At 41.2% G+C, this 124,951-nt stretch overlaps 1 protein-coding gene across 3 annotated transcripts; it reads right to left on the bottom strand.

Annotated features, from left to right (window-relative positions):
- Nucleotides 1–4,957: 4,957 nt before the first annotated feature.
- Nucleotides 4,958–67,663, bottom strand: CPEB4 (cytoplasmic polyadenylation element binding protein 4). Of its 3 annotated transcripts, none has more exons than XM_058546214.1 (9): nt 65,845–67,663; nt 50,099–50,180; nt 32,037–32,087; nt 21,032–21,205; nt 15,762–15,851; nt 15,291–15,409; nt 13,216–13,330; nt 11,875–12,056; nt 4,958–9,369 (listed from the first exon to the last, which is right to left on the bottom strand). In XM_058546214.1, exons 1-9 carry the CDS (start codon nt 66,967–66,969, stop codon nt 9,142–9,144), a joined length of 2,166 nt encoding a protein of 721 aa, XP_058402197.1. In that variant the 5' UTR covers nt 66,970–67,663; the 3' UTR covers nt 4,958–9,141. The 3 variants fall into 3 exon arrangements, with proteins under 3 accessions (XP_058402197.1, XP_058402207.1, XP_058402203.1); XM_058546224.1 differs by lacking the exon at nt 65,845–67,663 and adding an exon at nt 56,316–56,386; XM_058546220.1 differs by lacking the exon at nt 32,037–32,087.
- Between the last annotated feature and the right edge of the window lie 57,288 nt (nt 67,664–124,951).

The following is a 124,951-nucleotide window of genomic DNA, read 5'->3' as shown; positions in this document are numbered from 1 at the left end:
ACAAAGCCAAAAACTTATGTATACATGTATATATGGATCTAAATCTGTGTGCCTGTCGTCTGCCTACCTACCTACCTATCCACCCGCTCATCCACCTATCCACCTAGCCGTCCATCCTCCATCTACCCATCCTCCACCCTCTATCCATCCATCTACCCATCTAGCAAGCTGGAATCCTTTCTGGGCACCCATGTGATTTTGGTTGTTGGGACACTTCTTAGTTCTCTGACAATTTAGGGGATGACGTAACTCACACAAGGAATAGCTATCATGTTATCGTTAAAGACATCCTTGTCAAACCAATTAAAGGGACGTGATCTTTTGATGGGTTTCTAAAATGGTATGCATCCTTTCAGTATAACTTCTTGATGATTTCTTAGTTGATGCAGGGGGAAAATGAAATTTTAATGAAATTTCTCTTTCTTTGGTTGGAAACTTGTAGGAAGTGAAGTGAAACAGGAGCTGGAATCTGTGTGCCTGGGTTTGAATCCTGGCTTTGCAGGAATCCTGTGTGCAGGATTGCATCTTGGGTAACCTTTCTGACCCTTGGCCACCTTAAAATGCCCATACGAACAGTGCCTAGCTCCTCGGGGTGTGGAGAGGTTGAAAGAGGAGAAGCCTATAAGCACAGTGGCTGGCACTTGGCAGCACTCCATCAATGCTAGTAGTTATTGTTATCATTCTCACTCCCAGAACTGTTTGTGTTTCTGGAATTTCGGGGTTCATAGTACTAGAGAAAAGGGCCCTCCTTTTTCCTTGTTTCCTGCCCCAAACTGATGTGTGTCTTTCCCTGGTGGGGAAGTCAAAGAGAAAGGATATGCACTAAGAAGTCTGTAGTTCCTCAAAATGAATAGAAATGACATTTCAACTCCCTTGCCCCTACTCCTGGAAATGTACACCCAAGTCTGGCCACTGAACCACAGACACACATTCACAGGATGCCAGTAAGGCAGAAAAGAATTGCAGAGATGGACCTGAGCCCCCCGGGCTTGACAGACTGAAGACCTTCCATCTGGCCTCCTTCCCTGGCCTCCAGTACCCAACTCTGTGACCTTGAGCGAATCCCTTAACCAAGAGTCCCTTCTTAGGGAGCAGGTGGCTTTATTATAGAACTTAACACTCACAACTCATGTTCTTTCTAGCAAATTCTTTTCATCATCCTATTCTATACTTTCAAATATGATACCTTGCACTCAGATTAGGTTTAAGAATGAAACTTTTGGGGGCCGGCCCAGTGGCACAAGCGGTTAAGTGTGCGCGCTCCGCTGCGGTGGCCCGGGGTTCACGGGTTCTGATCCCAGGCGCGCACCAACACACCGCTTGGCATGCTGTGGCGGCGTCCCATATAAAGTAGAGGAAGATGGGCATGGATATGAGCCCAGGGCCAGTCTTCCTCAGCAAAAAGAGGAGGACTGGCAGATGTTAGCTCAGGGCCGATCTTCCTCACACACACACAAAAAAAGAATGAAACTTTTGTTTTAAAAACAAAACCCAACTTTTTTTCTTTTTTTAAATCCTGTCCTTTCCTATTCCAGTGGCAGTGAGGTTTAAAGAGGAGGAATGTGGGATTTGGCGGATGGGGATTGGAATCCAGGCTCCACCACATACTAGCTGTGTAGACTTGCAAGTCACCCAACGGCTCTACGAGACAGGTGCATATTCCGGTCAGCACCTCCAGGGGTGTTACCCATGCTGATGTATGTAAGTGTCTGACACACCACAGGTGCTCAGCAATTACTAGTTTCCTCTTCCAGAACCGAGCCGTTCCGTCACGTCACTGCGGAGTTGGGAGAGCCGAGGGTCGCCTGACAGGAGGCCGTTCCCCTTCCTCCCGCAGCAGGTCTTTGGGGTCCACCCTTCGAGCAACAGTGAACCACACTCGGGGTGCTTCACTTCTCCCTCAAACATGAGAGGTGAACTATGCCTCCATGCGTCCAAACGAGGAGACTTTGGGGCTTTACTGGATCCTGCCTAAAGCCTTTCATGCAGCTTAACGGATTCATATCACCACCAGTTCTCTTCCTGGGTGAGTTATTTCAGCACAAGTTCTAAATGCCCTGTCGCCTTTAGTGAGTTTGGGGGGCCGCGGGGGGGGGGGAGGTTGTTCCTGGGTATGTTTGGTTCTTTTCTCTCTCCTTTGGTGTTGGGGGGTTGGGGTGGGAAAAGAGTTGAAAATAATCTCTTTAAAATGGTGACATTTGCTTGACCACGGTGACATTTTTATGGTATCGAAGCCCTGCTCACAGAAATGGAGCTCCACTGAGAAGGATCAGGAAAGCTCAGGCTCACCTCTTAGCATTTGTGTTCACTGATTCACCACCCTCCACCCCCATCCACCCACAGGCAGTTTTTCACTGACACTTAATCAGATTGTACGCAGTAGAGAACACTGGCGGTTTGCGCACACACTGGATTTGGACGCTGCTGTTCATTTTTAACTTCCTCGAGACAAATTGTACTTTTCCAACTCTGGCCACCACACTGAATCACAATAAGACACTTTTTCCAGCCAGCCAACAATGACACCCAATCTGACTAGAAAAAGATTCTAACTTAAAATATCCCGACAAGACTCAGGCCTGCCAAAACAAAATGTTCTCTAATAAGAGAGACTGAATTGGTACTGCTAGATAAAGAGTTCCTAGGAGGGCACAAATGTTCATTTTCTGAATTCTTAGAGTTTATTCAAAGCCTGTGGTCCCTATTCTCAGAGCATGGGGGGTGGTGCTGGAGGATTTTGCAAAGAAAAATTTTTGTTGGAGGGAAATGATATGAATTATTAGAAAGAATGCACAGCATGGAATGGCAGATTCAAAGCACAGGTTGCTTGTGTGAAGTGGTATTTGGGGCCCTCGTGAGAAATAAGGGCTGATCTGAGCCAGTGAGTGGCATCACCAAAATAGCTTTGCAAGGTGCTCCTCATTCTGCAGAGCAACTTTTCTTTTTTTTTTTTCTTCTGGGGTGGGAGTAGAGGAAGAAAGGAATTAAGGAGCTGAATTGGGAATGGGACAGGGGTCAGAAGCTAGGCAGCTATGTAGAACCCCAGCAAAGTTAAATGCAGACAATGGCAACAGCTTTGGATATGACTGAGGGACAGGACCAGGAACCTGGCAGGCCAAACAATAAAGTGGGGTTCTAAGGCTTCCTGACACCAGTAAACATGCTAAAATGTAGAGCAGTGTATGTCTCCCAGAGTATGTTCCATGGGATCCTGTGTTACCTGTAAACAGACTACAGTCAAAGAAATTTACGGGGGAAACACTTTCAACAAAGTTAATAGGTTTCTTCACTATAGAACTTCTCAAAGCCTTACCTATTTTGACTTCCCAAGGAACAGGGTGCCTTATTTTCTACACTTATTTAATGGCAGAACTTTTTATTTTTTGTCCTTTCTTGTGGTAAGGACTATCTTAGTGCTCTGAAGATCATAATTTGGAAACTAAATATTAGAGTTTCTTGCTTATTATTCTGTCATTACAGACAGGAAAAAAAATTACCTTTTAAATGTTTTTAACTCACTTCACTGACATCTTCATTGTTCCTTAATTTTTAAAATCAAGAATTTACTTTCCCTGATTTTTGATCGGATTTTAAGGGTGTAGTTCTAAAGGTAAAAAAAAAAAAAATCCCTAAAAAAATTCTTTATTTTCCTTCTGAACTGGGTGTGGATACAAACCTATTACCAAAAGAGGTTATGAAATAACTTGATTAAGGATGGTTAAGAATGGAGTAGAGAACTTTCCTTGTTGGGAGGGTTTAGGTGAACTGCCTGTGAATCAGGAAATGCAGCCCAGACAGCCTCTCACACCCTCTACAGATTCACCACTCTGTGATTTAAACACCAAAAGTATTATTTCAAGATACAGTTGTAAATAAATATTTCCTGAAATGAAGAAACTAAATCTACTCATGTCTTTTTTTTCCCTCTCTCCTACAGTGTTGAAACTATCCCAGAATGCCTAGGGATAAGGCAGAGGGGGAATCAAGCGCCACTCACACCTCCAGTACCCCGAGGCTTCCTCAGATGCCCTGCCCTGCACTGCGAACATAAGTTTTGCCTATTACCAGCCAAAGCTTCTGTAACCTTCCGGGGGGTCCTAAGCACTGCTGGTTCAGCCCGTGCCCTCAGGCACCACTACAGATGGAAGAGTTGCATGTTAGAAAAGACCATTCAGAAGCAAAAGACCTCTACAGTCCATTTGTCTCAGGACAAGAACTGCTGCTTCTAGTCTTAAGAACACCATACCCAAGGTAAGAAAGAGAAATTAAATTTAACAAAACGGGATATTCTCAGTGTTACATTTCACATCATAATAAATCTTAAGTTAAAAGTTTGAACATGCAATTTAAAATATAAATACTAACATCACAGTACTCGTAGTCCACATGATTAACAGACCAAATCAAAGATAATCCTTTCGTTTCGCATGCTACAGGTTAAAATCCCAGAGGCCACGTCCTGTGATGTCAGGATCTAGGGAGGAACTGGGGCTTAAAAGTTAAGAGAGACTTGTTAACCAAGATCCTCTTGTAGAGTGGCCAAAAATCAAGGCTCTTCATTGACAAAGACCCAAAACTAAATCTCCCAAATACTGACCTTGCCTATTAAATAAACATTTGTTCCCTTTTATTGGACATTTGACCGTAAGCAGGTGACTCAACGCTTGGATCCTGGGCTTAGGCCTTGCACACGTACTGAAGGCTGCAAATAAAAAGATCTCTGCAGGGCAGCATGTGAACTAACAGTGCAGGCCAAAGACACAACACACCAATATCTGTGGCCTTACGTGAGCAATGCTCACTTGCCACTAGGACTCACATGACTAGACATCTTCTCATATCGGTTTGTTCTGCCTTGGCCCAAGAGAATATTCCTAACATTTTTTAAATGTTATATTCCCAACCATGGAAGCATAATCTACTTATGTTGAAAATAAATAAGTATATTAAAAGAAAGCTGAGTTAAAAGTTTTATTCATTCAACATCTCACATTACAAATATTTAAAAATTATATGCATACTGGTATAAATAGTCATTTGCAAACTATTTAATAACATTAATTTTCCACTAGCACTTCAACAAATGAACTCTTTTAAAAAAGGAACTGTGTTATATAACTTAAGAGTAGAACATACAAAAATAGGAACTTAACGTGAAAATGACTTTAATAAAAAATGAATTACCCTTATTTAAAATGCTATAATAAATACTACAACCTCCCCATACACAGTAAAAACTATATGGAAATTCAGCCAAGTAGTACAATTAACTGACATACTTAAATAACTTTTCCTTCTGATAATATGAGCAATACACTGGAAAAAAAAAAACACATTAGGGATTAGTAAAAACTAGACACCCACTTGCTAAAAGTTTCACTTCCAAAAAATATAACAAAAATCTGATGAAAATTATAAAAACTAATTATACTTTAAATTTTAAAAATATAAAAAATAAAACAGTTGAATACAATATTGTCCCAATTCTTACAATGCTATCAATCACAGTAGCTTTAAAATAAGATAATAAAATAAAGCAAATGACCAAAACCTCTTTTATTCCATTTTTAAAAATAATCTCAAATTTACATTAGTAGAAAGATTGATTTCTGATTCTTTTCTTTAGAAACACCAGCAAGAAAGAGGATTACTCTTAACAGTAGAAAATGACATTTTTAAATGTCTGCAATTAAAAACAAAGAATTACACTGCAAAGATCTTTCAAAAGTTTGAAATAAGTATTGCACATAACTTGAAGTTAACTTGCCACAATTCATCACATTCAAGTTTTAAATCACCTTTTAACAGAAGATTCAACTCTTCAAAACAAAAGGGGTGCATTATCAAGTCTTTCCAACAGCACTCTCATAAAATGCTAAATTCATTCACTGCAAGTTTTATTTTGCATTCTGCAGAGGTCTGTGTATGGAGAAGTATATATATTATACCAAAGCGGGGGGACCCGAGGGGGAAGGAAAAGGGTTCCTTTACATAGAAAATAATCAGAAACACTTTATTTTACATTGCAAAAATAACCATGTAATTACTCTGTAACTACATTGTAAGTACATGGCTGATGCCATGCTAGTGCGCTAGAACTACATGCTTGGTAAATTGAAGTGATACCCTAAAATCTGTAAACTAGTTACATGTTAATTACGTTTTGAGTTACATGGTAACTCCCAACTACAATCCCATGTAATCTGAAGGACATGTAATCAATAAAGTTCAGAGTACTAGATAATAATTGTTTATGCCCTGTAAATTGAAGTGTAACCAAATAATCTGTAAACACGCTTGTCACACAATCACAAGTAAATATTAGTAGAATAACAATTTCTTACATTAGTCATGCATACTAACATTACACACCTGTCCCATGGCAGGCTATTTTTTTTTCTTTATATATAATTTAAAAGAGCAGACATCTCTGAATCAAACACTTAACATCAATTTATTAATATTAAAAATGGCTAAACATTCACCAAAAATGTCTGCGTTATGAATAATTTTAAAAACTGAGTAAGAAGCTGTAGACAATTTTGTTATTTTAAATTTCTACCCTATGCTTATGCAGTTAGTTTTTTTTTTTTTTTTTTAGGAACTACAGTGTTATCTGTCATTTTCATGCGAATTTTTTTCATTAATTGTGACTTTACATAGACTATTTCTTAAATTATAGGTACACCAATAGCTGGTGCTGGGGAAGGATGTTTAAGCAACATGCTTTCTCTTCTCTGCAGACTCTAAAATAGCATTGCCAGTGCACAACATTCATAATTTAAAATGTATGCAGAGCACTGAAATGTATAAAAAGCAGAATATAAGAAAATAAAATTTATTAAAATTATTTATATTAAAAAATGAAGTATATGAAGATCTCTCAGTAATAAAAGTACAAAAAGCTACTCTTTGCAATATGAAAAATTGAGGTATTGCATAAAGAGATATCCCGTCAGTGAAAAGTGTGCCTAAAAATGTTCACTGTTGGAAAAACAAGATATACAAAAGTAGTGCATAACAAATATACATTATGTGCATGACAAAATAAGTTAGCTACAAAAACACTGTACCGAAATTCAGCAGGTCATGTACAAAGGGAAAAATTATTCTTCAAAGCTAGTTCTCAAACAGTGTTATTTCTTGTTAACTCATCACACCTGTTTACTGAGTAGGAACAGCACAATAGCACACCCCAAGCCACCTACAAGCACTGAAAAGAATAAAAAGAGGCAAATGAATATTCCAATTAGAATTATGTAGTTCAGGAGAAAAGAAAAAAAAGTCCCTGACCAGCTACACAAGAGCACCCTCCAATCGCATGACTGCTTTCAATACTTGCAGGGAATTCCTCAAAAGCAGCTCCCTTTCTATGTTTGACTATTCAACAGCAAATGCCTCCATTTTGACCTTTGGAACTTAACAGGTATATAGTTCGTCAAAGCCTGTATTAAAAATAAAGGACTGCTTTTCCTAAAGATAGTCAGTAGGGGTCATGAGCCAGGTGGTTCCACCCTAGTGCTGGGGCAAGTCTTTGGTTTTGAAGGATCCAAGATGGTACTATTAGGTAGCACAACTAGCAAGATTGCCATTAGATTTTTTCTTTAGTTTTGCAGACTGATAATAATCCTTTTAATGGTGGATAGGGCATTTAATAAGAGAATGTCAATTAAAATAAAAGTTACTTCCATGACCAGGGCTTCAAGAGACTATTTTAAATTTACCCCTGAAGCATACTGTTCAACATATAATAACGCCTTTCAAAGCTAGAATTTTATTTATAATAAAGCATGCATTACTTGATGAAGTTGGCACTTCAAACACTGACTATGTCCCATGCTAAGTTCTGAAACTGTAATGTTATTTTATTTTATAGGAAGAGTAAGATAAACATACGCACCTTTGCACAGATTTACACAGTTACTTAGTTCAACAGTGCAAAACACTTTGCAACTACTTAACTTTTTTTTTCATTTTCTATGTTACAACTAAATTACAGGATACCCAAAGTAACTTTTAAATCTAAAAGCAAGCCAATTAGCAGCCAATTTGTATGTTGGTTTTGTCTTCCAGTTTTGGCTACAAGTGTGCTATAACACAAAATCAAAAATGATATCCTTGAGGTATCTCTAGACCTGGTTTGTTTTTTTTAACGTCAAAATGGAGAGCAAAGGCTGACACCTAATGAGTGTTAGTAAATTAGGATATAGAGTTTATATATAACATCAAAAATAAAATTTATACCTTTGTTCTTCAGGAGAGGAAATGCTAGTTTTCCCACCAGTTGTCATTAATTCTAGCTTTGGTAGGTTTCCTGGGGCTGTGACCAGACAAGTAAGTTTAAAAATAAATAAGTGCACTCCCCTCAGTACTAAATTTACCCAATTTTTACATTCTAAATTTTAAAAAGTGTTTAAAAGAAAATAAACCTAGCTCTGCCTATTTTACTATTCTTTTTCTGATGTGGTAGTAACTCGGAGGCATATGAAATGATATTCAGCCTCTAAACCCTTAAGATTAGTTATAATGCTGCTTCAATCTTGCTCATGCATTTGTGTTTGCTTTAACATGCTCTTTCTCGTTAATAATTGTTAACTTCCTCCACTGCTGTTGAAAGAATAAAAAGGGGATGAAAAAAAGAGAGAGGCAAAAAAGATGAAAGAAAAAAAAAGGAAAAGGCCAAAGCACTTCCCTGGGGGAGAAACTGTGTCAGGATAGACTGATAGTGTTATTGTTGCATGGTTATTTGAATAAAAGTAGTCTTATATCTTATATCATTAACAATAATTTAATTAAAAACCCAAAATACTCTATTGTTTCATTTCTCTTTTAATATTTCTCTCTCTCCTCTAAGAAAATGTTGCAGGAAGTTTGGATCCTCTTGGTCTCCAGCAAAACAAGAGAATAAAACTTCCATGCAACATGATGGCAATATGAAAAAGGAGTTCATACACATTGTTTTCAGTGACACAAGAATCTACAAAACACCTATATTATAGGTCATTCTTTTCATTATACTATTGTTAAGTTAACAGACTGCTACAAAAGGACATGCCAGCGTGAAGAGGTTGAGGAAGGGGTCAGAATTAACAGAAGAGTGCACTTATTCTGAGGCCTGAAAATGAGCACTGTAGTTATCCTTTAGTTCCAGCGGAATGAAATATGTCGAGGACGGTCACCGCCTTCCTTCACCAGGGGCTTGTGGAATTCCCTGCCAGCACGAGAATGAATAGCAGCCCAGCAATATTCACAGTAATACTGCAGACAGGTAACATTAGCACAGAAAAATGGAGCAAATTTTCCTCCACAACGGGCCCCCTGACATTCATCACACAGCTGATCATCCAGGACATATGGCTTAACTTCCACCTGCAATCAAAAATAAAAGTAGTTTACATTTTTCAGTGACTGGACCAAGCAACTCCTATGGTGTGTGTACATTTCCAGCCACCGTCGGAAGGAATCTATGCCAAGGTGCCCAAAAGGAAGTGTCGATAATTCTTTTACTGAAATTAAGATACTCCATCTTTTAAGAATCTGGTAAGGTTTTTATAACCATCATTTTACATTTTTGTCCTATTAAATAAATTTTTCAAAAGAAAAAAGGATTCCATCAGAAATAATAAAATGAAACCAACTGTTTAGACTAGAACAGTATGAGATTAAATAGACAGGAGAGTTTTCATAGACACAAACCATCATTTTAATTAGAGGATCTGGATTTCTGCATATGCAGAATTATAAATTAAGCAAAATCAACTACGAGCTTTCCAGTTCCACAAAGTAGCACTTCAATATTCAAATCGGAGAGAAGATGCCTGACACCTGCACCACAAGCTTCAAAGCTGTAGTAAAGCCTGGGTCACGGTTTCTATTCACAGTGAACACACCTTGGGTTATAATCACAAACCTAGAACACCGGGAAAACGAGACGCAGCCATGGTACTCACAAGCTAAAGCCCTGCTTTGTTCTTTGTCAGTCAGTAAGAATGGTTTACTTCAGCCTAAAATGTGAATTTATAAAACTGGGCCTGTTCCAGTGTTCAATAGGCCAACCTGTCATTTGAGCCTCTTGAGCATTAAAAATCACCTGGCTATTAATTCACCAGTGAGAAAGAGTTGGTTATTTTTAGTCGTGGAGAGACTCATGGTTGAAATCCCTTACACCAGCCTATCACTACACTGGTGCCATCCAGTTCTGACAAGGAATCCTGACAAAGGTTAGCTGTGAACAAAAGAAGAGTGACATGGAAGGCAGAAAGAGCAGATATAACGAGAGCACTAGGCCTCTGGCCCTGAGGCCATTCATAACATCTACAGAGTGGCAAGAACACTGGTCAAAGAATTTGATCATACAGGAATACAAATTAAGTCTGAATTTCTAATGACTAACCTTACAACTCTGAAACTTATGTTGGAATGAAGCAGTGAGGCAGGAGAGACTGTTTACTCAAATGTACATATTTTTTAGTGTGAAGAAAAAATAAGTAGGCATGTTAACGTACACTGCAACTTCCCCCTGTAATCTTGCCCCCTTCCTCCATGTTTATAATAAAATCTACACCTTTCTCATTAATATAGTCACAGTATAGTATGATGCCACTATGATCTTAAATGTTATACTGCTTCTGAAATAGAATATACGTGATATGAAACATTAGCACTCAGTGTAAACCACTAGGTATTGACTTGATAGTTTCTACATCTTGAATTGGGAACAGCTCAGTGCAATCCATCAATCACAACTTTTTTAAGCACAGTGCCTCAGAGTGTAGGGATATCTAAGTCAGTCCTAATACAAGTGCGAGTCTGCCATGACATAAGGAACTGACACCAGAATATAAATCAACGCATTGCTTCTTTCATCAAGAAGGTCTTTCTATGAAGAAAAAAATGTCAGCTGAGTCAAACACTGTGCTTACTAATGTATTTGATTCACATTCTGGTGTAAATTCCTATCTCACCACAAACCAGTAACAAACTCTTTGCCGACTGGCAGTCGGTTCACAGGCTACACTTTGAGCAGTATTGGTGTAAGACAGAGTTCTATCTACCAGAACTAAACTTTTGAGGACAGGACTTCTTGTCCTGGGCACTAAAACATTTGTTGAATGCATGAAACACAAAGATAAGAAATAAATCTATGAATACAAAGAAATAAGACATATAATGGAACATACAATTTCAAATACAATACGTTAGAAAACAAAGGAAAGAGCTATCTTTGGGGTTTTCTCCAGCCTTTGATTCAGAGGATAAACCCAAACAAAGAGATATTTAAAAAGTGCTGAAAATAATGCTAAATAATTACTACCAAATTTCAGGTGGTAGAATAGACTAGAAATGGAAAGACTGTGATTTCTTCTACTTAATCTGTTACAATGAAATATTTCTAAGACACGCAGTCCAAGAAGTGAATTTATTCAATCATTTGTAACACAGTACATTGGAAAATAGGGCTTGTGGAGGTATTCATGATGTCCCAGTATTGAAAAAAAAAAAAAAGTCAAGAGATCTCAAGGGCATTCATGTTTGTATACTCAGTATAATATAGTACAAAGGATTTGGTAAATATTTATTGAATGACTGACTAACTTAATAAATGGATGGATGGAGGTGATAGCGTAGGAAAGATGAAATTGACTCAAGTAAATTGATTACAGTGTTCTGGTTAGGCTATTCAAAAAACTAAGAGATCAAAGAAATTCAGAGGAAATTCTTAGATGTATTATGGAGCATACATCTAATTGGTCCTATAGGCCTAATTGTCTGCTGTCAACTTATTGTCATATAAAATTCCCCCAGTCCAATCTTGGTAATGGCACATTTAGAGGGCCATTTCTAGAACTTTCCAGAATGCAGTCTAGGACTTACCCGTTTATCTATCTCTCCATGCTGCAGCTGAACAAAGCGGGCACTGATAGCAGCTATGTAACTCTGTTGATTAGAGAATGCGACTCGCCCAGCTCCTTTTGGGTATTTCAGCTCAGGGTCGGTATCAATCCCAGCATAGCACACCCCTCCATACAGCCGATCCATTATCATCGCAAGCTCCACTGAATAAGAAAGGATCAAAGCGGGTAGTTGAAATTGGGAAAATCCATTTGCCTCACCAAAGGCTTCATCAAAAGCAGTTCACCTAAACTCTGAGCTCACAACATCATAATAATTATTAAAATCAAACTTGTTATTACAACCAGTTGTGCACCATGTTCATCTTTAATCTTTTAACTAAGAGCAGGGGCTCTGCTGGGTGTTTTACATATGTTCTCTTTTAATCTTCACAATAGCCCTATGAAGTAGTAGTCATTTCCTGAGGAAACTGAGGCACAGAGAGGACGCTCAATCTGTCCAAGGTCACAAATGGATAAGTGATAGCACTGGGCTTGGCACCTGGGTCTGTCTGCTCTGTACCACGTTACTGCCATATATTTACCAGTCAACAACGTATTGCTTCACACAGAGAATCATTTGAACACTAGAAAACTGATTGGTAGACTCTTGGTTTGGGGGGTCCTTCTAGCTTATCTCCATCAAAACCTTGTCACCTTTCCCCACAGTCTAGCTATTTGCCAATTTTTGATATAAAAACTTGAAATAATGAATGTATCTTCTTCTCTACGAAATGTTACAATTTTGAAACTGCATTCTTGTTCATTTTATGTTCTTTATCTCACTTATACTATTAAACCTCAAATTACTTGAAGTTGGGGATGTATTTTTTCTGTAAGTACTGCTCTAAAAGCAGATGCACTGCTGAGAACCCTATTATATTTCAGAGCTCAGTAAATAGCTGTTGAGCAAATGAGGACATGGAAACAAACACTGAATATCTCAATACATAATCTATTCTTGAAGAGATTGTTTTCAGATGATGAGGAGAGCGACGACCATTAGCATTGTAAGACACCACACTATGCACTTTGCATTGGTTATCTCATTTAATCCTCAAAGCAACTCGATATAAAGTAGATACTTATTGCTCCATTTGACAGATGAGGAAATTGAAAATTAGAGAGATTAAGTAAGTTGTCCAAGGTTACTCAGCTATTAACTGGGAGCAGAATACATGAATTCAAACCCACACACTTTGCTTCTAGAACTCTCACTCTTAGACATTAACTCAAATGCTTACGGAGAATTTATCCTGAAAAATCTTTATATTTCTTATGCTAAAGGATAAAGAGGGGTTTTTGTTTGTTTGTTTAATCGTACCAGCTCGTAATGGTCGAGGAACACCACCAACAAATATAGTTTTTCGTGGGTCAAGAGGCTGTGAACCATCCATCACAAAGTCACTGTCACTGAGATTCCAAGGCCGAATCTGTACCTAGAAAGTATGCAAACCGAAATGTCTCATTCTCAATGCAGACAATTTATGGGGAAAAGAAGTTTAAAATTATTAAAGAGTATTTTATTTTTAAAAGCAATAATCTACACTATTACAAATCAATAAAACTGTAAAACTAGAAAAAAATTAAAAATAGCATATCTCAACTCTTCATTTTATTTATTTATTTTTTTTTTGTGAGGAGATCAGCCCTGAGCTAACATCCGCCAATCCTCCTCTTTTTTTTTTTTTGCTGAGGAAGACGGCCCTGGGCTAACATCTGTGCCTATCTTCCTCCACTTTATATGGGACGCCGCCACAGCATGGCTTACCAAGCAGTGCGTCGGTGCGCGCCCGGGATCCGAACCAGCGAACCCCGGGCCGCCGCAGCGGAGTGCGCGCACTTAACCGCTTGCGCCACCGGGCCGGCCCCTTCATTTTATTTTTAAGAGTAAACTAAACCAAGACGAAAGTTCAACTTAATTGCCTATTATAAGCCAAATCACTAACATTGTCCTTAATTATTTATAAGTTAATTAGCTGTTTTTCAGCTTACTTGGGCCTGTATCCCACCCAATCCCCCAATATCCAAGTAATTTAAATTTAGCATGGTATCTGATGCTGATTAGTACATAGTGCTAAGTAAACTAGGATTGTGTGCCCAATCCTATGTCCAGGAAATGCAAACTACTCCTGATACTAATAAGTCTGCTGCATTATTTCAAAATAAAAATGTTAATGATATTTGCAGTCAACTTTTTTTTATGATAAAACACTTCAGTGTATCTATTAGGTCAGTCAACCAAGAATCATGCACCTCATTTTAATTGTCTGCATTTATTAATTGTTACAAATGCGCACACTGAAGGTTATGCGTTGAGAGTAGGGTATTCCCAATACGTACATCAACAAAGCCTTAAGGTCAGAGATCCCAAATTCAAATACCTACGAGGACTGGCAGGGAACACAAACAAGTCAAGTAGAAAGAGTCTAGGTCACAGGAACTCTGGGACAACCCCAAGACACCAAGAGGAGCTCCACAAATTACTGCTTGAGCTGAGCCCACTGACAACTCTATTCTGCACTGTACCCCATCACTAGGTGCTGGCTGAGTGACAATAAATTGTTGATCTGCCAGATTTGTCAAAACAGGCCAGTTGCTCCTATTCCTAAAGACTAAATTTTATGATAAAGAAAAACTTTTTCAAAAAGAAAAAACAATATGCAATGTACAGGATAGAAGGGCAAATTGGTTCTATTCTAACGGATAGAATTGGGTAAAATTTTGATCAAACAGAGGGAGGAGACAGAAGGACATTCATAGGGGCTGGTTCCGTGGCTTAGCGGTTAAGTGCGTGCGCTCCGCTACTGGCAGCCCAGGTTCGGATCCCACATGCGCACTGACGCACCGCTTGTCCGGCCATGCTGAGGCGGCGTCCCACATACAGCAACTAGAAGGATGTGCAACTATGACATAACAACTATCTACTGTGGCTTTGGGGAGAGAAAGGGGGGAAAAAAAAAGGAGGAGGATTGGCAATATATGTTAGCTCAGGGCCGGTCTTCCTCAGCAAAAAGAGGAGGATTGGCATGGATGTTAGCTCAGGGATGATCTTCCTCAAAAAAAAAAAAAAAAAGACATTCATATATTTGGGATTTGAGTTATATTATTCAGAGGAAATTCAGCTACTTCATCTTTATCAAATGCATTATCAAGTAAAGTCTTCTAAGAGTAAAGATTTACCAATATTTTAATTAACTAAAAATTCAATATCAAAATAATGTGCACAAGTATACAGAATATGTCAATGTTAGAAGCTTGACAACAACAAAACTTTACTTCAGTTCTACTTACAAATGTGTCAATTAACAGACACACCAAGATGCCTGTGGGTTTTTCAAATAGAGCAGAGAATGGAGGCAAAAATAAGAAGCTATTTTCATGCTCGACTACACTTACTGGCTTATCTTTGATAGTGGGACTTGATACACACAGGTAGAGTTTTCCATCTTCTTCAATACATGCATCAATGAGAGCCTGAACAGAGCTTTCATCTTGAAATAGCAGGAATGCATAGCCTGATAAAGAGCAAAAAAGACTTACATGTTTTCCTAAATTTTTTTTGTAATTCTTCAAGAAAAAGGAAGCATAAACTAAAACTAAGGAAGGGAAAAGGAATTAAAAAAAATGAAAACTTAATATTCCTACCCAAAGTCCGATAATATCAACATTAAGTTCAGTTTTATATCTTGAAACATTTTTTAGAGTATTTGAATTGAAAGTATACATTAGGTAGAAATTTTAAAGATGCTTTTTGGAAAAGATAAGTTTAACTATGGAAAATTTTACAATGAAGGTAATTTATGAAAAGGCTAAACACTAAACAATATAAGGACAAATTATACATGTATATTGAATCTTGAGAATTACCTTTAGGAGGAAAATAGGATTTGCTCTCCGCTTTATGAGGCCAATCCACAATCAGAGGGCCAAAGCGACGAAAACTAGCCGTGATCTCATCTAATGAATAACAGCAAAAGAGTAGATTAATATTTTTATGATTATTTTTTGGAAGTAGTTTAAAAAAAAACCAGTTTCAAATCTACTATTTACAACCACAGTACAAAGAACTTTCCCTGTATCCCCATCATCTAGATTTCCCAACTGATAATATTTTGCACATTTGCCTTCCCCCTCTTCCTTCTCTCTTCCCCTTCCTTCCTTCTAACTGTATGTATGCATAAATCAATCAATCAATCAGTCAGTCAATCTATCTATCTATCTATCTGTCTTTTTCTGACATGACACTCTGTAACCGCAAAACAAAACTGTTGATACCTGCTCAAGGCAAGGTCACTTCCTTATATGCCACTACAGAACCCTCCCAATCAGGTAATCAACACTGATACAATATTACCACTCAATTCACAGACTCCATCCAAATTTCAAACGATCCCAACAGTTTCTTTTTCCCTTTCTGATCCAGAATCCTATTTAGAACAAATGCTGCATTTAGTTGTCACGTCCCTAGGGCATCAGTCTTCTTCACTTTGGAACAGCTACTCATTCTTTCCCATCTTTTACATCCTTGACAGGCCATTCATTCTGCAGGATGACTCTCAGTCTCAGTCTGTACTCTGTTTCCTCATGATCAGACTCATTCTATGCATTCTAAACAGAAATACTGCCATCATATGCCATGTCATCCTGTCCTACCACTGGCATGTTAATTTAGACCACCTGGTCAAGCTGGCATCTGCCTGGTTTCTCTATCAAAAAGAAACCATTTTTCCCTTTGTATTTGATTAGTATTTTGTGGGGGGATATTGTGTTATCCATCAATATCCTGTTCCCTCATCAGCCTTGGCATCCGTTGAAGACTCCTGCCTATATCAACTACCACAATGATAGTTGCCAAATGGTGATTACCCATTTCCATCATTCCTTCTACATTTACTAGTTAGTATCACACAATAAGGAAGAGTTTTCCCTTTTCCCCTCTTTATTTAGTCATGTATTTATTCATTTATATCAGTATAGACCTATTTCACTCAATAAGTTGTAATCTGAATCTCTCCTTATTTATTTTGATAAATTTATCCCCAAAATTGTCGCTGATTTGGCCAATGGGATGTCCCATGCCCTTCGGACCTATCCCCATCATTCTTAAAGTGCTTCCATACTTTCTGACCCAAGAAGATACTCCAGGCTTTCATCTGGTTCTTTCTCTGCTAGCCCTAGAGTCAGTCATTTTTTTTTTCCAAGAAGTCCTATTTCCTTTCAGTGACAAAAGATACTTAGAACTAAGACTTGGGTAATCCACATGCTCATTGCCAGTGGACATTTATTATTTCTAAGTCTTCTCACTGAACAAAGCTAGGAAATACACGAATATACACACAACTATTTCTACATCTGTGTGTGTGTTTATCAAAGTAAGATCATATTGACACTTCCAAGTCCAGTCCAACATTTCATGGTTTTTTCTAGCCATCCCCCTTTCCATGTTCCTAAATTCTCCTCTCACTGTGAAACACGTAGCTCCCATTATCCTCAATATACAGATCTTCCTTGACTAACAATGGGGTTACGTCCCAATAAACCCATTGTAAGTTGAAACTACTGTAAGTCGAAAATGCATTTAGTACACCTCACCTACTGAACATCATAGCTTAGCCTAGCCCATCTTAAATGTGCTCAGAACTCTTACGTTAGCCTGCAGTTGGGCAAAATCATCTAACACAAAGCCTATTTTATAATACAGTGTTGACTATCTCACGTAATTTATTGAATATGGTACTGACAGTGACAAACAGAATGGGTGTGTGGGTACAGACGGGTGTAAGTGTATCGATTGTTTACTCTCGTGATTGTGCGGCTGACTGGGAGCTGTGCAAGCTGCCGCTGCCCAGCATCACAAGAGAGGATTGCACCGCATATTGCTAGCCCCGGAAAAGATCAAAATTCAAAATTTGAAGTACGGTTTCTACTGAATGCATATCACTTTCGCACCATTGTAAAGTCGAAAAAATTGTAAGTCGAACCATCATAAGTCAGGGACTGTCTGTATTTACTTACTTGTTCAATGTAACCAATCCTGCAGCTACCCTGGTAGCCTCCTCTACCTTCCACCTCTGCACCCCAGACCTTGTTGCCCTAATTTATTGGACATCACGCACACTGCTGCTGAGGCCTCTGAGCAGGCTCTCTCCACATACACACCTACACACACTCCCTCCACTTGGCACCCTCTCCCCACTCGACAATCCACTTCCTTGGACACCAGTATCTCTGAGCGTCGTGAGGAAGGAAAAGGAAGGGCACATGAGATGGGCAGGGAAGACCTGATCATATTTTACTAATAATTTAAATGATACTAGTTATGCTGTGTTATCTATTTGGACAACTAATGAGTAGACTATGGGAAAATAAATTTCCAAGGAACTTCTGCAAAGAGTAAGTAAGCATGTGTAGGTAAGATCTGGGAGTAGTGCAGAACAGAGCAACAGAAAAGTGAGATGGGGAATATGTTCAAATTCCAGTCTGGTAGAACTGTTTTTGTCTCCTCCAGACTGTGAAACAGGACAGTCTGTTCTGCTATGATACCTCTTCCTACAGTGCCATTTCGTTCATGTGAGATTTTTAAATAGGTGAATGATGTCAGTGTAACCTAGAAGTTGTACTGGTTTACCAACAATTTTTCCTAGGAATGGTGGGAATAGAATTATAACCTTCATCAGGAAAGGAAAAAACTCCCAGCTTGTCTGATGTGCAGGCAGGAGCCCTTCCAGCTCTACTATAAGAAAATTAAAAATGAGCACAGCAACCAGGGCTCTATTGCCAAAGACGTGTACTCCCACCCTTGCTGGGCTCTTATCTCCTGAGAGTTTGCTCAGGTGCTCAGAGGTCCACTTCCATCTGCGTTGCCTCCAAGCTTGCAGGCCACCATTTCTGCTCTGTTGGTTTTGTGCATTTTCAGTATTCCTTGAGGCAGCCTCTAACCGTGCTGAACTACTTGCCTGAACTGTCCAAGTTACCTCCAAGGTACTAATTCTCTTTTTGTTAGTGCTTCCAGTACAAAGTTCATTAGGTTCTAAATGATCTGCCTCTAATTCTATTTTCCCCATAAACTCTGTAATTTCTAGTGCACAATTCTGCAGAACACAATGTTCTTCAGGAATACATATTTCACATTATAGTAGAAAGGCCTGCCTACCTAAATTGCTACTGAATTACCACCATAGTTGGTCTTGAGGGTAAAGCAAGATGACTAACACAATTCCCATTAATTTTGCTCAGTTTAAACCACCTCCTTTGCCAAACTGGTCAAACTTACCTTTGCCTCTAAGAATTTTAGGAACTGTATATTAAAGATTGATCAGTAATTTTCCAAAAAGATACAGACAGGCCGGCCCCGTGGCTTAGCGGTTAAGTGCGCGCACTCCGCTACTGGCGGCCCGGGTTCGGATCCCAGGTATGCACTGACGCATCGCTTCTCTGGCCATGCTGAGGCCGCATCCCACAAACAGCAATTAGAAGGATGTGCAACTATGACATGCAACTATCTACTGGGGCTTTGGGGGAGAAAAAAAAAAAAACGGAGGAGCATTGGCAATACATGTTAGCTCAGAGCCGGTCTTCCTCAGCAAAAAGAGGAGGATTGGCACGGATGTTAGCTCAGGGCTGATCTTCCTCACACACACACAAAAAAAGATACAGAATATCTAGGCCAGAAAAGGAGTTTATCCCAGGCGAGGTCAGATAAAATCCAGTCTTCTCTTTTTGTATGTAAGCATATAATTTACTCATCAAAGACCATTGGAGGCTCAGGAATCCTAAAGATTTAACCTTAAAGGGTCAAAAAAACTAGAATCCACAATACTAAGGAAAATGAGGATTCTAGCTAAAGAAAAAAGTGGACAACACTGTAACCAGATGGGCAGCCCAGGATGAACACTGCAAACACAAGCTATGATGCCCTCTGAGAACAGGAGGAGACTTATTCAGTCTAGCCTGAAATTTCAGCATGGCTTTCTTCAAGACATTTTATCATAGACAAAAAAACCTCTGTGTTTATTTCAATCTTTGGCTTTTTGAAACCATTTTTGTCTCAACCTTCCAAAAGACTGATCATCTTAAGGGAATGTAGTGGCTCAACAAGTTTAATCTCAGTCTAAATGGGAAGTTATTAAACTTTATTATTAGACGTTATAGATTTTTAGAGAAAACTCTTCTATTCTCCATAGCATTAATTAATTTCCATTTCCACTCAGGAAACCAAGACAAAAGAGATTAGGGGAGAAAGCAACCCAGGATTATGTGGTTACTATATGGTCTGCTATGTTGATTTTTATTAGGGTCACTTAGACCCACAGATGAATAAAATATTACTGGACAACTAGTCCTCTAAATCTTTGTGTGGCTGGCTCCTTATTCAGGTCTCAGTTCAAACATCATTTTTTCAAAGAGGATTTCCTTAACTATCTAATCTAAGAAGACTCCCTGCATCGCCCTATCACATCACTCTGTTTTCTTTTCAACACTTATTCTCTAATATTTTCTTGCATGTTTACATGTTTTTGAATCTGCCTTCCCCCCCAGAAGGTAAACTCTATGAGAGTAGGGACTTCCTATCTTGTTTACTACTGTAAACAAACCTAAGAACAAGGCATGGCATTTAGAAAGCATGTAAATATTTGAGAAGTGAAAAAACACTCACAAAATTATATAACTCTTAAGATTCCCTACAACTCTAGGCTATACTTTGCAAAAATTCATGCTTAATCTAAGATTTCAAGTTTTTAAACTATTACATTTATGGAGCACTCATAAAAGGTAGAAAAGAAATAGGAAGATACATAATTGAATTTGGCCAAGGCAACACACACAGACAGAAATGTAGTTAGCATTAATCTTTGCCCATGACAGAATCCTTGAGATGTTTTCCCAGTGACGTTTACCCTTTTTCATTTTGTCCAATCACTTGCTTCAGCAAGTTCCCAAAGTCCTGCTCCTCTTCCTTCTGTGAACTAATCTTATATGCTAGGATAGGAAGATATGACAAGAGAACAACACAATCAAAACTAAACACCTGGAGCAGATAAGATTGTTATTACAATAACAGCAACCACTATCTCTGAGTTACCTACTATGTGCCACAGCCTGGGCACAGCGCTATAAACGGTTCTTTCTAAATATACCTTCATCGATGTCAGGAGGTAATCCGCCCACAAACACCTTGCGAGAATATCGTTCCACTCTTTCTCCATTCTGGTGAGTGAAGCAGTGAGGCGAACCCAGGCCACTATGAAGAGGTTGATCCCCACGGCCATCATCCAAGAATCCATCTTCCATTGGAAACAGTGAAGACTGACCTGGAATAGACAGCAGGAAAAAAAGCTAACAGAAAATGTTCTTTGCCACTGGTTATCTTGCACAAAAACAAGGAAAACAGCAGATTCAATAAAACTGCTGCTTTTCTTTTTCTCACTGAATAACAAATAGGATCACTTAGATACGCTCTTGAATTCCCATCAACTTAAAGGTCCAATTAAGTCAGGAGAAAGTACATGGTTAAAGAGAGGGCTGCTCAACTATCCCACTGGGATCCGGAAACATCAGTGAGCTGCAATGGAAGCACAGCAGGAGAGAGCATGCTCTTGAAGGCAGGTGGCAGCACACTGCCGTGGCAAGGCCCCACGGCCCCTGGCAACCTAGACATGCACACTAAGTATTAAATTGACTATCAGATGCTAGATCACTTAAATTTCTTTAAAACATCAAATGATATAGCCTGCACAATTACCTCTAAGAACATCCTTAAAATGAACAAGTCGATTTTTAAAGTGAGCACTCAGCTTAGTTTACCTTAACTAACGGGATATAATCAAAACCCACTTAATGCTGTTATCCAAATTCATTGTCTAGTCTTATAGAATTTAAGATTTTTAGGCATGTTAAAGATATATTTTCTTTTAGTTGAGTAATTATCAGCTGCTACACGTGCTATCTAATTCAAAAAACAAGTCATTAAGCTTGCTGTTTGAAATTCATATCATATCGATTAGCAGAAAAGACCAGAGATGCCAATGCAGTTAACATTCTTCCCATATTTAACTGACAGCAAAATACAAAGTTTTAAATCATAAGCAAAACACGGAGCCACAAGTAACTGCAGAATCTCTCAAGTACTGTTTTGTCACTTTTCAGGCTGCCAATTTACTTCTAGGTACTACATAAGGAATTTGTTAATGGATCCTGCAGAAACGTATCTTTAGTGTTCTTCCTTTATTGAAACATTCCAATGTCCTTTTGTTGCCACGCTTGTCTTCCTTTTAACTTTCATTACTAAACACAAATAATAACAGTATATTTGTTATAAATTTATCCTATAAAACCACAGCTCAAAAGAGTTATATAATGAAGATAAAAAATAACTATAAAATTGGAGGTTATTTCCTGAATGATCTTCAAAAATCACTTACATTTTAAAGCTGAGTTATTTAACTAACTTTCTTGTAAAAAGGCAAAACTATTACAGGTGGCAAAGATAAGGTTTATTCAGGCACCTCTAGGAAATGATTCTTAAAAATTCTCTAAAATTTCTAGAGCTTTTCCCCCCAATGTTTGAAATTTATAGAATTAGTCATTTATTTACTAATCTCACTTTAAACCAAATATATTATGCTGACTTAGTTAAAAAATGTAGACATAAGGTATTCAAGTATAATTGAACCTCCAATATACTATAATCAGGTATTTTGAGACTAGTCAGATTATATTTTCCTTTTTACAGATTCTTAATTTTTTTCTCCTAAGAAATACTTTTCGGAAGGGAAAAAAAAGGAAACAAATCTTCAGATATAAATGAGTTTAAAATATAATATAGGGAAATTATTTTAATTGAAATCTAAATCCTACCATTCTGACTCCTTCAAATTAGAGTGTCTATATTGTTAACTATCACACATAAAGTATGTAGGGATCATTCCCCCTGTCCCCTTCCCCACAAGGGTTAGAAACTGAGCAAGCTTGGGTCCTCTCCAAATAAAACTGATAACATTCAAAAGTTAGAAACAATAATGTTACCTCTCCTGCGCCCATAAGTCCTTGCTGCATGTCAAATGAGAAAAAAAACAACCTTTCAAACATTGTCAAAAGAATCAACTGTGATTTTATCTATCAGCTTTTGAAATTGAAAAAAATTGGCTATATATAATTTTGTCTCAAAAACAAATAATTTGGAGGGTGAGAGGTCAATTTAATGCATTCTTTCTTTTTTCTAAGTTCTTCAAGGATACTGTAAGCTGTATTAGTTGTTTTAAGGGAAGCTTTTTGCTGTAACTGTCACCCTGGGTCCAAACTAGTATGAAACTAAGGGAATATGTTATGTAACATGATCTAAACCAACTACCACCATATTAATCTTATTTTCTCTCAGAATTCCCTGCTAACTAGCAATTCAGTAAATACTACAATATTTAATTCATGGCTTTTTCACCACTACAGGATAAACAGCAATTTTATACTCTCAATTAATCCCTAATAAAGAATATTATAACAAATGAAATCTTTAGGCAATTTATAAAACTTCTTTTAGCCAAAGGTTTCTTGTCTCTAATCCAATCTTCTACTATGTCCCAAAGGTTGAAAAGTAAAAGGTTTGGCATTTTATCACCAAATAGGTTGCAGCCAAGAAGAGAAGAAAAGTATACAATACACTTATATAATTATATGTATTTTCCTGAATACTCAGGAAATAGCAGTATAAACTTTAAATCAGGAAACTTTTGAGAAAAATCTTCCCTGAAATAAATTGGCACTTAGAAGCCGAGATTGCCCAAATACCTGAATTCTATTCAACAAACATTTCCTGAATGCCTTATCTTGTTAGGCACTATGGATAAATAGCACATGGCCCTGACTACACGGCTATAGAAGCAAATAACGATAATGCAGCATGCCTAATGCTATAACAGTTATGTGTCAGGTGCAACAGGAACAGAGGAGGAGCAGCAACGGGTTCTGATTAAAGAGTCAGAGAGAGGGAGGGGTAGCATTTGAGATGGACCTTAAAGGAAGAACAGAGAAAAGGCATTGCAGCCTGGGAATGCTGCAAATACGGATGCTGTAGTGTTCAGGGAAAGGTGCCTAGAACAGAAGCATATGGAACAAGTGGGGTCTTGGCTGGAGATCAGGTTTAAATAGGAAACTGGGGTCAGTTTTCAAATTAGAAGGTGTAGCATCTTTAAGAAGTCATTACACTAACTGGTCAGGGTTTTAATTCTTAGCCCAATAGATAAATGCTAAATAAGCACAACTCGGTTATAACTGAGTTATAAATATAACTTAGAAGTACCATGTGCGTATTTCCCAAAATGAAATTATGTCTGATACCAAAATACATTTCTAGCATTACTAGATAACATTGGGTTCTACCAAAGTACTTGAGCAAAAATGGATTAAAACAACATAAAATCTCCTTCAGCCATTAAGTTTCCGCTTTAATAGGTCTTAAGTTTGGGAAAGGGAAGGGTATTTTCTGTCAACCTGACAAAGGTTAGAAAGACAAAGATATCACAAAAGCAGATGCTTGTTTAAAACATTCTATTCATACAACTGCTTCAAAGACAAGGGAGTCTGGGGAAACAAATGATTTGAAAATCTTGGTTCTGTCAATATTAAAAAGTTGTTTGATGCTGCTTGGACTTCTGAGAAAACAGATACTTGAAAAGAGTAGGCTTTTAAAAGCTATAAAATTAACATAACTCTCATAGCTTCCATTATTTCAAAAATAAATATAGTTTCAGGAACAGTAAAAGCTATAGATCAAAAGCAAAAATCAAATACTCTCAAAGTCTTCAAATGTGTACTTTCAAACTTTGATTTTTGTGCCAAAAAATTAAGCTGGTTAATAAAAAAGAATTCATGGTTAAAGTCTGAGATTAAATTCTGAAAAATTTTTAGAAACATTTTCTCACATTAAGGAAAAATACATTATAGGTGTACAATGCTTATAACTATAAAAACTGCCCAATCAAATAGGGAAATTAAAACAAATTAGTACCGAAAAAATAAAAACAATGACATTCTGGAGCACAGAAAATGGAAATGTTTAAATTTTTGATTTCCACTTACTATAATGCCGGTAATACTATACATTATTTTAAATGTGGATTTTGACATATGACATATATACAGCAAAGTACACAAATCCTAAGTGTACAGTTCAATGAATTTTCCATAATGTTAACACACCTATGTAACCAGAACCCAAATAATAACACAATGGTAAATGCTGCCACTTCATCCTATGTATGAAAGACATACTAAGTAATTTTTCTCACCTATTTCAAATTATACTTAGTGCAAATATATTATGATGAAATACTTGTAACACAGATCCTCACCACTTTCCTGAGGAAAATGTCAGACAGATTTCTGATCTCATGATTATTAAGTGTTGCATATTATATGATGTTTCTGAAACATCCCAGGAAGTGGCAAGTAAAAACAAAATCACTTTCAATATGTTTAAAGAAATTTATATTTTGGAAAACTTCTAGCTAAGTCAGCTGAAATAAACTCTGCTCAGAATATTTCTTTAATTACAGAAGAGTACACTTTTAAAAGATTTAAAAAATGCATGTTATTATTGAATAAAAATCTTTTAGTGACCAGAGTTAAAATGAATACTATTCTACTTTTATTTTTATTTCTTAGTTTTGATTTATAAAGTACTCAATAATTTAATGTTCAGTACTAATATGATTCAAGAATGTTCTAAATGGGCTGGAAACATTATGGCTATAAATTTTTGTAACTACTGGATGCATGTTGTTATTAGATCTATTGATAAATAATTTATTTCCAAAATATCTTTACAGTATTGCTTACAAACGCCCTATATTCATCATTAAATTCCCCCTAGTAAATATTCCCCTAGTCTGGGATGCTAGATGTGCAAAGAAAGTACAGAAAGACTTATCACATTTTTTTCAACATTACATATATATTTCATTATAAAAATGAAAATATTATTTATCTCAAACAGTATTTTTTTCTCATTTGTTGTAACATTTGTTATAGTCAAAAAAGAAACAAAGTAGCCACAATAGTGATACATTCATAAGAAGAAATACCTAGTATGCAGCCATTTACAAAATGGGGCACATGTTCACCAGCGGATACTAAAACTAAGATGTAGTTTGCACAAGGTGCCTGTCTATTGTATGTTTCTTATTGTGTAAATTTAAAAATAAAGAAAATATAAATAGATATGTGGGAATATGCATATATCTTTTTTCTAGAAACCACAAGAACCTCTGGGGAGAGGAACTGGGATGGGGAAAGAAAGAAGGATTTCACGTCTTATTTTACCCCTTTCTGTACTATTTAAATTAATTATTATTGTGTACACTATATTACTACATTCATTAATGGTCCCTTTTTGGTTTTATTCTTGGTACTTACACTAAAAATAAACAAATGATATATTTAAAAAAAAAAGTATCCTTCCTACATGAGGGCATCTAATTGATTCTGTAAAGAATAGGACTTTAGGCCATGAGGGATAAAATATTACCAGGTTTTAGTAGGCAATGAAAGATTGATCCTATTCAGGCTACTCTGGCCTACCTCCAGCTCTCCATCTACCTCTCATTGCCCCCATATTGAGAAAACAGATAGCAGTGCTATTTGGAAAAACAAGGGAAGAGGGCTCAGGTTAAAAGATGTTATCAAATAACTGATTTTTCCAGTAGGACTGAAAAAAAAAATGTATGTGGGGAATTAGTCAAATTAGTAAATTAGTTAAGATACAAATCAAAAGCTGGAAGCTAAAAGGAGTTAATCTGTTAACAAAAGAATAAACACGGTTGAACCAAAAAAGAGATAATCATCACAAAGACCAAGGCATACAATTCAACAAAGATGCAAAGACTCATTTTAAATGATTTGGTAAATCAACCCCTAATTTCATGGACTCATTGTCACAAAATTATTTTAGATATATGCTTAATAGTTAGAATTTTCTATGTCACATTGGCTCGTGTTGATATTAACTTGTTGGTACAGCAATTTTGTAAATCAACCCCTTATTTCATGGACTCATTGTCACAAAATTATTTTAGATATATGCTTAATAGTTAGAATTTTCTATGTCCATTGGCTTGTGTTGATATTAACTTGTTGGTACAGCAATATTAAAAGAATGTTGATAAGATATAATAAAGATATGAGACTGTTATTTGTAAAAAGCTATCTTAAAGGAGGGCAGAGAATGTATCTCTAGTTTCTGTATATCCTAAACCCTCAGATTCTTATTTATAAAAACGGAGAGCTGATGAGAGAATAGCAAAAGATATCATATGTATATATGATGGTCAGGCAGTCAGATGCTCAGTAAACAATAATTTTCTCCCTTCCTAAAAAGTAAACTCATATGGTTAGGTTGGTCTTCAACAATTACTGTCAGCTTTTCATTACTGTTCTAAGGTTAACAATTGTAGAGCATTTTAGAATTTACAATATGTTTTCACATTATCTTTTTCACAAAGGGATCTTTCCTCATGCTGCTTACTGTATCAACTAGAACCATATTATATACATTTTCAATAAGTGACTACAATCTACATTTCTTCTGAGTAAATTAAACCCTCCCTTTTTATAGGTTTCTGCCCTATTCCCCTTCAGCAAACAATCTTCCTCCTTTCATTTCAAAGAATTATAATTAAGAGATGCTGTCCTGTGCTAACCTTTAAAAGATATCTGACTAATCTCCTCTTCTGGGACAAGCAAATATTTCACTTGACGCTGCTAAGTGAAAGACAGCCGCAGAGGAAACGAAATATATACATGCATTTGTTGAAATCTAATATATTTTGTAGTTGATCTATAACTTTCCCTGCCACAAGGTTCATTTTTGAAGCAGCTAATCCTAAGGGCTAAAGCAGTGGAATGAAGCTGGGGAAAACAGTACCATGCAAAAGCACTTTTACATACAGGTGGTGGTGGTTGCATGTTAGTTTTCTTGGGCAAAATAAAGCTTTAAGCTGGGTAAAAGAAAAATTAATCTTTTAATCTGATGTCTATCTCAGAGCTAAATCAAGACACACCAGAGGAACTGGAGGTAAGTCTCGACTATGCTTAGCACGCTTCTCTGACTTTGCTGAGAAACTGAGTAAGTTTCAGGCTTGTTTTTCATAACGATAACATGGATATTCTAACTATATTCCTATTACATAAGATTCACCAGGAAAAAGTATCTGTTATGGGATGACTTGTGGCCCCTCCTCAAAATTTATGTGCTGAAGTCCTAACCTCCAGAACCTCAGAATGTGACTGTATTTGGAAATAGGGTCTTTAAAGAGGTGATTAAGGTTAAATGAGGTCACTGGGATGAGTCCTAATCCATATGACTGATGTCCTTATAAGAAGAGATTAGGATACAGGCATGCACAGAGGGAAACCCATGTGAAGACATAAAGAGAAGACAGCCCTCTACAAGCTGAAGAGAGAGGCCTCAGAAGAAGTCAATACTGCTGACATCTTCATCTCAGACTTCCAGCCTCCAGGACTGGAAATAAATTTCTGTTTAAGCTGCCCAGTCTGTGGTACTTGTTATGGCAGCCCCAGCAAACTAATACAGTATCCAAAAAGTAGCTAGAAGGTTTGGGGTTTTTATACATTTAAAATCCAAGGATTTCCCCCCAAGAATGCCCCTCAAAAAAATCTCCACAACTAACAACACAGCAATAAATTGAATAATTCCCTAAAATGTGCACTACATTCTTAGCACAGCTATCAAATTATTATTTGGCAATGTCTTTTAAAAGTCATGAGTGTTCCATGAAGGTCACTATATAGTGTGAAAACTACTGATTGAGCATGGCCAAGGGGAAAGAAAAGTAATTTGATCCACTGGATGAGTAAGTCCTTTTTATCTTTGTACATGCAAATTCCAATATTTTCCAATATAAACTGCTGAAGCTGGTAGACTACTCTGAATCTTTTTCATTCTTATTTATCTAGGATTTAAACCCCACTTCTTTCAAAAAAGCTTTGAGATTGCCTTAAAATTTCAAAACAAGTTATACAATAAAAATCAGTCGAAATTCAAGTATTCATACGAGAAAGAGAGTAAACAGCCCTTTCATATTTTTATCCAAACAAAACAAAACAAGAAATGGCTTTTTAGAGGCTTGGAAGAAAAAGCTCTGCAAGTTACAGCTGAAACCAAGTAGAGGAGCTATATAAAAGCCTCAATAGACTAGACATGATGGACAGGAAAGGAGCTCCTTATAGTCCCTAAAAGTCTTAAAATTGAATAATGAATATAAAGCAACACAATGTATTAGGCTTTTGTTTTCAGTTTTAAGAAAAGGCTGCATATAAGATGCGAAGGGACTGCATTTAAAAGTGAATATAGTACGGCTTAGGTTATCTATCTTAATAGACAAAGAAAGCATGTTCAACGCTATAGACAATTTTTACAAACTCATCTTAATCCCTTGTTTTGTGTTTTTTTCTGTCATAAATCTTTAGCACTATTATTCCTAACCAAAAAAAACGACATTCTAATTATTTTAATTTGACTAGGTGCCAGGTGCCATGCTAAATGATTTACACGCATTTAACCTTCACCACTACCCTATGAGATGGGTAGTATTTGTGATTTTTGTGTTTATCTTCATTAAGCACAATGAATGCATTATCCTAGATTTGTATTACGGGTACCCCCAAAACCTGAGCTAAAGTGAGAACAAAGCTACTAAGGACCAGTATATGAATGAGATCAATTTCTCTACAGAAGCAATCCACCACAGAAGATGTTTCATAAATTTGACTGAAGAGAATGCTAATGCCTACGCCTAAATCACGGTGACTAAGGAATTGTCTCAACATTCCTCCACCCCTACCTTGCTTTAATTTCATGATTTTTAAGCAATCTTCTATAATCTGGACTTTGCTATTGGAGAGAGAATGGTTCTATCAGTCAACTCCAGTATCTGGTCTACCTAGAAGTTTTACTCCTCGTTATAAATGTATAATTTGGCATCTGGTCCTAGTTGGTTGGTTATTAAGAACGAACAGTTGATCAAATTGGCCAAAATCTAGTTCTGCAATTCTGCAAAGCTGAATACTAGATCTGAGAGCATGGCAGCCATAACCCCACACTCTGGATCTTGCTTGAGAAGCCAGTAAGTTTCCCCCCTTTGACATCTCTTGTTCTTTCTTTATCTTCCTGTCTTTCAGTTTGAGACAATATTAACCTCAGCTAGTACTTTTATAAAATACAAAATTTCCATGTATGCAACAGTAAAAACCATCTAGTCCCCTTCTAGAATCTATGGATCAGTAAAATTTCAAAACATAAAAATTTGGTGGGGGAGGGCCAGCCCCAGGGCCCGGTAGTTAAGTTGGGTGCCCTCCACTTCAGCAGCCAGGGTTCCATTCCTGGGCACAAACTTGCACTCGTTGATGGCCATGCTGTGGCAGCAACGCACATATAAAAAATGGAGGAAGACTGGCACAGATGTTAGCTCAGGGCGAATCTTCCTCAAGCAAAAAGAGGAAGATTGGCAATGGATGTTAGCTTAGGGTGAATCTTTCCCAGCAAAAAAAAATAATGGGGGGGGAGGAGTTTATTTTTTCTTTGCCAAGCAAAGATCATTAAAAAATAATCTTTTCATTAAAAAAAGGATACTAACGGGGAAAAAAGAATAGACAATTTCATAATAATAGACTATACAAAAATTTAAGTTAATTTAAGGAAAACCTACTAAAGAGTATTTATTTTTCTCACCTCAAGAAAGATGGACCCCAGGGGCAACTGAACTAATTTAGCGACTTCATGAGGAAACTGAGACAAAGAAGAGTTGATCACTTTGCCTAAGACCCCACAGCAGTATCTCAAATCTTGGTTCACTGCAATTTCCAGCACACAGACCTGACTAGAACTCGTTCCACAGGAAAAGCTAAAACCATGCTACAATGGCAACCCTTATATTATTCCCCCTTATCCTGATGCCACTGTCACCACTGGGTTCGGTTTGCAGTCTATACACATTTACGCTGAAATATTATATTTTGGCATTATTTCTGGCAGCTGTAGCATGAAGAGAACAAAGTCTGACGAACAAGTGAGGTTTTTATAAACTGTATAGTCTCTAGAGGATCTAATGCACTCAGCAACTCTCATAAATCAAATTTCCTTCTAACTTTCCCTGGCTCAACAATCCTATATTCTAGAGAAACAAAGATTTCAAACACTAATCAAAAAGAAATCATCATAAAAATAATTTTTAATTCCCCATTCACAATATACCATAGACAAAGAATAGAAGGTTTTTTGGTTTTGCTTGGTTTTTGGAATGATGAGAATATAGCTATTTAGCCAAGAACACTTCTTAGAAGTGGTGGGACTTAAAATGAGTTTTGGCATCATGAACACAGAAATCTGAAATCCATATTCAATAGTAAATGAATAGAAAAAAAGTAAACAAGACCTCTGTATTCCACCCCGTTATTTTAAACTACAGTAGTATAAAACGGACACTTTTTGATTCTTTAATTCCTTCTGTGAGTAGATGTCCCCTCCTTCCCTGTGAACTTTAGTTTGCTTCAGCATATGCTCATAAAAAGAGAACTCAACGGCACAACGGTAATGTTTAGAACAGGCAAGGAAAATTTACCAAAGGCACTCTAAAGGCCAATAAAACTTCATTTTTCTTATTCTCATCAGACAGCAAACAGTGAACGACCTTGCCTTTTGCAATGTCAGGCCCTGTGGTCTTAGGCTGTCTTTCTGGTTTTAGATCTCTGATTATTCTCCCCTTTTCCTGGAACATTTTTCGAACTACATGGAAATGGTTTTTATGTTGACATTTCAAAGGTCACTCCACAGAAGCTAATGTTAGATTAAAGCCATCCTTATCATTATGGGATTCTCATTTTTCTCACTGTCACCAATTTCAAGACAGACTCAGTTGGCTCTCAAAGTTTAAAAAAGTTCCTGCCACAATTTGGAGGAAAAATAATTATTCATAAAATAGCTGACATATTAAAAGCAACTTGTAATTACCATTACAGAACAAACTAATGTCATTTCCCCACTTGTTGAAGCACAGCTCCTGTATTTTCTCACCTAGCACTAACGTGTCTCAGTTTTGTGAACTTCACTAGGGTAAATCAACGATCACTTACCATTAATAAGCAGAGAGCTATCGGATCCTGGATATGAATAGTTTAGACGACCTGAAGGTAAAAGAAGGCCGTTACTAAATTTATTTTTTTCATAGATGGTTTAAACGTATTCAATAACAAAGCTGAATCAATCGCTTTAATAGGTAAGGTATTTATAAAAAGATATATTATGGGATAAAACTTTGCTGTTTTAATGAACACAATGAGTCAGAGGACATATCAACTAGCATGTTCACAAACATTCAAAAAGGGAAAGTTTGAAAGTGGGAAAATAAAATATTCCTCATATTTAACTACTTGATCATTCTAATTTCCAAATCCCCATACAAAGTAATTTTCTTTATAACATTATGTTCTCATACTAACTCACAATAACAATCTTCACATTTTTTTGCCCCACAAATGTGAAAAATGTTTTTCAGGTGTGTAGTTTTTTTGTTGTTTTTTAAACATATGTAATTAGCAGCAGTATTTTTCTATATGATTTATAACTAAAGTGCCAGGCTTATGCCCACGTGCACAGACACACTAATGGGTTTAAATTCACATTCTGGGAGAAAAGGACAGAAGGTAAAGAAAAACATATCATTGTGTTTCACATGACAGAAAATATCAAAGCACACAGCACAATGCCCAGAGCACAGCAGGCACTCAATAAATGCTGGGTTAGTTTCCTCTTCAAATTTTGAAGTGGTTCAAAATCTAGTTTTGAACCTAAAATAGGCACTCAAGATACCCACCAAAAAAAAATTTGTGAAGGTACTAAAATTTTTGGAGGATGTGCCATCTTCCAAATTGGCAGCCACAAATAAAGGGGGGAATAGCACTGAGATTTCTCCATTTACAAGGAATTAGTTTCTGTTTTGGAAGAATGTCTCCAGGTAAGTTAAGGTATAGAGACCACATACCATGTATCTACTTCTGAGTGCATACAATGTACCTAGTTCTATGCTTTAAGTTATAAAAATCATCACGGCAACATTTTTAAGTCTCCATATTCCACATGCCCATCTACACCCACCTTCATAAGAACAATGAAGGACCCTCAACAATGGGATGGATAGGGGAACTTAATTGTTAATTATCTACCAGAGTCCAGCACTCTATAAATCAGGAGTAGTGTGAGAATTTAAAATTGACTCAGAATGATAAACATTCCATTAGGAAACAGCAGTCTAACCTACGATCCCACAGAATCATAGCAGACTCTCCAAGGCTATGAAAAAGTGGGTAAGCAGAGGTTCTCCAATGCCCTGAGGCTTGCACAAGCCTTCCAAGATGCCAAGAAGACTCCACCTAGCTCCACAGAACACTATGGGAACCAGAGCTAATACGGGGTCCTATCAATCCAGCAGCCATATATTTAGAACTCTTTAGAAAGGAACCTTAGGCCTCAACTATTCTTCAATTTCTCAAAATTCTGCTTTTTTGAAATAGTCTTCAAAGAAATGAACTCATGCTGTGTAAAGAGAAAATTGTTCTCTATAGCTTATAGCTTTAATTAATCCATATCCACAACTTGGAGTCTAACATGAAAAAAAATCTGAACTTAATAATTTTCCTACAATTTAAAACCAAATACAAGGATTGTTTTTATTATTGTTGCTAATTGTTCCAACTAAAATTTCAGCTTGTTCCTATTCAAGGAGTGGAGGTAGGGATGGAGATGGGGAAGGAGGAGGTGAAAATTAATTTTAGTATTCCAATTTCTTCCTAAAAATCGGCTTCATTATTTAATGCTAATGTACATAGCCAAGTATCCAAATTCAGTGAATTCCATCTGAACTGCTTTAACTATGAGCCTGGATCGTATGACCTCTCCCAAGTATATTTTTAAAAAAGCATAGACTTGAGATGCTAGAATAAGAACGTGACCTTAACTGTTAAAAACTTAGGAGGGGTAAGTACTGTTTTTGAATCAGTTAACTCAAAGCAGTAGCTGATTTTCTGTGATGGAGCATATGTATCAATTTGATAGCTGTAAAACCCTCTAGTCAATGAACTAACGGATCTATCACACATACCATTTTTATTTATCATAAAACATTTTTTTAAAAACATGATATAAATCCATAGAGAAACAAAAATATTTTACTATATTAATCGAAGTTAAGAGGAAATGTTTTGTTATTTCCAAGAAGATATTCAATTTTTTTTAATGCTAACATTCCACTCGAAACCAAGGCTCTTCCATATGAACTATAATGCCTCTTATTTTGATGCCAGGAAGGGATAATTAACAACGAGAATTCAAAAAATAAGTTACCAAACTGACTGGCCCAGTTTAACAAATCAAGTTTCACCTTAATCAGAAACTCATTTTGTGGGTACCTTTTAAGGAGAGAGATATAAGAAGAATGTTTCAACTTGACAGGCACAAAAATGTCCCTTAACTCAGTTCTCAGAGTTTGCCTCAAAACACAGATCCTAAAGTGATCTCACCCTCCAGCCCCAAGGTAGGTAACCTTGGATACTTTTTCTGCTCTTTAGACTTCTGAATACAGTAATTCTACCCTTCTGCTAAGACAATAGGGCACTGAAGAATCACTGGCAAAGTTCATAGCTTAACTCTAAAAGTGAGACTTGTTTTTAATTTTTTGGACCTGGTCTTGTGATATGAGACCTGTCAGGCTAGAACCAATTTTGGCCTCTGAGTAGCAAATACATCTGTGTATTCTGGTTTAACGTTTCGTTAACCAATCAGTAATGTTTTCTACTTCAATTTTAAAATATAAGCAGTAACATTAAAAAATCTTTTTTTTTTTTAACTTTCATAATGCTTCCTTAACCTGCCTGCCCTATCCTTCTGTAAATTCTTTCTACAATTAAAATATCTAGAGTCATCCATTCACGATATCTATTATGGGTAACATAGATCCTCTCCTCTCTGGAAATCTTCCCAGAGCTCCCATTCTAAATGCCATGGGACTTCAAAGTCTCCTACGGCCTTCCACATTCTCCTTGCACTCCTTTCACGTTTGCTCTAATATCCCCTCTGCTCTATGGATGCCAACTGACACCGGCATTTCTGCATTTTCTATTCCATGGCCAGACTGGTGACAATCCCCTCCTCCCTCATCTGAGGCAGTGGCCCTCTTTCTTTGTTCTCAATGGAGGGTATTTTTCAAATCTTTTTTTTTTTTTCTTTCAGATTCACCTTTTTCCAGGGCACCTTTCCCAAAAAGGAAATCCCCTTTTTAGATTACGTCACCAAATTTTATTTCTACCTATGTTGCAACAGCCAATCTTCCTAGATAATCATTTCAGCGACTGGCTAACTTATCTTCTGTACATAATAGCCCCCTTAGGAACTAGAGCTTTTTTTACCTACGTACCTTGAGTTTCCTGATTGGGCACCAGGTAAGCATTCAATGAGCTCATTCCACTGAACTTAAAAGATCAGCATTTCACAAATGAAGAAAGTGAAGTAAAATAAAAATAACTGAGCTATCTGAATCTGAATATAACCCAGTGTTTGTGGGTTCCGTTTCACTGGTTTTTTGATAACTCATCTATCTATAAACATAACCCATGTTTTGGTACATTTAGAATTGAACTCCTCAAGAGAGAAGGAGGGCATTAGGATTTCAGGCAAGTGCACCTATTTGGTGGATAAAATTCATTCTTTGAAGGTTTTGGTATTGGCTGTGTTATAAATACAAAGAAATACTGCCTGATCAGCAATACTAATCTTAAGGGATGTTATGACAGGAAAGTAGCAGTCTCTGGAGGCCAGCTGTGCATTTGGAGCCAGAAGCCTGGATACATCATGCAGAAGGCAGAGACTATATTTGGTGACATGACTCAACCTAGCCAAATATAGGCAACTGATACAGTGTGACTCTGGGGAACTACACTACCAAATTTTACAGCCTAGAAAAGATCCATACTCCAAGTAGGCACTTCTATGCTCGGCATTTGCAAGTTGGAGAGAACCAATATTTACTAACCAGACTAAGAATTGCTGCGGGGAGGAGGTGCTCAAAAGAAAAGTATGTACAATCATATTCTTTTAAGACACTAACTAAAGTAACCTAGTCAATGAGATGAAAGGAGAAAACACTAGAATGAAATACTTTCAAAATTAGATAAAATAAAATTTATTTTCTAAAAAGTAACCCAGATACTATTGCTACTGATGATTCAACAGGAAATGATACAATGAATGCTGCCATTTCAAACACACAAACAAATACCGAGAAATATCAAATGTTCTACAGTGCTATTAGATTTCATGCTATGACCTTCTCTCTTTCAGAGTCATGCCAGCATTGTTGGCAACATGGTGCAGGCTAAGGAACCATAATAGGGGATAATTCTGCAAGGCTGTCCAAAATACAGCCACGTAGTCCTAAAAAGTGACAAGCAGTGTGAAAGTCTAATTTTTTTTATTGACTCACGCTATAAAATCTTAGATACTCCAAAGAAAAGGGAGGAATTTTCAGTGGACACCACTAAAAATTTCTAACGGGGAAAAGATAAGTATGGGCTTAGGCCCATTTCTAAGGTAGATCAAAGATTTATACACACAATACACACACACATGTATACGCACACACACGTTTGTGGTCGTTGTTTAACTAGAGGCGCTCCTCCTGCTTCTGCTCCTGCTAATTTCCTTTAGTTCACATCTCGGTAAGTCAAAGCTACACTGCCATAAATAACTTTTTAGAGGTGCACCACTTGCCTTCCCACATCTGCTGTTTTTACCAAAACTGCCTGAGACTTGCAGCCAGATGGCACTGTGGGGATCTGGACAACGTGTAGCAAAGCTCAAGAAATGTGTAATAAATTCAGTTTGAATACCAACTGTACACTTAGTTCATATTGATATGTGTTCTGCATTTGTCTAACAAAAATGTGTTCGATATATTCTATCATTTAATAATATAAAGATAATTATTTTTAATAATTTATTCTATTGCCCTAAAAATAACTCCCCAAATCAAAATCAGTACCCTTATTCTACCTACTGACTTATCTGTGATACAACCAACTTCCAGTAAAGACATTTCTAGGCAAAAAAAAAAAAACACGAAGGAGGAACTGGCCAGAACTGACATCAACAGGAGAGTCTTGCCCCGTCTCCCAAAGACCCATTTAAACTACACACACACACACACACACACACACACACACAAACACACACATAGACACAAAGTTTAGGCTAAACAAAGCCCTTCTCTGGGACAGATTTGTCTTTCAGTTTAAAAGCCAGGGCTTATAAAAATACTCAAATTCTCTTGCCTATCTCTTCAGTTCATCTCTCCTCACTGCCATTTGCCTTCCCACATTAGGTACTCCAGGCATTCGAAACTACTGACCCACGAACTTTTACTTCTGGGTTCCTCCCTCTGTGTGGAACACCCTCCTCTCTCTCCGCCCCCAACATCTCACCATTCAAGCCTCCACCTTTGTGCCCACGGACCTTCTCTCTTAGGCCTCACATGCTATGGAAAGTCTTCCCTGCCCCAAGCCACCTGCTCTCTGGTTCAGATAACCCTATGTGCTCCATACAACACCCTTTACACTTATTACACTATATTTAAATTACCTATTTCTAAACCCTCTACCTCTAGGGCAACAAGATCTTTGAGGACAGATTTTGGGTCTTGCACCCCAGAGCTTGGGGCAAAGAAAGGTGCTCAATAAATAGCTGTTGAACAAACGAATGAAGCAAAGGCAGCAACTGGTGGTCTCTCTTCCACGGAGCATGCAGTGAAAAGGGCAGAGTCAGATCAATCCCATCTTGTGAGGTAGGTCAAATTACTCAGCTTATCTGAACCTCAGTAAAACAGGTATTTCCATTTACTTCACAAGGCTGTTGTGAGAAATTCATGAGACGATTTTTGCAGAAAGCCCAGAAAAGTCCCCAGTATACAGTAAGTGCTCAATTGATATTAATTTCTTTTCTCTCTCCAACTATAAGCCAGAGATAACCAAGAATTTTCCACTTGTGAGAGAAAGAAAGAGGAAGGATTCCTTTCAGCCAAAAAAGACCCACACTGGAACCCTGGAGCAGGGAGCGGCCATCTGGGGGATTTTTCAGCTTCAGAGAAAGGAGAGTTTGCTAGCGCTCTTGGGTACAAACAGGGAGATAATTCTTCTCTGGAGGAGAGAAGGGGAAAAAAACCTAACTCGTTTTTTAATAGCCAAACTGGCAAAGTAGCAGAAGTATTTTAGGAAATGAAAACTTGAAAATTCAACTTAAAAATCTTCCTTTTAATAAAGCCAGGGAGGATCTTCCTTTTGTCCCAAAGGCTCAGATTTAATTTTTCAGTTGTGATATGGTAGTTGAAAAAGACTGTAACAGTGGCAAAAGAAAATAACATTTATCTATAAGATAAGTGAAGTCAATGGGATATGTTTCTACAGACTGTGGAAGGTTTTATACAAAAGAAGGATGGCTTCGACTATAACCCAGGGCAGGTGCAAAGTTGCAAGATCTAAAAGCATCTAAGAATTTCAGGCAGAAGGGAATGTCTAGATAGAAACTAGCAAAGAGATGACCCAATTAAGGAATTCAAAAGATTTCCTACTGCCAGTAAACCTAACAACAAACCAGCAAGCAGGAAGGCTATTTTTATCCCTGCCAGAGGCCTTCTGACTCTGGATGCTACATTTAGAGGACAGAGCAACAAGATAACTTGCCTTAAGAGGATATTATGATACCAGAGATTAATGACAATTTTTTCAAGCTTTAAAAAACGAGGCATAGTTTTTGTCCAACTAAACCAGCCAAAGCCAGTTAAAAAAAAGAAATGGATAATATAATGGAAAGAAAAGTAGAAAAACAGAGCAACAGGAACAGAAAAGTTTTAAGTAACCTAGAAAAAAGCCAAGGCAATAAATTAAAATTCTCCTACCTTGCCAAAAGGTTGATTAAAAGAAACATGTCACAAGAAACACATTTTAAAAGGACCAGTGAATAAACATAAAGAATTGTAGGACTGGACCCAAGGTAAAAAGGATTTTGAGAAATGGCTCCTTGTACTGACATGAACATAAAAGAAGATCAAGACAAATTTATGAAATCCCTAGGGACTATCAGCTAAGTTGCCTGCAAATTACAGAGAACTTTAGAGATAAGAGAGAAAAGCTGCTCTTAAAATGGGTTACTGTAGTCCAAACCCCAAAGAGCAACCAGCAAAGTCACTAGTTGGCTTACACACCTATTATCAACTCTAATCACTTATTTAATATAAATTCTGCTGACTTTATTGAAGCTTAATGAAGAATGTGCTTGAATTTCATATCTAATCTAATTTCACCTTTTCTTACTTCTCAAAAGGCCCAGTTCCTATTTTCTCCTATTGGTACTTAAGGCACTGAGTCTTCCTCTTACTTATCAGCCTTCAAAACTCAACAATAAACAGGCTGTTCAAAGATATCTGCTAATTATTTGGAAGATAAACTCCATGAGGTCAGGAGTCTTTGTTTTCAGTCCCTGATATATCCTCAGAGCCTAAAACAGTGCCTGGCACACAGCAGATGATTGATATGTATTTGTTGTATGAATGGCCTGCCATTGCTTTAGACTTTGCATAAATATGCAAGGTGGTTCTCAAAGTGGAGTGAAGATGGGGTGGGGAGGGAGAGCGGTATATCTGAATCACTTTGGGAACACACATGCTCAAGTCTCATGACAGACCTGGTGAATCAGAATCAAGGAAAAGAATAAGTCAGTTTGGAAAAGCTCCCTCAGTGGTTCCATTTGACCTCCACCCCCAATAAGGCACCCTGCAATAAGAATCTAGCAGGTGTGAGATCTGAATCTTTTACAGAGGATTATGATAAAATACAGATCTTAAATTCTGTACCTTGTCTCCTAAATAGAAATTAAGAAACTTTAATGCCTACTCTCTGTCTAAAGCATACTAAGACAAAAATGTTTAACTTTTTTTTATGTTTGTTTTGCTCTTAAACGCTACACAGTAAATACCTAAGCTATTGAACCAGGAGCCAGAAGCTGTGTGTTCCTATCTTGATCCTCTGAGTACCAGTTAGCTGAGTGACGTTACAGAAGCTGTTGTATCTCTCTGAATTTCAATTTCTTCAACTGTAAAATGGAGACCATAAAACTCATATAAAAAGTTAATGTAAGGATTTAAGTTAGAGATAATTCTCAGAAGGGGCACAAAATAAAAATCAGAGAGACGGTATCAGAAGTAAGTGCCCTTTCACTTGGAACTGGTTGTTAACACTGCTTCCTATACAGAATGTCCAGGTCTACCGCAAAAGAGAAAAACGTAGACCAGCATCAAATGCGTTCTTTGATCTACTACTACCTGGTACATGGAATATGATAAATGTTTGTGGAACCAGAATATAAGCAGAAGCTAAAATGATATTTCTAAACCATGCTGCTTAAAGAAGGCTATCTCCCCTCTTAACAAGGGCTGCCACCTTGGTGCACCCTTCTTGTCATATGGCTCCCCCTGCCTCCTGGCGTTGTGCCGGATGTAGCCTAAACAGCCCGTACTCCTCAAAGGGCAAAAAGACAGCTTCAGATGTCAGAGACAAAGCTCCAAAATGCTATTTGGTGGAGATAAATAATATAGGATATGGTAAGTGACCTCCTCACTCCTCTCTGTCCTCCTCCTCACCATTTCCTCTATTAAATTCCTTTCTATGTTCTTTTTGGTAATGGGGAACATTCTAACGGCAGGAGATTAAAGCAGAACAATTAGAGAAGTTCTCTAGGGCAGTGTTTCATAATCTTTCATAATGATTAAGACCTACCTTGATCAAAATATTTCAGAGAGGCTCCCCACCATGGTAACAACTGAAGCTCCCAACCCCCACTCCAGTGAATACTACAAGTAAAACAACAACAACAGAAAACCTTAATAATAAAAGGCTACTCTGAATTAGCAACACCTTTTCATGTATTTTAATTGTATTACATCAGCATCTACATGCTTTTGGAAGACAGTCATTTACATAAATGACATGTCTATCATCTAACATATCTATCATGCATGGTCCTAATGGGTTCACAGGCCTATCAAATAATTCCCACGGCTGAAGAGGCCTGTGGTCCACAAATTGAGAACAGAAACACTTCATGAGGCCAAGTTTAAACAACTGCTTCCTAAACATAGTATTTTTAGGCCTATCTCAAAAAGAACAGATGCAGTCTAGACACAGAGTCTTCACTCAACTGACTCAAGTTGATTGATTTCTGGTATATCCCTTCTACATGCTACTCAATACTAAATACTGCCACACTCAAACACATGAAATTCATATGCTACTTTCAGTCATTAAACTATAAAAATCTTCAATTTTGTCACTTAGGAGTAACATGCCAAAGAGACTGTATGGAATTGCTGATAGTAACTTAAAGATCATTAAGTTCATCCCTCTGTTTATCGGTAAGGAAACCAAGATCTAGAGAGAAGTGACCAACCTAAGTTGTCATAACTGCTAATGGCAGAGCAGGGTTTGAACACAATCCTAACTAAATGCTTCTCTTTTTTATTTCTTACAATTTGGGAAAGTCTGTTATAATCTAACAACTTCTGATCATTTACAATAAAGAGATCAAGTGGCTGATTTACCTATTTCTATTTAATTAACCATGCCAGACATTTATTATTTGGACTATTATAGCCAGTAGAAATTAGGTGGTTTTTTTTTAGGTTCTTTATACTTCAATTAATCATGGCCGCTCTTCAGAATTAAGATTTGCACTTTATTGTTGGTTTCTCAAGAATTAAAAAAGGGCCTTCTAATTGGTTGATTCCTCCTTCTCTTTCCCAATGTATACCAACTGGCATCCGCCCAATTGGATTCCAAAAAGCTTATGGGACTGCTTTCCTTTCAGAGTTCCACTAATGTTCTTCATTGACTGGTTACCAGGTAATACCCGGGATGAAGCACAGCCCTCCCCTAGAATGGAGTACACTGGTGCGGGGCTGTGCTCAGATTCAGTCAATTAGACAAAATGAAGCCCAGACGCAGCCTGGCCATCGCAATATCTGACTCAAAAAGCAACAATAACTAGTTTAAAACTAATTAAAGAGGATTCCTTTTGCAAATTTTTACTGCTGAATAGCAAAAAATTCACTGAGTTTTTTCTCTTTTCCCTCTTTTAACTTTGGTAGTGAAGACAGTGGCAATACGAGGGGAAAAAATAAGAAGAGGGTAGAGAAATTCACAAATCAGGCATATCAGCTGATAAACGAATCAACTGCATACAATATTCAGGTAGAAATTCCATGCGCATCAGGAAGAAATACTTTTGTGGCATGATTCTGCAACTATTCTGCCCTTCCTATTGCTAAATTGAATGCAAAGAGAATCCTGGATATTTTTATGACAGCTATGAATCAGGTGGCAGGCATTGCTTCCCCTCCCTCAAAGTCAGCAAATAATGTATTCCAGGATTATATAACAGGATCAAGGAAAGTCTTAAGACCTTCACAGACAACTCCCTATTGTATGACTCCATAATCAAAAGGGCTTTCATTATGCAGGTATTAGTATATACAGCTGTTCTAGTAGCTGTCAGAAAATGAGATAGCAAGTCACTTCTCCATAGGATTTTCTATATAGAAGGAAAAAAGAGAAAAATAATAAGTGACACCATCAAAGGTACACGATATACTATTATTAATTTGGATGTGGTGCATGAACAAAACAGATCTCTAGAAATGTTCTGGACCTCCTTCTACTTTTTTATACTGTAGGAAGGGCCCTAATATTTAACACTTACAAACGGTTGACAAAGTCTGAAAACCTTACTACTTAAATGTCATTCAGATTTCATTTCTGAATGGAAAATAATATTATTATTGTCTGTCCATATGGTAACACCTATTATTATTAATGTGAAAATGTAAAACATTACAGAAAAGCATGTGTTAATTTGCTACCTGATCGCTGCTTCTTTTCTGATTTGTTATTTCTAAGTGTTAACTGTCACATAGTTTATTCCTTTACCAATGTATGCCTTGAATATGTGTCAAACAAAATTAAGTCACAACAGCTACAAAATATGTGAGCCTTAATACAATTGTAAAGAAAAAAAAGTTAATGAGTTAAAAGAATCTTATAAAGAAATGTTTAGGATCTTTACCCTTCTAATAACAAAAAGTTTACTGTCATTTTCCCCTCTGCCCTCCTTTACCCTCACCTCTCACCCAGGTATAATCACAGTTGCAACAGGGTTTTAAGAGGAGCACTCAATTTCCAAAGACTCGAAAGAAGATACTTTGTGCTCAATGTTCAGGTCTAAGATAAGGGGTCTGCTTCAGTAATTATGGACCCACATCATGGATGACATAAGTCAAATTCTCCCTTTGTGACAACTGCTTATATGATTTTCAGAACAAGTGAAAACAAGGGTCAGTATTCTATCACAAATGTGCGGAGGATAGAGGGCAGAAGATCACTACTTTCTACTCACCAGTACGTTATGTAAATAAACTGGGCAGATGAGGATCTGGACAAGGCACAAGAAGCGATCAGTATGAACCGAGTTGGTTTCAGTTCAGAGGCTAGAGTAAGGAAGACTTCACTCCAATGCTATGAGCACATCAGCATTCACAAACATCACATTTTATCCTCCCAGACATTTCCCTTTCCTCTCCTCCTCTTAAAAAAACAAAACAAAACAAACAAAACCAAAAACAGCAGCAATCCCCAATCTGAAAAAGTGTAGTCACACTGTTCAAAATCCACACCTTTGTAAACTCTGCCTACACAGTGCTGTGAGGAGTTCAACAGATCCTGACCAGAAGTAAACCAGAAAGGAGACAGTGGTTCACAATTCAGAATACACCCTGCCCCAGTAATATGACGAAAACCATGCCCCAATACTTTGCCCTCTTCGTTCTCACAAAGGAAGTTACCTCAACACGAAGCCCGGGTCCCATCCTATGGCACAACTAAGCCAAGCAAAAGAGAAAGGCTGTTTAGGATGTTCCATTTCAGCAGCCAGGAAAGGGAGACTGCAGAAGGAGAGGAAACCACTTCATTTCTAAATAGCTACACACAAAGGTCACTGTAGCTGAGTTTAAATTGTATTCTTTACTATGTACCTTACCCCATTACTCATGAGGCTTCTAGAAGTAAAGCAATTTTCTACTCTCCAGAGACCTCAGCCACTCCCCTGCTACGCTGCTTCGAATTACTTGGTATCATCCAAACAGAGCAAGAAAAGAACCAGCGCAGTTCAGGAAAGCTCCTGCCCGCTTGCAGGGCAGCTGCCTAGTGGACTCCGAATCCTCAAGACTTGTAGTATTTAAAAATCTCCCAATTCACCACAAGACATCAGATACCATGTAATGGTAATTTACTTGGATGGAGACTTTTGATTATGAATCCAGGTAAAATTAAAAATATTAAAATAAAGAGTAAAATTAGTTTGCAATATCAATTTCTTCTTTATGGTACTTTGTACCATGCCCCATTAAATATCTCTTAAAGGAAAGTGTCCATCTAATCCCTTAAAAAGGTGAGGAGGGAGTGGGGTGCAGAGTGGCGCATAGGCACTACTCAAACTGCCACAGGCAAACTGATTTAAACAGAAAAAGGTTAAATACTATAAGAAGTTATATCCCCCACCACCATTATTTGCAATAAATCATTTTAATGTTATAGCAACAGAACTTATTTTAGTAAGAGTTCCTTTTGTTTTTTAAAATTTTATTTACTCCAAAATTCAGATTTTCAACTGAATAATATTAAATTTAGTCTTATTTTCAGCAACTTTCATAGGTTTCTAGAGCTGTGTCAGTCTACATAAAGTCAGCGTACATCTGTTCTAAAACATCTGTATTAGTATACATCTGTTCTTTAAAACAGAACTACGTGACTGCAATTTATAGGAATATTAAGAGAACTGTGTATCAAAGAAAAATTGAAGGTTTCTTGGTTATTATTTATGGTATCTTTTTTTTTTAAGTAGCACTAACTTCATTCTCCCCCTACTGTAAAGATATAGAATTTAAATAATTATCCCAACAGTCACTTTCTTACAGTGACATAGAAAATCTTATATAAAATTAATGAAACAGGCTTTGTGTACTAAACTTTCAACTGAGTTTCATGATTTTCTTCTAGAGAGATTATTATAAATTCTTTTGCATAGCAACAAAGAAAAGAGGCACAGATGGAATCATCACTTGCCCACTCATTTAAGCATTTGTTTCAAACAAATCCACAGCACTGAAAAATAGTGGGGGAAGGGCCCCCAAATTTAATGTGTAAAGAAAGAAAAAATATCAAAAGTATTTTAAAATGCAAGGTCACAATACCTTCAGCAGTCAGGAATTAAATATGTAGTATTTTTGGAGTAGATCTAGCTCTTAAAATAAATTCTTATTAAATGAATGCACGAAGCAAGTGAGGCAGTAATGTCTAACTGTATAACATACTCCCACTCCTTACTGTCCATATGCAATAGGTTTCTTGGGCACCATGGGGATATGTAAAAGACTGGCACTTCAAATAAGTTGCATTTCTGAATGCAATCATTATTGCTTACATTCAAATTAAGTATTTTAAATGCCTGAAACTCAGAGGGATTGAGGTGGATATGTTGAGTTCCTCCTTCCAAAAATTGAAAACAAGACACATTCTATAACAATATGAAGAGAAAAAGACTCCAATTTCACAATATTCTGAGGAAAAATCAGAAGATTTTCTGACTCATAATTTAGTTAATTAATATCTGAAGAACAACCATAACGTTTTGACAGTTTACAGATTGCCTTTGTTCTCTCAATAATTTTGCTGTCTCATTTGGCTTTCTAGTGAAATGAAGCAAATTGGATATTAAATTGTTTTCATATATAGGATTTAAAATACTCAACCACTATTATGAAACTGTGGATTGTTCTACTCCTTCTGACATCTGATAATTTTCAGGTACTATTTTTTGTCTCTTTATTCCAGTGCTGTCTCCCTCTGCTTCCATTCCATAAACGACTAATTCTTGGTTTGCATCTATATTCCTTTATTCCCTTCACACACAGGAAAGAAAAAAAAGGCTCCTTAGTCTTCAGAGGTCTTTCCTACTATACACTGAATATAATACTGCTTTATGAATCTTTATTTCACTGTGTCCAACCTATGCTTCAGAAGGCGAAAACAGATGTATTCGCGTTTGGTTTTAATCTATTTCATGCTGCTCCGTTTCTAAAAGATAAGGACCAATTTCACAGTCGATAAAAAACACAAATAACAGTAAGACACAATATTCCCCAAATAATCATCTGAGCATCTACAATAGTAAAAGATTTTTCTGTCCAAGTGAAAAAAATACTTGATAAGCCTAATAATATTGTAGCAATGCACAAGCTGCCACCTGGGAGATCAAAATTCAAAATTGGTCTGTAGCGCAGGGTCTTAGCTTATGAGACTGGGTGTGCAGTAAAGAAATGAAATCAGTCTCTGGGGAAGAGCTTCTGCAGATTGTCACTGGCGTTGGTTACGGAGAAGGCAACACAATTTCGCGGATAAAAATAACATACAGGCATTCCAGCTGGTCAGAGAAAGGCCTTGGAGATAAGGTAGAGGGAGGACCTTTGTACAGGGAGAAAATGATAGCAGCCTTAAAATTCTTAGAAAAACTATTGAAAAATAAACTGTAAAAAGGGTAATATAAATTATGAAATTAAGGCTAGGTACCCCTTTTGCACATTTGTTAAAATGTTAAAAAAAAAGATAAAAGGTTTCCAACAAGCCAGTTGGAATCAACAACACATTCATAAAAAAACTCAAAAACTATACGTGAAGGTTCCTAAGCAAATTAAGCATCTTGTCTGTTGATGGCAAAAATAAAATTTTTAAACTCAAATATATTAAAAATTTTTTTCCCAAAAGGAAAATGCAAATTCAGTTTTCTGTTTTTTTTTTTAATTTAAATGAATAATATAGCCATATCAATTCATTCAACTTGTAGTTCTTCCATTAATTTTAGCCTTTATTATTTAAATACATACACACAAATCACATTTCTATGAGGAATTGCAAATGAAAGATAAAAATGAATGAGGTCATTTGTAATATAGTTTACGAAATTATTTTTAAGATAAAATGAGCCCAAATATAAAATTTGCCTCCATATGGTAGAGTCTTTTTTAAACAATTCTCAAATTAATTCTTTTAATTGAATTTTTATATTTTATACTTCTTTTTCTGAGAGGCATATGATTCTCTACCAGTCTCAGAGAATTAATGCCCATTTTCTGTTCTCTGTTTCTAAAGAAGCAGAGCACATGAAGAGGCGATTTATTTATTTTCAAAATGGACAAGCAGGTTTTGTATACTTATTTTAAAAGGATAGTGTGTTATATTTTTAAAGATATTTAACTTTTATTATCACCTTTAAACAAAATCTCACAATAGAACCACTGTTAAAATCAAGCATAGTTCTCCTAACAGCTATCTAAATCAGAAGCGAGTTTGACAAGAAATAAAGTATTCCCCTGAGCAAAAACTACATTTTGGTAGCGATAGACTACAGTGATATAAAGTTCATCATCTTGGCTTAAAAAAAAATCAAGCATAACTACAGTCTGGCATTTTAGGACTATGAACTCACCTGTGAATTCTTTATTGCTCTTTGAAGGAAAAAATACACAAAGTTCATTTAATATACTTAAGTCACCTTGGCACTTAAACTTAAATTGAAACTGGCTTTCTCATTTGATAAGCATGAGAACAGACTTAATAGATGTTTAGTAATAATCGATAGCATTTATTGAGTGTCTCCTATGAACTAGGCAGTATGCTGGATTTTATACATACATCATAGTATTTAATCCTCAAACCACCACAAACTGTAGCAGCAAAATGGAGATTTAAATTCAGATCTTTCTGACTCCAAAACCCATGATCTTTCCATTCTGCCATACTTCCTCTTATAAGTCACAATTTTATAAAACCTTTATGTTAATCAGATTTAATTTTTTCTGTTATCAAACTTAATTTTGATTACCCCTACAGAATTAGCCTGAAGAAACTTAATTTAGGTAAAAATTGGTAAGAAGAAATTAAAAAGGAAAGATAGAATAAACGCAGAACTGGACACAATAATCTAACAAACTAGGAGAGAGGAAATAAACCTGAGAGAGATGTCCTGGCTGTTATCTGATCAACCAAAAAAATGCTACTGTTAATCCTGTTAGAATAAGGTGTGCAAACTTTTATATGTAACCCAAGGACTAGTTAGAGCCTTGCTCCTTAGAAGCATCACATAATAAATTATTTATATCTGCTGCTGTTTGTAAACTGTGTTTTCTCTGATAAAAGAAATAGGCACTTCTCATGAAAATGAGTTCTAATTATTTATCATCCCTAGTATTAGTACATAAGAGGTTCTCCAAAAAAAAAAAAGATTGCTGAAGGAATCAAACACATTAAGAACAAACAAATGTCCTTTAGCTATTTTTTCTGTACTTGAGTTGTAATTTTGAAATAATTACAGATTCACAGCAAGTTACAAAAAAATAGTACGGAGATTCCAGGAACCCTTTATCCAGTGTCCCCAGATGGTAACATCTTACGTAACTATAGTACCAAATCAGGAAACTGACATTGGTACAATCCACAGACCTTATTCTGATTTCTCCTTTAGCTACTTTTTAAGAGTGTGCAGTTTTTGTGGTGCTAGAAAGGGCCTTAGACTCTCCGTATTTTTGTGATGAGAAAACAAAAAGGGGTTGAAGAGGCTGAAGGACTACCCAAAGTCAGAGTCCTAAGAAGTGGCAAAAAGAAAGCCAGTTCTGAGAACTCATCTTTCCTCAGAAAGAGAGTATGCATCCGGATTAGAGGCATCCATCAGAGTTCCATGAGGAATTCTGTAAAGACCTTCAAAATATTCTTATTTCAAAGTTATCTCATCAGATGGATGTGTATTTTTTCACATATTATTTTTCATCTCTCCAGACCTCAAAAAGCTTTCCTTGTTAAAAAAGTTACCATTATTGGTCTGTTGAAAAATACTTAGAGTTTTACTGCATCTGTAATATGATAAACCAAACTCAAAGGAAAACTAGGCCCTGCTGGTCACCACTTGAAACAACAGGGTGACTTGCTTGTTTGCCTTTGAACTTTGACCCCAGTGCAAAGCTGTGTCTGGCAGAAAGCAGGCTCACAAACACTGAATGAATGAGTGAATGAATGAAGGAACGAACCAACAACTTAAGTGGGATGATAAAATATACCAGACATTTCAAATTACTTAAAAAAAAAACCAAAAAGCCCTCTGCTTTCTAGTAAACTGAGATTTTTGTGCAGAAAAATACTTTATTTTGTGGGGTAGTTTTCATAAAATCACAGCTGGAAGAGTCCTTCGAGAACATCTAGTCTGGTAATTTTCAATCCTGGTTACATGTGAGCAACACCGGAGACATTAAAAAACATGCCAAGTCTCACCCCACACCTGGGATGAGACCCAGGCATCTGCATTTTATTTTTAAAGCTCCTCATTAAAAGCCCTTTATTATAAGGGTGATTCGAAGTTCCTTATTATAAAGATGAAGAAATTGAGGCCTAGTCAAACTCAAATGTCTTAATCAAGACAACACAGCTAGTTAGTAATAGAATTGAGCCAGAATCCAAGTAGTAATAGCACTATTTTTTTCTTAACATAATACGTAAAACAACAAAATCTCATTTTAACTTTGAAACTGTTGGCCATTTTTTAAAATGTGAAACTAGGCCAAAAAATCTATCAACATTTGAACTCTTTCTAGCGTATAGTCACTGTCATGGGTGGACAGACATACAGGTTTGAGGCACTGAGCAGTTTTTGCCAGAGATATAAAAAAATGAGGTGTATGGTTCGTGTCTTTTCAGTTAACTGCTCACCCTTAGCAATTAATACTCTTGTAGTTTTCCTAATTGGTACTGTGATGGGCCTACAGTGGATGTCCATCAAATATGTCTTGATTTTTTAACAAAAAGAGGTACATGTATAGAATTGATGGAACTGACTAGATACAAATATGAATCCATAATATTTGCCATATTGTTCATCAGATCACGGAGGTAATACAAATTTTTAACTATTTACTAAAATCAAATAGCGACATTTTAAAAATTACCTTTAATCGAATCATTTTCAGCTCTCATTATGTCAATGAGTGAACTCTCCAGTGAGTGCATGTCAAATGTCCTGGGACGATCCTGTAAACACAAACAGCCACAAACCACTTTTAAAATAGCATTTAATTATAAAAGAAGACAATAAGCTGCATTCGATAGGACACAGATCAAAAAGTGGCAATTTTACTTCCTCTCTGTGTAAGGCACATTACACTCAGCCTCTGTATGGGCGGGTTCTACATCTGTGGATTCAACTAACCATGGATGGCTGTGTCTGCACTAAACACGTACAGACTTTTTTTCTTGTCATTATTCCCTAAACAATACAGTATAACAACTATTTACATAGCATTTACATTAGGTATTATAAGTAATCTAGAGATCATTTAAAGTATACAGGAAGATGTGCGTAGATTATATGCAAATATTACGCCATTTTATATAAGGGACTTGGTATCCGCGGGAGTCTTGGAACAAATCCCCCTCAGATACTGAGGGATAACTGGACTACACGTTATTTTTAACACTTAGAAAACATCAAAACCACAAAAGTAAGTACCCAGGACTCAGCAAAGAGTGATTTGATTTCTAATAATAATTTCAATAAAAACATTACTTTTACTAATAAAGCAGAAACAATTAAAACTAATTTCCATATAGTTAAGGACATTAAATGTAAAAATAAAATTCATAGTCTTTCTCTGACACTTAATATTGCAGTGACATGGCAAAGCTTTCCAAACTTGTTCCAGCAGTTATCTAGTCAAGTGGCATCCACATGTGCTATTTAGAATAGCTGTATTTTTTTACAACCCAAGGTTTGAAAACAGTCATCAAATGTCTGTAAGACCACTAAGTGGCAAAGTATTCTTGATTTTTCTCATTAAAATTAAAAGGAAGAAAGGGTGTGGAGAACACTGCTGGTCTAAACTCTGGCTTAACAAAATGCATTTCAAGAGTGGGTGAAGAATCTTAAAATATACAAGGACCCAACTGCTCTGGCATTCTTCTGGATAAAAAGTACTAGCGATAACTAAAAATTAAAGTTTAGCTTGATTAAGTGAAAAGTAGGAGATGAAAACACTTTCAAATTAAATTCTGAAAGGAAATAGTAAAACATGTTTCTGACTCATCTTAAGAATAAACATGTACACACACAAAGACCACAGCAAGAATATTAAAGAAAAAGGGGCTTCCAAAGGAATTTGAGAAGAAGGCTTATATAACCTTTTCTTCAATTATGTTTTCTCTTACATCACTTTTTAACTCAAAGCTTTGGCTTTTTAAAAAAATTCACCTAATTTTACTCCCCCATTTTTTTAAAACGTTGAGATCTCACTTTTCTACTTTCCTAGATAACTTCTAGAACCTTAAGGCTGATAGAGGATGTCCTCCACTCAAGAGAGAGCACTTTTTGATCAATCTGACATTTCTCCTCCGTCCTCCCACAATACCACTCACCCAGTGCTATTATTAAACTTCCCTGAAATAGGGACCATTCCTCCTGACCCCACCTCACCACCTAGACATTCAGTAATGTTCACCAAGTGAATTGTTTTATGACACAAACTTGTTTACCTCTGCAACTTGAGGAGTCCAAGGGCAGTTACATTTGGATATAATCCAATATTTAAAGTAGAGACTATTACAGTTTTTGGGGGGGGGGGGTGGGGGGATGAAGATGGTTTGGAGAGCTGGTGCTTAACATGCTTAACATGCTATGCTGCTCAAAACCGGTATGACTCACTCTAGAACATCTTACCCACTTTTCCTCCTGATTCTTTCCTAGTCATCCTCACCTCCTCCACACGGTCTATAGAGAGGCAGGAGGAGATTGGCCAGAATTAGAATTTCTAAGGGTTAGCATTCACAAAAGGGAGAGACTGTTCTGTTTTTATCCTTCCTTACCTCAAGCACTGAATTAAATCAAAACCCTTAATGCATATTCTTTTGGAAACAAAGTGGATTTGAGGCATAACTTGAGAAAGATGTTAATACAAAGTCACACTATCTCATTCTACAGGAGCTGATCTGTCCTCTTGTCAGCAGACTATGAACCACACTCCTCACTGGGCCACCCACTATCTCCATCTCCAATGAATCAGTCTTGGAGGCAGTACTTCCCAGTGTCTCAGTTCACTTGCCTATGTTCTCTGACTGCCAGCTTCCTGAGGGCAGGAAGTACGTCTCACATCAAATGTTCCCACTGTACATAACTCCAAAGGGTGACTGTGCCGAGATATTCATCTCCTCAGCCCACAGTAGTGCCCAGACAGCCCGATGTGGCAGGAACTCCCTAGCAGATGATTTCTGTTTCAATATTATCGTTTTCTATGTGTGCCATGATGTGAAACAAATTGAGAAGTCTTGTCCTACATTTCTCTACACTGTGCCTCACACAGGATCTCACAGGTAGAGAGTAAGCATATGTTTGCTAAATCAACGAATGAATGAATTCCTTCAAGTAATTTTTAAATGGTTAAAATATTTCTTCTCTCCTACTTCCTTATCTTAGGGTTTATTTTTATATTTCCCCTTTCTAGCTACAGCGTTGCAGGTTTTCTTTTGCCAAAATAACTGTAATGGATGGGGGGTCCTCATCTTATTATTTTTTTTTATGTAACTAAAGCAGTAGCAACCTTGTGAACTTCCAGAACTTGCATTTTGCCAATCACCAAAAGATGAGAATACCAAAGAGAAGCAATTGATAAAGAATATTACATAGTGTTTTTTGGTTTGTTTTATGACAGATGTTTCTAGCAAGTAAAGAAGCTCCTTTTTACCTATAAGTCTCTAAATGTGGTACTGGAATTTAGCAAAGCCACTTCATACCCTCCTCCCCAGCATATGACCTGGAACATAAAGATTTTTGCTAAAATAACAACCACTGACTTCACATTGGTGGAGTACATTAAAAGTAAAATGCTAACTGAAATTTAAAAATTTCAGCAATGTGCTATGAGATAAGAAAAACAACTCTCTATCCTTTTTACACTTATACTAACTTTCCTTTCATTTGTCATGATTTAATACAAGGATGACAAATACCAATATACAAACTCTGATCAACTGGTCTTGCCTCTCAGATGCAATGTGCTGAGAAGGATTTTCAGATGGAAACAGATTGTACGGATTCAGAAGGAAACAAGGTCTCAACGATTGCTGATGATTACTAAGTGCAAGGCATTAAGACTCAATGGCAAAGGTACCACATTCTTGCCAACCCTGGCCTAATATCTACTCCTCCCCACAATCTAAACTTATTAGCAATTATAATTATTATAAACTATTTTACATTTGTATAACATTTTATTTCCTATGATGCTTTGGTAATTCAAACACTTCAAAAGTCACATATTTTGTCAAGTACATTCTGTTCTCAGGGAGGGTCCAAAGTTTATCATACTTGATTTACTCCCTCACTGATCTTTTCTGTCCATTTTAAATGTATAATTAAAAAAAAAGAGTAAGTGTCTGTGCCATTAGGAATTAGGTGGAGGGGTAGAGACACAAATAAACCCAAGAATAAGAACAACACAGACAATGCTGATTTTCCTACCCAGCAACCAAAGTGTCAGATCAAGAGTGCTTTGATTTCCATATTTCATTCTTCAATTTTGCCTTTTTTGGATTGCTAATTGGGCCGAATATAATAACCACTGATCTATTTTCTAGGATCCATTTCCCAGAAAGTAAATTAACTCTAAAATAGAAACCTTGTTAAGTGACAGCTCTTCTTGACTGAACATGAGCTGATGACCAAAATAGGAACATCAGCATCAATCAATGGAACAAGCATTAGACACTAGGAAGCCCCAACTCGACAGGAGTAGAAGTGGTAGTAATAGTCATAATAATAGCAGCAGCTAACATTTATCCAGCTCTAATGCTTGACATGCATAATCTTATCTATTCCTCACAAAAATCCTATACAATTAGGTATGTTCAGTTATTATCCCATTTCACAGATGAAGAAACAGAAGGTTAGAGTGATTAAATAACTTTACCAATGTCAAGTAAGTGGAGGAGGCAGAATTTGAACCCAGGCCTCTGACTCTAGAACATGTGAGCTTAATAATCATGAATGAAAATAAAAGAGCACCAATTATTTTCAAGGCTCAGCAAAGCAAACTTGATTACAATGCTTAGACCTCATTTTATTTTGTAATCTTAACTGTTATATTTAATATATTGAGTTCATGTCAGTAACTGGTTGGTTTCAGTTTCTGTCATCTCTACTTCACAGGACAATTTCTAAAGGAAAAACCATACAAGCCACTATGAAAATCAAAGTTGATGAAAATAACTTTCTGAAAAAACAAATTACTATTTCAAAGAGCAGGACCCATCTTTTTATTATATACATGAATAATCCTGACTGTCAGGGCAAAATAGAAGACCTATATCAACATATACTGATGACATAGCTTTTCATAACATTCCAGAAGTAGCCACAAGAAGCACATGAACCTGTTGGTCTATTACTAACAGAAAGAACAATTAGAATGCAATTATGTCATAAACCAAAATCATCATTCATGGTTTTTTTTTTTTTCTTTAACATCCGGATGGATAATCTAAGCTGGTGTTTCTCATACTTGAGAGTACATCAGAATCATCTGGAGGTCTTAACACAGATTAGTGGGTCCACCCCCCAAGTTTCTCATTCAGTTGGTCTGAGTAGGGTCCAAGAATTCACATTTCTAACAAGTTTCCAAGTGAAGCCAAGGACCACACTTTGCGGACCATTAAGTTAAGCAATTCCATTCAACAGGTTAACTTCATTAGATACTTGGGGGTGTGATTTGTAGTTACATCCTGGTTGCCCAGCCATGATGCAGTACAGCTTAATTAAATATTCTAAACAGACCATTTTAAGGTCTCCTTATGAAGAGAAGGTCTTTGCTTTCAAACCCAAAACAAAGCCCTCTCTCCCAAGCTCTAAAATGCATAACCTGGAAAAAGATTACAATCAAGTTCAATTTTGACAAATCAAGCACCACAACCATTCTATTATTGGTTCTTGTCTTTTATACTTGAGTTAGAATGTTTTGATATTACTAGACTAGGTCTAAAACACAAAATGTAATTAATTGAATGTAATCACACTATTAAGAACCAAAGCCAAAATTGAGGTACTCCCTTTACTCATTCTTTCTATAAAGATAGACATTACTGTGATAGTCACTTCTCACACTGCTACATATCTGTATCAGCCTATGAAATTTCTTTTTCAGGCTTAAACTCTCCCCGGTAAAGAAGGGAAAGGAAAATATTTTGAAAAGAAAGTCTATGCCAATGGGTCAGGTGCCAAAATAAATAGGAAGTTTGAGATGCCAGTAGAGCCCATAATTAATCAAAAGTAACTATGAGAGTTTTAATCCAAGATTTGTCAAAATGTAAATATTCTTCTTGGATTAAATATTTAAGCCCACAGACATCAAAAGTTGACTATCTTGTCAACTTTCAAGATTCCACTTCCAGATAACCCTCACATCCCTGTGCAGGCCCAAGTCCCTTTTCCTCCCTCTCCCCCTAGCATGCTGACATCCCACATGATAGTAACAAGCGCTGTTATGGCTACTCCCCCACTGGACTGCGAGCTCTACTCACCTCCATAGCCACAGATTGTAGCATATGAGTGGCATACAGGAAGTCCATCATCATTGTCACCACCATTAATAAAGTGGCTAACATGTTCCTCCTGGTCAGTGTTGTCCATCTTATATGAATTATGTATGATTTACATACATTAGTTCCTCACAACTATCATGTAAAGTGGGTACAATTATCAACCCCATTTTAGACAAACGAAGCTATGAGAAGTTAACTAATTGCCTTCAAAGTCACACAGTAAGTGGTAGAGTCTGACTTCAGAACAGAAGCTCAGAAAAGCGGTGCATTTAAACGAGCCTTGTCGTGACCTAGAAATTTCAATCTATTAACACCTGCAAGGTATGAAATCCTTCACTGTATACAGGCCTGAATGCAGAGAACAAGTGTCAGAGGTTAAAGTCAAAGAGGTAGTTATCTGAAGTAGGAGAAACCACATTTAGTAGCATCTCATATTTCTCAGCAGGTTCCGTCTTCAGTCAGTACTTTCTCAGTATGACCACTTTACAATGAAGGCTGAATCTTACCGATCTTAGGCTACCAAATGCTCCCGAACAGAATAATCAACTATAACTAAATGAAAGAATGTCTTTGGTGTATTACCCTGATTGGATCAATCAATAGCTCCATTTGCTCTCGTGTGAACTGACGAATCAGATCTCTCCAAAAAGCCTTTGAGAAAATTTTCTTTTATTCCATCTTCACTAAATACGCTATACTCATTTTGAACATTAGAAATCCTTAAAGTAGTAAACATTTCTTGTCACCACTTATCTGTATTAAAAAAACAAACTGGCAGTCTAGACTTGATTACTCAGTTCCTGGATCAATAGACCCCTTCTTCTTGTTCACTATTTGTTCATTCTCACTTTGCCTGGCAGAGAGAAATAAATAAAATCTATTCTAAGACCTGCATTTAAATCACCACTTACTAGACAGATGATCTGGACTCCGCAGCCTCTCTGAACCTTGATTTCATCAGCAAAATGCGGCTAACACCTCCCTTATAAAACTGTGGTAAGGAGAAATGAGATAAGGTATGTGACAACCCAGGCACAATGCCCAGCAGTTAGCAGACCCATTCAATAAACATTCCCTCTGCTCCTTCTCTTTTCGGTGCAAGAGCAAAAGAGCCCAACACTAACATTTTAAATTAGGTATTGTTTGTATCTGAATAAGTCAGCTGTTCTGTGCTATTTCCTATAGCCCATTTTCATAGAGATAATCAAACTGAGCCAAAATCTGTGAACCCCAAAATATCAGTATAAGATTTCTCCTACCTAATAAGCTATTCACGGCAAGAGATCATTAAAGAAAGCAGGTAAATACTACTAAAACTCAGCCCTAAGGAATGAAGTCATAAATACCCTTCTGGCCATTCCTCTGTCCTTGGCTGCTAACTGGCTGTCTGGGTTCCTCTGCCTCATGTCTGCTGGGCCTGATGAGGGTCCAGAGCCAGCAGAGAGAATGGTCCACTCAAAGGCACAATCTTGATTCCTAAACTGAGGCCTGTGTCCTGTAACTCATGACATCTCTGCTCTTTCGGGAGCCTCAAGAGCAATGTCAAAAAGCAGCCTGTGCCCAGCTTCAGCCTCTCTGGGCTCTCACAGCTCCCAATCCCACATCCTTAGCTCTCCAGAGTCTCCAGAGCACAAGGAATTTCTCAACACTCAGGCACAAAGCAAGAGGTCACCAGACGCTACCCTTCCTGAGGAGAAGGAGCCCGTTTGCCTTGGTCACGTACTCCCAGCACACAGGCCACTGAAAGCATCAAACATTTGTGGGTTGAAAGAGAACAAGAGATGAAAAAGTTTGATGCAGTCCAAAGGCCCACAAAAGACCTAAAACCTCTAAATTCCTCTTAAAAAACAAAAACAGACATACAAACAGACAAAAATACAACCAGAAAGCTCTCAGTCCTGTCCTGTTCTCCCTCCTTTCAGAGATCCTTCCCACACGTCCACAGAGGCCTGAACCTGGGAGAAGGCTGAAATGGAGAGAGGAAAACTGGACAACTGCCTCCCAAATTTTTGGTCACCAGCTGATGCTTGGGTGCTTTAGCTGGATCTTTTTTCTCATGGCCACGTGACCACCATCACCCTTCCCCCGCCCAGAAGGGAGGAGATGAGGCCAATAGTGGTTTCCTTAGAGACCAGCACCAGGTTGAGTGGTGAAACAGGCTGAGCAGGTGCAGTAGGAATGTGGGCCTTGCTTCAGTTTCTCACTATCTTTCTTGAAAAAACAACTAGAAAATTTTTTTGTTGTTGTTTTTAAGGGAAAAAAAGGACTCATTTTTTAGAGACCAATACTAAACCATTTACAGATGAAATGATACTATATCTGAGAACCGCTTCAAAAAACATGAAAGGGGAGAAAGAGGGTTAGGAAGATAGAAGAAAAAGTACTCTCCAGGAGCTGAGCATTGTTGAAGCCAGGTGACACGTACATGGGGGTTTGCTATACTATTTTGTCTGCTATTGAATATGTTTAAATTTTTCCACAATAAGAAATTTAAGACATGGGAAAAAAAAATTGACCAAAAGAGAAAAAATAAAAAAACTGTTGGTCACTAAATTTTTCAGCAGTGTTCAAGAAAATGAGAGAATCATCCAGTCTGATTCCCACTATTATTTAAGTACTGTGACTTTATTAAAAAAATTATAGTTTTTTATAAAATTCTTCTTTAAAATTAAGCTCAAATCACCACACACCAGTCATGCAATGGTTTTCACACTTTAAGAAATTGTGCTATTCACAAGATTTCGAATTAATATTTCTATTTGATGAATTGCTTTCTTATAACAACAGAATATTTTGGAGGCCAAATATCAGACATATTTCATTTTTATCCTGAAAAAGACGAGACAAAACAAATGAGAAAAGGAAGTATAAGGAAGGTTGAACAGCTTGCCCTAGGTCACATAGCTAACAAGCCGCAGAGCCGTATTTGGAATCTAGATCTGACTTCCATACTATAATTAGGAGATTTTTCTGAGTAGCAATGTTCTTATATTGAGGTTTTTTCTTAAAAGATTCTTACAGACAGTAAGGTGACAACAGCTATTTTACTGACTAGCACTAGATGCATTCCTCAAAAAACCTGGAAGAACTATTATTAGAAGTATGTTACATAATATTTAAATATAAGTATGGCTTTAAAATGTACAATACTGTGGAATTAACTATAACTCACTTTAGATCTACGAAAAAAATGATGATTGGGATACATCTGGTAAATATTCAGCAAATAGAAATTGTCCAATATAATTACCCTACAATAAGAAAAGTACTTGTACATCTTAAGGCTTTAAACTTTAATAATTCAGTTTGTAAACATGAGAGAGGACTTAGAAGTAGCTGATGGAGTTTCTCCTTGACATGTAATGGGACCTGAATTCAGCTACCCAGAGGTTATGATAAAGTTTGCCTTTTGTGGTACTATTTTGTCACAAAATTTAAATAAGCACACACTGTGTACAAGCGTACAAGGTAGCTTATAGAAGTGTATATTTATAAAAGTGACCATTAATAAAATATTTAGAAATGCCATTTACACATTGTTTTTGTTATACCTAAGATTGAATCTGTTAGTTTGCTTTAAAGTTTAAACAGCTCATGGATTAAAATGAAATGAAACTATTGGCTAGTTGCTAATTTGTTTATAATAAGAAAAAAATGCAAGTTCAGTATTAAAGATTAGCTTATCTTATTATACATTATAAATAAAATCCAAACAATTTTTATGAGACATAGTCCTGTGCCTAGTCCATCCATAACATAGCAAGTGCTCAATAAGTATGTGCTAAATAAATTAAGTAAAATATTTTAAAAAAACAGGAGCTGGTCTGGTGGCGTAATGGTTAAGTTCGCGCGTTCCGCTTTGGTGGCCCAGGTTCTTGGGTTGGGATCCCGGGCGTGGACCTATGTACCACTTATCAAGCCATGCTGTGGCGGGCGTCCCATGTATAAAGTAGAGGAAGATGGGCACGGATGTTAGCCCAGGGCCAATCTTCCTCAGCAAAAGAGAGGGGGATTGGCAACAGATGTTAGCTCAAGGCTAATCTTCCTCACCAAAAGAAAAAAAAACAATTCCAGGATAAAAATTAAAATATACCCAATTCAGATCTATGGTAGCTTTTCCTATCTCTTACCAAAAAAAAAAATCACCAATTCTCCATTAAAATACAGTCTCCTTTAATGTACACAAAAGCAATCAAATGTTATAAATTTCTTAAAATAACAATTATAGACAACATCCTTCAAAATACCAAAAGAAACAGGCTGCCAATGCTAGTGAAAGTTTAGGTATAATTATAAAACTTCTCTTCAAGAAAATTGATAATTCTGCTAAATGTTTTATTTGTCCTGGGTTGTATCTAGCTTATTCAAAAGGTACTTTGAGAAGTAAAGTGTATAAAATAAGCAGTACAAAGAACTGTTGAAAATTTTTCATAGATGCCCAAGCTATATTTGTAATTACTTTAATTACTTTAATTTCATGATTTTACTCAATATTAGAGAGCCATATTTTAAATTAAAAAAAAAAAAGTTAAGCTACCTAATATGGCCACATACTTAAGGCACCATACAATAACGCTTCCCTGTTAGGTACTATTATCTTGATGAGGTATTGTCTTCCTGAATTTACCAAACTTGCTCAAGGTCACAAGGCTAATTAGAGTTCAGAGTCAAACTTAGGTCTGTTTGGATCCAGAGCCTGTGCTTCACTCTACTGCATTCTTGGCTCACAAAATAGCCTTTCTCAGTAATTGTTCAAGTTTCACCTTCAGAAACTGATTAAAAATAGGATCTACACCTTTATCTTTCTATCTACCAAGAATTTTCTAAAAACCTGAAAGTGGAACTCCTTCTGTTTCAATAATATAAAAACTGATAAGACTTTACACTAAATTTGAAGTAAAAAAAATTATATATTACTATAAATTCATCATGGTAAAAATACATCTGAATTCTGCAAGAATAATTCTTTTGAACAATTAAATACAAAATAAAATGAGTTTTGTCAAGAAAAATTAAAATGAATGCTCCCATTATGGGTTTTCTGCCTTAAAAAGAAACACATTATATACATTATCTGTGATGAGACCAAAAACCAATGTACAATATAGTGCTAAAAAATCTGATAGTGGATCTTCAAGCTTATTTTCCTTATATAGCAAGATAGAGAAAAGTCATAAGGAAAATAAATTTAGACTGTAAAATTCAAACTAGGCATATGTTAATTTCAATACTACTTTTTCCATTTCTTTCTCATGAACACCAACAAGGACTCCTCTCAAAAGCTTAAACTCATGAAGTAAGTAGCATCTTTCTAGTTGCAACTAGCAACGACCACATTCACTAGGCTTGCAATAAACAGGTTTTTCCTGAAAGATGGTGGAACAATGTGTTCATCATACTCCATGGCATCTCTGAAGACAACAACAAAAAAATCATACAAAAACTCTACCCCACCCAAGTTTCGATTCCATCAGAAAAGCAATTAAACCTAGTTAAAAGGCTTTCTACAAAAAGGGGGAAATTTGTATCTGGTACACTTTTCCCAAAGTTTTTCCAATATCTCAATTCTGCTGGAGCCAGAACCATCCAACGCATATTTTACAGTTAAAAAAAAAATTAGTTTCCCCTCTTCTAATATAAATAAACACAAAGTCAAAGAAAATGTTTCCTATGCAAAGATCCCTCTTGAGACTATATTAAGAAACAAAAAACGTAATGAGGTTGCACTTTAGACAATTCTAATAACTCACATGACTTTCAGAACTGAAGCAATGCAGTAACTTGCTGATTACAGATATAAGATGCCATACATAATTTTAAAAATCAATAAACTGACAACACAAGCAGAGTTATTAAAGTGATATGAATTATTTGCCTGGTTAAGACAACTTAACAAATCCGTAATGACTGTGTCTAAAGTAGGAGCAAATGGGTTCTAGGTCCTAAAATGTCTCTCTATCAATCAAGTTTTAGGATCATCTTTGTAACAGATTTTGTCTTTTTTTTTTTTTGCCTACTGCCTTCCTGGTTCTTAGCTAATGGAGGTGGGAGCATAACTGAGCCAAAGATAAGAGGGTATCAGAATACATACTACACAACTCTCCTTTACTTTCCTGTAAGGACAGAAGATCTAGGCACCCCTCCAAAGAAGTGCGCTATTCAAATATAATTATTGGCAGGCGTCCCAATATATTATTTGGTTTGGACATGAGAATTCTAGGATGAGTTTAGCAGGACAGGTAGGATTTTCTTCCCTTAATATAAGGGTCAAATCATGCCTTTAGTTACATGAATATGGACCTCGTTTCTTCATTTTGAAATTGGGAAGATAAAACCAAACCTCACAGGGTTGGGAAACCCTATATAGGAAGTGAGATAACATATGTGAAAGCACCTAGCTCAGTGCCTGCTATACAGTATGTACTAAAAACAAACAAATATTGACTTGAATATTATCTAAGTTTAATATTTTAAAGTTGACAAATAAAGATATTCTATTATTTTCTACTTTCAAAACTTCATCTATAATCAGCTTTTGATCATCATATATCAATTATTCACCGTAAAAATGCTCCTCTCATCTTACATGCTTCTAGGAGGCATTCCCCCCTCCCTCTCACCCGTATTATGTCTTTGTGAAGAGGCACTGTAGTGTGATTAAGAGCCACAGCATGTGAATAGTAATAATAATAACAATAACAATAATTTCTATCTCACAGGTTTGTTGAATGAATTAAATGAGTTAATACATGTAAAACACTTAGAATATCGTAGGCATGTTGTTATTATTAAATATACAGTAGTTTAGTTGTGTCTGAACACTGGATTTGAGGCCTGTTATCCGAATTTACATAATGAGTACTTTAAGCAAAAATAACTTAGAAACAAATTTTAATACAAAAAAATCCTAAAACATAATGCCTTGCCCTATCAATTATTTAGAGGATTATTCACATATTTGGAATCTTTGCTCCTGCTCCATAAACATAGATAAAAGAGAAGGGTAAGATTGGCCAAAAACACTAATTAAAGATGTTATCATCAATCTGAATTCACTGTATGTACCCAAACCTGCATTAAACAAATGTAAAAACTATTCTGATTCACTTCAAATTAAAATAAACATTGTGCAGTATTAATTACATTTCAGGTAAATTATTTCCTTTTAATATAACAATACCATGCCAGCCTTTGACTGAATACCAATATTATAACGTAGCCATGTAAGCTCTATCCTGTAATTTCTGTGGTAAATTTCAAGATCTCTCTATAACACTCAACGAATTCTTTCTAATAGCAACTGAAATTGAATTACTAATAACTATAAAATTTCTTTCCTAAAATTAATAGTGCTTAAGGTAATAAATTTAAATAAGATAGCAGTGTTTAGAAAAAAGAGTGTGGATTGTGGCTGCAGGAGTTTAAATTTCACAGGAGCCTGCGTTAGGATCACAAGGAACTTAGGAATCACCTAGGTCACCCTCGACATTTCATGAAGAAACTGAGGCTCCCAAATGCTATGATAATGACAGGGCCAAGATCACAACCTAGGGCTCCTGGCACCCAGTCAAATAAATGTACCATCAAGTGTTTTCATATCAATTTAACCAAGTAATTCACATCAACTGAAAACGGTATTTTTTTTTGCCAAAAAATTCAAAAGAATAATCGTGAGACACACACACACACACACACACACACACACACACACGCACACACACAGAACTGCATTCATTTAAGTAAGCACCACAGCAGTCAGTTTACTAACTTCTTATGATATTCTCAAAACTCCATGAGGAATTTCTTGTCATAAAGATTTTTTCAAATCACTTATTTTTATTGTGATTTTCAAATCACCCCAATGCTTGCTCTCAGCTCCCTCCCCACCCATGTCCTCCTCTCCTCTCCCCCCCCAAACAGATTCTCCTAAAAAACAAAAAAACGTTGGGAAGTGAACAGAAATCAACAACTTACTTTCTAACCCTACCATATTTGATCCAGGCATATTGACTTATCCTTTTTCTACCCTCAGCATAACAGACAACAATTCTAAGGGAAGAGTTGGTTTCTAACAATATCTTTTAGTATCAATCTCAGTCTGTTGTATTATTATTTCATAAACCAACTTAATCTCTAAAAAAACGATCTGATGGGAATGATTTCACATGTTAAACACATTCCATTAGCCCCATAAAAATATTAATAATGTGCATATACGTATCATTTATTCCTTTTCTGAAATTTTTACTTTTCCCAAAGCAAAACTTTATCAAAAGTCAGTAAACTGAGAATGGAAAATAAACCATGAGGTCACATAAGTTCATTCTGTCAGTATATAGTAGAAAAATAAAAAAGAAAAGTATATTCAATTCTGAGCCAATCATAATCCAGTTAAAGTTTATGGAATGCCATCTTAGATTTTTTAAATTAGCAACATATGAATAAGTCATAAAAGTTACCCCTGCGTTAAATTTCCCTTAAATTTATGTTCAAAGGAATATCAGAAGCAACTTTTTAAAAACAGACTTCACGGGATTGCCAATGTCTTAAACAGCCTTTTACGGGACCACTAAAGCACGATAATTACTCTCCTCAGTTTGAGTAAAAACCCTTTCTGAAAACAAAAGCCAACAGCTTTTTGTTACTTAGACAAAAAATTATTTTAAAAAATCTAAAACTAAATTTAACCAAATATTTTAAGATCCTAACCATTAAACCTGAATCCTTAGAGAAGGGATGTTTAATTCCCTGGAATGACGCAGGGTTCTCTTAGCAAACTTCCCCTCCCACTAAGCAAATTATTAATTAAAACAGATAATTCTGCTTGTGCTGACATCATATCTGGGGACACTGCAACTAACTGGTAATCTGTTTTAGCCCTTGCAGAAAGAGCTCTAAAACAACCCTGTAGCTGTAGCACACGTGTATGTGTACACATGTATGTACACATATGTACAGATATATTTTTAATCCTTGTTTGTTTAACCTAGATTTGTACTCTTATCAGCTGTGTGCTCTTGGGCAAGTTATTATATCTTTCTGATACTCAATTTTCTCATCTGTAAAATGGGGATAATAATAGAACTTACCTTGTGATTGATTCAATATTAGCTTATTATCCCATATAAATTTCCCAAACATATATAAATGATCATAATCCCAAAGTATACAAATTTAGTGGGGCATCTGATGTTCAATTAACTATGAAATTCCCTTTATCTCGCATCTATCATCTAGACTGGCTGCTCATTAATTCAACAACATCAAATAACGTGACTCTTGGAGAATATGGATCACTGGTGGCAAGAAAGACAAGTGATCTTTGCCTGAATCTATTTTTAGGAATGGTTTCATTATCTGTACCCCTAGTGTTAACACTGGAAAATAAACAAATGGGTGAAAGGCATCATAAAAGAGTCACTCTGAGATCAACACTTTCATAGTATTCAAAAATAAATGGGAATGAAGAAAACAGGTAGACCATTTCTCTAGCAATCCTTACTGACATAAGGCAGACCAGAATTTGCAGAGGTCTAAAAAGGAATTGCTGAATTGATGAATTCAGACTGTTCAGGCTGCATGGTTCGGAGAGGTTCCAGGTTTAAAATGTAACCAGTGAGAAAACTATAATTCAATAGTTGGTTTTCAGTGAATCACTACCTTACAGTGGAGAAAGAAATCAATTTTTTTGGTTATACAGTTACTGCATATGGAGAGAAAATGCTCATCAGTTTCCACAATGAAATATATTTATCCATATATTATTTATTCTCACCTAAATAAGGAGGGAAAAACCAACCCTGATTCTCTTGTCAGGCTAGAAAGGTACTACAGTTAATAATTATGACATCACTAGCTACCTGGTATTCATAATTATGCCAATTCATATGATTATCTTTGGGAAGATTAGAATTAGAAATTTACCAAAGAAATAGCTGAATATTTTGCTCCAAATTACACTCCTCTCCTGCCAAAATAATATCTAGTAATTAACTCATTTTCTAAGAAGAGCTCTGATATGAATGTGGACAATTCAAACTTTTAGTTAAATAGATATTACACCAAACCATTTCCTTATTCATCTTAATCTATTAATGGAACATAATCTTACCGGAAAAGGAAAAATGTTGTCAGCCCTGTTCAAACTATCTTCCATCCAGGATTTAGGAGCAAAGGCAGAGCTGGGGCGAGCATACTTCTGGAGCTGAATATGATTGCTTGCAAAATTTTTCTTCAAAGGCGAGATGGAGTTCAGGGGCGTTATGCCTCCATTCAGCCCTCTGCGGTGATCTCTGCCTTGGGAACCTCCCCAGCCACCATATCCGCCTCCTCCCGGGCTCCAGGAAGAAGATGGTGTAGGAGAGGGACTCTGGTAGCTGCTCCATGGAGAGGGGGGTTTGTTAAGATTATTCGCCAAATGAGGCAGCTGGTTAAAAGCAGCATTTCTATGTGTGAAAGGTGGGGGATGGGGACTGGCAGGAGACCTCCTTTGCTGCTGATGCTGGCTGTGATGATGCTGGAAATGAGGGTGATGAGGGTGGTGCTGGGAGAGAGGCCCGATCTGAGGGGAGAAGCTGCCTCCGAAGCCAGGGCTGACATGATGGGGAAAATTTTGAAACAACAGAGCACCGTTATTAGCCGAAGCAGCCGGGACCCCTCCCTGGTGAAAGAAACTCGCATCTTCATTGATGATTGTAGAGGAAGAAGGCGCTATTGCTGCTGACCAGTTACTGAAACCAGTAAGAGACGATGCACTGGATGTCAAGGGTTGGGTCGAAGTACCTAGCCCCGCGGCTTCTTGATAATCAAACCCTGTCAACACTGGTGATTCGATTCGTATTTTCTCCTTCCCATTGCCATTTTCTGAAGAATTGTCCCCTTGATTTTCTTCCGATTTCGCCTTCTCCGTTTCAGGCAGTATTCCAGCTTCCTGACCTGGACTGGGGGAGAGCTGCTGCTTTTCTAAAGGGTCTTGCTGCTCCTGCTGCTGACTTTTTGCCTTTTCGGACCCCAAGATCTCATCCTGAATGTTATGGGTGGCCGGAGCAGGAAAGAGCCAAGCCGACCCGGCACTGCTGCCATTGGCAGCTGTGTTATTATTTATAAAAGCAGCAGGACTGGGGGTGGCATTTTGGTGATGGTGTGGAGGCTGCAGATGCGGATGGAATCTGACTGGAAAAGCAGATTTATTCCCAGTATTGCTTTGCACTAGCACTCCAAACCCGTAATCCCCCATTTATTATTTTTAGGATCACAATCTTACAATAAAAAAGGACAATCTAATGTCTCACGCCTTTGTATCCTCTACCCCAAATTTAAGTTGTCTGTTTGAAATGTTGTATTTACAGCTAGCTCGAAGATCGCAGCTTATCACCTTAAATAGTCCTGATTTGGAATTCTGGTCTCTGAAAGAAAAAAAAAAAACTAAAAAAAAAAAAAATCTCTTAAAACACTGACATGAATCCAACTGGGCTTATTTCTTGGAGGGAATAAAAACGAAGAGGGCAAAAATCAAGTCTTTGGTTAGTAAAATAGGCGCTTTCTTTTTCCAAAGGAAAATGTACATGAATGACAAAAACACAGCTTCTCAAGCATCTATGGATGTAGAAGAATAAGCATTGCGCGGAGTAAAAATATATAAATATAATTTAACAATCACATACGGTCTTCCTCAGCAGTTTAGATTCACTCACATAAAAATCAGAATAGGGCTAAAGGGGAGACTATGTTCTTTTCTTGGCAGCTCGGTTAAAAAAAATCAGGAATAATTTAAGAACATTATATATTATATATTTTTATATATAGATTATATTAGGCTCTCTGGGGCGGGAGGGGCAATCAGCACGGACTACTGGAAAGATGACTGCGGGGAGGTTTCTGCCGTTTCTGGTCCTCTGTCTGCTCTTTCTCGGGGCGCAGTTCGGGCCTCCGGGGCTGTTCCCGAGGCTCCGGGTGCAGATCTTGCTGCGGTCGCTGTGCCTGGACTCCCCCCGGCTTCCTCTCCCCCATGAAATGGGTGGGAAACACCCGTGTCTCCCTCTTGGGGGTCGCGATCGGCAGGGATTAGCGAGACTCGCCCGGGGCGAACGGGCGGCCCGGGGGTGCGGGGACCTCGGCGGCGACCTGGACAGTCCTGCGGGTTCGGCCTCTTCCCCTGTCTGCGGCTCCGGGGTTTTTTCCCCTCATGGGACCCAGGGGCGGATCGTTCAGTCCTCTCAGTTCGATTCTCCGCAGGGGGGAAAAGAGGAAAACAAGGAAAAGCCCACTCGTGTACTTACTCTAAAGGAGAAGAGCCTACCCCCTGTGCGCGCTCTCTCTTTTTTCCCCCAGATTTTTTAAAAACTATGATTTAGAAGGCTTTTGTCTCTCCTCACGGTTGCTGGGCCGCTGCCGCCGCCGCCGCCGCCGCCGCCGCCGCTTTAGCCCGGTCCCGCAGTCCCCGCGGTCGTGGCGGCGGACTCCGCCCGGCTCTTCTTCTTCTCTCCTTCTTCCTCTTCGTCCTCCTCTGCTGTCGCCGCTGCCGCCGCCGCCGCCACCGCCTCCCGGTGCCCGGGTCCTGCAGCCGCGGCTGAGTCCCTCTCCTCAGGACCGAGCCGAGTGAAATGACAACCAGCTGGAAAGACCGAGAGACACTTCCGGTTCGAGGAGGGAGGGGTGGGGCGCCGCCGACGCCCCGCCCACCTGCCGGAAGGCCATTCCGCAGTTAGAATTTAGAGGAGGCCACGCCCCACGGCTCGGGGCCCCGCCCAGGAAGGTCGGAAAGTTACCTCGAGAGACTGCCTTTTCGTCTGCGCCGGGCCGGGGGAGGCCCGGCACCCGCTCCGCACCCCCACTGAGCGCCGCGGGTCGCCATCTTTAGTATGGGCAAAGGACTGGTGCGCTGTTTATCTTCCCTAACCACGCTTTGCAGGAGGAGCATATAGAGATACGCGGAAGAGAACAGATGCCTCGAGCACCACGGAGAAGAGTCCAGCTGTTGGGGATCGGAGTGGCGACTCGTGAAACCGCGGATGAACGGGAGGACTGCCCATAGTAAAGGTGGGTCCCCAGGCGTCACGTGCTTCGCCCGAGCTCCGCCCCAGAGGGATCTGGAAGGGGAGGCGCGTCGTCCCAGCAGATGTGCCGTGCCAGAACTGCGTATGTCCTTGTCCTGAATGTAGCCTTAACGCGGGCCTCTACCTTCAGCTTTCATTCCCCCACCTCTATCCGGCCCACTGGGACTAGGCTGCCGTCTGGTGCAGTCTCTCAGGCACAAAGATACGTCTGCTTTAGGCGTCCGTGGCTGAGCCCTCGTCTCCATCCGCTGTGCCAGATGGACATTTCCAAAACGAAAATTTTATCGTGGTCTTCACCTGCTCAGATCTCTTCTGTGGGTGCCCTTACCCTGATGAAAAAAAGCCAAACTCTTTTGGTCTGCTATTCAAGGACTTTCCACTCTCTGAGCCCCGTATCTTCACACCTCATGTCCTTACAAACGCCTCCCACCAAGCTGCTCCAGACACTCCCAGTGCATTTTTACCATCCCTTTCCCCTCTTCTCCACTTGGTAAACTAGTTTTAGGAATCAGTTCAAAAGCTACCAACCCTGTCTTATGACTTCTCTCTTAGGAGCGTCCGTGGTCCTATGTACATCTCATGCTTGTTTATCACACTCTGTTGTAATGGTCGCTTATGTCTCCCGGACCTGTGCTCAACTGTGGGCTCTTTGGAGGAGAGGACTTTGTAGATAGGAGGCATCAGTGAATGAATGCTGAAGAAACAAATGAACAAACCAACTACAATGAAGTCTTTTCCTGAATGACAGTCACCTTTCCAAATCTGAATTATTTCATTCCTTATGCCCTTTGGCTTGGAGCTCACACCTCTCAAACTTTCATCATTCAGGTTATTCGTTTGCTGTTCAGGGCTCTATGTCTTGTTCATCTTTGTACGTTCCCACCACTGTGACCACTATCAAGGCCTAAGGCAACGCCTTGCTCTCAGCACAAGCTCTAAAGATGTTGAATAAGTGAATGTTTTCCTTTAGTAGGGAATGAAAAATGAAAAGAAATCAGAGTAGAGCCAGAAGTGACTCTGGCAAGAGTAGGAAAAAAAGAGAGATCAAAGACTTTTAAGAAGAATCTTATGAACAAAAGTAGCTTCCGTTTCATTTCTATAGCCTTTGCTCAATGGCCCCAACTTCTGCTGCTTCACTTCCTCAGTCCTCCAACACTTCCACGTAGAACACCTGTTTGGGGCCTTAATCAGTGATTTTATTCTCTTGCGTTGTATCACGAGCATGAGTCTTGTCTCTGCAACTCTCCTTGGAGTTCCTTGAGGGTAGGGATTGGGTCTTGCTCTGTTGTTTATTCCCCACCCTGGACATACCTTGAGACTTAGCTGGTTCACTTAGGTGTCATTTCCTCCAGAATGGTTTCCCTGACTGCCCCTCTCTCTAGCACATTGTAGATTCCTCTCTTTTAATTACTGCTGGTTGTCAGAAGGTTAGTTTCTTGAGGGCAGAGGTTGTGTCTGATTTATGTTTGTGTCCCCAGTGGCCAGCAGAGGGTCTGGCACAGAGCAGAATCAGGACATATTTATGGAATGAATGAATGAGTGTTCAGTGCCCAGTAGATGGTTGAGAGTCTCTTGCAACTACCAATTCTCAGTGGCTAAAATGGCAGCCATGACTTGGAGGAAAGAACTTCCACTGTCTTTGGAACCAAGCACTGTACTTTGAATCTCACCTCTGCTACTTCTTAGTTGTGCAGCCCTGGGCGTCACCTCTACAAGCCCCTGGCTCCCTCATAGATAAAATGTGAATGATGCTTCCTCCCTCGCTAGGTTGGTAAATTACATGAGCTACATGTGAAGTGCTTGGCTCATAGGAGGTTTTCAAAAATGTCAGTTCCTTATTAACACAGTAAGTGCGGAGAGCTACTTCACAAGTGTCTTTTGCTTAGAAGCAGCTGCGTGCATGAGTGAATTCAGGAACCTCTGTTGGTTTGTAGAGGGAGGAGGCAGGCCCGAGCCAAAGTTAGGGGCTGCTAAGTCAGCCTGATTTTTTAAGGCTAAATCAAGTGTGGGCAGTAGGTTTGGGCTGGCCTGCAGCTCAGATGATCACTGTAGACATCAGGCTTCTGGTTAGGGACTAGGAGCATGGGAGAAGGAAGGGGGAAGCAATTCTCTTGAATCAGTTGCCTACTCAGAAACCCAGGATACCCAGCTCAGGGCGGCCCTCAAAAACATTCTGGCCTCAGAATCTGTCCCAGGTAACCATGACAACAATTCAGCAGCTCCATTTAGGATCTCCAAAGGGATCTACAGTTGCAGATGAGTACTGGCTTGAACACTCTGCTGGCATCAGAGAGCCCCTCCCAGGAAGCATGCTCACCAGGAAGCTTTCAGGTTGCAGAGAAAGCAAGCTCTGCCCAAACATTAAGGTGCTACCAGATTAAACAAACAAACAAACAAATTCCCCCCTGTCCACTGAAGGCTGACATACCTTCAGAGAAGTTGTAGGCTAGTGAATGCTTGTACCCTGCTGGCTACTGCCCAGCCCCCTCTGGGGTTTGAGGTCAACCACACCCCAAACCCAGAGCCTCCCAGGAAGCAGGGCCCTAATATCTCCTTCACCCACCTCTTTTAAAGCTTGGCAGGCAATATAAATCTCACCCCATAATCACACAGAGTGAACTCTGCCCCACTCCAGCTCTAATGTCCTCCACCACTGCCCTTGAAGCATACATTGTCAGCCTTCTCGAAACAGTACACACTCAAGCTCCCCAGGGGCCTGTTTGATGACTTGAGCAATCAGGGCCACCACCCAAGGCCGCCCAGGTTGTGCACTATGCAACTCCATAAGGCACCACAGACTGTTCTGTGAATGCCACCCCTTGGAGTGGTACAGTGTAGCCACCCTGCTTTTGTTCATTTCCATAAGACACAGAGGCACATTATGGAAATATGACACCCATACAAAAAAGCCACCAGATACTACCATAAATTACATGAGCACATGCTCATTGCATGTAGAATATTTAAAGCAGCTGATCCTTTTAGGGTTGGTGGCCCAAGAGCTTTCTGTAATGGAATTGAAGGACACAGTGTCCTTGGCATTGTTTTGGGTAGTAAGCTGTAGTGAGAAGACACGTCCAGGCAGGTATATGGTCCAGTCCCCTAAGAGATTAATACCCAGCAATTACTTTGCCTAGCAGCATTAATAAGCATTCTAATGTAGTGGTAGAATACATATTTTACTGAAACTAAAAAATATAATAATAATATTCAAAAGCAGGTCCTGTGAAGGCAGGGGAAGAGAGAAGAGTGGAATTACTTGCGGAATATCCTCTTTTCCAAGAGTCTCTGTAAGCTCACTACCAGAAGATGAGCTGGACAGAAGCAAAACCAAGCCCCCAAGCAGGTTTTGTTAAACCCCACCTCTGATCTTCACCCGGTTTCAATATTGGAAAGTGTGTGTGTTTACTTAGAAAGCATCATTGTTTTTTTTTTACAGTTAATTGCTGGGTTACATTTTCTCCTCTTGTTTGTTGTTTCATAACCTGTGCAAGCCCTCTGCATTTTAAACACTGTTTCCCTCCTGCTTTCTCATTTAAGGTATTATCATTAACAGAGTCCATAGTTAACAGGCCGTTTTGGTGGGGAGTGCTGAAGGCAGTTCCTCCAATGCATTGTTACTGAATAAATGGTTTGGAAAGGTCCAGGACACAGACATGCTTCACTTGAAATTGCTGTATCCTGGCAGAGATTTAGGTGAGCTGGAACAGGGGGTTGACCTTCCAGACTGTGACGTGCATCACATGGGATGACTTGGATTCTTTTGTGGCTCCAGCCACCTATGTGGACAGGCTGCTGACCTAGATTACCCCTTGCTATTTAGATTGGACACACTTCACTTCCCAGTATGAAAGCCATGGCCATGCTGCCGAACAGCTGCCATCTCACACCCTGTGGCTAGGCTGGAGGATTGCACCTGCAATGCTGGAAAAAGAATAGCTTTTCAGAGCTTGCAGGGAACTGCAGGGCCCAGAGGTCAGCGAGCTGGGAGTCAGACAGCAAAATTCTAACCCCAACGTAGCCACAAACTCACAGGCACTGGTCCAGTTTGTCTGATGATTTCCTTTCAGCCAGTATTTGTACTACCGAGAGTTTCACTTCAGAACCCTCAAGCAATAAAGGTTCAAAGAAAGTCATTTATATGAAAAAAAAAGATGGTTCTTTCCTTTTATGTCCAAATTTCTTGCTCCCCTAGTCTTAGAATGTATATATGTTACTAAAGAACAATTATTGGAGTTGATTTGTAAGCATCCAACCTCAGACTTTAGTGTGCATCAGTCCCCATGGAACCCCTCAAATGCAGATTCCAAGGCCCTGCCCCCGAGATATTCTGATTAAGTTTTCTCACGGTATTTTCTCACAAAGTTAGAAGGTACAAGAGATTTTTTCATAATAAAGTAAGAGCACAGAAAAACCAAAATAAGAATAGCTAAAACAAAAAAGTTCTTTTCTCACATAAAAGAAGTGTGGGAGAGTTAAGTACGGGGCTGGTGGAATGGTTCCAGGAAGTAATCAGAAACCAGTTTCCTTCTCTCATTGTTCTTCCCTCCTCAAGATGTAACTTCTGCCTTTTGATCCAAGATAGCTGATCAAGCTCCAACCATCATGTCTGTATTCCAGACCAAAGGAAGGAGGGAAAGATGAAGGAGGACATAACCCTTCTCTTTGAGGAAACTTTTCGGAAGGCATACACATCATTTCCATTCTTCTCCCATTGGGCAGAGCTTGGCCTTATGGCCACACCTAATGGCAAAAGAGGTTGGGAAGTATGGTCTTTACTTCACACTCATGTACTTAATTAAAAATTGACATTCTATTACCAAGAAACAAAGGAAGGTAGATTTTGGGAGGAGGGGCACTTAGACCCAGAGATGTGTAGTGACTTACTGAGGTCTTGTAGCCAACTCAGTGCCCTCGTTTTGCAGTTGAGGAAACTGAGGTCCAAGGAAGGGCCTTGTCTAAAATAACTCAGTTATTTTGCCCAGGTATGTTGAGTCAGAACTCTTTCCTCTATCCAGTGGCCCTCAAATTTTAGTACACATCAGAATCACCTGGAGAACTAGTTAAACCAGAATTTCTGATTGAATAGGTGGGGTAGAGCCAAGAATTTGCATTTCTAACAAGTTTTCAGGTGACGATGATGCTGCTGGTTTGTCGAATACACTTTGAGAACCATTGGTCCACAGTACACCCCATCTGGGTTTAACAAGGACCTTCAATTCATTATGGCCAAGTGAACCCATCATCTCCCTCCCAGCCTTAGTCCTCCTCCCAGTTTCTCTAACTCACTCAGTGGTCCATGATTCATTTTCTTGGTTGCCTAAGCCAAACTTAGGAGTCTTCCTAACTCCTCCTTTCCCTTCTCCACCCTCTTATAATTAGTCCCCAGGTTTTCCTCATTTTCTCTGTTCAGCATCTCCTCTTTCTCTCCATCTTCTGCTTTGGTTCAAGCCTGATCATTTCTCACCTGGACTTTTTGCAAAAGCTGTCTTCAGGCTTAATACCTGGCCTTGCTCACTGAATCTTTCTAAATGGAGAGTCTACATTACTACATTGCTTCAGCACTTTCAGTGGCTTCCTGATGTAGCAACTGTATTTTTCAAACTTCAGTGATTTCATTCCAGCATACAATTTTTGCCATATTGGTGTAACTCCTGCACTATCACTTCTTTAATATTTTTCTATAAGCTGGCTTACCTTTTTAAAAAACTTAAATGAATATATGTTCAAGGCAACTTGATTTGCTACCCAAAATGAAAAACTAGTATCACTTGTTATAACCAAAAGGTAATTATCACATTTAAAACAATAAAAACAAAATAATGGTATTGAATTATCCTAGATCCTGTATACATATCAAAGCCGCTAAGTCTGAGGCCTTCCTTCCCTTTGTTAAAAATGAAGATTAATAAGGTTAGAGAGGTGCTGTAGACTTACTAGCCCAATCTTGAAAGGTTTCTTTACATGATTAGAAAGACTGAAAGAGACTGGAAGAGGAACTAAATTTCTCATGGTGTGATTCAAGATTACATACTGTCTTGACTGTCTGCCACCTGCAGTCACCTCATGTACCCCACTGGGAAAGGACCCAGTGTCTGCAAAGCACTGCCAGACTCCTTAACATGGCATCCCATGCACTGGACGACCTGACACCTGCATGACATTTGAGCATCATCTCTTCCAACTCTCTGAGAGCATTGTTCCTGGAAACTTTGAGGTTCCACAAACTTATGAAGTCATGAATACCATTTGCTTCAAGGAACAGAATGCATGAGTAAGAGGGACTTAAACAATAAGAGGTGATTTTTCTCACACGTCAAGATGTCTAGAGGCGGGTGGTGGGTGGTTGCTGGTGCTGGCTGCTCAGTGATGTCAGGGCTCTGGGTTGGAATCTCTGGGTGTTCTTGGCCTTCCCTTCGGGGTCTTAAGATGTCTGCCACAGCCCCGTTTATTACATCATGGCATTCAGAAGCAAGAAACAGAGGGCTTCAAAGAGTTGCGAGTTCTCGGTCATGAGCTTTCCTCTGATCAGGGAGGAGGAGTCTTTCCCAAGGGCCCTCCAGCACACTTCCTGTTATCTTTTTGGTCAGAACTGGGTCACATGCCTTGATATAGACCAGACCCACCTTCCCTGCAACCAAAGTACCCCAGCATGAAGCATGAAACATAAAACTATCAGGATTCTGTTAGCAAAGGAGAAGGGCAGGTCTTTGGAGGAATCAACAAGTGTCTCCTATGTTCACCACACGACTTCCTTAGGCCTTTACTTGTGTCTCTTTGCCAAGAACACCTACTTTGTTTGCCAAGAGAGCTGCTACTCAAGCACCCTCACTGGCCTTCCCCTACTCCCCAGCAGAGGTGGGTGTCTTCTCCTAGGCTGGCACAGACACTTGGCCACATAATTGGCTATTGTGTAATTGACTTTTTAGATCCCACTCACTAGAGTTGCTCCTCCAGGTCAGGCACTCTTTTCTTTTCTCTTCTGTATCCCCTGAGCCCAGCATTATGCCCAGCACATAGTAGGCCTTTCATGAGTGTGTTTGTTGAATTAAAGTTAAATTAATCAGTTTTTTTTCTTTCTTGTATACAAATCACAAGTAAGTCCAAAGTAATAAATGTTAGGTTGAATTTAACAACAAGCATACTTTGGAAAATCTTACAAATAGTACTCTAGATTTTATTTTTGTTGTTTTGGGGAAAATACAACAATCTCCCAATAGCGTACATCAAGTTACTATTGGCACAAAACTTCTACCACACTGCTGATCTTCTGGCAAATCAGTCATTGTAAATCCTGGAGAGTGGTTTTATAAACTTAGTAAACCATTTCAATCTTGTGTAAAACATTAGACAGGGTAATAGCTTCATTTGGCCAAGTCATCTTAGGTCTAGTTCCATGACTGCATTAAGCTAGTCTTTATTGATATACCCTCAATGTTAAACAGCTTCTTAATGACGTGAATTGCCTTGAAGCCACTGGATAGTGCACTCACACACATACACACAAAGTTATCGCCACCCAAAAACAACTGCAGAGGCAGTAATTATATAATATTAATGAGCAATATCACATACAATTGGATGTGCCAGTTTCTAGTGTAGCTGAGCTGATTCTCAGTAATGGGCTTCTTGAAGTGACCTGGCCCCCGCAGAAGTACCTTCAGGTTCAACAGCCCATGTAAAATATAATAAATGCATAAATAATTTAGCAAGGGAAATAGGTAGCATTATGGCCACACTTCTGTGCTGCTGTTATTTAAAAGCCTGGCAGCTTGGTAGTTAGAAACCACTATGTCCAGGGGTGTTGTAATTCACCATTTGCTCAGAGTCCAAATGAGGCAGAGGAGAGCTCCAGGCCCCTAGCTCATTTTTTATTTAGAGGCAATTTTTTTAAATCCATTCAGCCATTTAAGTTCCAAAAATAGAAAGAGGAAAAAGAAATAAACACGCTTCAAATTTAGAAGTTTAAAGGCTGGTTGGAGTCCTCGTTAGGCAAGGTCTGGGGTGGATTTCTTAAACAACCTTCTACAAACTTGGAAGCACATAGTGAGAGTTTAAAAATTAGTTTCATTTTGTGAGTGTATTTCTTTTGTATCCATACGTGGTGGTTTATAAGGCAATGTTTTTCAAATCCTAGTCCTTTTTATATACTCAGGCATATCATTTTTGCTGTATTGTTGTACTACCTATCTTATTTATTATTCACCCAACATTATTTGTAAATGGACTCAATTTTTAGAACTTAACTAAATAAGTTTAAAAGGAAAATTTTGTATCGCTAATGTAAATAGAAGAATCAATATGTCATGCCATAAACAGATGCTGTCATTTATTTTTTCCTAACACACACTGAAATAAATACATATTAAGTCAAACCAATGGCTAGTAATTAAAATAAGAGTTCCTCTGTGTACTGTCTGAAAGGACTCCAGGACTGTCAGCGGCACTTTGAGGGAAGCACTGGCTTACTGGGTAAGAACACAGACCTTTCCAATCAGGCAAGATTGGTTCAAGTCCCGCCTCTGCTGTTTGCCAGCTGAATGACTCATGAGCCTCAGTTCCTGCATCTGGAAATTGGGGATGAAAATTGTTGCGCAGTTAGTTGAGAGGATGGTATGAGGTAATACATATAAGGCTCTTAGCACAGCACCTAACCTATAGCCAATGTCTAAGAAATGTTGGCTTTGATAAGTATTAATTTGTGGTTGGGGAGTTGTGGGTCATCACAGAGAACCAACCACCAATGATTTCAGTTCAGAACACACAAAATGGACTAGGTGTCTACCATGGGACAGGCTCTGTGGTAGGCCCTGGGGACATGGAGATAATCTTGAAGTGACAGACATGTAAAGAGCTAATGACAACAGCAGTCTATGGGAAGTGCAGTGAGAATGTGCCCAGGTTATTATGCAGGCCAGAGGAGAACATGATGGAAGTCAGCATCAGGGAAGAAAAATGCGCAGATCCATACATCAGGCCTTTTGCAATGGCTTATGGGGACATACATCAGTACTGGAAGGTACCAAGTAAATTGGATTTCTGGTGGAAAATAGAAGATGCATGAAATTCAAACATATGTACAGCAATGGAGATATATCGTCATTTACTTATGGGCTTAAGTGACATTTATAAATTGGTGAATATCATTTTTAAAACCAAATAGTGGTCAAGCAACATGTAAATGGAATTTTAATTTTCTTTCCTTCCATAGAGATCACAGGCAGGTGGTTCACAGATATTTCAGGTTTGGCCTGCAGAGTAATTTACATTTTTTTAAAAGTATTACTTGCTAACATGTACAAATCATGCAGTTTCATAAGAAAACCCAGATTTGTGTCTTCTCTTTAAAAAGTGGAAGATGTGGCCGTCTGGATTCTCATGTATGGTAATTTGGGGCTGGAGTTGAGTGGTCGCTGCTGTCTGTCGTAAGATGGAGCATCCGCTCTCCAGTTCACCATAGTCCCTACCTGCTCAGATGATAGTGCTGCCCTAAGACCCAGGCAAGTGGGGCCCCTGCCTTTGGCCCCAGGTTTAGAGGCCCCGCTCTGGCCCCTCCGTAAATGTGCCCTTCCCCATACAGCTAGGAGTCCATGGAGCCAAGGGATGCCTGTACTGCCTATTCCAGACCATGCTGCTGGTGCCCAGGACCCTGGAATTCCCTGCCCACGTGACCCGAGCCTGCGTCCAGAGCCTGCAGAGACCTCTTTCTTGGTCAGTTCTCGCAAGGGCAAATAGCACAGCTAGGGTGCATACTCCGTGCCCGAGGGGTGGCCAAGAAAAAGCTGGGAAGAGAGAATGGGAGGGAAGGGAATGAAGCTGGAGTGTGCAGCCGGGGTGTCCATCCACCTGCACAAAGCCCCTTGGTGTGTGAGATGGAGTCAGGCATGGGAGGAGAAGAAGAGCAGATGGTGTGTTGGTGGGGGGACCTTGGGCTGGGGCCCAGTTCTCCCCATGTCATCATCTTCAGGTGAGGAAATTTGAGGAGTCTGAGAATTATAAATTTGAATTCGGCCTTCCAGGTCATTATACAGGTATATTTGTTAAGGTAGGAGACCAGAAGTTACTTCAGTTTGTTAACTCGATTTATAACGTAAATATTTAGACATGTGGTAAGTGGACTTCCATTTATACCCTTTCCCTGGGCCGGCAAATGTTAGCAGATATTACGTGTGGGCCCACTGGTGTTTTCACTCCTTTCTCCTTGCTGCCTGGCCCTCATGAGTCTTGAGTTTGTGGCTCCCGCTGGACTGTGATCTTCGTGAGGGTGGGAAGTGCACTTGACGTTCACCACCCTACCCTCTGCCCCGGTCCAGTCCTTGGCACCTCCCAGGGTGCCCAACTAATACTGAATGAGTGACTATAATCCAGAGTTAATATTAGTCCTCGTGGAATTATTTTCTCCTGTCATAGATATACACACATTACAGATTATTTAAAATTTTCATTAATTGCTAGAAATTTTTTTTTTGGTTATTTCTATTTTTCTGATTTAAAATGAATTTAAATACATGGTAAAATAACCTGAAAGGTTTAAAAAAGTAAAAAGAAGAAGAAAAAAAATCACACATCACCCTAACTCCGCTGGTGCAACCATTATTAACATTTTGATATATTTATTTCCAGTCTTTTTTCATATGTTTCTTTTCATAGTTGAGGTCCTACCCAGAGATTTATGACGATAAGCTGCCATACTCCAACAATTTGAGCAGCTTTCTTGCTACTGTTTGTCATTCCCTGTGATGCCTTTTAAAAGATAAATTGCACAAGAAACTTCTAGATTTCATGGAGAAATATTGAAGTGAGGAGTGTTATACACACTTTCCAGAGAGGTGAATGATGTGGTTCTAAATTTTTGTGGGTGAGTTTGTGATTTTCCCTACTTACCAGTTGTTCATCATTTTTATCAACATCATGATCACCATCCAGCGTCAATTATTAGCCATCTAATTTTTTACCATCTCTTTCTGTTAAGCTCTTTATGAAGAATGCTGCATACACTTGGCCCCTTCCCTCTCGGAGCTGACAGACTGCCATGCATACATGCCTGCGGTGCGGTCAGCAGCCCACAAACATGGATCAGGTGATGCCCAGGTGTTGGGCACCATTGAGATCCTCAGACTATCAGTGTAATGGGGGGAGATGACTAAATTCTAAATTGCAATAAGCATTACAATCCAATAAGTAAGGGTGCTGTGGGGACACAGAAGAGAGGCTGCCTTACTCAGCCTGGGCTCCTGGGAGGGCTTCCAAGAAGAAGGGACATTCAAGCGCTGTCTGGAAAGCTGAGCTGGGGGTTGGCAGGTGCAGAAAGGAATCGAGTATTGGGTTGAGGCCCCTCGAGGGTGTGGCTGGTGAAGAGGAGAGCACCTAACCCACATTCATTGACAGTGCACTATGTATCAGGGGCCGTGCAGGGTTCTCAGAAGGCAGAGATGGATGGGCTAGTGAATGAATATGTGGACAGAACTTTGGGTGACATCCTAGCTAACAGAACACTCCAGAACAACATCTTCATAATTAAGCCTAAATCTAAGGCATTCTAGAATATCTCTAATAAAAGTAATTTAAAACGTCCTCTGCAATTTGTAGTATCTATTAAAATTAAAAATGTGTATATCCCATGACCCAGAAAGCCCATTTCTTGATTTCTACTATAGAGAAAAAACTTGTTCACATCACTTGCTTGTGTAAAAGGGTGTACATTGCAGCACTATTTGTAAAAATGAAAAAAAATTGGGATCAACCCAAATATTTATGCAGAGATGTGAATGGCTGTCAGAACTAGGCTATATCTATCCCATGGAAATTAGTGTGGGGAAAGTTAGTGTGGTAGATTTATATATACACATTAAAGGCTCCAAGACAGACAGCTGAAGGAAAAAAACAAGTCACATAATACACATACAATATGATATCACTCATGTAAAAAAATCTACGCACAAAAGTACCATGTTTTCTATAGTTACAGAGAAATGCAAGTTTTTATCAGTTGACAGATATACATTTTCTGTAAGCACACAGATAACTAATTAAATGCATTGATAGAAGACTTTTGATGAACTGAAAACCATGGCTACCTCTGAGGGGCTCAGAGATTGGAGCAGGTTGTTAAAAGAGATCTAGGCCTTACCTTTTAAAATCAAGGACCATATATTCTGTGAATTACTTCTGCCACTAAAGATTATTTAAAACAATGAAGATGTTCTAACTTTCAGGGTAAATCGGCACCCCTATTTAGAAACAAATTGAGCAATATGAAACCAGACACTAAAGTGTTCCTACCCTGTGACCCAGTTATTTTCCTTTTAGGAATCCATCCAAAGGAAATAACCCCAGAGAGTCGCAGAGATTTTCATATAAAGATGTTCAATGCAGTATTATTTATCGTAGTGAAGAAAAACAGGAATCATCTGAAATGTTCAATAATGGGTGAAAGCTTAAATGGTGTTTGCATAATGGAATACTAGGTAGCTATCAAAACCTTGTTGCAGAAGAATTTTTATAGACTTGTAAAAATGTTAATAGTAAGTCAGAATATAAAAATGTGAAGGTAGTATGATTTCAAATATGCTATAAGCACAAATACACATACACAAGACCCAGCGAGGTCAGGTGGGGGACCCAGGAGAGCGATTTGACTGGGCCTCATGTTCACCTCAGGTCTCAGACTTAGACTTTTGACATGATTGCTAAGTGAAGTTATATAAAGAATCACAGGGATGCTCTGAATAGTTACACATAGTCACAGATATCTCTTGCCCTTTATCATGTGACTCTGACTGTTGCATGCAAACATTTAAAATACAACACAAATTTTTTCCATCCTGCTTTAGTATTGCTTCACAAATGGAGGAAGCCCAGCCTGCTGTCACTCGCTGAGAGGACCTGCTCTGTCACAGGCACAAAGGGTCAGAATGAAACACCCAAAATGGGAGTGTGCCTGCTGGTTGTCTCTTGGTAGTGGGATTGTAGACTTTTTTTTTAATGGATAGTTTTCTGCTTTTTCTAAATTTTCTAATGAGCATGTATATTTCTTTCATAATTTAAAAATAGCTCCTAGAGTAAAAATTAAAAAAAAAAACAAAAAACCCAGAAGAGGAAATGTTCTCCTTTAAAACACAAAAGCAGCGCCTGGCTCTAGAATGTGCCACATCAGGATGTCCCCGGGCGGAGACCTCGGCAGGCTGGCACCAGGGCTGGACAGAAAGAATGCAGCTGGCCCCTGCTCCAGTGTGTCACGGAAAGGCCAGTGTGACTCCTGCCCCCACCCCGCCCCACGCTGCACTTCCAGGTGAGGCTGGTGCACTTCCACAGGCCAGAGGAGCAGGGTGAGTCCAGTTCAAAGCCGTGGGACCTGATGGTTGGAGGGAGTGGGGAGATAATCCAGGCTCCTGATAAACTGGGGGAACCTGTGGCCCTGGTTCCATGGCTCTAAATCAGGGAGCACGAGAGCAAGGAGGAGCTACTCATTTGCAGGAACAAATGAGATACTCAGGTCGAGCTGATAAATAAATCCCTTTATCAGGGGACTTCAGAACAGAGGATTTATTTGCATGGATGGCAGACAGGCTGCACGTGGGATGGCGGGCACAATAGGGTGAGAGAAGACAAGAGCCACTAGATTGCGATGGAATCTCTTATTAATAGATTTGGACTCTGGTCTTGACAGGTTCAGGGTGTGTGTGTGTGTACGCGTGTGTGTGTGATAGCCAACAAAAGTGAACACTCAGTCCAACTACCCTCCACTCCCAGCCTCCGGGCTTCTTCTGCCCACCAACAAAGCGAGTGTAACTGGTTCTATCAGCAGAACAAACACAAGGCGTTCCTCTTGTGAGGAACTCGCTCCTGCGTCCTCACTGGAGGAACACATGCACCAATAGGTCAGGGAGCAAGCCGAGTGTCTGGTGGCGAACAGCTGGGGCCCGGAGCCAGCACCCTCATTAGAGGAAGCTGCTACTATTTCCAGCCTGCCTCTATTCAGCGAAAGCAGGTCATTACAAACACAGCGTGTTTTTGCATATTAACCAAATTAAAATAATAATATGTTCCCTCCTTTCATGTGCTATACTGATAAATCCCAATTTATGAATGAAACATGCTGATTAGTTAGTTAAAAAATAATTAGTCCCAGAATGTGTTTCTGAGTTGGAGACTTAATGAATGCACACAAATACATTTCCCGAGTCCTCAGCATATTAGTCTTTTAAGCAAAAGATTCATGAGAGACAAATGACAAAGTCACCTGATTTTATTTTTCTTTCTTGCTTGCTGTGCGGGTTAAAATTTCGATGTTATTTGGTGCCTGTCAGTCTGGGTCACTTTAGAAATATGGATCCAAGCAATGGCTGTTACACTAGATTTGACGCTCAGATTGTCAAGAGAAAAGGTCTCAGCTCAGAATCTCTTTCCTGTCCTGGAGAGGACCTTCCAACTCTGTCATGGCGCCTTCATATCTGGGGTGCAAAGACTAGTTACAGAAAGACTGTGGCAGGGGAGAACCAGGGGCTAGCATCCACAAGACAAGAATGGGGTCTATTAGATTTTCATCGTGTTCCCAAAGCTGGGAAAACCAATATTGGGTTTTGGACAAAATCTACGTGCTTTGGCCACTGAGAATCAGAAGGTTCCAGATACTCCAAGGACAAAGGGGCACAGGGATGACCGCCAAGCCAAGGGCCTTTAACCGGAAGACTTGCTGCCCATTGCTAACCTGGGAGGCTGTACATGGCACAATTGCACCTTACTGGGGCATTAAATTCTACGGCTTGTACTGCATTGTATATTGTAAAACCACCCTTGAAAATGCCTTAACTTGCCTATTAGATGTGTGTGGTTCAGTAAGATTGTTTAGCTTCAATTGTTGGACCAGATCACTGTTTCTTTGATTGAGCCCCAAATGAAGTATAGGCTCGCATTTAGAAAGCTTGTTGTCTGGAAATCACACGTGACACCCTGAGAGGCTCTGGCCACGAGAGGCCACAGGAACAGAGATGCATGAGGGGAACTACAGGTTCAGGCCCCGCCCCCACAGTTACTCCAGGGCACAGAACCTGGAGAATGATGGTGAGAGGAATGGCCCAGGTTCTTAAAGTTTTGTTTTATTTTCCAAGTGTGTCTAGTGGAATTCACATAAGTTAAACAGTCCTACTCCCCTGTAGAGGATGGGCTAAGAGAATGGGATTTGGTGTCAGACGGACCTGGCTGTCCAAACTGTTATCTTATTTCTCTGAGTTTCAATGTGTATATCTGTAACTTTGGGATAATAATAACTAACACCTATATAACACTTCCTGTGTGCTAGGGACTGTTCTAAGTGTTTTAAATATATCTTTGCTCCTCCGATCTTGGCAATTTATTTACCCCAGGGAGGATGGAATAATACAGTCTGTATAAAGGCCTAGCATACAGTCAACTGCAATAAATGGTGGCTATATTCTTGCCTTATTGCTGCCCTTCAGTCTCATCCTCTATGACTCCCCATCACACAGCCTCCACGTCATTCATTCACTCATCATTCTTTCATTAACTCAACAAATGTCTCCTGACCTCTCTGGGCCTCTAAAGGGTCAGAGACAAAGAGGTCCCAATAGTTCCCCTAATGGACTGTCTCTCCCACCCCTCTGCCTTTACTGCTCCTTTGGCCTGGAGTCTGCCCCCCTCAAGTCTGTCTGCCTGAGGAACACACCCTCACGACTCAGCTCAGGCATCCCCTCCTCTGTGAAGCTCTCTCTCGGTCCCCCACAAGCGGATACTCGCCCAATTCTGTGTGAAGGCTGGAATCCGTTCTGATGGGGTAGGCAGGCATTGTGCCTGATCCGTCAGTACCAGTCGTAAAATAGCTTGAAAATCCTCTCTGATCCCTCCCGCCCCTTCCCCACGCTGTGGTCCCACCGCACTCTGCCTGTATCTCCATCTTTATTATCCTGTATGTTCATTGTTGGTTTTTCCTCGCCTGTCTCCCCTACCTGACTGTGACCCCCTGGAGGGAAGGTTTGACTATCACTCATCTTTGTCGCTAGCCCAGGGCTGGACACTAGAAGGTATCAATAAAGGAGAGAGAGGGGGAAAGAGAGAGGAAGATGGGTAGAAGATGAGAAATGTGGGGGAAAGGGAGCTGGTGTATTTTTGGCCTGTGTGTGGAATCACCAAGAGGAAGTGGCCACAGCTTATAAAGCTGTCTTTGTAGACACCTCCCCCAGCCATCTGCCCTAAAACTCTGGCTCAAGAAATCTCTGCCTTTCCTATCAAAATTTTAGCTCAGATGCAAATTGTATATAAGTGTTGAGTATTATCTGGGTTTTGCATTTGGAAAGAAAGAAAAAAAAACCTCTCTTGCTCCTGCCTGTGTCTGTTTCATTGTCTGGCCCTTTGAGGTTCTGGTCTGTGAGTGTCTGTGCCAGTGTATATGGCTGAGAATGGACGCTTTATGTGCAAAGGAAGCAAGGCTTTTCTTTGGTGGTTCTCTGAACCCAGATGCCAGTCACAGGGCTGGCTGCCCCGATTCACTTCAAGGAAGTCTCCTGCCTGTGTGGTAGCTCTGGATTGAGGCTGCTGCCCTTCCAGGCAGGCCTCTAGGACGTCCCTTGAATCAGGAGTGCCTGGGGGCCATGGAAGGCCCACCTGCAAGTGCGAGGCAGCCCAGATCAAGGGCACAGAGCCCTCATATGCATTCCTCCTCCGGAGCTGTGCGCTGCAGTGGAAAAGAGTCAGGCACACAATGCAATTCTGGCTCTAAGTCTCCAGCTCTGTGATCTTGGACAAGCTTTTTGACCTCTCTGTGCCTCAGTTTCCTCATCAGAAAAATGGGGAGAGCAGGGGCCTGCCCAGTGTCGTAGCAGTTGAGTTCACATGCTCTGCTTCGGCGGCCCGAGGTTTGCAGGTTCGGATCCTGGGCACGGACCTACATACTGCTCATCAAGCCAATGCTGAGGCCGTGTCCCACATACAGCAACTAGAAGGATGTACAACTATGACATACAACTATCTACTGGGGCTTTGGGGAGAAAAAAAGGAAAAAGGAGGAAGATTGGCAACAGATGTTAACTCAGGGCCAATCTTCCTCAAAAAGAAAAAAAAAGCTACTTTTCAAGCATTCAGGTTCGGGTCACCTATTAAAAAAAATGGGGAGAGCAGAATCACCACCTCAATAGAATTGCTGTGAGGAACAGGTGAGATAATGCGCCTGATCACATTTTGTGAACGGAAAGGTTAAATGTACATTAACCTTTATAATGTACATTATTGTACAATAATGTACCTAATAATGTACATTATTAACATGACAGGTAGTTAAAATTGAAGTATTAGCCGAGGCACCAAGGTCTGGCAAGTGCTGCCTTCCCCAGGAGGGGCAAGGCCACCCAAGTGCAGAGTTTATAAAAGGAAAACTCAGAAATCAGTCACACACTTCTCAAAGTTCTTCACCACTTTGGAGGGTAGAAAAGGGTAGGGTTGTTGAAATTGAGGGAAGATTTTGTGAAGACTTCTTTGGAAGAGGTGTTCTCACCCTCAGCCCTCATCCATCGGGACTCCCAGAGGGCTTGTTTTGTGTGCTCTGCAGCTGGGGGTGTGGTGGGCCTGGATCTGACTCACGCTCACCATCACGCTCACGCTCACGGAGGCTACAGTGGCTGGTGGCAGCAGAGGAGGGGAAGTAGGGACATGACCTTAGGCAGTTCAGAAGTAGATGACATGGGGGGAAGGGCTGTTACCTTCAGAACAGCAGTAGGAATGCCAGCCTGGGGTCATTGTGAGAGGAATCCTGTCTGGAATGAAGTACCTGAAGGGAGAGGCAAGAGTAGGAATGGAGATCCATTACCCACATGAAAAGCCTGCCGCCATGAAGGGAGTTGTAATCATAGGTGGACTAGCAGGGGCGGCTCCAGAAAACCTGGTGCAAAACTCTCAACTTAATACATCTGTCAGATTCAGAGAGGGTAAAGCCAGCCTTTGACAGCACCAAACAGTTGAGAACTTTCTAATCCCCCTTACCTTCCCTCTCTACCCCCACATGATCCTTGGAGGGACCAGAAAAGAGATTAATTAGCAAGCTAGTGGAGGAACAGATACACCAAACCCACAGGATCCTGGCAGCAGGCCCGAGTGGGAAGAGAGGAGAAGATGTAAGTAATGAACTGAGGCAGTGTCCCTGCCTTAAAGTGACCACGGGACCTTTTATTACCTAACAGTGATTAGAAAACTCATGGGTTTGCCCATATTCTCATTCTGGAGCAAGGAACAGATTGCATGCAATGAATAGGTTTAAAGGGAAACGGGAGACAAAATAAAGTTGCTTTTAGAAGAATCCTGCTTGTTCAACATATTGGGTACATTATTATTACTTATCTAGCACAAACCATGTGCCAAGCACTGTGCACAGCACTGTATATTTTCCAAATAACCCACAGAGGTAGGTGCTATTATAATGTCCATTTTGCAAAGGAAGAAATTGAGGTTCAGAAAAGTTAGACAACCTGTCACAGGTTGCAGGATGGGTGGGGACAAGCCAGGATTGGGAGCAAGGCAGTCAGGCCCCATAGTTGCCATATCACCTTCTCACCTCCGTGGCTCAGCAGGCAGATCAGACAAGGTATTTGGGGAAGGACTAAAGTTGTCCCTCATGCCTCCAAGTGCACTTAGCTAAAAATACTTCAAGAGTTCACAGGAATTTTTACCAATCTCTTTGGGAAGGACTTAAGGGGGCCATGCTGTTTTGGTTACAATGATTTGGTTTTAAATATCAAGACCCACTCAAGCTAGCTTAAGGAGAAAGGAGGGGAACGTTATCATAAGGATACAGGGAGGTGTTCTGGAGACCTGTCCGGACTCTCTCTGCCTCCATCCTCTCGTTTCTGCTTCTTGTTCCTCCTCTTTTTCTCCCTGCACATTCCTCAAACCATTTTCAGAACGTGGCTGCCTCAGCCCCCGGGTTAGGGGCAGCTTAGTGCCAGCCCTGCAGAGACCAGTTGGCTGAATCCTGATTTGAAGTGCAGAGAGTGAGTCAGTTAAATATATACTGAGTACCTACTACGTGCCAGGCATTCTCTTAGGATATAGCAGCGCACAAAATAGGAAAACAAGAAACAAAACAAACCCTACGCTTGTGCGGCGTCCCTTCCCGTGAGATTCTGATTGGTGTCTCTCTGTCAGCTGACCTCTTCCCCTCGCCCAATCAAACGTGCTCGGGGGTGGAGTCAGAGAGTACAGCTGCAGTGGCTGAAAGAGTGAGCCAGGTGTGGAATCCACGGCTTCCTGAAGCCCTACGGACCAAAAGCTCTCCAGCCACAGTCGAGCTGGTTCTAGCAAGGCGTCAGCCCTCCAGGGTGGCAGCTGCCTGCTGCTAGGTCCTTTTGGCTTTCTCGCTCAGAGAGCACCCCTACTTCCTCAGCCTTGCCCCAGTCTGTTTCGTGCTGGGTTTGACACACGTTATCCTTTATCCCACCCTCTTTTGTGTTGGGTGAAGCTAGATCTTATTTTCAGATTGCTTTTTGTTTGTCTCTTCCTCCCCATGTGAATGCTTTTCAGGGGGAAATGGGGCAGTCTCCCCCTGCCCCGGCGCAGGCAGCGAGTGGAGGCAGAACAGGGCGATGACAGCACACACAGAGGACGGACTATATACTGGGACTCTTGTCGCCCCAGATGGCCTCCTCTGAGGCAGTGACACTGCTTTGTACAGCTGGGCCTGGCTGTGGGAGCCCGGCTGAACCAGGCCTTGTCAAAGTGCCTTCATCCTTTATTGTCCTACAGGCGGGGATGGTGATGACCAAGACAGTTCGGGTCCTCCCCTGCTTCCTGTTTGATGGCCTCGGTGATCAGCTTCGGTAACCCAGCTACTGCTTTTCAGTTGCCCGAGTTCTGGATCTCCTGCCTTCCTATCATTTCCATGGCCTTTCTTTTTCCTTTCTTTCCTTTTTTTTTTTTTTAATGTGAGCTCCTGGGCATTCAGTAATGGAATAGATTACATCAGATGATGCATTTGCCAGCCTCAGCGCTAAGCTATGCTCCTCACCACTGCAGCAGAGCATGCCAACCTGGTTTATATTGGGATGGAGCTCACAGTGCAGAATCCCCTGGACAGGTTTCTGTGGGATCCCCAAGTTTTGTCAGTTGAGAAGTGGGGTACTCTGTCTTTTCCTGGTGGTTAAGAACATGAATTTCTAAGTCAGGGGAGACCAGAATTCAATCCTGCCAGAGCCACTTAATATGCATGACCCTATGCGTGTAACTTAACCCTTGGTGCCCTAGTTTTCTCATGTAAAATTGATAATGGTTTCCTCGTTGCATCATTGTAAGTTGAATTCGGGATAATGTATGTAAGGTGCTAGCCCTGGCACATGGTAAGGACCCAACATGTGGTAGCCATTGTTAATATATTTGTTACGCCCCTTCTCGAACTCCTCCCAACATAATTTCCATGGCCCTAGAGACAGCGTGCTGGACCCAGGCTTTGGAGTCAGACAGACCTGCAAAATTGTGGCAGTCACATATACCTCTAGGATTGTTATGAGGATTAAGTGAGATAATGTGTGTAATCCTAATAAACATGTGTAAGTGCCTTCCGCATCTTACTCATTTACTCCACACAGCAACTCTAAGAAGTAGGGACACTTATTGTATGTGTCTTACACAAGGGGAGACTGAGGCGTTAACAGGGCCTTAAGTGACTGGTTCAAGATCACAAGCTAGTAAATGGATAAGGCAGGAAGTGGATAGAGTAAGCACATTATGCGCTGTGTCAGTCCCACTCTCTACCATGTGTCTGAAGTGCCTGGCACCTAGTAGGAGCTCAAAAAAATGTGAATTACATTTCTACACATTGCAGATGTAGAAATGACAAGGCAACAGAGCAGAATGGATGTTTAGGACAATATCTGTATGAATCGTTAGGGAATCAAGTCAAGCCAGTGGTATGACCAAGTCAGATTCAGAGTCCCTGCTGCATGCCAGGTATTCTCCCGAGGGGTTGGCATGTGTAATTGCAAATTAATCCTGAGAACCACCACGTGTGGTAGATGAATAGGCCCTGGTGGTTCATGTGAGTTCTGTCCACATGTACATCTGAGGTTCCTGATCTCAGGTTAGGCCTGAAAACCACTTTTCCTTAGAACTAGGAGGAAAAGTGACTCTGTGGCTGGCCTAAACCAAATAACAAACAGGGTGTGCAAAGATTTGGAAGGACAACCTTGTTGTGGCCAAATTTCCAGCCTTATTTTCCACTGGTCCAGAAAAATATATGCACAGAGCAAAGCAGTCTCCAGGCTGAGAACCTGGAGGTGTCAGTCGGGGGCTGGCAGGAAACAGATGGCACACTCAAATTAGGTGATTTGAAGAGAGTTTAATAAAGGAGCTATTTACAAAGGTGTGGGGGGACCACAGGGATAGTGCAGTCCCTTGGGGCTGGTAATAGCAGAGTGCTATCCCCTCCCCTAGGCCTGAAAGGAGACTAGATGTAGAGGTGACCTGAACCCTGAAGCAGAGTACTATGTGGAGAGGTCCACCTGGCAGGAGCTGTGGCCTTTGGTAGAGGGACCCAGCCAACCTACAGTGGCCCAGCAAGGTGGAGGCAGGGGAATAAATACCCCGACCTCACTCTCCTCCCTCCTTCCCATCTCCTTCTCAGGCTCCAGCCACAAACCAGAGGGCAAGGGGGCTCCATTGATTCAGTCCACCAAGATCAGCACCCCTGGGGCACAGAGCAGGGTGCAAGAGGGTGAAGTGTGGGACTGGACGGGCAAAGGGAAGATTTCTGGAACATTGGCCCTTGACTGGACCCACAGAGAGGCCATTGCCCCCCTGGGATTGGAGTTTTGAAGGCAAAAAGAAGTCTGGGATCTAAGTGATGGTGGCCTGTTTCTGGGATTGTGAAGTGGGATGGCTGGTGCCCGACTAGACTTGTGCTGGCCAAGCTGAGTCTGACATCACCTTCTGCCCCTCTACACTTTGATTGGGGTCTCTCAACCAATTCGAATTGAATCTCCTTTTTCTCTATGGCTGTGCTCCTCAAAGCCAGAAGTAGCTAAAGAGGAAAGTGCAAGCTCGGGAGTGTCTCTGACTGCAAACTCACTCATGTCCTTCAAAGCTGGCATAAATTTCACTTCTTCTGTGATGTCTTTGCTGACATTTGTGTATGTCTGTCCCTCTGTCTGAAATGTGGGCCCCACAATGGCATGTTTTACTCATCTCCATATGCCCAGAACCTGACACGGGGCTGACATACTGTAGGATCCCAATAAATATACGTTCAATCTTTATGTCCCTGTAGTCATCAGCGGATTCCAATGTAACCAGCATTTATTAAGCCCCTACTACTTTCCAAGCACTGTGTCAGTTCATTTTCATATCAATTCTTTAATTTAATATTCCCAACAGCCTTGGTTATTATCCTCATTTTCACAAATGAGGAAACTGAGGCTCAGAGAGATGAAGAGGCAGAACCTGGATTTGCACAGAGTTCTGCTTCCCTGGTCTAATGCTCTTTCCTTTCCTGCTCAGAAAGTGTCCCTTGACTGGTCATTGAACAGTTACTTCATGCATATGCATGAGCTGACTGCATGAATGAGCCCAGCGGAGCCTCTGTGTGTCTGTGCGCTTTGTGAAGCCCTGAACATCATTGACAGTGCCGGCCTGCTCACCGTGCTTGTCCAAGTTTGATGGCTGCTGCCAGCTAAAGCGCTCCTGGATATCCTCCCCATGAAGGCCACCTTAAACGCCACCTGCAATATGAGCACGAGGTCCGGTCGGACTGATGCTGCCCCTGAGCTCCGCTCTAAAGTGGATGCAGGAGCCTGGCTCTTTCGTACTTGTTTTGCTCCCATCAATTCAAAACGTACATTTCTGACAGTTTCCTCTGTTGAATAGTGAAAACATAAAATTGTCACATGCCTACCCTTTGGTTGTCCTACAATGAAGCTGCCAAAATTCTAATCAGCCAGTAAGATCCACCTGTCTCAGAAGAGCCTCAAACCCCCACTTACCAGAAAGAGAACAAAAGTTAAAAGCTGGTCCTTATTATGCACATTCCATATGCCCTGAACTTGCATATAGTTCTCTCAGTCTTAATAACGTCCCTGAAGATAGGAACTGTTGTTAGCTATATTTTATAGGGGATGGGCCTGAGGCTTTGGGGCGGTGGGGCACTTGCCCAAAGCCACACACCTAGGAAGTGGCAGAGCTGGGACTCAGGGCAGACCTGACTTCTGGCTCTCGCCCATGGGTGGGTCCAGCCCGAGGGAGCTTTCTGCTGCTTCTAAGCCCGCTGTCCTCAATCACATAGTGTCACCTCGATTCCTTCTCATTACCTTCTGCCCTATTTTACTGAGGATTCAGGGCAGATTTGGATCTGGCCTAGAAAAACATCTTCCTGACCCCTCAGAGGGAGAGAGAGACAGGAATGTGTTTCTAGGCTGTTCTCTAGAACCTAAGGCACTTCCTTGACCAAGCTTTCTCCCTCCGGCCAGTCCTCAGAACACTTTATCTGCCCCTTCCTGTCACAGTCTGCCTTGTTTTTATTTCTGCTCTATCTCCCCTTCTAGTCAGGGAGCTCTGCGTCTTATCCTTTGGTCTTCTCTCACGCCCAAAGTCTCAGTGTCTGTCAACATTTACCAAGCACCGATTGCTCGCCAAGTTTTATATCAGACACATTCACAGCTATGACTGTGTTTCTTCTTCATGGCAACCCATGTGGTGTACATTGTAGGTTTAGCCCATTTTACAGATGAGGATACTGAGGCTGGGGGAGGTGAAAGAGTCAAGGCCACAGAGCTAGTAAAGGGCAGCGCTGGGATTGAGCGCAGCCTGTTTTGCCCCACTATGGATTTTCTTTCTGCAACATCACAGCTAGCAGCTGAGCAAGTGCTCAGTCGACATTGGTTGAATGACAACGGAAGGAAGCAAGGGAGGAGGAGAAGGAGAAATACTGAGAAAAGTTCCAAGACAGCAAAATAAAAGAAAGTATAGAATATTTCAAAGCAGTAAATTGGTAGAAGATGAGAGAAATGGGTCTAGGGTATAACTTTCTTCTAAGGTCACAAAAATAAAGGCACACACCCAAGATCAGAGAAAGACACACAGAAGCAGCCTCCGTTTTAGCTTCAGAGTGGATCTTTCTCTGGGCTTTCTGTGGGGATGGACACACTCAGATGTGGTCCCAACATCAGGCATCGGATGCACTGCAGAGCATAGACCTGTGTGCTCTGTGTTGAAACAGTAATGTTCTTTTCAATGAACTTGAGCAATTCATGTGTATAGTATACATACGTATATCTGTGCAGTGCAGTTAGAGAAGTCGCTGCCCTTGGAGTTAAATGACCAAAGTTCTCATTCCAGATCTGTCCTTTCCTAGCTTCCCAGTCTTAGGTAAAACGTCTCCTCTCTCTTAACCTCAGTTTTCTCATCTGTAGAATAGGCAGGACAAGGTTCCTCATGTCACGGGAGATTAGTCCATCAAATTAGGCAAAGCAGTAACTGTAAGCCCCTAACATGGGCTTAGTTAAATGTTTCCCAGGTCGTTCTATCTAATTCCTTCATTCTAATGAAGACAGACACAGCAGCCCCTCTGCCGCCAGGTCCAGCTCTACCCCGGGTTAGCACAGGAGACAGTCCTGAGTTGTGAGGGTTTCCAGGGGCTCTGGAGCTGTTGGGGTTGAAACCTGGCTTTGCCATTTCCGAGCTGGGTGACCTGGGGCAACTTGCCTAACCTCCTTTCGCCTCAATTTTCTCACCTGTAAAGTGGGAATAATTATAGGGCATCCTTCTTTGAGTTCTGAAGAAGAATTTAGAGGAAGATAATAGTCTGGATGGGATCTTCCCATTCATTTTCTAAAAAAAATAAGCCTGGAACCTTGGAACCCTGCCTGGCACATAGCAAGTGTTCAGAGAGTATTAGTTATTTCAGTATTGTCTTTATTGTTTTTATGTGCTGAGTGTTTTCTTATGGCTGCGTTTCCACTGTTGCACTGTCCCCTCCCCCAGATCCCCCATATTCCAACTGCTGAGCTGGAGGACCCAGATCTGCAGGACAGAGAGGCATTACTTAAGTGAGGAGAGAGCTTCGTCATCTTTCAGTGATGTCAGGAGGGCTGCTTATCAATAATTGGACAGTTTTTCCAGGAACCCAATCTAGAGAGTGCAGTGCCCTGGCTGCAGCAGGGCCTGGCCGGCTGGGGCTCCCGGAAGGCTCTGGGTGCGCTGGGGATTGTTGTCTGCCTGCTCTGTGGGCGGAGGGGTCTGGTTGCCGCTGGAAGGGCCCCTGCTGCAGGGTGGGACTCAAGACCCGAGCCTGCCGCTGGGCTCTCCATCTTCCCTCAGGCCCTGCCCTCACAGCCCTGTTCAACCGCCCCAAGTAGACGCCCTATTCCTCACATGGTGTGCTTGAGCCCAGAGCCTGGAAGCTGTCCTGACACCTCCCCCCCCTCACTGCTCACCTTTAAGCCCCCCACAAGTCCCGATGATTTTGTTTTTAAGCATGACCCCAGTCTGCCCCTTTTGTCCATTCTCATTACCACCACCCTAGTGCAGGCGTGCTGGGCCCCCACAGCAGCATCTCACTGGCTTCCCTGGTCCCCTCCTGCACCCCCCCCAATACACACACACTCTCACACACACACACACACACACACACACACACACACACACACACACACGGCAGCTAAGAGTAATCTTTCTAATGCAAATCTGGCCATGTCACCTCCATGCCTAAACCCTTCGGGGCCTCTGTGTGGCTCTTAGGGAAATATTCAGGCCCCCTGTACGTCCTCAAGGCCTGTAGCTAATGTCATCAAGTGTCCAGCTTCACGCAAGCCCTTCTTGTCTTCATTCATGGCCTTCCGGCCACACCCTTGTATCAGGCCCTGTCACCGGGACTTCGCACTCCAGGCCCTCGCCCTGCTTGTCCTCTGTTCTCAGATACGCCACCTCCTCAGAGAAGCCTTCCTGACCCTCCTGTCTAAAGCAGCGACCCCACCCCCTCAGCCCTTCTTCTCTGCACAGCCCCTGCGTATTTCCACCACGAGACTCGTGCCAACCAGAATGATTTTGTCATCTCGTCAGCTTCCTCATTTATAGTTGGTCTCCCCCACTAGAAGGTCAGCCCCCAGGGACACAGAGCCTGTCTGTCTGGCTCACAGCTGTATCCTGAGGGCCTCCAATAGCTCCTGGCGCCCGGAAGGTGGGTGGCTAGAAGCGGGGGGGCGGGGTGGTGGAATCTGGTAAGTGCTGGACTCGGAGGCTAGAGTCCTGGGTTTGAGTCCCGGCGCTGTGACCTGCTCTCGTGTGCAGTTAAGCCCGTGTTGTGCCTCTCTGAAGGTTGGAGTCGGAGACCTGGGGTCCAGCCCAGGCTCTGCCACCTGCGGGCCGTGTGAGCATGGGCAGCTCACCTTATCCCTTCAAGCCTCCTCTTCCACATCTGTCAAAGGGGGAGGACTATCTGCCTCACAGGAGAGTTGTCGGGATTCCGTGAAATGGAGTATGGAGTCCACGCCTGTAGACAGAGCCTGGCACATTCTGGGGGTGATGGGAGGGGAGCCCAGGGCCTGCCCAATCCTATGGGCGTTCTGTACTGAGTGGGGCAGGCACAACCCGTGTTCACTCCACAGGAGCCAAAGGGGTGAAAAGCAACCATCCAGCCCGAAGCCTGTTAGATGTGCCCCCTTCAAAGGAACGAAGCCGTAGCAACAACGCCCAAAGTATGCGCTTCCTCCCTTCAGGGAGGGAGAGCTCCCTCCAGAATTCACTGAGTTTCCCTTTGGGAAGGGGCTGCCAGGGAGCTCAGAGAGACCTTGGACCCTCAACCACAGGCTTTTCTCCTGCAGTGTGAGTGTCCATTATGCAAACTGGATATAACCCAATGGATTGTTTATGGTATACAGTTGGCCTTACGGGTCCCCTGAGGGAACCACAAGGACAATAGAGGAAAGGCTTTGAAGTTGTAAGTTTGCTTTGACTTTATCATAACACTGGCTGGAAAGGACAATAAAGAGGATAAAAAAATACGTGATGTGCCTTGCACCAAGGTCAGAGCTGGTGGCCATAAGTGGGGGATGGCATGGACTTTTAGGTTTATGGCTACAAATCCCAACTACAGAAACACCCTTACTGCTGGGACTCCTGTAGGAAAAATTATTTTTGTTATTGTGACTCTAAAGCTCTCTAGTCCAAATGCTTTTTTATTTGCTCCCATTGAAACAATTTATGTTATACTCGTGACCCAGAACTCGGAGTTGCGCCACGTTAAAGCCAGGCAGGGCCATTGATGCTTAGGGGATATGCTTCCCCCGCTTGCCAGGCTGCTGCATTTTTTTTTTTATCTTTGAAAAAACATTAATGTAGGCAAGGCACTTAACTCAGTGCCTGATATATAGTAAGCACTCTGCAAACATTAGCTGTCATTGTTCCTACTCCTGTTTTATTAACAGTAGTGTATATAGACGCACTTTGTAGTAAACAGCCTCAGATCCTTTTTTTTTTTTGGAATGAGGTGAGACGTAAAGAAATTCTAGGAGTCTGGAGTATGTTCTAATTGCCTGGATGGAGTGAATTTGGTTCCAGTGCCAGGTGACCTTGAACACGCCACCCTGTATCCATCAGGTGATGCCTGGCTGTCTCTCACTCCTCCAGCTGATCCAGATAAGAAGCCCCCAGTTGGATGGAAGGGAGACTTGCATAAGGTAAGCGCCTACAGATACCTCCAAATACTTTATTGCATTTAAGCCTCATGGCAGCCTGGGGAGGAGGGCTTGTTTTCCCCAACTTACAGATACAGAAACTGAGTCTCAGTGCAGTTCAGTAACTCACCAGAGGAACATAGCTAGAAAGTGCCCAGGCTGCATTTGAACCCAGATCTTATGACTCTAAAGCCTGCAATCCTCCACTGTCTGGAATTGATTCTTAGGTTTCGGCTACTTTTTTGGGAGCCTGCAGCAAGTTTGAGCTCACATAGTTTGCATTTGTTTGAAAAGTGATGTCTTAAGTTATGATTTATTTTTCAGTGTTCATTCCCCATTTTGCGGGCAGCTCTGCACCAGACCTCTGACTTCTCTGCCTTAGCTGGTCAGGCCTCTCATTTGTAACCCAACCCATGATCTTAGCAGAATCCAGTCAGAGTAAGTTATCTGCTGTCAGGGCTGTTTAAATATTTCATGGTGACCTGGATCACGGCAGAGGACAGATCACTCTGCTCTGGGGGCAGGAGAGGCAGCTAATGGATCAGCTGCAGGCACCAGATGTCCAGGGGTTGGGGATAGATGGCCCATCCGACAAGGCAAGCAGGCGAGGGATGCTTCAGGTTAAGCATCTTGCTAAGGACAGGGCTGCATGTTTATAAGAGGTCAAATTTTTAATGCCTGATTTAGGTGGACCCTCGAACCTGGACTAAGCAGAGAGCCACTTTAGTGTTTTCATAGCCCTTATATCAGCCTTTGAGTGATCTTCTAAGAAACACACGGGCACACACACACCGGGAGGGGGCTGGCTGAGCACCCCAATCTGTAGATGGGTAAATTGAGGCTCACAGAATTTAACTGGTGTGCTCTGGGTTACCCTGGAGGTAGTGGAAATTCTGAGATCTGATCCCAGTTTTCTCTCTCTGCATCTAAGAGAAGTAACAGGTTGTTGAAAAGATCTTGGAATGTGGAAAGAGAGGAAACCCGGCTTCTCTTCCCGGGTCTCCCACTTGCTGCCTGTAACTGGATTGCTCTCCCTGTCTGAGCTGCCATTTCCAGCTTCTGAGGAATTCTTGGAACCCATGATGCCATCTCTGATATGACTTTTTCCCCCAGCAGCACATTAGGTAGGGGCTACCGGCAGAGAAGGCAGGGAAGTGGACCAGAGGGATGATAAAGCCTTTCCAATTCTGTGCCCAGGATCTCGGCCTAGAGAACATGGTCATCAGTCCCGGGCAGAGAAATGAACTTCAGACCAGGAAGCTGCTTATGTGTTGGCTGTCTGTTTTTTAAGCATTCAAGTGCAAAGAGAGAATGCTGATGGTTGGGGGGAAATGCCAGGGAGGTTAATTGACTGGAAGTTGCATCTATGAGCTATGGAGCCTGTGCTGCTGGAGAAACAAGGAGCCTGAATCTGAAAAGAGGGAGGAGAAGGGTTCCAAAAGGTGGTGTCTAGCAAGGTGGGAGAATGCCAGCTCTCCACTTCTCATTCACCCAGAAATGATTTATTGAGTGCTTACTATATGCCAGGCACTGAGCTAAATCCTGGGGACATGAGATGAATACAACAGACATGTCCCTGCCCTCTTGGGGCCTACATTCTAGTTGGGGGGATGAGGGGGGTGTTGTCCTTAAACAAGAGAAGTTTGATGAGTCCCAAGGGTTCTGCTGGAAACAGAATAGGATGTGATGTTGGGATTGGCAGGAGGCACGTCCAACAGGGAGGTGATGGGAAGTGACGTCAGAGCTAGACCTGAAGGATGAGGTGGAGCCAGCCAGGGGGAGAGGGTCAGGCAGAGGAAAAGGCTGTGTGCATAAATTAGGAGGCCTTCAGCTGAAAATAACAGAAGACCCAAACTCAAAGTGGCTTAAATGATAAAGAAATTTCTGAGCCCCCTGAGCTGGGAGTTCTCAAGTAGAAGGGTAGAAACTTGGGGGACACAGCAGTACTCAACCATGTCCTCAGGGCCTGGGGTCCTTGCATGTGTCACGGCTCTGCCAGTCCCAGCATCCCTGGGCTGGATCCCCTCGTGGTCCTAGGATGGCTGCCTACAGTTCCAGGCACATTCAGACCTGTGTCTAGGGGAAGGAAGAAAACTTCTCTTGTGTCTTTTTCAAAAGAGAGGAAGCTTTCCCCAGGAGCCCCCAGCACACTTTTGCTTAGACCAGAACTGGCTCACAGGCCCAGCCCCAAACCAATCACAAGTGCGAGAAGTGGCATTATCCATGATTGGATCAGACATCTAATTGCGATGGGGTAGGCTAACCCCACCCCCACCCCCAATGGGAGGACACATCTATCAAATCAGAGTTCTGTTAGCCAGAGGGAGAGGGGAGAGAGTGTGAACAGGGCAAGCAACAGTACCCAGTATAAATAGGAACAAGCTGGTGGTTAGAGGTGAGAAGAGAAGGCAAATGTAGTAAGAGGGAGGTGTCCTAGGAGGAGATGCAATCAGGGAGATGGGCAGGAGACCCCTGATTTGCTTAAGAACTGGCTGAGTTACTCATCCACAAGAAATGAAGACGGTAAGAATGTATTTCATAAATATAAGCCACCAACAATTATAAGGCACACCATTATTTTATGAACCACTAAGAAAGAATAACCACTGTCAAACCATAACATGCTATCAATTGTCAATTATACTCTGACTTCTGAGATGTTAAAAAGTGTGCACGTTGGAATCATTGACATGCGGTGGTGCCGACCTCTGGTGCAGAGGTAGAACGGGAGTTGACATCCAGGCTCCCGTGCTGTTGCTTGGTTTCTGGGTTTCTTCAGTGTGGTGATAAAGGTTCTGTGGGGTTTGTTATGACCAGACCTTATGACTAGGGCTGACACGTTTGACCCACGGTGGGGTGGAAAACATACATGGCGGAGAGTGAAAACAACCTCAATTTGCATTCCTCTTAGGCCTTGGACGAGACCCCTGCCCTCCCTGAGCATGTTTGCTCTTCTGCGTCTCCTGGGTGCTGTGAGGATTCACAGAAGCAATGAGCAGGAGCCTGCTAGCCCCTCACCCAGCACCTTAATAGCTGCCTGGTCAGTCCCCCTCCTTTCTCCCTTGTAACTGGGGAAAGATTCAAATGTAGTTCCCTAGAGATAGAAAGAGGCTTTGGTCTCAACTCCCCTTCCAAACCCACTAGCCCCAGTGAAGCCCCATCTTGCATTTTGACTTTGAGTCAACTGTCCCTAGAAGTGGACATCGTATTGGACTACTCTGGACGGTGGCCGAATCATCTCTGGCCAACCTACCATGTGCCCCCAATGCACTTGCTATTTCAGTCACAGTCACTAAGTGCTTCCATCTAAACCTCTTGAGGCTACAAGGTACCAAATGTTTTGAATTAATTGGCTTCTATTTTCCTTCCTGTATGTGTGCCTCGGTGCCTTTTTAGGGCAAGATTGACTAGAGGAATCCTTCCTGAATTGTAGCAGCCCTGATTCAACTTGGAGTTAATTATCTCTAATATGCTGTACAATTCCCTCTGTACCTTTTATCACATGGAGTGGAGGCATAATTTATCCAAGTGTATCATTTGAGACTTTTCTTTTTACAAAAAGAAAGTTATTGTGTGTGCCTTATAAAAATATTCATTCGGTCTGTCATTGTTTATTCATGAGATGTTTATTGAGGACACGCCTCTGTGCCAAGCATGGCACTAGTCTCTTATGATTTCTTACCAGGTTATCATCTCACAAGGCTATCAGGTCAGGAGTCTTATCCTCATTTGACAGAGGATAAAACTAGGTTCAGAATGAAGAGAGAGGTTAAAGTCTTTCGTCCCCACCCATACCTGCTTGGATGCCATGTGTCTACCAGGAGCTGTGTCCCTCCATGACGGCAATTCCTGATAGACTTCAATAACACGGTTTCCTCTCTGTGTTTCCTCGGCCCTAGGGCTGGTCCCAGCTTCCTTCTGTTGCCTCGCCAACCCTGGTTTCTCCCCTCACCCTCTCCGCACCTCTGTACGTGGTCCCTCCCTGCAGTTCTCTTCATCCGGACCACGTGCGGTGGATGGCTTTCCTCCAGGACCCTGATGGATCCACTTGTCCAAGAGCACGCAGCTGATAACAAAGTGGTGGCTCTGAGATTCCACATTCTCCATCTGTCCTCTGTCTCTGTCATTCTGCCCTCCCACCTCTGTTATCCTGAGAAGCTTATTTTTTTGAGGATAAGACAAAGAGAGCTGTGCTGTATCTTCAAATGTCTCTGCATTTCTGATAGGACAGTTAGAAGAAGGCAGGCCTTTTTAGAATCCAGTGACAGCGCATGTGTTTCACTTACAAAATTCTATTCAAATTGACCCAATGGAAATCAATCACTTGGTTCCTTTTGAAAGAATCTTGTCCAGCTGAAGATTCAAAGACGACTGTAGGGAGCTGTGTCACGTTTCCTAGGGATGCTGTAGCATAGTATACACACTGGGTGCTTAAAACAACAGAAATTTCTTCTCTCTCAGTTCTGGAGGCCACAAGTCCATTGTCATGGTGTCAGCAGGGCCGTGCTCCCTCTGAGACTCTAGGTGGAATCCTTCCTGGCCTCTTCCTGGCTTCTGGTGGTTGCTGGAAATCCTTAGTGCTCCTTGGCTTGCAGCTGCATCACTCCAACCTCTGCCTCCATCGTTCTGTGGCCCCCTCCCCTGTGCGTCCATGTGTCTTCTCCTCTTCTTACAAGGCACCAGTCCTGTTGGATTTAGGGCCCACCATACTCCAGTTTGACTTCATCTTTACTGATTACATCTTCAATAGCCCTATTTCCAAATAAAGTCGCTTTCTAAGATACTGGGGGTCAGGACTTCAACATATCTTTTTGAGGGACACAATGTAACCGATAACAGAGCTATCACAGAAGACTGGGGATCAGTTTGGTGGAGTCTGACTGCCACTTGGAGACTGGTTTAGCAAAAAAGATTTAAGGAAAGAAAACGATTGGGAGCTGCGATAAACATTTAAGGCCTGCCTTTTCTTTTGTTTGAATGACTGTAGTCAATGTTGACACATGTCGACTCCCATCAATTCATGTTCCCATTTGGAGTGACGAGGATAGCGGTGATGGAGACTTAGAGAAGCGGCAATCGGACAGACTGTCATTTTCGTAGAACTAACAGGACGCGTGGATGCATTCACTGTGTACGTGTGTGTTAGTGACTGGGAGATGATGGTAGGCTTTTTTTTTAAGATCCTCTTTTTTTGTCTTTCAGAGCAACATTTATTGAACTGCACCCGTCTGCGTAACATGCAAGAGCAGGAGACTGCAAGGGTAGAGCAGATAAGGAAAGCTCGGGCAAGGGAAGGGGGTCTGGAGGGAGAGAGACTTTGGAGAGGCATTCTATGAAAATGCAAGAATCAGCTCCTCCCCTCCCTCTCTTCCTTCCTCTCTCCCTCCCTCCTCCCTCCCCTCCATCTCTTCCTCTTCCAGGCTGACTCTGCCCTCCTCAGTAGCTCCCAACATATCCCATATCGTGATCTTGCTAAAAAAAGATTAGGCGTTAGCCTGCCTGGAAGTGACATAAAGGAAACAATTCAGCCGAGCAGAAGCAGGGGCCACCAAGGGGGTGTGGCGAGGAGGCTGTGAGCGTGTAGAGCGTCGTGTCCCGCAATGACAGGACATTGCCTGTCTCCAGTCTGAGCAGGCGTTTAACGAACAAATGCAAGAGCATTTGTTCCAAGGGTCAAGGGTCCTGGAGGAAACTGAGGCAGGGTGGAGAGAGAAGGACCCTGGGACCCTGCCCGTGTGCTCTTCTCAAGTCTTCCTGTTACAGGAACAATGAGATTGATGCTTTTCTTTTTAGCTGTGAATTATTTTAATGACCAATTATGTACTCATCAAAGTAATTGTGACCACGAAGAAAATTGTTTCAACCACATGTGAATTTCTCACGTTTAAATTCTTGGGTTTTTTTTTTTTTTTTTTTTAGAGAAAAAGAATACAGGTATGTCAGAAAAATATTCAGATAGTACCAAAAAGTTAACAGTAAAGCTTAGATTTCCCCTCCATCTCTAATTCCTGGTCCCCTAGAGGCAGCCTCTATTACGAGTTTTCTTCAATGAACTATCTTTATAAAACAAAAAGTCAATATCTTCTTTGCTGATGGTGTTCTAATTGTTCCAAATGAAAGTCTAAAGTAACACAAGAGGTTGTTGTTGTTTTCGCTCAAAATAAAACTTATTTCTCTGGGGTTTGACTAAGTTTTTCTTCTTCAGACCACCTGCAGGTTAACCAGGAAGGCCAGGACACATGACCAACTAAGCCTGGAAATACCTTGTTATGTGGTGGTGTTACTCTCATCTATAGGTTTAGTTATCCCCATTTTACTGATGAGCAAACTGAGTTCCAAAAAGACTAAGTGGCTTACCTAAGGTTGTAAGAGGGACCAGGTCTGACCACGGGTCTGGCTGGCTCTCTTCAGAATGGAGCTACCTTCTCCCTTGTTCCAAGAAGACCATTGATCTATTTTGTGGTCAGTGATTCCTAAAGAAATAAATAAGTAAATAATTGAGTAAATTGATAGATCAATCAATCCTCAACAAATATTTATTAAGCACCTATTATGTCTCCTACTCTGTACTAGATGATTTAGGAGAATATGCAAGTAAGGGATGGTGTATACAAAGACGGCTGCATATGTTTTGCCTCTTCTTCCATGAAGAGTCTATTTCAACTCTGGACTGGCCTGGGACTTGCTTTGACAAATGGGATTCAGCAGCAGTGATGCTGTGTCACTCCCGAGGCTGGGCCTTAGGAGATCTGCAGCTTCCGCTTTCACACCTTTGGAATCCTCCCTTTTGGAATCCAGCTGCCCATGCCACGTAGAGAGAGCGCAGAGAGAGCTGAGAAGCCCTGGTTGACAGCCCCAGGTGAGCTCCCGGCTGACAGCCAGGACCAATGACCTCCCATGAGAGCGAGCCATCTTAGCCGAGTTGAGCCCCTAGATGACAGCAGCCCCTGCCAACACCACATGGGGCAGAAGAACTGCCCAGCAGAGCCCAGTCAACCCACAGAGCCATGAGAGATAATCTATGGTTGTTGTTTTAAGCCACTAAGTTTGGGGATGTTTTGTTACATAGCGTCAGATACATAAGGCACATCCTTTGCCATACAGTAGCTTACACACAAACTTCTGGTGATTTCGTGTGCTGCTCTATACCCTTTTTATAAATTTGTTTTCTGTTTAAATAGGCTAGAGTTCTGATTGCAGTAGGAACCCTGACTGATGGGAGCCAATGAAGGGGTTTTTTGCTAAGGAGTATCAGGGTAAGTCTGCACTTTAGAAAGATCACTTTGGCTGTGACTTAAAGACAAGCTGGGAGAGGGAGAAACAGGAGGCAGGGAGGCCAGTTAGGAGGCCATTGGGGGTGATGATGATGTCAGCTTGGCAGTGGCAGGGGGACAATGAGCACACAGGGGAGATCCTGAGGATGTAGACTCGCTGTGTCTTAGTGATACAGAGGGTAAGAGAGAGGTGGGAGTTGAGAATATCTAAGTTTCTGACTTGATCAACTGGCTGGATGGAAGTGTCAATTTACAGAGATGGAGAACGCTGGAGACGGAGGGCAGATATTAGCTTCCTTCTTTCCTTAGTGAGCAATAGTACTGAGCAGCTGCTGGGTTCAAATCCACCCTCCAATCTATCCTCCACCCTTGGAAGATCTGAAGCGTGGGTGCTCATTCCAATAAGCACATCTGATCATGTCACATTTCTACTTAACACCCTTCATGGTGTCTCCTTCTTCCAGAGTGAATTCACAGTCCTCAGGGACTTGCTCCTTACTCCTCCAGCCTCCGCTCTCTCTTCCCTCCATAACCTTTCTCTGCGAGTTTCAGGAACATGCAGGTCCCACCATGCTCATGCATGCTCTTGCCAGTTTCCAGGCCTTTGCTCCCACGGCTCCTTTTGCAAAGATCACCCTTCTTATGTCAGGATTCAGTCATCACCTTTCCAGAAGCTTTCCTATCTCAGGGTAGGTGCCAGTCCTCCAAGATCTGAGAACACCTTCTGTTTACTTCCGGAGCCGCCCTGATCAGATTCCATTGTAATGGCCTGTTTATGTGTCTGGCTCTCCCACCGGACAGATGGCGAATTCCCTGAGTATTTGTGTCCTCAGAGCTGGCACAGAGCTGGGCCAGGGCTTTCCTCCTGCGTTACCTCATTTCTTAGCTATACTGTTACCATCGGCATTTTTACTATTGTCGCTTCTCCTTTTGTATCGGAGCCCTCCTGGGGCAACACTGTCCAAACAAATTCATAAATGTACTTAAGAAAAAACAAACACAAACAGTGTTTCAGAATTGAAAACAAAATAAAGAAATAGGCCCAACGTTTATAGACAACTTCCTCTGGTAGTGATTTAAGCGAGAGGACAATTAGTCCCCAGGTAGTGTTTTACAACTAAAACAAGCGCCAGAGGACATGTGGAGACTCCGAGGAGGAGGCATTTGCGCAGGAAACTTGGGGAGCTGCAGCAGAAACCAGCTTCTGGGCAGTAAAGCAGCCAGCTTGTCCCTACCTCCTCAGCCTCAGACCTCTTGCCCAACTGCTTGCAGGCTCGGGGTCCACACCCACACCATACACCCAGGGAGGTATGCCCCAGGCCTCCCTCTTGGGGCCGTGTTTCGGCTGCAGAGCAATGACTGCAGAAGTCCCAGGAAGTCTCAGTACTGTTGGCCCCACGGGAAAACTCAGATCCCTCCAAAAGCTCCCACTGTCCCCTCCCTGCCCTTCCTCAAAGACTGTTGGCTGCAGATTTGGGGGGTTGGAGCAGGGAACAGATGCTACTGGATCCCACCATCAGCACTGCAGGCATTGGACCCATGGGAACAGGGCTGGGTGGGGGAGGGTGCAAAATGCCAACTGGGACAAGGCCAGTGATACAAATAGGTGAACTGGGCCGGGGTAAGGCGGTAGAGAATGGTGGGGAGTGAGGAAAATTAGGATGCCCTGCTCCATCTGAATGGAGCAGCTACCACTCAGCTCCCACCGACGCTTGCCACGAGGGAATGTCGGGCCAGGGTGGTCAGATCTTCTCACATTTCTTCAGATGGACCTAGAAATCAGAATTTTAATGTGAAATTTCCCAATACTAAATATCAAACATGAATTTATAAAATTTTAAAAATCTCTTTCCAAACAAAACACAGGCCCACGGGTGTCCAGCTGGTGGCCTCTCTTCTACTGACATCATAAATCCAAATTATAAGCCAAATCTGAATGTTTGCTACTGCAGAAAGTCACAGAATAAACTTTTACACCTTACCAGTTCTGGGTCATTGATAAATCCAGGTGGAGAGAGGCAGCGGAGGATTTGGGGAGTCAGAAAAAAATGAGCTCAAATCTCAGCTCCACTACTTCCTCGGTATGTGGGCTTCGCTGAGCTTCACTTTTCACATCTGTAAAATGGGGACAATAATTGCCTGCAGGCAGCTGTCCCCTACTCCCACCCCTGGACTGGTTCTTGCTAATAGAAAATAATTTGGTTCAGGTGTCAGAAGAGTAGCGGTGAGCTCAAGGGATGAATTGTGCTCAATTTAAGTCATTGTGGGGACCCTATTCTACTTTGCCAATGATTTGCTTAGGGACAGGCAGAGACCCAGGTTTGGGCAATGAATTGAGAAGGGAAGTCTGCTGAGGAGGTTACTGAGATATGTTTTCCTCCCTGATAAAAGAGAAAGTGTTGAGGAAGAAGAGCCCCTTTCTGCCATCACCCTGTGCTTCCTATTTGGGACTCTGCAAGGTGAGTATGTGATGCTTAAAGCTGTGGCAGCCATTTTGTAACCATGAGGGAAAAGTCAAGAGAGTCACAGAAATGCTAATCCACAGTCCTGGGAGTGTGGAGCCTGCTTCCAGACATTTCATTGAGAAATAGTAAAGGTCCTTATGGTTTAAGCCATTCTTTGTCAAACTTAAGCATGTGTCAGAATCGCCTGGAGGGCTTATTAAAACACAGATTGCTGGCCCTACTCACTGAGTTTTTGATTCAGTAGGTCTAGAGTTGGCCCAAGAATGTGCCTTTCTGACAAGTTCCTGTGATGCTGATGATGCTGGTGAACCACGTTTTTTTTTTTTCCCCCATATATTTACTTTTTATTGAATTTGTTAATGTTACAACGTTTTGAGCACCATTCTTTAAGCCACTGTTAGCTGGATATCCTATCACGCTGATGAATACCCCCTAACAGATATAATGACACTTACTTGAGAGAGGCATTGTGGCCATTCATGAAGATACCATATGTATCTCTCTCAAAGCTGTAGTGCACAGGTAGACCGTAGATTCATTCTGTCTTTCATTTTCATTTGAAGGTGCTGTTGTCTACCCAACCCAACCTGAGACAAGTCCATCTTGAACTAATAGTCTGAAATATATCTGGAGTGCTTCTCTCAAAAAATATCCATTATCTTAATGGCAAAGACAATGAAATTTCCACTATAGATCTTCCAGCAGAACCTCTCACCTCCAGCATGTTTGAGAAACCTCCCTGAAAAGTGCATTATGGGGGCCGGCCCCGTGGTTTAGTGGTTAAGTGCGCGCACTCCGCTACTGGTGGCCCGGGTTCGGATCCCAGGCGCGCACCAACACACCACTTGTCCGGCTATGCTGAGGCAGCGTCCCACATACAGCAACTAGAAGGATGTGCAACTATGAAATACAACTATCTACTGGGGCTGTGGGGAGAAAAACGGAGAAAAACGGAGGAGTATTGGCGATAGATGTTAGCTCAGGGCCGGTCTTCCTCAGCAAAAAGAGGAGGATTAGCATGGATGTTAGCTCAGGGCTGATCCTCCTCACAAATAAAAATAAATTAAAAAAAAAAAGTGCATTATGGGACTGGCTTCTACCTTTAGTACAAAATGTCAATTCAAACCGCTGGCAAATTTAATCTATTGAGACCCAGCTCTGATCTTGCATCATAAGGGCTAGTGGGCAAGAATTTCCCTGGACAGCCTTTTTCAGAAGCCTCCCATGTGGTGACCTGGGACTTCTCTCATTTACTAGACACCCACCTAGTCCTGCCCAGAAACCAGTACAAACTGTTTACCATTATCTCCCAGCGTAGTCAGAGTCTCCTCAAAGCTTCCCTCCCCAGACCTGCCTCAGGGTCTTGGCCTGCTGTCCCCCAGTGACCATGCTCTTGCTCGTCTCTTTCCTTTTCACAGATGTCTCCACTTCTACTTCTTATGAATCCTTTTCCTATCCCCCAAGCCCTCCACATTTTCATTTTTCAGGCTGTGCTGGTCTTTTCTGCCCAATTGGAAGGGCCTCAAAGGGAGGCAGTGTAGATCAGTAGAAATGATATGGCCAAACCATTCCTAAGAGGCACACCTGCCCTGCTCCCGGTCCAGCTCTGGCTCTTTCTCAGAGGAGTCAGCAGGTCAAGGAGTCTCTGTGCAGCCAGCCTGTTAAACTTTAATGTTCATATCCATCACCTGGTGATCTTGCTAAATTGCTGATTTTGCCGGGGGGGGGAGGAGGCTGAGGTTCTGCAGGTGCTATAGATGCTGCTGGTCCACAGATCACATTGGGGTAGCAAAGTTCTAGACCTGAACTGCCAAAAATATCTGTTGAGCCCCTGAAATGTGGCTGGACCTGACTGAGAGGTGCTGGCAAAGCAGAAAACATATTGGATTTCAAAGACTTAGTACAAAAAAATATATAAAAATTTCTCAAGAATAATTTTTTATAATTGATTACATTAAAATGGTAGTATTTTGGATATATTTGATTAAATAAAATATATTGCTAAAATTAATTTCACCTGTTTCTTTTTACTTTTTTTTAGCATGAGCTAAGGCTAAATTGTAAATTCCACATGTGGCTGGCATTTGCGGCTCACATTATATTTCTATTAGATACCAGTTCTAGATCATACTCCATGCACACATACTGGGAACCATGGATGCCTTGCCCAAATGGCTAAGAGCCCATTTCTGGAGCTTGCACAGACTCCTCCCCCAGGTCTGTCCTCCCAAAGGCTGAGCAAGCTTCCCTTGTGCAAGCTTCAAAGCCTAGTGGAGGCCAAAGGGCAGCTGTTGGTGGGGAGAGGGAGTGGACAATGGGGCTTACATGAGGCTGGGGTACCCTCAGTTGTTTGCCTACACAAGGCCCATCTCAGTACAGGACAGGGACCAAGGTGGGGGCAGCGGCCAGGTCTGGGGCTGGGGACCAGCTCTCCTATGTCACTAGACTTAGGCACAGAATTCTGACGCAGCCAAGATTTCTAAATTCTATCTTGGCCTTCCAGATCGTTAGGCAGATATATTTGTCAAAGTATGCAGATAGAATATATTTTATTTAAAAGTTTGTTAGCTTGATCTATAACTTTTAATATTTAGACATATGATATGTGGGCCTCTGATTGTGCTCTCACCCTGGGTAAGTAAGGCAATTACCATACAGCCTTGTAAGGGCTGCAATATGGGATGTACAAGGTACAGTGGGAGCCCAGAGGAGGGACACGATCTGCCTGCAGCACAGTGGTCTTTGAATAATATTGAAATCCAGAGGAAAGGGTCATAGCTGAGAGACCACTAGTACAGTGGGAAGAAGCTAAACCCATCTATTTTTCCATGGCAAGAGAGGCAGGAGGAGTGTCTGGGCATCTAGCTGCTGGGTTGGGGCTGGTGGTGAACAACACAGCCAGCCAACTTTGCTTCCCTCCACTGCCTCACACTTGCAACCAAGGAGCGTCTGGTTGCGACAGTATCCATCTGCTTCCTTAGGGTAAACAGAAGATTGATTAAATTCTGCGAGGGCCCCGTCTGGGCTCTAGTTCTTTCAAGCTTCCCAACAGCAGCAGCACACACGAGACGCAAGACTGCTTGGATTTGAATTCCAGGTCTCCCTCTCTGGATCTCAGTTTCCCTATCAGTAAAATGGGCTCAATAATAATAGTACCATACGAGGGTTCATAGGAAGATGAGTTGAGATACTGTTTATGAAGGACCTAAAACAATGCCTGGCTCCACATAAGTGCTGTACTAACGCCAGTTCTCACTAACTCCATCTTACAGATGGGACACCAAGGTGTAGAGAGGTGAGATAATCTTGCTAAAGGAGAACACCTGGTTTAGTGACAGAGCTGAGGTCGAACCCAGCTTTCCTTCTCTCTAAAGCCCATGGTCTTTCCTGCTGTCACATTGCCTCACACATGGGAGCATTTCTCAACCACAAAGATTAATTTGTCTCCTCTTTCACGTGGGGTACATTTGCCGAGCTGGAGAGAGGAGGCTAAAAATACCACCCGGTGTAAATCTGATCCAGCGAGAAGGGGTGAGCCTTGCTGGGGTTGGGCACAGGAGGAAAGGCTCTGCTCCCCATCTCCTCGCTCTTTTGATCAACAGCCTTTGGTCTGAAAACACACCTGGGCCTGTGATGAGCCTCTGAACTCCGCATTGTGGTGACAGAGCGGGAGACCTTGCTGTGGCCCTGCGTCCTCCTCAGCCTCCTCTCCTGCCGCCTCCTCCGGCTCGCTCCAAGGAGTGGGTGCCATGTTCAGGACTTCATGCACATGCCCAATGACAAGAGATTCTCACACATTGAGGTGTATGGGGTAACTATTTGGGTTCAAAACTGATTCGGCTTGAACTTAAAAGCCTGACTTAGGGCCTATCAAACATACATTGTACATCTGCTTAACCATTAAAGTAAAGAATGCACTCTCTTAAGATAAGACTGCACACTCCCCCTCCTACACCTATTGGTAATGCCCTATTGGGGACATCCGTATTAGTCCCTCTCCTGACATCATGGTCACGTTGACCTGCTAATTTGCGATTGAATATCTCTTTGAAATTTTGATAAAAATGTATCCTGAGTGTGTTTAATGTATGCTCTTTGTTCTAAAAAGATATAAGACTGTACTGAAAACCATGCTTCTCCACAACGCTTTCTAAGGCCTTCCCAGGTTATAATCCTCACTCTGGCTCAAGTAAACTCACCTTATTTCTCTTATCTATAGAATGGTTATTGGTTATTTTGCATCCACACCAGACCCAGATCTTCCCAGGGCTGACTGCTGGCTCAAATGTCCCAATCAAAGTAGCCCTCACCGGCCACCCTACCTCAAGTGGCCTCTGCCACCTCCCCAAGCCGATCCACTCACTCTCTAGCACGGTGCCCCTTTGTAGTCCGCAGAGCGCTTAGACCACTCTGCAATCACATTGTCCATTTCTGCATTAATCTGTTTCTTGCACACTGTCCTTCTAGAACCCAAGGACCGCAGGCACTGTGTCAGTCTTGCCCACTGCTCTGTCTCTGGAGCCTGCATTATGCCTGACGCCTATTCATCCTCAAAAATGTTTTTTGAATAAATAAATGTACGCACCTAGGATTGAATGAACCAAGGAATCAAGCCTCAATTCTGGTCCCAACTGTGCCACTCACTTGCTGTGTGACCTCAGGAAAGTCCCTTTACATCTGTGGGTCTCAGTCTTCTCAATTATAAAATGAGGGGATTGTACTAGATTAGGATGTTTCAAGGTTTGCTTTGTGGATGACACTGAAGGGTTTAAGCGAGAGAGTCACATGCTCATATTTGCATTAAAAACAAAAAGAAAAGCACTCTGGGATCCAGCAGAAAGTGGATGGAAGGTGCCCATTCTCGAGACCAGGGAGCAGCTGGGAGGCTGTGACAGATGTACAGACCAGAAAGAGAAATGAGTCACCCAGGCTTATCAGGGAACAGCAGATAAAGCTCACAACACTCTCCGGTGACAAACTGTCACCAGGGACCCAAGCCCTCTGTAGAGTTATATATGCTGTGGTTGAAGCTTCTCTGTCTCTGTCTCTCTGTCTGTCTCTTACTCTCTCTCTCTCTCACACACATGCACAAACACACACACACACACACACACGCACGCACACTGACACCCCCCACCCCACTTCACAATCACCTGGATTTACCAGATTATGTGATTATGGCAGGTTAAAAAAATTAATTTAGTATTTTGATAAATCACCTTCCCAGTGACTATATATAATTGACCCCTCTCTATGTGCAGCTTACAATAATACATACAATATTATGTATGTGTAATAATACAGTACAATAATACAATAAAGCAGAAAACTATAAATAGAGACCAAATCAAGGTTAGAGCAAGATAGATTAATAAATAAGACCAGAAAAGAAGTTAGAACATAAATAAGCAAACAAAGTATTCTAGGCTTTTATCAAAGTTGAGTCACAAATTTGGCTTCGAGTTTCCTAGTGGCCAAAACAAAAAGGAAAATATGACCAGCTACATTATTTGCATCATATAAGGAAAAGTATACTAATATCTCAGGAGAAAAACTTTTCTTGGCATCAAAATTGGAAAGAAGTGCCTTACATGGCTTTTTATAGAGAGAGAACTAAGTAATGTCATGTGCATTTTTCCAATTAAAAATAGATATGAGTTGTGTTAGCAATCATTTTATGAGAGGAATACTTTTTGATTAAGAAAGGGAGACACAGGAGGAAGAAGGACTGGGCTGCTTATGTATCAGCAACATGTGCTTGGATTTGGGGGTATAAATTAATTAATCCAATAATGAGTTTTGAAATCAACTTTTCCTCTCAGTAGAGAAATGAATAAAAAGAGCTACGATTTATTGAGTCCTTATTATGTGCCAGGCATCGTGCTAAGGAGGTAACCTAAATGAGCTTGGTTCCCCAACAGACCTGGGAGGTGGGATTACCATCCCGTCGACTGATGGTTTGAGCTAGTCCTCTTCCTTTGCTGGAGATCAGACAGCGCTTAACGCTGGTCCTTCTGACCCCAGATCCCTGTCCCAGAGCACTAGACTCTTCCTCCCTCCGGGCAGTTTGCTAAATGTACCGAGGATGTAGGTGATGGTTGCAGAGCAGCTAGGGGTTGCAGGAAGCCCAGGGTGAGCGCGTAAGGAGCAGAGATTAGGAGACTATTGTGGATATCTAGGCAAGAGATGATGGTGGGGACTATGGCACTGGAGTTGAGGAACAGGCATCGTGCTTCTGGCAAACTGTGGGTGGTGAGGAACGAGTTCTCCCAGCTGTACCAGGAGCTCTGCTGCTTCTTATCCAAGTGGATAGGGAAGCAGAACATCAGGCGGCCAAAGGGGAGTAACCTATACCATGGGCTTTTGTAGAAGGCCAAATAACAGGCTATCTTTCCTATACCAGGTCAGGCCACCAAGTATTTCCCTTCTTGGTATCTTGGATTTCTAAGAAAATGCCCCCCATGGAGGGAGGGTGTACTGTTAAGCCAGAAGCAGGCTCAAGAGCACACTGCCAGTCGTGCTAACCACAGGTGACAGGCAGCCCTTTATGCATGCTGGGCACTGTCTTCCCCGAGCCCCTACTACTCATCCTCGATTGCAAGCAGGTCCCTGGGTTTCAAAACAGGAAGTAGCCCAACTTGGGTTGCTGCTCTTTCTGGCAGCTTCCCTTCCCGGCAGCTCCTCCTTCAGACAAAGAGGCGATGCTGCTGTTCTGCGAAGAGTGAGACAACACCTGTCGTGGACCCCTGGGGCAGGAGACAGGACCTGCCGTGGCACTGGACAGGGGACCTGGGAAGGCACAGCATGGCAGAGCTTCAGCATGGCCCACAGCCTCCTTGCAAGGCACACTTGGGATTGATAAAGCAAGAATCATACAAGAGAGGAAGGGACACGACAGACATCGAGAGCTCCGTGTACCGGGCACTCGGTCCGGTATTTTATCTTGGAGATGCCTCTTAGTGACCCCGAGAGGTGGGCATTGTGTCTCTTATTTGACAAGTTCAGAGTTAGTAAGTGGCACAGCCAGAACTCACATCTCTGTCAGACTGCAAAAGGCCATACTTGCTTAGTCAATCACCTGGTTGTTTTCACCTCCACAGTGACCCCATGACCCCAGCTGAGTTTTTTCTCCAACTCCAATGATTGGGACAAACCAGTAGGAGAGCAGAGACCACCAGCATCTACTGGCAGGCAATAAGAACAGCCTTGTAGTCGTGTGTACACATACACACATCTGCATGCACTTTGCATATTGTAGAGGGTAATGAAAATGTTAGGGCTTATCATTCTGAGCAGCTCTGTGTTTATCATACTGATTCCCCTCTTAAATTAGGACATGCTAATTTCCTTGAAGTCAGGAAGCACCTCTATCAGTTTCATCTTTTTCGCCCAAAGAATGGTACCCCATCAGTATCTCACACATGGCAGGTGCTCCCTGTAAACTGCTTAACTGGAAATGAATTGAATTGTACGTTTTATCCGTGCTTCACAGTTCTTTGGAATTTAAAAGGAGCTGGTACTCCACAAATTTTATGCCTGGTCAATGTTAAAGAGCTTTTCAAAAGGGAACATTTCCTTTAAACTCCGAAGGGGTCGGTAAGCATTAGTTTGAAGCCGTGTAAGGGCATGATATCTGGGCTCGTTTTTCAGAAGGGGTTTCGTGTCTAACACGTACACAATTGTGCTGCGTCCAAGACACGTATTATGCTTTTCAGTTTGGCTTTGACGAGAGCCTGACCAACACCCAGAGGCCTCTCCAGCATAAATTGAGGCTTGCCTTGCCAGAAACCAAAGTTCCCAGCTATTAATCAATGTCTAGTCCCTATCAGGCTGAGAATAGACCAGTTGCCTGTAAAGATGTTCAAGGAAACTGCCAGTGGCTTCCGGTAATAGCTAGTGTCAGTGGGAAAGACATACATTATCAGGAGTGGGGTTGAGTGGACTGAAAATGAGGGACCACTGTCAGTGGTTTCATCCAAACCAGGATGTGATTTTCAGAAAAAATAAAATAACAAAAAGAACACAGTAAGGTCAATGTCACTTCCTAGTTCATCCTGAGTTGGACTTCAAACAGTGAGTCTTTGTTTTCAGTCTTTTCTATGAGGCAAGATGTGATTGCAACTGTAGTACATTGATTAACCCAAAATAACTTCCCTCAATTTGCTGGATGCTCAAGAATACTCTGGAGACCCTGCTTTTGTTTTCAGTTAGCCATTTGGGAGCTTGGCGCCGATCCTTGTGCAACCATTCAAACTGAGTGAACCAGAAGAATGTGAGGAACTACACAAGGACGTATAGTACAGTTTAATTAGTTTAGAGAGAGGCGGATCCCCTCTTCTCCCTAAACATCACTCAAGCAAATTGTTTTTTTTATGGTCTTGTTAAAATAATTTCATGGTTGCAGTTTTGTTCTCATGCTAACTGAGCAGGACTGTGTGGGTTATTAAAAAGGGTAGTCAGCCTGGCAAAGGTGGGTGCATTTTCTTTGCTTTTAAGGAAGATAGGGGTTTAATCACCTGGCTTGTGCAATGACATATGAAAGAACCCAATCTTGAATGTCAGTGCAAGGCCGAAGCTCCTATTAATAACAGTCACTAGCTAGGAAATTCTTCTGCTGACTCTAATCAGGAATTTTCCATAGTAACTGGGGCTGCCCACGGGTAGCCAAGCAGTGGGGATTTTCATTCCTTCACGCACATTTTTCTGTCCATCGTGGTAAGGAGAACGTTACTTACTGGAACATGTGAGCAGAGTTATGCTCTCTGGGAGTGGAAACTTTGCTGTTCCTCCTCCTTGGGACAATTCCTCAAAGAGACTAGAAAATTGTTCTTTTTAAAGGAAGGCAAGCCACCACAGTTTCAAAGTATTGGTCTGCTGCATTTAATTCCAAGCCCCAAGTCATTCTCGTGGCTCTCTGTCTCATCATATAAATCTTATGGTCATGATGACAATCAAGACAGCCCTTCCGGTTTATGTGGGAACCTGGGTCTGATTGCACAGAGATGTCAACCCCCCGCTGAAGAAACTTCCATGGCTCCCCATGGCCCATGGGATAAAATTCGGACTTTTTAGCCTGATGTTCAAGGTTGTTCATAATCTAGGCACAAACCATTTCTGGCATCACTTCCCTTTCCCCATGCTGCCCCGGCTAGACCCCAGCCACACTGAGTGGCTTTTTGGGGTTTCCTTAACAAGGTTCTTCTCCTGGCCTTAGAATGTCCTTCTCCAGGCTCACATCCACTAAGATGGCTATTATCAAAATAATAGAAAACAACTAGTGTTGGTGACATGTGGAGAAATGAGAACCCTTGTGCATCGCTGGTGGGAATATAAAATGGGACAGCCACTGTGGAAAATAGTTTGTCAGTTCCTCAAAAAATTAAAAATAGAATTACCATATGATCCAGCAAATCCGCTTCTGGGTATATATCCAAAAGAATTGAAAACAAGGTCTCAAAGAGATATTTGTACACCATGTTCACAGCAGCATTATTCAGGACAGCTAAAACGTGGAAGCAACCCAAGTGTCCATAAATGGATGAATGGATAAGCAAAATGTGGTATAAACATACAATGAATACTACACAGCTTTAAAAAAGGAGATTCTGCAATATGCTACAATATGGATGAAACTTGAGGACATTATGCTAAGTGAAATAAGCCAGTCACAGAAAGACAAATATTGTACTTATACGAAAAGTCAAAATCATAGAGACAGAAAGTAGAATGGTGGTTGCCAGGAGCCGGGGAGAGCGGGGAGTGGGGAGTTATTGTTCAATGGCTGTAGAGTTCCAGCTTAAAAGAAAAGAATTATGGAGACGGATGGTGGTGATGGTTGCACAACATTACAAATGTTTTTAATACCATTGAGCTATACTTTACACTCAAAAATGGTTAAGATGGTAAATTTTATGTTATGTGTATTTTACCACAATAAAAAAATTGGAAAAATAAAGAATGTCCTTCTCCATGTCTTTTGGACAAACTCTTTTTTATCTTTCATCTTTTGAGGCAAAGCTCAAATGGCATATCCTATAGAGGCTTAAAGACTGTGCAGTAGGAACAATGAGGCTGCCTCAGTGGCACCTGTATACCTACCTCCGACTGAAGCATTTGAAGAAGGGTGTGTGTGGGTTTCTGTGTGTGTATGTGTAATATAAAACTGCCTTTTAAGCCATTTACCCTTGAGAGAAGATGGTGACTCCCTGGAGCTTTGCTACTCCAAGTAAGGTTTGCAGCATCAGCCTCACATGGGAGTTTATTAGAAATGCATAATCTCAGGCCCCAGATCTACTGAATCAGAATCTCCATTTTTACCAGATTTTCTGGCAAACCATTTATGCGTTAAAGTTTGAGAAGCCCTGGTCTAGAGGGCCCAACTTCATGAGAGTCATTTTTACTTCCTCCATGGTACCTGGTTCCACAGAAGAATCAGTATGGAACTCTTTAAATATCACACACAACTAGGCCTTACCTGATTCAGTAGGTCTGGGGAAAGCCCTGAGCAAGCATGTGTTTTTAAAATCCACAGGTGATTAAGGTGCACAGTTGGGGTGGAGAACCATTGGCTTAGCCCAGTGGTTCTTGAACTTGAGTGTTGTATCAGAATTACCCAAAGGGCTTGTTAATACAGGTGGCTGGGTCCCATCCCAGAATTTCTGATGCAGTAAATCTGGGGCTCAGAATTTGCATTTCTAGCAAGTTTCCCTGTGATGCTGATGCAGCTGGTATAGGCACTATGCTAAGAGCCATTGGCTTAACCCAAAGGAAATATTTGTTGGATGTATAAATGGAAGGGAAGATTAGAAAAAAAATTTAGAATCAAGAAATGTCTAGTGTTTTAGTTATCAGTTGTGTGTAACTAGCCGTCCCCAAATGTAGGGGCTTAAAACAACAGTAATATATGATTTTTCAGCATCCTGTGAGTTGACTGGTCTCAGCTGGGTGGTTCTTTCGCTCCACACAGTATGGCTGAGGGCACTCAGGAGGCTGCCTTCCACGGCGAGCTTGGCTGGAGCTACAACTCCCAAGATGGACTCTCGCCTTCAAGGCCTCTTTCCAGGCCATGGCTTTGACCCTTGGTTGTCGGGCCCAAGCTTCTTTACAGCATGCTGCTGGCTTCCAAGAGGGAGAACACAGGAGCTGTCAGTCTTCCTCTCAAGGCCTGGGCTTGGAAGCCTCACAATGTCACTTTTGCCACATTCTATTAGTATAAACCAAGTCTCAAGGCAGCTTAGATTCAAGGGGTGGGGACTAGACTTTACCTCTTAATGTGAGGAGGAGCAAAGAATTTGTAGCCATCATTAACCCACCATGTCTAGTTTATTACAAAGGACAAATTAAGGGACCTAATGAGAAATACCTAAAATCCCATTAATCTGTCAGTTGGTCACACTGGCAATGTCTATTGCAGCCATCTATTGCTCTCCACGCTGCACCTCCGTGGCTGGGAATTCAGTGGTGGGCGTCAGCTTTGCTCAACATTCCTGCTCAGTCAAACTCTCCTTGTGATCTCATTTTTTTTGGACCCAGGCTTGCTTCCTGTTTCATCTATTATGCCAAACATGGAAGGGGCTTGGGAAAAGTGGTTTGTGAGTATAAAACAACACTTCACAGAGAGTTCTATAGGACTCAGATGCTGAGGTAGCGAAAGCTCCTAATGAGTGCAATAAAACACCAATGAATCTTTTAACCTTTGATCACCAGATGGTAGAAAAATTTAAATGTTTGGGCAATGAATGAAAAATTAACCGACTGTGATGTAGGACCATGGTCCTACCCATGGTCCATTCAATCGGGAGTTGTTATTAGTAATAATATTATTTTGGTTGATATTACTTTAATAACAAATTACTTTAATAACCATACTTTCTGTACAGTCTACAGAGCCCTGTTCAGGAGTGCTATTACATCTGATCCTTTATAAGCATCCATCAGGTAGTACTATTAGCCTCATCCTGCAGATGAGGAAACTGAGTTTCTAAGACTAGAAGTTGCCCAAGGTCATGATAACTCAATAGCTGTTGGAATTCAAACCCAGGACTCCTAGCCACGAACCTTTTCCGTAATTCTATTTCAGGAAATTCCTTCCAGGAAAGAACTTAATTGGACATCCTGTAGTCAGCCTAACATAGCAGGAGGAAATATAGTGTAATTTAGATCTCCATTACTTAAAGTGTGTGCTCAGATCAGCAGCGCCAGCATCATGTGAGAGCTTCTTAGAAATGCCAAATCTTAGGCCCCAACAGAACCTGCATTTAACAAGGTCTCCAGGTGATTTGTATGTCCCAAAAGGCTTGAGAAGCACAGATTTAGGGCACAGTTTTAGAGTCAGATAGGCTGGGTCAAATCCCGCCTTTGTCACTTACTAGCTGCATGACTTGGGCAAAAAATTCTCTAAGCTGCAGTCTCTTTATCTGTAAAAAAAATAGTGATTACAAGAAGCATCTGCCCTCCCAAGGTTATTGTGAACATTCTACAAGTTAATTCACATAAAGTGCTTTGCAGACTGCCTGGCCTATAGTAAGTGCTCAGCAAATGTGAGCTACTATTATTACTGTTAAAAATAATAACCTTCCTGATCAGCCAGCCAGATGGCCCATGACTCCCTGCCGTGAAAAGCAAAATTCTCCACACATACTCACAAACTGCAAAAGAAAGAAGAGACAGAGCCTTTGCCCTTGAGATGCTCTTGGAGCAATGAGAAAGGGAGGACAGATGCACAGAAAAACAGACAAGTAAGCTTCTCCCACAGAAATATCCCTATGGAGTCCGCACTCTCGCAGGCTGGATGGGCTATTTGATGAGGACGAGGCATGACTCTGGAGCTTGTTAACTAACTGATGAGTCAGGGGCGACAGCAATCGAAGCATGAAGGTGGAAATACACAAACAGGCTCAGGGCGGCCAGGCCTGCCTGGGCACACTTCCCCTCCTGTGCCCCCCACGATGAGCATGCAGAGGGGAGACGCAGTCTGGAGACAAGCCTGGAGGTGGAGGGGGCTGTGTGGGGTCAGGACTGGTCCTATGGGGCAACGGGGGACTGGGTCTTGAGGGGCTGACTATGCCAGGATCTATAGGGGAGTGCTGGGGTCCAAGTCTTGAGGGCGAGAAAATGGATTCCCAATCCAGAGCGGGTAACGGCAGGATAGATGTCAGCAGTCAGAGGTACACCGGTGAAGACTCAAGATCCATGTGCCATAAGCACTACAAGCAGGATGGGGTCAAAGTGAGTGTCAGGGTCCTGAGGGCTGCCTTGAATCATGACAATAATAATACTAACAACTGACATAATAATAACATAACAATAATAATAACATTGATCAAGGGCTTAGTACATGTCAGCATTTTCTATGTACTAACTCACTTCATCCTCAGAAGTATATGAAATCAATACTTTCTTAAACAGATGAGAGAACCAACAAGTAGAGACGGTAAACTATTTGCCCATAGTCACACAGCTAGTAAGTGGCACAGCCAGGCCATTTTGTTCTCAGAAGTAGCCCTCTTAACTATTAAACTAGACCAAATATCAGCCGGTCTTTGATGCTATTTTTTGCAGGGAGAGCCTGGTATATGAGTTGGGTCTACTTGGCTTTAGGAGTGCAGGGGAGAAAAATCTGGGATGACCTGTGACCCTGTCTTTTGAGGAGGTGGCCACTCTAGAGATGAAGTCACCCCTAATTTCACCTGTCTTAAGTTTCAGTCCACAAGAGGCAGATGCTGATAAGTGCCTATTGTGGGTCACACACTGAGCCCTTCTCTGGGAGACACAATGGGTCAGGTACTATCCTGGCCCTGAGGAGCTCAGGATCTCATAGATGCCTGTTGGAGTAACAAGTGTTAGAGAGGTGCAAACCATGGACAGGCAGGAGAGGATGCTGCAGCTGTAATTTTTTTCTCAGCCAGTGAAACCAAGATGGCAGAAGGGTTGGCACCATCCTTTTTGTCTAATTTCCTTCATGTCCTGGAGCTTTGTGAGTCCCCTAAGTCCAGTTCAGACATAAATTGCTTTACTTTCTCACCTTCTCCAATTTCTCCACACACCTCCTTCACCTTCAATTATGAAGTTCTCAGGTCTGGTCCCAAATTAGGAAGGAGTTTTGGTGAAATCTCAACTTATCCAGCATGCGGCTAGAAATGGCCCATGGTCAAAACAAGCCATGAGCAAGCCTCTCCTGTGGGAGTTGGCTAGGACCATTCAGTTGAAGAAGTAAAATGCCCTACACAGCAGTGGGAAAGAGATTTGGTCTTGGCTTGGAAGATCTCTGGGGAAATCCCAGGTCTGATACCCATTAACAGTGGGGTTCTGGGCAGTGACTTACCCTCTTTAAGCCTGAGTTTCCCTCCCCTATGCAAAATCCTTCACTTGCCCCTATTGCCTTTAGGGATTCTGCAGGATCTAGGCCCTGCTAACCTCTCCAGCCTCATTTCTCACAACTCCCCATTAATTAACATACTTTTGGCTTAAAATAACAGATGAGCAGTCACTTAAATCACAAGGATGTATATTGTTTACTTATCAAGATATCTGGGGGTGCATGCTTCCAGGGTTGCTTCAGCAGCAGCTCAAAGTCGAGATATTGGTTCCATGTCTCCCCAGTTTTCTTGGCCTCCCCCTTCTTTTCACAAGATGGCTGCCACAGCTCTGTGTTACACTCATACACAGCAGCGAGGAGCCCTCTTCTTTGGCTTCTTTGTTTTAATCTGAAGTTCCCCAGGAGACTTCTCTTGACATCTTTTTGGATGACACTGTGTCACACGGCCATCTCTAGCTGCAAGAGAAGCTGGTAAGGCATATATCTTGCTTCTCTCTGCAGTGTAAAGCTGGTGAGAAAGAAGTCGTTTGCAAATGTCTGCTGAGTGACCAAGCAACATTGTCTGCTATTTCCCTAACCAAAAGTTTGTCCCTTTAACACACCAATTCCCCCAATTCCAGCAATGTTTCCCCCCAAAAACATATAATTTCAGCTTCTACGGCATTGCATATGCTGGTTCCCTCTGCCTGGAATGCCTTTCCTTCCCTTCTCCTTCTGGTAAACCCCTACTTACCTTCCAAGATTCAGCTCTGTGACACCTTCCTTTAATATCACTTCCACTCTAAAGTCTGGGTGAGATGGACCTCCCCTCTTCGAACCAAAAGCTTCTCTGAATCATTTCTGTATCCTAGAGTCTACTATACTACCTAACATAAAACAGGTGCCCATTAAATGTTTGTGAATAAATAAATGAAGATAATAGTCCCTACCTCATAGTCATTGTGAAGTTGAAGATGAGATAATTTATGACAAATAGTATACATTTTTATTAATCATAATTGACATAATAATATTAGTAATTTCAGTTAACATTCATTGAGTACTTATTATATGCCCACCACCATTCCAAAGACCTTACACGCCTAACTCATCTAATTCTAACAAAAACCCTCCAAAGTGGCTCAGTTAGTTAGCACAAGCTAGGTTTTGCTGAAGTAACAAACAATGCTCAAATCTCAGTGGGTTACACACCAAAGATTTATTGCTCACTCGTGCCAGACATCTTTGTGAGTCAAAGGGATCTCTCCTCATTTTAATCATTTGTGAACCCAAGTGACCATCTTCTAGTTGCCATGTTCAGGGCATGTGGCCTCCTTGGTGACTGTGACAGAGAAAGAGAGCATGGAAAACCCATACCAGCTCTACATGCCCTGTCTAGAAGTGGTGCAGATCGCTTCCACTTACATTTTATTGCTCAAGGCAAGTCCCCTGCTCATGCCTAAGTTTAAGGGAGTGTGGCAGAAGGAGCTGGTGAGCTCTGGGAGCAACACCCACAGAGACACTATTATGACCTTTAACTAACAAATGAAGAAACTGAAGCAGAGAATGGAGGTAAAGTAATTTGCCCAAGATCACACAGCTGGTAAGAGGTTGATCCACTTTGTGAATTAGAGCCGAGGTCAGCAAACTTTTTCTGTCAAGGGTCAGACAGTGAATATTTTAGGTCTTGCAGGCCACAGGGTCTTGGTTACAACACTCAACTCAACTGCTGTAGTGCAAAAGCAGCCATAGACAATATGTAAGTGAATGGGCATAGAGGTACTCCAATACAACCTTATTTGCAAAAATGTGGGGTGGGCCAGACTTGGCCAGCAGGCCGCGGTTTGCTTACCCCTCAGTGAGAATCCTTGCTCATGACCTCAAGGTTACCCTGAGCTCTGAAGATTGTGAAATGATGAACAAATGTGAGTTATTATAACAATTTTCTACCAAATATCTGCTACAGCATTACCTCCCTAGCCGGCCACAGTCAAATGACTTCCCAGACTTTAATGGGTCATTGGGCTTTCATCCAGCCAAGGTTAAGGGCAACCAGCTTCTCTTTGGGGCCTGGCTAATTATTACTGTACAAGTTTAAAGGGAATGACAGACAGGTAATTTTCTTACTAAAAATGAGAACAGGAACCATACCAAGGGCCAAGCAAGCCAGTATTAAACCCCCATTAACTGTGTGGGGTCATTTCTAATGGCACATTCACCGATGGGATAATTGTTCTGCTGGCCTGTGCTAACCAACAATTGAAATCAATGGGAGGCTCTGGGCACCAGAGCAGGTTTTTTTCTGGGCCACCTAACCCAGACCTTGTTTTTCCAGCTGACACTCTGCCTGTGTCAGCTAATTCCTGCTTTGGAAAATGCATTCCAGGGCTAATAAAGACTTTAAAGTCACACTATTTTCTCACCATGTTATTAAAACCCAAATGGCTTTGCTTATTCCTAATATGACCAGGAGATTTCCTGGCTAGCTTAGAAATGGCCCGAATGTCACAGGACCTGGGTTTCCAATTGGGAAGATAAGGCCTGAGGTTTATTTGTAGATTAATTGTTTATAAATGATTCAAGCACTGAGATGGCAAGGCCGTGAGTGAGGTGCACTAAAAGAAGAACACGGAGGCCACAATTTTACCAAAATGCCCTTGTGTTGGAAAATCTGTAAGGCAGCGTTTGTCTTCACCACTTACCTCCCGCCTGTGGGAACCCGGGCAAGTCACTTCACCCCCCTGAGCCCCAGTTTCCATGTTCATAAAATGGCGACAATGAGACCATTTTCGCAGTGTTGTCATGAGGGTGGCGACGTAGTGTAAGTGGCAGAAGGCCCACCCTGAACGGCCGCTAGCACTGACGCAGGAAGGACCCAGGTCTGGCTGAGCCAGAAATAGCTGAGAACTGGCAGAATCAAACCCAAGCTGGGCTCCCCAGTGCTAGTTGGAGATTAATCAGGAGAAACAATAACCAGCCAGAATAATTAGAAGAATGAGCTAATGGAATCTGCCCACCCCGAGCTCCTTGCATCCGGGGATGGCAACCAGTCCTCCCCCAGGCCGGTCACAGATGCCTTGAGGGAGGAAGGCTGTTTGGGGGCAGAGGGAGAGTGTGCCTGGTGTCAGTGTGTCTATCTTGATCTCCACCATCAGTTCTCACAAATGCAGTGCTTAGCTCGCCAGAGAGGGCAGCCGGGGCCATCCATCAGAGGCCTGGGGAGACTTGCAGAAGGTCCCAGAAGGGCAAGGCACTGACGTGCAGGGAAGGGCGGGACGTTGCCCTGGGCCCCAGCTCTTCCCTGGGAGAGCTGCAGGCAAGGGGCCAGACAAGAAGTTTTAGAAGCATGGATGGGCTCTGGGAGCTCATCTAGAGACCCATACACCCCTTTTTCAGATGAGAAAACTGAGGTCCAGACAGTTAAAGATTTGCCTGAGGTCCGGCAGCAGGGTTGTAGCTAGGCTAGGAACTGAACTCAGATCTCTTCCTTCCGACCTGTCCACCCCGAAATTCCTTTAGAAATGGGCAGACACCAGAGTCGAGGCTGGGACTGTGTTTGAGCAGAGGGAGACAAAGGGGTTCAAGAACGCAGATTTCTAAAATTCTGAGCTAGGTAAAAGGAAAAATCTTTCCCCACCATGATGATACCCACATTGGAACAAGGTGCCCTCCCACCCCCTCACCCCCAAATTGTATTCAAGTCAGGTGTCCCCACCCAGAGGGAAGGGGTAGCTGCAGATCCAGAAGACTGAACACAAACTCTATTTTTCCCTGATTTGCTTTGTGGAAATTTTTGAAATCCTGGCCCTGCTGTTTCCTAGCAGTGTGTCCTGGACAAATCACTTCCCCTTTCTGAGTTCCAAATTCTCCACCTGCAAAACTGGAGTGGTGTTAGAATTGAGAATCTTTTGTAGGCTGCAAAACGTTAGAGAAACGTAAGGCTTTGACCACGAGGCTTTGATTTCTTTGTAAAGCAAATTGAGGCAGAGAATTCCCAATTGGTAGCAGGTGTCTCCGTTCCTTAAAAAAAGGCTAGAGAAAAATGCCAGGCACCCACCCTGCGGAGCCCGGAACCCCCTTCCTGTTTTAGCAACCTCCCTGCAAATTGTCCAGGGGGGACAAGCTCTCCTCCACTGAAAGTTGCAGTAAATCACATTCCAGGCCGACTCACCAATCATTAGCCATGCGATCTTGTTTATCCTGCCCCAGCCTGGAATTTGGCCTCTTACAAAACCCTGGCTACAAAAGGAGAACAGGTTGGACCAAAACTGCTTAGCGAGTGAGGGAAGCCTTCCTGGAGGCTGGGGGTGTTTATGAACGGACACAGGGCCAGAGCCCACCCGTCAGGTCTCAGCCCCAGAGTCCCTGCTGACCTTCCTGTTGACATTGATTTGAGAGTCTGAGGTGTGATCTGACCCCCAGAGAGGACAGCCCCCAAGTTCGGATAATTGTCTGGCCCCAGCTGCAAG

The sequence above is a fragment of the Diceros bicornis genome, chromosome 1, assembly GCF_020826845.1.
Source record: "Diceros bicornis minor isolate mBicDic1 chromosome 1, mDicBic1.mat.cur, whole genome shotgun sequence".
Taxonomy (NCBI): Eukaryota; Metazoa; Chordata; class Mammalia; order Perissodactyla; family Rhinocerotidae; genus Diceros; species Diceros bicornis.
This window is presented reverse-complemented; position numbering and strand designations above follow the sequence as displayed.

What these genes read in the sequence shown, in the direction of transcription:
- CPEB4 (XM_058546214.1), bottom strand. Translation starts at nt 66,969, where the DNA reads ATGGGGGATTACGGGTTTGGAGTGCTAGTGCAAAGCAATACTGGGAAT. An exon ending in TAGCTCTCTGCTTATTAATG is followed by an intron (nt 21,206 to 32,036) that starts GTAAGTGATCGT and finishes TGTCTATTCCAG; the next exon opens with GTCAGTCTTCACTGTTTCCA. An exon ending in TCCTCGACCATTACGAGCTG is followed by an intron (nt 12,057 to 13,215) that starts GTACGATTAAAC and finishes TTTCTTATTCAG; the next exon opens with TGGAGCTTGCGATGATAATG.